Raw genomic sequence first — 128,602 nt, 5'->3', positions numbered from 1 at the left:
GCACAGCGGGATCGGGCGCGCCCTCGAGGCGGTCTAGGACCTCGACACGAAAGCGTGCCTCGTCTATGCCACGGAAGTTGTGGCGGTCGGACGGCATAGATGCACCGATGACGTCCATGTCGAAGACCACCGAGAGGTGATCGGACGACATGGCGCATCTAACGGTGGCAGATGCGAAATGCCCAACACCTTTGAGCACGGCGATGTCGACCACATCAGACTGGTCGCGATGGGGGAAGACGGTGTGATCATAAGGCCCCAGTACTATCGCGCCATGCCGTTGTGTGGCACGAAGGAGGCGGCGGCCACTGGCGTTGGTGATGCGGGAGTTCCATTGTGGGTGCTTGGCGTTCAAGTCACCCGCAATGAAGACTTTCCCGCGCAGTGCCAGCAGGGCGTCGACGTCAGCCTCCTGAAGTAGTCCCCTCGCCAGCCTGTAGGCCGCAACGAAGGTGATGACCCCCGCCGTCGTGGTGACAGCCACCCCAGTGGCCTCCATTGCAGCGAGGGGCAGAAGCTGAACTTCATGATGTTTGAGGGACGCCTTGATATAGATAGCCATCCCGCCGCCATGGGTCAACCTGTCAGTGCGGTAGCACCGATAGTTGGCCACCTTCACATGTATTCCCGGCTTCAGGAAGGTCTCGCACACGAGGCAGATGTCAATTGCCTCGTCGCGCAAGAACTCCCTGAATTCCCTTTGTTGGTGGACCAAACTGTTTACATTGAACGCGCAAACGGTGAGGCCATGGATATGGAAATTATCCATGGCATAGTGGTGTTGCAACGCCGGCCTGAAGGGCCAAAGTGACCGCGGTGACGAGCACCGGGAGCTGCTCGAGCAGCTGGCTCAACGACCGCAAGAACGATCGAAGCTCGGCTGCGTCGGTGGCCAAGGGGGCGGTGGGGGCCGCTGGGGCGGCCTCCGCCACTGGGGCGGCCGGTTGTGGCCGTTCCGTAGTAGGCGACTGCTGTGGAGCATCGGCAGCCGGTCGCGGTTGCGGCGCAGCACGAGGTGACGTCCTCTGCAGCGGCAGAGTGTCGTTGGCAGTCCGTTGTGCAGCGGCAGGGGTGGCCCGGCCCGCGCGCCCGCGACGCCTGCGCGGGGCGGCAACCCCCACGGGCGAAGCCGTGGACGGCGCGGTCGGTTGCTGCGTCTCGCCCTCCACCTGTGCCGAACTTTGGGTGGTGGAGCCTGATGGTCCTCCCTTGATGGCGGCAGCAAAGCTGGTGGACGTGTGCACCTTACAAGAAGGAGCAGTCCCTCCCCTCGGCTAATTTCAGCCCCTTTTGAAGGCCGAACACCCTCGGTAGCTGGCAACGTGTGTGCCGCCACAGTTGCAGCACGTCGGTTTGTCTTCCCTGGCAAGGCCGCAGGACTTGCTCACGTGCTGGCCCGCGCACTTGACGCAGCGGGGCAACATGGAGCAGTAGCGGGAGACGTGGTCGAGCCACTGGCAGGAAAAGCACTGGGCCCTCTTGCCTTTGGCCCGGAGAGGTTCCACTGCGACCTTGACCTGGCCGACCCGCTGCACCTGGAAAATCTTCCGATTTTCCAGTTTGTCAACGAGGACAACCTGGTACAGCGGCATGTCACGGTGCGTGCATGGAGACTTCATCAGTCCGGTGGACCGGACGCCTAAACCCATGTCCTCGAGCTCCTCTCGAAGGTAGTCCACACCAAACTTGAGGGGAAGGTGGCGGAATACCACCTTCAGAAGTTTGAGCGGCTCGGAGGGGTGCGTGTAGCACGGGAGGCCATCTTTGCAGATGGCGTCCATCACCGCGCGGTACTCCTCGTTGGACGACACTGTGACCTTGTAGAGGTCACGGCCAGTGTTCTTGATAGCGGCGGACGTGGCCACCCTGTCCAGTTTGTGCTGGAACTCTTTGTACTCGCCGGCCCATTGGATGACGATAGGCGGCGGCTTCTTTTGGGCCGGCGCCAGAGGCGCGGCGCCAGCCTCCATCGCATCGCCGCTGGCGCCCGCAAACGTGTTGGCGGTCGGCAGTGTGCCGCCGGGGTGGGGCGACAAAACCGTCCTCGTCCGGCTGCCGGGAAGCGGCAGGTGAACGAGTGGGCCCCCGTGTTGTCTTCGTCGATTTCTGCGCGGCGGTGCTCCGGGAGGAGCCCGCGATAGTCATCCCAGACTCTGTGGTGGAGGTACGGGAGGCCCTGGAGGCCTTCTTCCGCGGCCTCGCTGCTTCAGATGTCTGAGAGGGAGTTCCGGAATCGTCATGCGTCACAGCCCGGCGCTTTCTGGGCGCGCGGGCAGCGTCAAGGTCGGTGTCACGGCGCTCCGACTCGGCAATCGCCTCAGCCAGATTTGCGTCGGGCAGGTCGATGTCCTCCGTCTCGGTGGCCACAGCTAGCGTAGCCACGGGCTCTTCTCGTGTCTCTGGTATCAGGGGGGCAACCGGGGGCACATCGACCTCTTCAGTGGTCAAGGCCAGCGGCGCAACTCCCGCCGAGGCCGCCACCGCCGGGACCGCAAACTCGTGCGATGCGACCGGCGGGGCTCTCGGTGGCACACCCGAGAACTGCTGCCTCGTGTGCGGTAGAGCGGCAGCCTTCTGAATGTTACAGAAGGCGAGTATAGCCGCCTCGTCGTCCTCTCGACCAGGGTAGGGGCCCACGTGGGCGAGTTTGTTCATAAGAATGAACACTCGATCACGAGAGTGCGCATCAGAATCCGAAGAGTCAAACCTGTCAGCGTCAGTTGTCGAAAGCCGGTTCGTCATAAGTGGGGGGCGGGATGGGGCCACCACCGGGATCAACTCAGTCGCCTGAGCTGCCCCGACGGACGGCGATCCGCCACACCCTTCGCAAGTAAAGCATCCTCTCTCATCGACATCTCGAACAGCACGCGTGCGTCGTTGTGTGCCGCGTGAGTTCGTAGCGTTTGCGCGTGCCTATTTATATGGAGAGTCACGTGATACAAAGCTGCTGAGGATTGAAAGTGCATGCGTCAAAGATATCAAAGTCGCCACTACTGCGCTAGTCATAGATAAGATGTATATAGCAAAGATAAACATATAATCGCGGAGTGCAAACAAAATAGTGCTGCTGCGAATCCACCGTGCTTGTAAATAAATAATTAATCTTTAAAAGTGGTAACATCTGTCGGAAGTGAAGATGCAGAAATTCTTTCCAAACGAAGGGGTGAAATAAGCGGTTTCCAAGCATTGTCAAGATGAAATCCTTCGTCACGGTTTAGCAGGTTGTCAGCTAGTTGTATTTCTACAGCTTCCTTAACAACTGAGTCCCAGAAAGATGAAGCAGTAGTTAAAATCTTAACATCTTTATAATCCACGGCATGACCAGTAGAAATGCAATGTTCGGCAACTGCTGATTTGTTGAATTGAAGAAGACGTGTGTACCACTGGTGTTCGACGCATCGTTCCTGTACAGTGCGCGTGGTTTGCCCTATGTAACGTTTGCCACACTCACAAGGGATTTCATAAACTCCCGACTTTCGCAAGAGCAGATCATCGTTAACGGATCCCAACAAGGCTGCAGTCTTAGCTGGTGGGCGGAATATTACATCTACTTTATGTTTCTTCAAGATTCTAGCGATTTTAGAAGAAACATTACCCACGTATGGGAGAAAGGCTGTAGATTTCATTTCCCTTTCCACTTCCTCATCCTTTTCCTGTGACTTTTCTGCAGTTTTTATTTGCAGGGCTTTCTTAATCTGCTGTTGCGAATAGCCATTTCTCCTAAAAACCTTCAAGAATTATACCATATAAATTATGTTGTTTTTATTTTTAATTTATGTGTATGATATATCTTTTTCGTGGAGGATACTGCAGCCAAATATTTATCGAATGACTGCAGGCCGTTTTCTACTTCGACTGTTATTTGTTTAATCTTTCTTTCGTTGCACAACTAGTTTCAGATCATGAAGCCACTGTATAGTGACAATCTTTAATTAAGACAATCATGTAAATTGCCAGTGTCTTCACAATCTGTGCCTCCATTCCTATTGGTTTACAAAGTTTTGACATGTGGTCTGTGTTCTCACCTTATGTGCACAAAGCAAATTTCAGAACTGTTGAAACATTAAGAAAAGTTGGATTTTGTAAACCAGTAAGAATTGACAAACACATTGTGAAGATGCTGTAAGTCTAGGTATTTGGCAAATTTAAAGATTATCACTAGAGAATGGCTTCATAAGCCAAAACGGGTTGTGGACAGGAAAAAGATTAAATAAATACTAGCCTAAGCAGAAAAAATGCTGCTTTTATTTGTAACTTATGCTAGCAAATTGTAAACTGAAATTTTTGGTGTTTTAACTCACTGTCACTTCCCCAATCTCTCTGTCCTTTCCCTCCTGTCGGCCATTCCTCTCTCTCTCTCTCTCGCTCTCTCTCATACTGCATTAGACTTGTCAGACATACAGTGTTCTGTTAAAGTATGAGAGGGATCAAACTGGACCAACCAATGACAATTTTTTTGAAAACTCGACGTAATAATAGTCATCTATATCTACATCCACAAACAACCTGATGGTGTATGGTGGGGGTTACATCTGATGCCACTGAATGATGCCCTTTCTATATTCAATTCGCAATGGCGAGTGAGAAGAATGATTGTGGGTAAGCCACTGCATTAGCTCTGAATTCTCGAATTTTCTTGTTGTGGTTATTTCGCGAGACGTATTTGGCTGGAAGTAATATGGTATCCAACTCTTTCCAGAAAGTACTCTCTCGAAGTTTCAATAGTATATCTCCCTATCATGTACAACGCCTCTCTTGTAGTGTCTGCAACTGGATTTTTTTGAGCATCTCTGTAGTTCTCACGTGCCAACTAAACGATCCTATGACGAAAGGAGCTCCTCTTCGTCGGATCTGCTCCATCTCTTCTATGGGTAAGGGTCCCAGATTGATGGAGAATAGTCAAGAATCGGTCCGACAAGCCACTTCTTTAGTGGATGATTTTCGTTTTCTTAAGATTCTTTCTCTGAATCTGTACTGCTTCTGATTTTCCTACTATTTGTTTTACGTGGTCATACCACTCAAGGTCGCTCCAGATAGATACTCCTAGATATTTTACGGTCGTTACTGTTTCCAGCAATTTGTCATCAACAGTGTAGTTGTACAGCAGTGGATTCCTTTCCCTACATAGATGCAATACGTTATTTTATTTACATTGAAGTGTCTCACACTGATTCACTGGATATCTACATAAAGCTGTTATTAAAATGCTAGTGTTACCTATAAATACTTTTTTCTTTACTATGATCATTTACATTGTTACAATAATGTAGGAACAATAGAGGCCTTAGGGCAGAGCCATGTGACACACCATACTTAATCAATGATTTACTGGACAGCTGGGTTGGTCTTATAATGAAATGTTCTTTCATCTCATCGTGCCGGAATATTACATTATCCTGACTGTCTACTCAATAACATTTCTTTTGTTTTGGGATACCTCCCACATTTTTTGGGCTAGTTTTCTGACAGTGAATTCGGTTCAGTAATACACTAAACATTTTCTGGGTCACTATCAGGAAGTTACCGAGGCGTTCTTAAATAAGAGGATTGGGACTGGGGAACAACTTTAGAAGTCTTCCCTTGGTAATGCAAAAGGCGAACAAAGTAGGTCAGTATGCAATAGCTGGAATGTCAACAGGGAATAACTGCTGATGTTACATACAGTACTGTCACACTGTAAGGGCTGGGTGTCGAAAATGCCAATACAGCAGAATGACATCATAAAGAGAGGGAAATGCCATCAATGTGTCAACCACACAGGGTCAAATAACAAGGCATAAGTCAGAGGCAAGAATGATTATTTAGATCACTGATACTGCAGAATATATCCACCACTGCTTCTGAAAGGTGAAATTAAGACAGTTTTCAGCTACAGCCAAAGAGTCCACAAAGCTGACCAGTCATGAAAAGCAGACCAAGTGAAGTCATTTTTGTCTCACAATATCAACACAATTGATGCAGATCCTGTATGAGTATTACTCCTGCGCAGTGGCTTTGTCTGCTTTTGCTCAGTTCACAGCCGGCCAGCCCAGAAGGATGTGTCAATCAATCCTCAGTTCAAGTCAAGACATTCATCATCATGCCTTCTGGAGGGCTACCCAGTGCGACCAGTCAACAATTGTTAATGGGCAAGGGTATGCCATAGCCACTGCCCACCTTCTTTCCTGTAGACATACTCCGATTCTGTTGGAGGCCTTCCTCCTGTCGAATGCTGCAGTGTGACCCAGGCCAATGTCGCACACTAAGTGCAGGGCCAGTGAGTGCTTACTGGGATGCCGTCTATGATGTCAACGAGAACTCTCTCGTAACCAACTGCCACAAGGGGCTAACACCAGGTCAGCATAGGCAACATTGGCCAAGTTGAAGCCAAAGTGCCATGATGCCATAGGCCGCTGAGTACACGCGTTCACTGTTGCAGCAGCTGAGACAGTGTGGCAAATGAGGGTGTCAAAATGGCTCTAAGCACTATGGGATTTAACATCTGAGGTCATCAGTTCCTGAGGGTGTCAGTGGATGGTGATGTGGCTAGCGCCCTTCTGCCCACCACTACTGCTGGCACCTGTGAATGAAAACAACAGTTTATTTTGGAACAATAAATGTTTGTTTGTTAATTTTGTTTCATTAGCACCTTCAGGTGCTGAGTAAGCCATCTTACACTGAGTTAAGTCTCACCAATGCTCAAGTGGTGACAATCTGGACTGATTGTGATACTGAAGACTTAACACTGTCTCCTAATGTACTGCCCAGTCACCAGGCAATTACATCTGGCATCAGAAGTGTTGCTGTCTGGCACTGTTACATCTCGTATCATCAGTACTGTGAGCACTGTAGTGTGTGATGGCATCAGACAGACCAGTAAATGGAATCGAAGCAAACGTGTTACAGGAGAAGCTAATGAAATAACTGTACTAGTGGCAGTGTACCAGAACCCACAGATAAGTGCCTGGCAATTACACAGCGATTCTGGTATATCTGTAGGCAATATTGTCACAATACTGCATCGTCATAAGTATTATCCGTACCACTTGTCACTGCAACAAGAAATTCATGGCACATGGTGTTTTGTGAATGGGCATGTCAACAAATGCAAACAGCCTACATGTTCTTTGCTGAGGTACTGTTTTATAGTGAGTCTACATTCACATTAATCAGCATAAAATGCATTACTGGAGTGAAGACAATCCACACTGCTTATGGTAAGCTGACCACCAACGTCCTTGGTTGGTTAATATATAGTGTGGCATAATAGGAACAAACTCATTAGTCTGTATTTAATCGACGGCTCGTTGAATGTACGCAAATATCGAACGTTTTTGGAATAGGAACTACTGGTACTACTGCAGGACGTTGCCCAGGACGTTCGACAATGTATGTGATTTCAGCATAACGGTTTTTTTGCGCATTACACTATTCAATCACACGAGGTATTAGAATGTGTTTAGACTGGTAGATGGAACAGCAGAGGTGACCCTATTAATTGACCTCCTAGGTCGCTGGATTTAATGTAGCTGTATTTCTTTCTGTGGGGATATTTAAAAGATAACGTGTAGCAGCAAGTACCAACAGGCTCTGAAGACACAGTCGATCGCATCAAAAATGCCTGTGCTGACATTCCCAGAAATATTTGTAGGGTCCTTTGAAAACAGGATCACTAAGTGTCCTGAAGGTGATCATACTACATTTGAACACCTACTCTAATTGAAAAAATAGAGTAGAGTTCCCCTTGAGCCATGGCCACAGTAAGGCATTGAGTAGTCTCCTGTTTGATATGTCACAGGAATACAATGTTGCAAACGGGGTTCCCAATTAGAAGTTGTGAAATAATGACCTGTCCTACAGTTGCAGCATGGAGATGGGGTCCTATGTGTCATTGAGCAGCATCTCGTAAATTGCGATTGTGTGCCCATTTCTATTCCTCTGATTGCAGCACAAAATGTGGCGAAATGAAGAAAATGCTTGAGACAAAAGTATATCAATTTTGCTGTAGAATCGTAATCTGCAATAAAAAATTCCATTGAAGATTTCGAAGTTGCCCTCACCATGCACACATATGGTTGGGTAGAGGGTTTAGTGTAGTGTCATTGGATATCCCCCTCTGCGACATAAATATGGGAACTATAACATGTTTTGAGTCCATGTGTAGTTTTCTGATGAGAAATTATGGAATAAAACTCATTGAACATGGGGAATTTTGTACTTTTACTGTGACTGTTGAATTGCATGACACCTACTTCAGTCGCAACACTTTATCTAGAGTGGATTCCCTAGCTTCCGTGGAAAATTAGCCATTTCCTCCAGTGCAGTATTTTTATCACAGTAATAAAATGGATTAGGCTTGCTCAGCTTATTATACATCAAAAGAGGCATCACTAGCTTATTAAAGGAACGCCATTAATCCTACAAACGAGATTTATTGAAAAGTGTTATTTATTTACTTTCCCCTGCTGAATAATTCCTCATACTTAGGCTACATTTGTTAAGTCATTTACTACCTCTACCAAAATGAGGAAAATGAGCCATGATAGCTACAAATAAATAATTAATCTGTATCATATACGTTTCTCTCTTATTTAAAATTGGAATTTTTGGATTAGTTATTGTTCTAACTTTCAGGCTTAGTAGTTTTTGGCATCTGTTGATACCTACGAGGAAGACTGAAGCCAAATTGTGGATGTCTAGAGCTACATAAGTTTCACGGAAGTAGACAGAAGCAGTGATGTGAGGTAAAAAAAAAAATTGTGCTCTGTGTACCAGAATGTGTTCAAACTTCGAGAGTTTGAAGAGAACCCTGAAGTTAAGTAATTATTATTTTGAGAATACAGCTATTTTAAATGACATGAAATATCGTTGAGGTGATATTTGTGATGTGAATATAAAAAGACCCATTCCACTTGATTATGATTTATCATACAAATGATCCATGGGACATGAAACTAACTAACCAACCTTATTTTCTTCTTGGCATAACATTACTGCATGACCTGCATGATGACATATGCTCACTCATACGATCTCAACAGACTGATGGGTATTTTTAAGGAATTAAGAATCATGACCCTACTATTTATATTTATATGTGAAAGTATAGGCTTCCTTAAGAGCCATAGAGAGTTTTCAGAGGTGAACAGTGCGGTATTTTTAAGGAATTAGAAATCGTGACCCCTTCAGCTGTATAGCCATAGAGAATTTTCACTTTTGAACAGTGAGATCCACAGTTATCAAACAAGCAATAAGGATGAATACAGACAATCAATACATTGCGACAGTGTACTATACAAACAGAAAATCCTCTATAGTGAACTGCCAGATTACGTCAAAAAAATACCAAACATTAATATTTTTTAAAAAAGAACTAAAAAAATCTACTAAAAACACCAGCTTCTGAAACATTTATGAATATCTGGAATATTGCTCAAATTGGTAGGTACTGCCTCATAATCTCACTAAACAATTATATGTAATTGCCAAAGTATTCCTTGGTAAAACTAAACTTCTTTAATTAATGAACTCATATGTCTAATCATGTACCTACATTATGTGCCAATATTTTAATATGAAATTCTGCATGTAAAATCAACCAAGATGTTTCAGTAACTTTTCAGCAACATGTCTACTTTTGTCTATATGTATGTACAAAATTTTGTTATGCGTAATTAAACTGTTTATGTCGCTACAGTCATGAAGGTGTGTTGATAAAAAAAGGATCCAGACTTGATGAAATATTTCCAGTTATATACGACTTTATTTTGTGCATGAATGTAAACATGTAAAATTTTATACTGTTTTGTACTTTGACAAGTTCAATATCATGAATGTCATAAAATGGTGCTAAATAAATACAAAAGTTTAAAGAGGGCGTGGTTGGCGACGTATTGAAAACTGCGCCACTGAAATTTTGGTTGCAGCGTGTAGAAACCGTTGCTCATGGCGCCACCTAAACTTCTTTAATTAATGAACTCATATGTCTAATCATGTACCTACATTATGTGCCAATATTTTAATATGAAATTCTGCATGTAAAATCAACCAAGATGTTTCAGTAACTTTTCAGCAACATGTCTACTTTTGTCTATATGTATTTACAAAATTTTGTTATGCGTAATTAAACTGTATATGTCGCTACAGTCATGAAGGTGTGTTGATAAAAAAAGGATCCAGACTTGATGAAATATTTCCAGTTATATACGACTTTATTTTGTGCATGAATGTAAACATGTAAAATTTTATACTGTTTTGTACTTTGACAAGTTCAATATCATGAATGTCATAAAATGGTGCTAAATAAATACAAAAGTTTAAAGAGGGCGTGGTTGGCGACGTATTGAAAACTGCGCCACTGAAATTTTGGTTGCAGCGTGTAGAAACCGTTGCTCATGGCGCCACTGCAGATTGGCGCGTCACTAGTTGCATTTGAGAACCCACCTTTTGTCGATCTAACATCGGTGTATTTACTACCAAAGATTACCATTGCTTAATGTGACTGTGACATTTAAATAGGCGTGTCTGTTGATACCTAGTTGTGAGTAACGTGACGTTTATGAAGTGTATATATTTATGCGTATTGGTAGTTATGAAATAAATGTAGTGCGTTGTTGTAGTTGTAGTCAACGGTATTTGTGTTGGCTATGTTATATTCTTTTGCTATGTATGAATACAATATGAGCATGGCGTATTTAAGAAAAAAAATTAGTATACCGAAAGTAAATCCGTAGTAGTGTGAAACGAGCCTAATATGCTGAATGATTTATAGTCTTATGTAAATAACGCCTTTTTATCCTTTCGTCAGAGACGGGTTGCCTGTGTAGCCGGATTACTTTTCTGTGCTAATGTATTTCTGAAAGTATTCCATAAGCTGGCATACCACCAATGGAAAAGAGCACCGAAGAATCGCAGTTAGTTAAAGGGATACCCCTTAAAGTTGTTGACTTAGCTCGTGAATGTAAAAAAGGTGTCGTAGCCTCGACTCTGCAGGAATTAATAAGTCGAGGTATGTCTAATTATTTATGCATGTTAGCATGTGTGAAAAGGCGCTTATAATATGTCGTAGGTCGTAGTTATGAGAAATTATTTTGTGAACTATATTTCGTTTGTGTTGCTGTTGGTCTTCAATTCAGAATATGGTGGTGTCATTCTCTAATTGTATGTTGTTGTATGTAGCACAGATGTTAAAAATGCGCAATAGTGAAAGACGAGTAAATAGGGAAATTTCTTTTTTGAAAAAAATTGTTTGCGGTATGTCCTAGAAGTAGGTAAGAGACAAATATTTATGAATGCCAAATTTCCTCCTTTCGCTTGTGGTGTGATACAAACTTGAATTAAGAGTAATTTTGGATTTGTGTACCAATGCTGTTTTCAGATGGATTTGTCTCTGAGTAGCTTCAGGAGAGGATAATTTTTTTTCCCAGGCTTTGTAATTTATTTCTCTTAAACTATGTCCCTTTCTTTTTTTTCCCCCTACAGGAATGTTCTGCAGTTTTAGTCATTCAGTTAAGATTCTTTATTGCTGTTGACTACACACAGTAGACTTAACTTTCTAGTGATATCAAGTTAATTACAACCAAAGTATTAAAGTAATATTGATATTACATGTACAAATCAAGTAAATCATAGCCTGTATCATTATTATAATCTTAAACATTAAAATAAACATTATCCATACTCTTTTACATTGATTTTTTTTTTTTTTTTTAAAGTAAGTCCTAACTTATTTTTGAATTTTTAAGTGGTCTGAGTTCTCTGACTTGCGTGACAAAGTAATCATTCAATTCTCTTGGATCAAGGAGAATTTGACATACCTGGCTCGAAAAATTACCTTGTTACACTTATTTGGAGCACCTTCTTTTATGTGCCTTTCATAATTCCTGTCAGTTCTTTTGTATATCAGATAATTTTTTTTTTTTTTTTTTTAGGTGGAAGTCTGTACTTTTTAAAATACACTTATGGTATATAATTAGCTAAATTACACAAAATGAAGTGACTTTTTGAAAAAAACAATAAATCCAGTGGCAATGCAAGTTTCTCTGCTTAACTTACCATATATCTAACTGGTAACAATACACCTAGCATCTTTGCCACCAATATACATATTGAGGTAATATTTTTTTTAAAAGCTTAGAAACTTCTTGATTTCATCATGCCCTACTTTAATGGTGAAAAAGGAATTACACAATCACACGTGGAACTGGAAACTATATATGTTTTAGTTGGCTGCTCTCACACGTATCATAAATATGACTAATGTAAATATTGCAAAAAGAAATTAAAGCCATATTTGTTTGACAATTCCTTTGACACCGTGGAATTACTGGAACAAAAGGGGGGGGGGGTGATGCTAGGTATTACTTTAATCTTATTATACAGTATTAACCCAGAATTAAGTTTCAGATCATCTGAGATCAGTGACTATCCATGCAATCATATGAAAGGTTATCTAAAATGTTTCCAATATATTGACGTGATTCATACATTCGCACATAGGGCCTAGTGTTTAAATTCAGGTTATTACCATCCTTGTAGATCTTTATTTACAACGGTACAGGATTTGTCAGGGATGTGGAACACATCAAATTGCATGTCAGTTGGCAGAAGCAGCCAAGCTAATTCTGAATAGTATAGTGACAGTCGAATTACGACTAGTGTTAATTGCTTTACATATTAACAAACAGCAGCTACCTGGAAAAGGTCACTGCTCTTCACCATAAAATATGGGAGCTGTTTTTTTTTACCTAATATTTGCAACTTAAGTGTCTCTCTCTCTCTCTCTCTCTCTCTCTCTCTCTCTCTCTCTCTCTCGAAATGTTCAGAATAATGCCTTCCTGCTTTGACCAATGTTTTAAATAGACTGCACATGGTCTAGTTATGCATATTGCTGTGGGGATCACAATACACCAATAATTGAAAGATGTGCAATTCTATAATTTCATGGTGTTGAGTAACGTTGCCTTGTTGTCAGTATGATCCATCAAAGTCTTGGCTGGAAGTTTACAGAAAGAATGTAGATGTGAAATTTACTGTATATACAACAGAAAAATAAAACCAAAGAAACATACTTGCTAACCAAAGTCAGCTGAGACACAAATCTAGCGATAGCAAGAGTCAGCACAATCTCTCGGACATCCAACCTAGACACCTCAAACCAGGAACTCCTCTGGATGGAACACTATACTTGGTCTTGCTGACAAAAACACACATACTGGTCCCTGGTCCAAAATACAGTAACTTTGGCCAGTCTCATACCTTCTCCACAAATTTAGACATTCACACACTCTTCAGGTAACACATTGACTGCCACAAAGTGGTGGGGAGTTGCAATTACTGCACTGCTCCATAACAATGGTGGTTGATCAGCTTGCCAAGGACCATCAGTGAGACCTGCTGTTGCAAGGCACAAGTCTGCCCTTCAGCGAAGGCAAGGATGAGGCAGCAGCAGCTCTCGGCAGTAGAGTACATTAGATTTAGTTAGTGGCGGCATTGTAACTAATAGTCATCTCAGTAGACTGCCAATACAGCATTGTAGGTTAGCTGCCACACTGAGATATAATTTGAGAGCGAAGCTGTGACAGTCAGGATATATGTATTTGTCAGGCAACATCAATGATGCTACTCTTTTGTGGGTATGACTGAATGTGCCCTAGTTTTCTGAGCTCATCAACACTTTTGGTTGCTTTGGGATGTCAAAATTTTGCCTTTCAGGCACTCTTTCCTGCTATATCAGTAACTCAATAGAACTCTTGCGTTCGGTCAGGGCTTTCTTGGGACATTTCTGCAGTCACGATTATGATGATATCGATCTTATGTCATGATAACACATTGCTCACTTGAATATTTGCCATGAATATTATTCAGGGGTGCAACAATATTGTGGCAGTAAGGAAAATTTGTTGTGTTGAATTATCATAATACAATCATTGGTACAGTGCAGTTGTGGTTTTCTGTTTCTATAAAATAAGAAAAAGAATGGAAGTGCTGTAGTTACCATTACCACAAGACAAAAAATAGGTTGGATTCTGAAAATAATTATAGCATTCTTGTCTCGTGGGCTGATAAACATTTGTCTTATGCTGTAGTTGCTGTTTATAAACTATGCATACAAAATCGAAATGATGACACATGCAGCAGTATTAACAAATTTTTCTCTGCTACTGAATATGGAAAAAAAGACAACAGTGTTGGTACAACATTCTCGGATAATGGCACTGTCTGGTTCATGCAGTGGCAATCCATTGCTTTTTCAGGAGGTAACAAAATACACACGTCATGTATTAGAATGATCTGTATATTTTTGCAAGTGCCTGTGTCTCTTTTAATGCTACTTCTAAGTTTGACGACAACAACAATGGTGATTATTATAGTTAACTGGAATGTAAATTTAAAGCAGCAGCTTTTTATAAGTCTATGTTGAATTGGTGCTTTTGTAAATGCTGCTTTTGTATTATAATGTAAGAAAAATGTCAACTTTGGTGATGGAAAACCAACTTTGAAATTCAGTTACACACTGAAGCACCAAAAAAACTGGTATAGGCATGTGTATCTGATAACATTTTAATAACCAGTCTACTTTCCTTTACCTTTCATTGAAATAAAACATCGGGAGGTGTGATTAATAATAAAGTACGTATATACACTGAAGCGCCAAAGAAACTGGTATAGGGATGCATATTCAAATACAGAGATATGTAAACAGGTAGAATACGGTGCTGTGGTCAGCAACGCCTGTGTAGAACAAGTGTCTGATGCAGTTGTTAGTTCAGTTACTGCTGTTACAATGGCAGGTTATCAAGATTTAAGTGAGTTTGAATGTGGTGTTATAGTTGGCGCACAAGCAGTGGGATACAGAATCTTTGAGGCAGCAGTGAAGCAGGAATTTTCCCATACTACCATTTCACGAATGTACCGTGAATATCAGGAACCCCGTAAAACATCAAATCTCAGACATCGCTTCGGCTGGAAAAAGATCCTGCAAGAACGGGACCAACAGCGATACGATAGAAGTTCAACCGTTCTGCAAATTGCTGCAGATTTCACTGCTGGACCATCAACAAGTGTCAGTGTGCAAATCATTCAACAAAACATCATCTATAAGGCTTTTGGAGCTGAAGGCCCACTTGTATACCCTTGATGATGCATGACACAAAGCTTTATGCCTCACCATGGTCCACGAAGACCGACATTGGACTGCTGATGACTAGAAACATATTGCCTGTTCAGACGAGTCTCATTTCAAATTGTATCGAGCGGATGGACATGTATGGGTATCGAGAGAACCTCGTGAATCCATGGACCCTGCATGTCAGCGGGGGGCTGTTCATGCTGGTGGAGGCTGTGTAATGGTGTGGGGTGTGTGTAGTTGGAGTGATATGGGACCCCTGATGTGTCTAGATATGACTCTGACAGGTGACACATATGTAAGCATTCTGTCTGATCACCTGCATCCATTCATGTCCATTATGCATTCCGATGGACTTTGGCAATTCCAGCAGGACAATACGACACCCCCACATGTCCAGAATTACTCCAGGAACACACTTCTGAATTTAAACACTTCCACTGGTCACCAAAGTCATCAGACATGAACAGTATTGAGCGTATGTGTGATGATGACTCTTACTTTAGAAATAAATACAGTTTTCTGAAGGATATACGTGCAGGATTTTTGGAATCCAAAGAATAATATGAAGGAAGAAATCGGTTTTCTCTCAACTGTTGTAAAAAGAAGACAGAATAATGACTGAAACATGTTGATCTGCAAAAGGATTGTGACCACCTGTAACGTAATTGTTCAGTTCGTGTAGCTTATATTTGTATTAGCTTTGCCAGTACATTATGTCCACTTGGTACTAGTTCCAATCAATAGAATGATTTTTGTAGAGTCAGAGCTTTCATGCCAATTCAGTCAGAGCTTCAGATAGCTCCAATTTAATAATCAGTGAAAGTATTTCAAAAAGCCCTTCGTGGTCTCAGGGTTGTGTTGCTTTCTCAAATTCCACATGTGAGATGAGGCATCTGTGTTAGTTTTGACACTTTTCGATATGCTAAGAATATTGCTAATCTTCTTTTTTTTTTATTTTGACAAATAGTCTTTATGGCCTCATAAACTACCATTTGCTGTGTTACTGTAACTCTGGTAATTACCAAGATGCAGATATCAAAATTATTTTTTCGAATGAAACTATGTAGTTTTTTGGTTCTGAAATAGTATTTCTAGATCTCTACTGCTCTTCATGCATACTTCATAACACACAAATTTACTGATTGTAGAGCCGTGTCATGTAAAATATCTATCACTGGATGAATGAAGACCGTGTTTCATCTGCAGTTGCAGTGGCCTTCCTCAGTCACCAGTAGACATGCAGGTTTTATTTGTCCAATGCCCCTTTTTTAAGATGCAACTTTACACCCAAAATGTTTTATTTCAAGTGACTGGCTGTGGAAACGTATGCACTTACTTTTTCTGTAAGTTAGTGCTAACTCGACTAATCCTTCATTACAAAAAAAAAAAAAAAAAAAAAACATTGAAGGCTTCAAAACAGTTACAGATTTATACTACTTTGACACTAAATGTCATATCAGCAGCAAAAATTAAATGAAATTTGGTGCACCCTTATACACCAGACCAATGCAGACTTAGATACCATTTTACTTTATTCAAATCTTCATATGGGCAATATGCAACTTGTTTGGTCATCCTGGTGCTGGATGTCTAGTAGTTTGTTGTTTTTGAGACAGAGTAAAATAATTAGGTGCACACATAGTTTTTGATAACTTATTTTACTTAACTTGAATAGTAACAAGTCCAGAGCACAATCCAAAGCAAGTCCTTGAGATAGACGTGTTGGTATCCACAATATCAACAGAGGCTGAATGACAGTTCCTCATTTAGACAGGGAGAACTTAAAGAACAGGTAGAATGGAGGTCAGTTTAGTGTTCTGTTAAGTCGAGTCAGTGGTGGTGTTGGCCACACAAGCTGATGAACATGTCTCGGAGCCAGCCATAGAGTGGCAGTGCAGTCACATGGACTACAGCCAACTTGGAAGTGTGGACTGATGGGGCATGATATCACATTCCTCCCTTCTCCCCCAAAATTCCTTGCCATCATCATGAACTGGTACTGCCAGAAATGATTGGGGGGGGGGGGGGGAGGAGGAGGAGGTGGGCGGGCGGGTTGGTTGGTTTCAGGTGCCAGTGAGGAGGCAGAAGCCTGCAATTCAGCTGTTGACAAGTTCCTGTCTGTGTCCCACCATTCATCTCCCAAATAGCTGGAAACATCAGCTGAAAAACCAGCCATAGAGTGTGCATTCAAACCCAGGGACTGAGCATTTTCATCTATCAGCTGGGGCATGATAACAACTTGAGGGTTCACGGCGGCCCACTGGAAGGCGGCAGGGTGAAGTGGCCCCATCTCTTGTGACTGGGGCTGCAGTGACCATGCTGTGTCACCATACTTCCATGTCCAATGCAGGTGGCGTGGACCAAGGGAGCCGAAGGTGGCTGAGGCTGCAAGGTTACCAAATCTGTAAATGGAAAAACCCATGGCAGCTTCATGCAGCCCATGCAAACAAAACTGGTTTTCATAGTGCCTTCTCTACAGCTACATCTATACTCCACAAGCCACCTGGTGGTGTGTGGCAGGGGGTCCCTTGAGTACCTCTATCAGTTTTCCGTTCTATTCCAGCCTCGTATTGTTCGTGGAAAGGAAGATTGTCGGTACGCCTCTGTGTGGGCTCTAATCTCTCTGATTTTATCCTCATGGTCTCTTCACAAGATATACATAGGAGGGAGCAATATACTGCTTGATTCCTTGAAGGTATGTTCTCGAACCTTCAACAAAAGCCCGTACCGAGCTACTGAGTGTCTCTCTTGCAGAGTCTTCCACTGGAGTTGTATCTATCATCTCCGTAACACTTTCGCGATTACTAAATGATCGTGTAACTGCTTTCCGTTGGATCTTCTCTATCTCTTCTATCAACCCTATCTGGTATGGATCCCACACCGGTGAGCAGTATTCAAGCAGTGGGCGAACAAGCGTATTGTAACCTACTTCCTTTGTTTTCGGACTGCATTTCCTTAGGATTCTTCCAATGAGTCTCAGTCTGGCGTCTGCTTTACCGGTGATTATTTTTATATGTTCATTCCATTTTAGATCACTCCTAATGCCTACTCCCAGATAATTTATGGAATTAACTGTTTCCAGTTGCTGACCTGCTATTTTGTAGCTAAATGATAAAGGATATTTCTTTCTATGTATTCGCAGCACACTACACTTGTCTGCATTGAGATTCAGTCGCCGTTCCCTGCACCACGCGTCAATTCGTTGCAGATCCTCCTGCATTTCAGTACAATTTTCCATTGTTACAACCTCTCGATATACTACAGCATTATCCGCAAAAAGCCTCAGTGAACTTCTGATGTTATCCACAAGGTCATTTGTATATAATGTGAATAGCAACGGTCCTACGACACTCCCCTGTGGCACACCGAAAATCACTCTTACTTCGGAAGACTTCTCTCCATTGAGAATGACATGCTGCGTCCTGTTATCTAGGAACTCTTCAATCCAATCATACAATTGGTCTGATAGTCAATATGCTCTTACTTTGATCATTAAACGACTCTGGGGAACGGTATCGAACGCCTTGCGGAAGTCAAGAAACACGGCATCTACCTGTGCACCTGTGTCTATGGCCCTCAGAGTCTCGTGGACGAATAGCGCGAGCTGGGTTTCACACGATCATCTTTTTCGAACCCCATGCTGATTCCTGCAGAGTAGTTTTCTAGTCTCCAGAAAAGTCATTATACTCTAACATAATACGTGTTCCAAAATTCTACAACTGATCGTCGTTAGATATATAGGTCTATAGCTCTGCACATCTGTTCGATATCCCTTCTTGAAAACGGGGGTGATCTGTGCCATTTCCCAGTCTTTTGGAACGCTACGCTCTTCTAGAGACCTACAGTACACCACTGCAAGAAGGAGGGCAAGTTCCTTTGTGTACTCTGTGCCTTGCAGCCTGGTCATACCCAGTACAACATACAAAGGGCAGCCCAAGACTTAGGTGATAATACCCTACTCCCAGAGCCTGTGTCTGGCAAAAACTCTGAAAAAGACCAAATCATGCACATTACAGTTAGAACACTGTAGAGGATGAACTGACTGCTGCGGAGGGTGCAGCAGCTGAAGCAGTGTCCTATGTCAATGTCCATGCAAGAGCTGCACTGGTGATTTAACCATTGCGGGACTGGGAATTGTAGGATGAGAGGAAGAGGACTGAAGCATGCTCCTGTGTATGGGAAACACGTAACTTGTTCACCTCTTGCTTGAAAGCTCTGAGGGAGTGTCCTGCTTCATCATTGGGTTGAGAATGAAACGGTGTGGTTGTTACATACTTGATGCCGTTGACATCACAAAACTGCTGAAATTCTGACAATGTGAACTGTGGTTTGTTGTCCAAAACCAACACTTCAGGTAAACCTTTGATGCAAAAAGTTGCTGTCAGAGTCTTGCTAGTGATAGCTGTTATGGTGGATGCATGGATACTATGAATGGAAACTTGCTTGAAGGTGTCTAGCACAATTAGCCAATGTGACTTCCAACAGGGCCCTGAAAAGTCGATATACAAACGTTACCAAGGGGCGCTGGGCTTGGGACAGTTGAAAAATTTTTGTGGTGGAGCATCTTGGTGTGCCACACATTCTGGATATCCTGAAGTCAATTGTTCTGTTTGAGTGACCATGCTGACCCGTGTGCAGTGGTGTCGGGTGAGTTGCCCCAGTGGCCTTGATGGAGGAGGCAAAGAATTTCCTTCTGAAGCAAATGTTGACAACCACACAGGACTTATCGTTGTCTGCATTAAGAGGATGACACCCTGCTGGATTGATAAGCTGTGCCAAAGCGCAATATAATGGTGTTTGACCAGATCACTAATCTGTTTCATTGAATGTGGGCAAGCAGTGCAGAGGTACTGCAACAGAATCGTGAGACTGGGGTCTGCAGCTGTTGTCTGAACTATCCATATGTGGCTGATAGGAAAACAATCAAGTGTTTCCCTGTCACTGGACATCAAGAATCTTCTGAGGTGTTGAATGTGGAATCAGTGCCAACTGGTGGTTGACAAAGTGTGTCTGCATTCAAATGCTTAGCTATTGGCCTGTACACAATTTCATACGGGTAACTGGAGATGCACAGAGACCAATGCTGCAACTTTTGCACCATGAATGGGCGGACTGGCGTTGAACTGCTGAACAATGAGGTGAGAGGCTTATGATTGGTCACCAAGTAGAATTTCCTGCCGTGTAAGTATTGATGAAACTTGGTCACCTCATATACGATAGCAACAGCATCCTTTTTAATCTGTGCGTAGTTGCATTGTGCTTTGTTGAAGGGTTTTAATGTGAAAGCATTTGCCCTGTCCAGTGATTCAACTTTGTGTGAGAGAAGAGTGCCAATCCTGTAAGAGGGTGCGTCGACCGCAAGCATGACTCGATTGGCTGGATCAGAATCTACCAGAGAACACTTGCTCAATATGGCATCCTTCAGTTTCTGAAATGCGACTTGACACTCCCTATTCCACTCAAACGGAACATTCTTTCATTGAAAACAATGCAGTGGAGCTGCAATCTGTGCAGTGTTGGGAATGAACCAAATGTAATAAGTTAGCTTACTCAACACAGCTTGGAGTTCACCGATGTTCCTAGGAGCTGGGAGGTTCTGTATGGTGGTTAAGTGTGACTGCAAAAGGTGGATGCCCTGACTGCCGATCACATGACCTAAATCTTCACTCTCAGTCTGGAAGGAGTAGTATGTGGTTTTATTACACCTTAACGCAGCATCTGAGAGCAACTTCAAACAGTTTTCTGAGAATGGGAAGATATTTGTTAAGATTGTGAGCCAAATTGACTATGTCATCAAAATAGTTCAAACAAGAAGGAACTGTAGTCGTCAGCTTTGATAGGTAATGTTGGAAAAATTGCAGGTGCTGCCAAAGAGCAATCACAAAAATGTAAATAACCCCGTATGGGTGTTGATAACAAAAAAATCGTTGGGACTGTTCATCCAAGGCAAGCTGCAAGCAAGTGCTGTGAAGGTGGATTTTGGAAAAGAAATTACCTGTACCAATCTTGTCCGTAGTCTCTCAGGTGTTGGCAAAGGAAGAGAGTCAGTCACAATCTGTGGACTTACTGTTGTGCTGAAACCTGCACATAAGCACAATTTGCATGTAAGTTTCATTAGACTAGCCAAAGGGGATGCCCACTGTCTAGCTGCTACAGCGGAAATCATATTATTGGCATGCCAAGATAGAAATTCCTGTACCACTTGATCTGTGATAGTGTGAGGGATGGGTAATGTGCAGCAAAACCATTGTTATGCACTGTCTTTCGTGGTAATGTGAGCCTTGAAATTACTAGTATTGCCTAGGCCATATCAAGAAATATCACTAAATTCATCACAAAGTTCAGCTACCTTATCTGTGGCACAGAGGAGTTCACAGAGAGGACATTGCATTGAATTTTCAAACCAAACGGATCAAAAGAGTCAATGCCAAAAATATTTTTACTTTTACGTGAGCACAAAACTGTGTTAGTAATGTTACGAAATGTGGCAGATCGGCTGCAGATACATAATACAGGAATATCATGTCCCCCACAACTGGAAAGAGTTGTGTGTGCCTTATGTAGAGAGGGTTTACCTAGCAGTTTGTGTGTGCTTCCATTGAAAAGTGTCACTGACACACGCAGGCCTAATTGCATATGTATCTTGTGACCAGCAATCTGCAGAGTGATGAACAACTTACAGGCGTGACACTGAAGGGAATAAATGTGTAACTTCTTCCCTGTTGCATTTGATTGCGTTGTGTAGCCCAAAATTACTACTTGTCTTGGAAATAAATAAATAAATAAATAAAAATAAAAAATAGACTGAGGCCTAGTTGGACTTCTGTTCCTGCAGACTGACAGATTGAACACGACCGTGCTTGCCACAATAACACCGCTTCAACCTCACGATGGACAGCCTGCCGCTTGTGAGCCATGAAACACTGAGGGCAGGATTTAATCCCACTAGCATGCTGCCTAGCATACTGGGTTTGTTTACATCACTGCCCTGGCTGAGGTTTTGTGTGCTGCAGTGCGTGAACTACTGGCACAACCTGTTTGCCGTTACTCTGTACTGCACAAATAGGAGCGAAATCAAAGTCTGCTGCTGCCTTATCATAGGAGTCATGATGCTCCACAAATTCCAAACTATTGCAAGCTGAGTTTAGGATATTTAACAATCTGACCCATTTTGAGTACTGGCTTCCCTAATCATGGCATCACTATAGTAACATCCACATTCTCACTTGAATTTGCAATAGTGTGTAAGTCATTGCAGTTCTGCCACCCACTGCTTATGTGTTTGATTAGGTTGTTTACACAAGTGAAGGAATGTATAGCATGCAGCTGCCAAATTAATCTGTTCAAAATAGTACTTGCTTAGAGTAGCAATTATTTCTTCATAAGGAACACTTTCTGTGTGGGTGGTGGGAAAAAGTTCGACGGCTAACGGGTAAACAGACACTCTGACTGTTGCAAGAAAATGTGGTTGCCTGTGCCTATGTGCAGTGTGATGCACTGTGAAGTGTGAGTCAAGATGTGCGCAGTACATGAACCATTCCTCTTGTGTAGAATCAAATGCACACAATGGCAGTATGGAAACAGGTGCTGCTTGCTGTGGTGGTGGTGGTGGTGGTGGTGGTGGTGGTGGTGGTGTGTTTGCTTGTGCAATGAGCAGTCTGGTCATCATCTTCGTGAATTCCTACACTTGTAACTGAATGATCTGAGTTACTGACAATTCTTGTGGGGACTGCCCATAATGGAACACACAAAAATAACACTTGAAAAGCGAGCACAACCACTACTATGCTACAGGAAGGTACAGATTAGAATCACGTGGAATAGCAGCCTGTGAAAAGCACAGAAACACAGTTAATTACAGGGCAAGCACGGCTAAGGACAACATTTCTGCAAGAAAGACACACAATTAATATCATCACCAGTTATTGGTATGGTGAGAAGTAGAACAAAGTAGCAACCAAACCAAATTTTCCCGTGTTGTCAGATGTGTGGTTATTTTGGTGGTTAATGACAAGGAGTTTGTGGGTTGGGACAAGGAACAAAATAATGAGATGCACATGTAGTGTTTGATTACTTCTTTTACTTAACTTGAATAACAGGAAGTCCAGAGCACAGTTAAAGGCAAGTCCTTGAGATAGTCTGGTTTGATATCCATATTAATAGAGATTGAATGGCATTGCTTCGACTAGACATACAGAACTAAATGAACAGGCAGATTGGAGGTCGGGACAGTGTTTAGCTGTGCTGGCTGAAGAGAGGGTCTCTCTCAGAGCTGGCCACAGATTGGAGGTGCAGTTACATGGGTTGCTGCCAACTTCCAAGTGTGGACTGGCATGGCATTGTATTGATAGCACACGATACCACACAACTAATGGAGTATTTTCCATCTTGACAAAGTGTTTTATTGTTGAGAGAAGCATAAAATTCTTAATGATGCAGCATTCAACCAGTCACAAAACCTCAGGAAAACCTAATATTAAATACATTTTTACTGCATAAATCTCTCTCTCTCTCTCTCTCTCTCTCTCTCTCTCTCTCTCTCTCTCTCAACAAAGTTGATGCAGCTGTATTGAAAATTTTTTAATTGATTGTGGAGATTAAATGTACCCCCCAGCCCCCCCATTGTGGCATAGGATTGCACACGCAGTCTACATGTAGCTTGTTCTCACATTTTAAAAATGCTACCTCATATACTATCTCCATTTTGACCTATCTAAAAATGTGTATTTTCCAATTCCAATTTTAATAATAATTTTAGGTAAAGCACTTTTGAAAGAAGAATTTGTGGATCTGTGTAAACTTAAACAAACCTGCTTTGTCTATATGACACGAAAAATATTTTAGATGTCACAGTCACTGAGTGAATGTCCATCTCCTGCAGCATGTCAACATTACATGCTGCAGGATACTTGGTGCTACCTGCTGGAACATCACAGTTTTCTCCATTCTCAGTTGCTTAATTCATCAGCTATCTCCATGTTGTACCAAATGTATGATGGCATAGTCAACCAGTTAATAATGTAATGTCATATATGACCAAAAGAATGCAGAAAGGCATACTTATGTTTGTAAATGACATTCTGTTTAAGATACAACAAGCAGAGTTAGTGAGAATTTAAACTGAATAAAAACATTTTTGAACTCTCAAAACAACACAGTTCAACCACATTTGCACATCAAAGCATTGAAAATCTTGAGAAGACACGAATCAGTAATTTACAATATTTTGTGTATTTTTATTCAAGAATGTTGAAGCGATGTTTGTTTTTATTGTTCAGAAATGTCCTGGTAGAATAAAATTTTGTAGACATCTGTTTAAGGGGTTAGGCATTTAGACTAGTGCTTTAAAGTGTATTTATTCACTCGTGAAGTTTGTTGTAAGGAACCCTTACAATTCAAAAGGAATAATTATGTACCTAATTTTAATATGAGAAGTAAAAATGATGTTAATTATTCCACAGAAATGGGTTCATAATCCTATCACTGAAATTTTTGATAACTTAGCTAACCATACGAAATGTATGACAGACAACAAATTTAAATTTGAAAACAGACTGAAAAAATTGCTGCTTGACAACTCCTCCTCTTCCGTAGAATAATTTCTATTTCTCACTTTGACTGCCATGAGGCTATTGCCAGCCACTGCAGAACCTAACACCTGACTCCTTGTGCCTGTCGGCAGCCACAACAGGGCCTCAGACCTGATGGCCTGCTGGTGAAACAGCCATTATTACGCATGTGTCAGTCAACATGTTAAAAGGTGGTGGGTGAGAGTTACAAAGGTCAAAATGTATGTTGCATGTTGCTTTTTTGTCAATTCTGGAGAGATCAGGAAACAAAATTGGTTTTCTTCTGTCAGGCACAGTCAAAAGAAAACAATAATAAAGAAGATACACACATTTCCACATAATGAACACAAAAAGAACTTAAAAAAGCTTCCACAGCAAACAGTACAGTTTCTTCTCGCAATCGTCTTGCATAACACATTGTTTATGAATGAATTGGCCCTCCTTGTATTTGGAGATACTTTTGAATGTATTTAGGCATACACCTTACCACATTGTCCAGATAAGCTTGTGAGATATTGTCCCATTCCTCCACATTGACCTCAGCAATACTCTGTAGAGTCTTTGGTCACAGGATGATTGAAAACCACTGAGTTTAGCATGGCCCATGCCATATCTTTAGAATATGGAAGCCATTTCATCCACCTGATTCTTTGCTCCATTAGGAAGGTTTTCACAAGATTGTGATGCTGGGGGTGTGCATTGTCATCCATCAATGTGAATACCACTCCAATATGTTCAACAAATGAAGCCACAATGCGTCCAAGGGTGTCATGCTGATACTTTGCACTAGTTATCCTCCACTGGATTGGCATAAGCGGTTTCTTGCAGCCATACATTCTTCCTCCCCAAAACATGACTAAACCACCTTGATAAGTGTGTTGGTATGTGATGGATTTAGTGTGTAAATGTTCTCCTTGTTACCTCCACACGTGAATGTCAGTATTGTCAGGGTAGAGACTGATACAGGTCTCATCAGAAAAGAGTGTTGTGTCCCACTGCTGTGTACTCCATGAAGAGTGGTTTTGTGTCCATGTGACGGGCCCCTTTCCAAACCCGATTTAGAGAAGGAAACTTTAGAGCAGGAAATTTTAGAGCTCTTCTGGCACATAATCCCTGCTCGTGGGTCCTATTTCATATCATATGTGTTGACACTTGCACTCCTGTAGCCGTTTGGAACTGCTACTGATATCTACCACTTCTCAGTGTGTTCATTAGTTACAAAAATCAATTGAATAACAAAAGTATAGTACTTATATTTCATTTTCCACCAGGGCTTAAAATGACATTTAATATGTTTCAGTGTTTGCTTTTGCTTTGTAAAATAGCATTGACTTTTTTATTCAAGAAATTGTTGAGCACATAAATGAACCAAAGCTTGTAACAGGCTAAGAAAATTGCTATAAAACAGATTTTTAGAGTCATTTCACAATTTGTAGTCACTTAGTGGCAAACATTTTGTGTGTGGTACAGAATGTTAACAGTTTGGTTGAAGGCACAAGAGCTTCACACATGATATTGGATGTGGGATGGAAGTCATTTGCTTAATTATGCAACTGGTTAGTTGTTTGTGGGGAATGATGTGTGAATGTATTAGCTGCAGCTTGACAATACTTTTGTGCAACTGCACAGATAAGAGGCATTGTCTGTGACTGATAAGTCAACTGAGCCAGCACAGCTTGCCTCATCTGTTAGACAGTTGTCATTCATCTGTCTGCATCTGGACTGACAAATACCTTTTATTAATTACTTTCAGTGCTTTGATGTTTGACTAAACCTTTAAGAAAATGTGCCACAAGGGGGGAGAGAAATCTGATGGTCTCCTTGTTTATGTGCCAAAAAGGGGTGTCATAATACAGATGAGGCATCAGTGAAATTTGTCAGCTGGCTTCTGATGCTATCCTCAAGTTTTTTTCACCAATTGTTTGTAGTTTCTTTTGTGTTGGAGCTGTGACTGATTTTGATTGTTAAAATCAGCAACCCCATACCAAACATGTATAAAATTTGCAGACAACACAAACATTCTGATAAAAGGGAAGACTATAAATGAACAGGAGAATGGAATCAAAGTATGCATGTCACACATCACTTACTGGTTCTCCAGGAGCAGCCTTATCGTTAATGCAGAAAGGATACATCGTTTGAGCCATACCACAATGCTTTCTGGTAAACACTCATAAACTGTAAATGGCATTAAATTTCTTGAAATATGTAAGCTTCATCAATAAGAAATTAACAGTTTTTGTAAATCTAAAAGGTAAAAGAGTAAAGCTTTCATGAAACCAAAGATTGGTTTGAACACCACAGTGCTTTACTAGGCACAGTCCTATTAGAAGTGGTATTCCATTGCCTTCTTTTGATCTTTGAACTAACTTACCCAGCCTGTTATGAAGGGACCTACAATTTATTGCTGACTGCAAACCATGCTAAAACTCGGCATTTTTCACACGGACATAAAATTTCCAGAGGTGAAAGGAGTGGAAAGTGACAGATTAAACTCCTAGGACTGACTGGAGATTAAACCTGAGACCTGTGGATCCAGAGTCTGGCACTTTACCACCAAGCCACAATGTACCCAGAATTAATTGTGGTCCTCTGGTTTGGGAATGCATGGAGGATGTCAACCAGAGATTTTTTCTACTTTGATGGGGATAACAACTTTTCTGATATGGTAAGTCAATCTCGAGGGATGCCAGAGTGAATCACACAAGGGAAGTGGCTATTTGGTTAAATGAACACATGTGGCATGTGCCTTTTTCAAGTTGTTTGCAGTAAGAGTTCCCGGTATTGTCGTGCAGCTATATCCTTAAATTAGATAAGGAAAAAAACAGTTCTGCCTACACAGTTTGTCATACCAGAACTGTGTACTGGCGTGTTTGTCCACCCCTTTCCATTGCAAATGAGCATACACATGTTAAACAGAAAGCAGATAATGTGGCATGAAAAGTAAATAACAGGCACCAACTTCACAAAGAAATCTTTTACTAAACTTTATGTCAAGAGCTGCTGATTTTTAAGTATGTGGCAGAAAATAGGTTGAGTTGGTGGTTAATAGTGGTAAAAATACAGACTGATGTCAGAAGGTTCTTCATTCTGTAAAATGGAATAGGTGACAAGTTGTGTTGCAGTTTACTGTGGAGCACATTTTTGAAAAGAAGAGAGTTGTAGATCATACCACTTATCATATGTTGTTGCAAATAAGGCTTTGCAACAAGAGCAATGGTAAGTGCCCCACTAATGATCCACTGATGTGATTATACTTTGAGGAGCATTCACTTGGGCATTCTTGGGGCCTCAGATTTTCACAGAAGGCATTGTGAGTGCTACAGACTAGTCCGCATTGTTGCTGACCACTTACATTCATTCATTGTTGCTATTATTTCCATAGCACTGGACATTTTGCAGCAGAACAACTACATATGCCTTAAGACATTTGCAAACTGTTTGCTCAGCAAACTGAAAATATATAGCTTTGAAGAAGAAATTACAGGGCCTCATTAACTTTAAATCCATATTTGTTACTGTGCACTCAGGCTGATTATTCATCAAGTAAGATCTGGAGGAATGGTAAAAATCTGTTGAACGTTTGCAACAAATTGTTATTAACCTGCTAAGAAAGATTTGAGAGTCGGAAGTTTCCACAATTTTGAGAGAAAAATTCTATCCGTATAGCTGTCAAAGAATCCCAAGATCTTTGCTCACTCAATTAACTGATTAAAGCTGTCTACTAAGACCAAAGCTGGTCTCAAAATGCATACTAAAAATAAAGTTCAGAAATTATATTTGATGTTCAATGTTTATAGCTGCACACAGTTGCATGATGTTTTAGCAGGTCCCAGACAAGTTCAAAAGATTAATGTCATGTAATCTGTTACGGTTAAACATCTGTTGAATCTGGCTTACACAACAGTCTCACTCCTGACATCATTACATTGTCAACTGCCCCTGGGGAACAGAGTTGTTGGTAGGGCATGTGCAGTTATCCACATGGTTTTCTTGCAGCAGATTGGAATTTGGCCTCAGTGGCTGGTTCAGTTTCAGTACACAACCCAAGCATGCAGTGAAAATGTGCCCAAACTATAATAGAACCTCTTCAAGTGTTGCACAGTGGCGTGTTCATTACTGCGGTCTCACTGAGTTTTATATTTTAAACATGTGGCTTGTTATCTGGAGGAGAACTGAGGAACAAATCTCTCTGTCTTGTAGTTATTGTTATCTATACTTTGCTATTAAAAAGAAATGAAGTAGGCTTCATCTCTGGGATTGGTTTGAATAGCACAATATTTATTAGGTGTGAGGCTATTAAAAGTGGTATGCCTAAAGCTTACTCAGACTGAAAGTTGGGGTGGATGGCATGCAGTGTAACATAAAATCTAAAAATTAATGCAGTTTGTATTTTTCACTAATGAATAACAATGTCAGTGGTAAAAGTAGCAATGAAAGACAGAAGAGATACAGGCTCAACTGGGGACCAAAACTTAAAGCTTTGTATCTATAGTGAGAGCCTTACTCACTCAGCTATCAAACCACACCCTTTTAATATGAGTATTAATAACTTCATTGTTGAGTGCCCTAGTACAGAATCATGATCTTTTTCTTTGCAGTATTATCACTGATGTGCAGCATTTTGGTAATGTTGGAGAGTACGTTTACATGATACAAATAGTTATATCCCATACAGGATGCTTCATTCCAAAAATTTTAATTACTTGGATTGTGTGTCCTTGTAACAACATTCACCAACTAAGCCATGACCAACATGAAACGTAGTAGCTGAGGACTAGTCTCAAGTACGTAGAATGAAGCTTTTCAAGATGTAAGTTAAAAAAGAGAGACAAAGAAAATGAAAGTGACTGTGAAAAGGCTGTAAAAATACAAGTGTCTATTAATCTTAATCAGCTAATGTGGAAGGTTGCACTAATACTAAGAAACTGCACGTATGGACAGGTACACCAAGACTTTGAGCATCTGTGTTTATTGGCAACTTGAAATCTACTTCAGCATGACAGATTGGTTCACGTAAAGAAACAGATGGATGTGTAGGATCAAAGGGATTAGATCAGTAGATACTGTTTTTTTCTGTTACAATTTTTGAATGGTAAAATATTTTCAGTATGGCCATAAGTTCAGTGTGACAATGGGAATAATAAGTAGGAGCGTACGAGGTGCGGCTAGAAAAAAACAGGACTGATGCTGGAAAAAACATTTATTTACAATTATTTACAATTTCATGTTATCTCCTTCAATGTACTCTCCTCCTCGGTCTCTACACCGCTCCATACGAATTTTCCACTGTTCATAGCAATGCTGCAGATCATTTTCGGTAAGTCCATACATTACTTCCGTCACTTTTTCTTTTACTGCTTCAACAGTCTCAAATCTAGTTGCTTTCAAAGCTGACTTGACTTTAGGGAAAAGAAAAAAGTCACAGGGGGCCAAATCAGGTGAGTGGGGTGGATGATCTAAGATGGGAATGTTGTGTTTTGCCAAAAACGTCTTCACTGACAACGCACTGTGAGCTGGGGCATTGTCTTGGTGAAGGATCCATGACTTTTTTCTCAACAAATCGTTCCGTTTTCTCCGTACTCGCTCACGTAGGGTAGCCAGGACGCTAATGTAGTAATGCTGATTCACTGTTTGTCCCTCTGGTACCCAATCAATGTGCACAATCCCTTTGATGTAAAAAAAAAAAATCATCATTGCCTTGAATTTCGATTTTGACATTCGTGCTTTTTTTTTTTTTTTCGTGGAGAACCAGGAGTTTTCCAATGCATCGATTGGCGTTTGGTTTCGGGATCGTAAGTAAAAAACCACGATTCATCGCAAGTGATAACATTTTGTAAGAAGGTGGGATCACTTTCAATGTTTTCCAGGATGTCAGAACAAATCATTCTTCGGCGTTCCTTCTGTTCAATTGTGAGACACTTTGGAACCATTTTTGAACACACTTTGTTCGTGTTGAAACTTTCATGAAGAATCTGCCTAACATTTTCCTTGTCAACTCCTGGTAACTCAGACACTGCTCTGATTGTTAAACGGCGGTCTTGTCGAACAAGTTTACCGATTTTTTTTCAATGTTTGCATCAGTTTTTGCTGACAGTGGTCTGCCAGTGCGAGTGTCATCACTGGTGTCTTTGCAGCCATCTTTAAATCGTTTAAACCACTCAAACACTTGTGTTCGCGATAAACAATCATCGCCGTACACTTGTTGTAGCATTACAAATGTTTCACTTGCAGATTTTCCTAGTTTGAAACAAAATTTGATGTTAACACGCTGTTCTTTCTGTACATTCAACATTTTCCGACGCACAGACAAAACGTCAACTACTTAAAACAGACGCCATGGGCAGACTGAGTGCAGGAGGCAGATGAAACTCGAGCAGTAGGCGGAGCGAGAGTCACGTGACAGGCCACGCGACTTTTAGCCTTATTGCATTCGTTTTATTGTTTCACCAGTACTAGTCCGGTTTTTTTTCTAGCCACACCTCGTAATTATGTCATATTGTGAATAGTGGTTTATTCTTCTCCTGACTTAACTTTACAACCCATTTGGTTTGCGTGCAGAAGACATCAGAAATATGTGGTAGGTAAAAGTAAAATTGTGCGTTCTGGCTGTAGACGGGCCAGTTGGATCTGACTGCCCACCATGTCATCATCTAACAATGATGTTATTAGATGTGGTTTGGAGGGGCACATGATAGGCACACTGCTTGACCTTGGAACCACTACTATCAGTTGAATAGCTCCTCAGTTTGCCTCAGAAGGCTGAGTGCTCCCCATACCAGTCCTCTCCCCAAGGAAGAGTCCCTGGCAGTACCGGGACCCGAACCCGGGACCTCCACATGGCAGTCAGTTGCACTGACCACTCGGCGAGTGTGGTGGGCAGAAATATACATTACAGTTAAAATAATTTTTACAGAAATAAATAACAATATTCGACTGAAGTATTATTTCTACTTGTATTGTATTGTATGGAACTGGGGGCCTACAAACGACAGAGGCTTCGTCCCTGCCATAGCCTTCAGTGGTTCACAACTCCACAACAGGCTACAGCAGTCCACTCAACCTACTGCTGCTCCACGCCAAACCCAGGGTTATTGTGTAGTTCCGCAACCCCCCCCCCCCCCCCCCCCCCCCCAGTGACCCCCCCCCCTCCCCCCATCCCCTTCCTGGGAATGTCTCATACCAGACGAGTGTAACCCCATTGTTTGCGTGGTGGAGTAATTACAGTATATGCGTACGTGGAGAATGTGTTTGTGCAGCAATTGCCAACATAGTGCAACTGAGGCAGAATAGGGGGAACCAGCCTACATTCACTGAGGCAAATGGAAAACCGCGTTAAAAACCATCCACAGACTGGCCAGCACACCTGACCTCGACACTAATCCTCCAGGAGGATTTGTGCCAGGGATCAGCACGCCTTCCCGCGTGGAAAGCAGTGGGTTAGACCGCACAGCTAACCGGGCGGGCTGCGTTATGTCTACTTAGTGGATATGTAACAAGTTCTAGCCAACTTAAATTAGCTGTTCATGCTGCATGATTTCATCTTCTAAGTAGTAGCACTTCAGCACAAGTGTGTCATGTACTTTCCCTTTCAGAGGACCATTCATCTGCATGAACGTGTCACCTTTTAATTTGTTATAAATTTTCGTTGTCATATGTTGAGGCGTCTAGGGATACAATTTTGGGAAGCAGTTTTATTAGGTGCTTGTGTCATGTTTATGGGCAAAATGATTTTCTTAAATAATTCTTGTCTGGTATACAAAAAGATAATAATTTCATAACTATATAGGAATTGGAGAGTTAATATTTTTAGGTTTCTAAATAATCTTATTTCTGGTAGAATGTAAATACTTTGGAGTAAAGGAGACCAATCACTAAAAAGCAGAAGTCTTGAGTTGTCGACAGGCGCGTGCGCCCCCCCCCCCCCCCCCCACACACACACACACAGAGAAAACTTTTCATCTTTCCGACTAATTCTTTTTGGCACACATGTGAACCTTCCCATCTGTTGCCCCTACATGGCACTGGCCGGATGAACATTATTTTAAAAATAATGGGTGATGTGGCTCTTTCTGATGTATGGCACATGTATTCCAAATGAGTTCTCTCTGTATTTTTAGTATCCACACATTGTTAGCCAAGTTTCCCCAAAAAGCAATGCCATACCTAATAACAGGTTCAAAGTAAGTTCTGTATGCTACATTTTGTGTATTAGTCACAGCTGTTTGATTTGTTAGCTGGGTACTCAGTCTGTGTCTGCCTGCAGTGCACTAGAGTAGTATTGTTTCTGTTATGTTCATGAGTAGTGCACTGTATCATAACATTTTAGAAGCTGATCTTTATGAACAAATGTGCCACATTATTTGATGGTCCGAATAAGTATATCAGATGTAAAGATATTGTAATATTTTACAGTTTCTTATTTTACATATTTTGGCAGTAAAACATTGGGTCATTTGTTATACCTTTGAAATTCTTGCATTGTGTAAAATACTTTACTTTTTATCCATGTTCTCAGTATATTTTGGAGTAGATGGGATTGTAAATGAGAAATTTGAATATTATAAAAATATTGAGTAGTGGTTATATAACCCATTTACACAATGCTATGCTGCCTTGCAGGCACAATATATTGGCTATTGCTAGAGACAGGAAAAATAATGTTATTTGATGGCCAATTTTGGTGTTGTTATTTGTCAATTTTAGTGTTATTTTCTACCAATTTTGGATTATTATGTGTCATTTCCTGACAAGATTGGAATTGTTTTTTGTCTGGTTTTGGTTTTACTTTATAAGAGCTTATTTTGAAGTACATTATTTCCAGTGTTATGTTAAAAATGAAAATATACCAATTAGTTACATTGTATTTATTGACATTGCAAATCTCATTTGTGTACATTGTGAAAAGAAAGTATCATTTATATTAAACACCTTAAATCTAGTCAATTAAAGAACCAATTATTTCACAACCATACACTGTTAAAAGGTTTTCAAAGGAAAGCATCGTCATAATTTCAAAACTCTGAGACATTACGCTGCCAATCCATCAGCACTTCACTATAGTGTGAAAATGGCAACCTGGAGTCTAAATTTGAACAAGGAAGACAAACTGCCTTCAGATAGCACAACACTTTTGACAGTGTTCTGATGAAATGATTGTATGGCATTATTGGGCAGAAGACCCCATCTGGGGTCGTTTGGCCACCTAGTGCAAGTCTTTTTATTTGACGCCACTTCAACGACTTGCGTGTTGGTCATGATGAAAGCAACTAGTCCTCAAGTGGATAAAATCTCTGATATCCAGCTGGCAAGGAAGGTTGCTTTTCCACTAAATTATGAAGGGCTTTGTATCCCTTCAGAATATCTGACATGCTTGAGGGGTGGCATTCTAAGTACCTATAACAGGCTCTTTGCCATGTCAACAAGATAATAGTTTTATGTGGTCCCACAAAAGTATGAAAAGCAACACTTTTTGGAAGATTGACAGTGTGGTGCATCAATTAAACCACATACTACAAAAACTTGTTGTTTAATTGATGCACCAACATCAAGATCTCTCTAAAACGAGTCAATTTTTTGTTCAGTACAATTTGCAAAAGTATCAAGAAATGGTGGCTAAAACTGTTATTGGAGTAGAGATAATTGTAAATTGTGTATTTTCATTTACTGCCACATCCCGAGCAATAGTTCTTTACGTGAGAAATCAGTTCTCAACATTGAAAAGAGGTCAAAATTCTGTTTCAGTATTGAGTAAATATCAGTTATTGATAATAGTATACTACATCCCTGAGATTTATGACATTCTTACTCTAGAATGGGAAAAAATGCCAAATTTAATAAAAATCTTCAATTTAATGTTATATCACTAAAAATATCAGATATCTTGTTATGTTTCGCGTTATCATTTTCATGTAATTTTCCTGTACCTGACTGCTGCTTCTTTCAGCTACATACCCCTTGTTAATTGAAGTATAACAATACGGCCAAGTTTCTAAAATACAACCTAGCAACTGAAATGTCTCCAGTTTATAACTTAACACTATGTTTTTATTTATACCTTTTTCACTTTCTGTGTTCTGTCTTCACCAAGAGTATTGCAATTTTTGTTAGCTCGTGGAAAACTTGGTGTCCCTGACAATGTTCCAGTCAAAATTGTGTTGGAACAAGATGGAACAGAAGTTGATGACGATGAGTACTTCAGTACAGTGGAAAAGAATACTGTTGTAATGCTACTGAAGAATGATGAAAAATGGTTACCACCTGGAAAATTCCACAGGTTTGTCTTCATTTGTTTTGTTCTACCGATCTTAGCTATAAGTCTTTCAGGATGTCTTAATGTCAAATTATTACAGATTTGTTCGTGTGGACTTGAAATTAAATCTTCTTATTGAAACATATTGCAACTGAGAAATTTATTTAACAGTAATGGAAATTCCTGGTGGAGCAGCACATAAAATTAGAAAAAGGCAACCACTTACTTGTAGTAGATGGATGCACAGAGCACAGATACATGTAACAGAAAAAGAGCACTCACCATTTTTTGGAACACCGAAGATCCAAGCCTACATGTGTCTGGTTTTTACATGATTTTTCACACCCACACTCATTGAGATGTATGCTAGTTTTGTTCTTAATTCTGTTTCAGAAACAAAAAGCACAATGAGCTAAAAAGGAAAATACACTCCTGGAAACTGAAATAAGAGCACCGTGAATTCATTGTCCCAGGAAGGGGAAACTTTATTGACACATTCCTGGGGTCAGATACATCACATGATCACACTGACAGAACCACAGGCACATAGACACAGGCAACAGAGCATGCACAATGTCGGCACTAGTACAGTGTATATCCACCTTTCGCAGCAATGCAGGCTGCTATTCTCCCATGGAGACGATCGTAGAGATGCTGGATGTAGTCCTGTGGAACGGCTTGCCATGCCATTTCCACCTGGCGCCTCAGTTGGACCAGCGTTCGTGCTGGACGTGCAGACCATGTGAGACGACGCTTCATCCAGTCCCAAACATGCTCAATGGGGGACAGATCCAGAGATCTTGCTGGCCAGGGTAGTTGACTTACACCTTCTAGAGCACGTTGGGTGGCACGGGATACATGCGGACGTGCATTGTCCTGTTGGAACAGCAAGTTCCCTTGCCGGTCTAGGAATGGTAGAACGATGGGTTCGATGACGGTTTGGATGTACCGTGCACTATTCAGTGTCCCCTCGACGATCACCAGTGGTGTACGGCCAGTGTAGGAGATCGCTCCCCACACCATGATGCCGGGTGTTGGCCCTGTGTGCCTCGGTCGTATGCAGTCCTGATTGTGGCGCTCACCTGCACGGCGCCAAACACGCATACGACCATCATTGGCACTAAGGCAGAAGCGACTCTCATCGCTGAAGACGACACGTCTCCATTCGTCCCTCCATTCACGCCTGTCGCGACACCACTGGAGGCGGGCTGCACGATGTTGGGGCATGAGCGGAAGATGGCCTAACGGTGTGCGGGACCGTAGCCCAGCTTCATGGAGACGGTTGCGAATGGTCCTTGCTGATACCCCAGGAGCAACAGTGTCCCTAATTTGCTGGGAAGTGGCGGTGCGGTCCCCTACGGCACTGTGTAGGATCCTACGGTCTTGGCGTGCATCCGTGCGTCGCTGCGGTCCGGTCCCAGGTCGACGGGCACGTGCACCTTCCGCCGACCACTGGCGACAACATCGATGTACTGTGGAGACCTCACGCCCCACGTGTTGAGCAATTCGGTGATACGTACACCCGGCCTCCCGCATGCCCACTATACGCCCTCGCTCAAAGTCCGTCAACTGCACATACGGTTCACGTCCACGCTGTCGCGGCATGCTACCAGTGTTAAAGACTGCGATGGAGCTCCGTATGCCACGGCAAACTGGCTGACACTGACGGCGGCGGTGCACAAATGCTGCGCAGCTAGCGCCATTCGACGGCCAACACCGCGGTTCCTGGTGTGTCCGCTGTGCCGTGCGTGTGATCATTGCTTGTACAGCCCTCTCGCAGTGTCCGGAGCAAGAATGGTGGGTCTGACACACCGGTGTCAATGTGTTCTTTTTTCCATTTCCAGGAGTGTACATTGGACTGATTGACAAACAAGTGGCATACTCGTGATTTCCCTTTCATCTGAGGTTCACAGTCTGCTAAGCTAATGAAAGGAACCAAATTAAGACCCCACACTTGGAATGATTACTAGGTGGACCAGAAAATCAGTTGCTGCCTTTTAAAAGGAGTCATCTTTATTTGCTTGATACAATTTAGGAAAATCTCCAGTAAATTTATATCTTGATGTCTGGGCAAGATTTTGTATACTCCTCCTGCTTAATGCTACCCCAGTGTCATAACCATTGTCCCTCCCATTGAAATGGAGGCAGATGGAAAAAGAGAAAAAAATATGGACATACATTCAAAAATGGTGCGGTGTATGGGTGAAGGAAGGTATATGGAGTAACTTGTGAAGCTTAGCTGGCATGTAATGTAGACTAAATATTACAAAGTAATGAATTATAGATGAGTCAGTGTTGAACTATTATGCAGTGGAGTTCTATAGAGAAGCCCAGAAAATGGAGAGAAAATACAGAGTCTGCTTACGGACAGGATGGGATGATAGTATGTAAATAGATTTTTCAGTCTTAATTGTTATTGTTGCATTATCAAGAAACTTTTGGCTTCATAAAATTTTTCCCATTCATCTTTTATGTTTGTGGCTATAAATGTAAAAGTATTCAGTTAACAACCAGAATCGACTGGAGCAAGGTAAGAAGAAAAGTTCATATGTCTATCTGAAGGAACCTTGAGACTGTGAAACAGATTTCTGGGTTTTATCCTTGCCGTGTGTTATAATAATAAGAATTTTTAGCATTTGATACAAAACACAAATAGAAATGATCATATGTTACTGGAAGGGCTAAGTTTGTAATGCTATTTGGTATTTACCCATTATATCATATCAGTAATAAATTATGACAATGCATTGATTATTTATCTGTTTTTTCTTCCAGAGTAAGACGAATCTCAGATGAAACAGATGGACCAAGGTTTGGCCCTAAGGACAAGGAACTTAGTAGTTTGGTCGATAGACTGCAAGGAGATCTGACTCACATTTCGATGTTAGGTGGAAGAGAATTGGAGCTGTTGAGTAACATGGATCCTGAAAGTCTGATAGACATTTTTCCTGAAAGGTAACTAAAACATGCTTTCATTTCACCCTTTGGTCCATCTGATGTGTGCAAACACTCCTCTGCCCACCCCCCCCCCCCCCCCCCCCCACACACACACACAGACATACTGCTGGAAGAAGGAAAAGAAGTGGCTTGACTAAAAAAACATTTTTCAAGCCACTGTTCAAGAAAGATGCCCTAGAGGTCAGGTTCATATGTGAACAAAGGAGGTAATAATAGGCAACAGAGACTAAACAGTAACAGGCAAATTTCTCAGCCTCATTTATTGTTGACTGTGTTTGTGTACTGCACCATTCTCAGGTTAGTCTTAGATTACATAGGTTTTTGGTACTTTAATGCCACTAGGAATAAGTTGTTGATCCATAAGCCTACAAGATTCGGTTTTTGTTTTTAAATGTACATCTAAATCCTTCTATAGTCTTGACTTGAATTCTAGTGAATGCTGCAGTCTTTATCTGCCTTAAATTATGTTGCTTTTTATTTGTACAGCTAGACTGTACAGAGAATACGTACACTGAAAATATGACAGATTAATTGAATGTGGAAAAAACACCAGTAATGAAAGATTCAACTTTTTCATGTCAGGAACAGCCAACAAAAAAAATAATTCTCTCTCTAGAGACAACTGTTATATTATGAACCCAGTACATTAAAAGAAATCTTTTATTAACCTGTAATATATAAAATGATAATGTAAACAACACCATTGTTTCTAAATGAAGAAGAATCATCTTAAAAATGACCGAGAGCACAGCACTGAGCCCTAAGTGATGAGTGAGATGATGTATTGATGCTCATATATTTTGAATAGTGTTTACAGATTTACTTTTTTTCATCTGTCAGTCATGATACCACATTCCTTTTTCCTATTTGATGACAGTGTTCACTGCACTTCTGAGGAGAAGGTTGCTGGGGGGGGGGGGGGGGGGGGGGAAGAAGAAATATGATGGTTTCAAGTGTAGTGGTATATTGACATTGACACCTCAAATTTGTGGCTAGTGTTCCTCTAATTAGGTCTCTCATTCCTGATTTTCTAGTTTTAGAGGGCACTGTTTCAGACATGTCATGTGTATGTGGAAAAACTAACTTGATTGCCTTGTCTAAGTATAATGGACATGAAATAATGTACTGGACTTCACTATAGTTGTAATTTGCAGGAAGATGCACTTACATGGAAAATAGTGACTGCATCTGACCATAAGAGACTAAACATATCAATAGGCACTTACAGTGAAAGCCCTGTGTGCTGCACGAAATCCAGCTTTTCAGCTGTTAGGGGTATAATGTAGTGCTACAGACATTTGAGGTTTTTTGATCTGCAGTAGTCTTCATCCAGTTTTTGCTGTTTTGACTTTGGGAGCATTATCCTTATGGAATTGTTTTTAAAGTGGAGGACAGTGCTATCCTGCCAGCCTTTTCACTGAGTAAGTCAACATAGTGGTTAAGACAACTGACTCACATTCGAGAGGACTGTGTTTCAAACTCCCATCTGACCATTGAGATTTAGATTTTCTGTGCTTTCCCTAAAATATGTAAGACATGTGTTGCAATGGTTCCTTTCCTAAAGGCAGCATTATTTTGTCCCCAATTCTTACCCAATGTGAACTTGGTCTCTGTCTCCAAGGATCTTCTGCTTGGTAATATATGTTAAGCCCTAAACTCTCCTTTCATTTTTTAAGATGTAGTTTGGTAGCTGACAAAAGTTATCATATGCTTCAACTTGCATGTTGCTTTTGTTATGGTCTTCAGCCTCCAGCAACCCTCCATGCTATTCTGTGCTGTGTGAGGCTCATCATCTCTTTCTAACTATTGCAGCCTTACATACCCAATGTGAACTGCTTGCTACAGTCATGTTTTAGTCGTCGTCCCCCCCGCCTCCCCCCCTCCCCCCCCCCCCCCCCCCCCCCCACACACACACACATACACACATTTCTCTCCATTGCCCAATTAACTATTCCATGATGGTTCAGTATATTCCTATCAGTGAATCTCCACAAGCCACCATACAATGTGTGGTGGGGTGTACCCTGTACCACTACTAGTCATTTCCTTCCCTGTTCCAGTAGAAAAGGACCAAGGGAAAACCAACTGCCTATATGCCATACGAGCCCTAATTTATTTTACCTTGTTTTTGTGGTACTAATGCGAAATGTACATTGGTGACAATGAATCGGATTCCTTGTTTTGACTTAGGTCTTTCAGTGCTGAAACAGTGTGGCATATGTTGTACCAGCAAGAGCAGCTGAAGGCTTTGCAGAGATATCCTTTTGTTGAAATAATAAGGTCAAGAGATCGTGTTTGGCAGTCCAACAAAGCAGTTGACAGAGAGCAAATAAGACTTCTACTGTACCCCCCTGCGGGTTCGGGGGTAAGAATAGGCCCGTGGTATTCCTGCCTGTCGTAAGAGGCGACTAAAAGGAGTCTCAAACGTTTCGGCCTTCTGTGATGGTCCCCTCTTGGGTTTGACCTCCTTTTTTTTCCAAATTTCCGTTGTTAGTGCGTGCCATTTGGGGAAGGACGCCTTACGTGGTGTTTTTCTATTGGTCCATCACGCACCACCATCTTGCATGCTACCTATTGTCGTGCGGCGGGATTTACACCCAACGTCTTCTGGGTTGCCTCCTTCTCGTCTTGTGCACAATCTCCTTCTTAGCGCCCCCGACAACTGTGGACCCTTTCAACACCTAAAATCCAGCATGGTAGCCAGTCCGTTGTGGTGGGGTCGTCATCTGGGGCACGGGGACTCCAGGCAACGGGATATCGACCAGGTACCCGTTGCTTTGGCTGGGTGGCGCCCTTGGTGAGAGCCCTCATTCGGAGTAGGTGGCATCTGGGCGGATGTGGCGCAATGAAGCGCAATAAATCACACCAAGCTGGTGGTCGCACGGCCACCAGCGCCTCTAAGCGAGGCAGAGTAGACTTTGATGCTGCGCAATATGACCCTCAGTCGTTCCCCTCGTTGGCTGCACCATGGGAGGGATGTAGATCTAGTACCAAGTGGGAGCCTTAAGTACCACAATACCTTGTCTGCAGCAGGACTGATGGTGACTCCTTTCTTACGACGAAGCCTCTGTTTTTTGTGGAACACCTGGAGGATAAGTTCGGGGAAGTGGCGGGGTTGTCTAAAATGAGGAATGGGTCCATCCTCCTCAAGACATCCTCCCCAGCCCAGTCACGAGCGTTGCTCTTGTGTGATAAGCTGGGTGACGTCCCTGTTACCGTCACTCCCCACAGTAGCTTAAATATGGTCCAAGGGATTATTTACCATCGTGACCTCTTGTTACAATCCGATGACGAGCTGAGAGCCGACTTGGAACGACGTGGTGTCCATTTTGTCCGTCGTGTACATAGAGGACCCAAGACTAACAGGGTGGCCACCGGTGCCTTTATCTTGGCCTTCGAGGGTGATGTCTTGCCTGAGAAGGTCAGGGTAATGGTTTACCGTTGTGACGTCAAGCCCTACGTCCCTCCCCCGATGCGGTGCTTCCAGTGCTGGAAGTTTGGGCACATGTCCTCCCGTTGCCCATCCAGCGCTACATGTCGAGATTGCGGACGCCCCTCTCATCCCGATTCTCCATGTGCGCCTCCGCCTGTGTGTGTCAACTGTGGGGAGCAACACTCTCCATGCTGGCCGGATTGTCCCATTCTTCATAAGGAGCGGAAGATAATGGAATTTAAGACCCTGGACTGGCTTACTTATCGAGAGGCAAAAATGAAATTTGAAAGGTTGTATCCTGCTTCTCTACGAACATCTTATGCTGCAGCCACGTTATCGTCGCCCTCGCGAGCGGCGGTTGTCGCCTCCTCTGTGCCGCCTTCAGTGGGCCCTCAGGGCCGTGCATCTGTGTCTGCCCCCCTCGTGTCTGGGGGCAAGCCTTCCTCTGTTGCCCCCTTAGCAGTTGGGGGCAAACCCTCTTCTGGTCCCCCCCCTCTCCCCCCCCATGCTTACTTTGGGAATGACATCTGCTCCACAACCGGGGGGCTCGATCCCTCCCCCTCCTTCTCTCCCGGCGTTGCCTCTGCTGGTTCCTCTCTCGCGGAAGGGGTCCCTCTGGGCTCTCCCTTCCTCTGTTTCTTCTCCTACCCAGCCAGATGTCAGCCAGTGGCTGAAGGTTCCTCCACCTGCTGGTCGTCGGGCTTCTGCATCGTCATCAGCCTCAGACGCTCCTTCAGAGAAGCTCTCCCAGCCTTCTCACCCTAAGGGCAGACGCAAGAAGAAGGAACGGAACGTGTCCAAGAAGAAGGATGTTCCGGTGGTTTCAGTGCCGCCTGCTGTCCATAGTCCTGGCTCCGGGGATGAGGTGGAGATCCTCGCCTCTGCCGTGGATCTTGCCCTCACGGAACCCTCGGGGGCCTTTCCTATGGCCACAGCTGACTCTCCCTCGGTGGCGGCAGTTGGCTCTGAGGTGCCGTCTGCCTCTTAGTCGCCTTCACGCCCTCCCAGTCCCTTACTGCTTCCATTCTCCAGTGGAATTGCGGCGGTTATTTCCGCCACCTGGCTGAGCTCCGGATGCTTCTGAGTGTTTCCCCTGTTCTCTGCGTTGCTCTGCAAGAAACTTGGTTTCCAGCAATGCGGACCCCTGCCCTTCGCAGTTATCGGGGATACTATAAGAATCGTGCTGCCTGTCAACGAGCGTCCGGTGGAGTTTGCTTCTTTGTTCACCACTCTCTCTGTAGCTCGCCAGTACACCTTCTGACGCCTTTAGAGGCAGTCGCTGTCAGGGTTGAGCTCTCGCCGGCTATTACTGTTTGCTCTGTTTACATTCCTCCGGATGGGGAGCTCCCCCGACATGTCTTGGCTGCGCTGCTGGCTCAACTCCCGACACCATTGCTGCTTCTGGGCGATTTCAATGCCCACAACCCTCTGTGGGGTGGGACTGTCTCCGATGACCGCGGTCGTGCCGTGGAGCATGTGTTGGCACAGCTCGACCTTAGCCTCTTGAATACCGGTGCTCCCACGCATTTCAGTGTGGCCCATGGCTCGTTCTCGGCCATCGATCTCTCTCTTTGCAGCTCCGGACTTGTCCCATCCCTCCACTGGAGAGCGCATCCTGACCTTTGTGGTAGTGACCATTTTCCCATCTATTTGTCACTGCCCCAGTGTCATTCTTCTGGGCACCTGCCCCGCTGGGCTCTCCACAGGGCTGACTGGCCGGCTTTTACTTCCGCTGCAACCATTGCGTCTCCCCCACAGGGTGACATTGACGAGGTGGTCCGTGTCTTAACCATGTCCATCATTTCGGCGGCCGAGGCTACCATCCCCCGCTCTTCTGGACTCCCTCAGAGGAAGGCTGTACCCTGGTGGTCGCCGGAGATTGCTGAGGCTATTCGCGACCGTAGGTGGGCTCTCCAGCGGCATAGGCGGCACCCGTCTGTAGAGACCCTCATCGCCTTTAAGAGGCTCCGTGCCTTGGCCCATCATCTTATTGCACGGTGTAAGCAGGAGTGCTGGGAGAGGTATGTCTCCTCCTTGGGCTCCCGTGTCTCCCCCTCGCTCGTGTGGTCCCGGATCCGGTGGATTTATGGATACCAGACCCCTGTGGGTGTCCCTGGGATCTCCGTGGACAGCACTGTCTGCACGGATGCTGGCGCCATTGCTGAACACCTTGCTGCGCACTTTGCTAAGAGCTCTGCGACTGCAACTTATCCCCCCACCTTTCGCCCTCTAAAGGAGTGCGCCGAGCAGACGCCGTTATCATTCCACACGCGTCGTTCTGAAAAGTACAATGCTCCTTTCAGCGAGAGGGAGTTCCTCGCTGCCCTCGCCAATTGCCCTGATACAGCACCAGGACCAGACTGCATCCATGCACAGATGCTGAAGCATCTCCCCAGGGACAGCCAGAGACACATCCTCACCCTCTTTAACCGCATTTGGAGCGAGGGCGTGTTCCCATCGCAATGGCGCGAGGGTCTTATTGTCCCCATCTTGAAGCCCGGTGCGGACCCACTGGCAGTGGACAGCTATCGTCCCATTACCCTGACCAACGTTTTGTGCAAATTGCTCGAACGTATGGTGGGGCGGGGTTTGTGTAGGGTCCTTGAGTCGCGCGGTCTCCTCGCTCCATCCCAGGGTGGCTTCCATTGGGGACGGTCTGCAGCGGACAATTTGGTGCGGCTGGAATCTGCTATCCGTACGGCCTTTGCCCGACGTCAGCATCTCGTTGCTGTATTTTTTGATCTGCGGTAGGCGTATGACACCACATGGAGGCATCACATCCTTGCTACGTTGCATGAGTGGGGTCTTCGTGGTCGGCTCCCGGCTTTTCTTCAAACCTTTCTATTGCGCCGCTCTTTCCGGGTGCAAGTCGGTGCCACCTCTAGTGCCTCTTATACACAGGAAAATGGGGTCCCGCAGGGTTCGGTGTTGAGCGTCTCCTTATTTCTAGTGGCCATTAATGGTCTGGCTGCAGCCGTGGGGTCGTCGGTGTCTCCTTCTTTGTATGCCGACGACTTCTGCATCTACTTTAGCTCCACGACTACGGGAGTCGCCGAATGCAGGCTGCAAGTAGCCGTTCGCAAGGCAGCATCATGGGCTCTGACTCATGGTTTTCAGTTCTCTGCAGCCAAGACTCGAGTTATGCACTTCTGCAGGCGTCGGACGGTCCACCCTCATCCTGAACTTTACCTCGACAGCCACCTGCTTGAAGTGGTGGACACTTGCCGCTTCTTAGGACTTGTCTTTGATGCCCGGCTCACATGGGTTCCTCATATTACTCAGCTGAAGCAAAAGTGCTGGCGGCACCTCAACGCCCTCCGCTGCCTGAGCCACACATCTTGGGGTGCGGATCGCTGCACGCTGTTGCGATTATACAGGGCCCTTGTGCAGTCCCAGCTTGATTATGGGAGCCTGGCCTATGGGTCTGCATCACCCTCAGTGTTGAAGTTGTTAGACCCCATACACCACTGTGGGGTTCGGCTTGCAACTGGCGCTTTTCGTACGAGCCCCGTGGATAGTCTACTGGTGGAGGCCGGGGTTCCCCCGCTGCGGATTCGCCGCCATCGACTGCTCGCCGACTATGCTGTCCACGTACATTCCTCGCCGGGCCATCCCAATCGTCGCCTGCTTTTCCCTGCCATGGTCCTCCATCTGCCCGAACGGCGACCTAGGTCTGGGCTTTCCATAGCTGTCCGCGTCCAGTCCCTGCTGTCGGAACTGGGGTCATTCCCTCTTCTGCCTCCCTTCCGGGTCCGTGCACCTACACCTCCCTGGTGTTGGCCCCGGCCGTCCATCCGTCTGGACTTGGCACAGGGACCCAAGGACTCGGTACCGCCTGTGGCCCTTCGGCGCCGTTTTCTTGCGCTCCTCACCTCCTTTTCGGGCTGTGAGACTATCTACACTGATGGTTCCCTGGTTGATGGTTGCACTGCCTACGCTTTTGCTCATGCTGCCCATGTTGAACAGCGCTCCTTGCCAGCTGGTTGCAGTATTTTTACTGCAGAGCTGGTGGCCATATTGCGTGCTCTTGAGCATATGCGTTCCTGCTCAGGTACGTCCATCATCATCTGCAGTGACTCCCTGAGCAGCCTCCAGGCCATCGACTGCTGCTATACTTCTTCTCCTCTGGTGTCCTCTATTCAGGAGTCTGTTTTCGCCATTACCCGCTCTGGTCGTTCGGTGGTCTTTATTTGGACGCCAGGTCACGTTGGCATCCCGGGGAACGAACGTGTCGACAGGCTGGCCAAAGGGGCGATCGACGCCCCAGCTTTGGAAATCGGCCTCACGGCTCGCGATCAACAGCTGGTGTTACGCCGTAAGGTGCTTGGGATGTGGACTGCTGAGTGGCGTGGCATGACATCCCCGAATAAACTGCGGGCTGTCAAGGAGACGACCGATGTGTGGCGCTCCTCCCTGCGGGCTTCTTGCAGGGACTCTGTCATCCTGTGTCGGCTGCGCATAGGCCATACCTATGTGACGCACGGTCATCTTTTGCGTCAGGAGGGTCCCCCCCTGTGTTGGTGTGGGTTCCGACTGACGGTCGCCCACATTTTGCTGGAGTGTCCCCGACTGCGCACCCTCCGGCAGTCTTTTAATCTCCTGAGCACTTTGCCTTTGGTTTTATGTGACGATGCCTCCATGGCTGACAACGTTTTGAATTTTATCCGTGGCAGTCCTTTTTATGGTTCCATTTAAGGCGGTCCTGCACCTTTCGCTTTCTGTGTCTTTTGTCCTCACGTCTCTCAATATTTGTTGCTGTTTTGGTGTGTCGTCGGATGGTTGACTCTTTCCCTTTTTTTTGTTCTTGTGGTCAGTCAACCAGTCTCCGGCCATCTTATTTTCTTCTGTTCCTTTCTGTATGGTGTTCCTCTGTACTCTTCTTGTCTGTAGTGTTTGTTGCTGCATTTGTGTTCTTTTAGCGCCTGGGGGGCGTCTCCTCCCCCCTTTGGTTTTTACCTGCTTCGCCGATTTTCAGCTCGCCTGTTTTTGGAATGGGGGACTGATGACCTTTGCTGTTTAGTCCCCCTTAAACATCCCAACAACCACCACCACCACCACCACCACCACCACTTCTACTGTACATGTTGTGCTACAGTATGCAAATATTTTTATTATCAAGTTGGTCAGATGCCACTTAATTTCGTGTATTAGAGCCAAATAAATTTCGAACTGCCTCCCCCTGCCTCTCAACCTGTAGCATCTCATCCTGTTGAAATGAAGGTCTCTTTGGAATTAATAAGGAAAAAATCTTACATTAAAATTATTGTTAAATGAAGAAGTTACTGAATGAACTGTCATCATCACTAACATACAATGAAAGAGATTAAATATGTTATGTTAAATATGTGCAGTATATGAAAGCTTGGCGTAAAAAGGAAAAAAAAAAAACAATGCTAAATGGCATTAAAATCATTGCAGAGGAATAATTACAGTTGCAAGACACTTCATGGATTACCACATAGTGGTGAATGCATGTTAAATCCTTAAATATAATACCTTTGATCCATTCCTGAAGTTCATTTTGTGAAGCTCACCAAGAAAAACAAGATATTGCTAGCAGCTATTTTTGAGTGCAGAGTATGTATTACTAACTGCTTTTTACCTTGTTTATTTTCTTTTTGTTTTGAGGAGGAGCAGATACATAATGCATTGAATCATATGGCTAGAACTAATAATCATTATTGCCATCTGCCTTGCCTTAAGATAAAAAAGTGTTTTTTCGTAATTTTTATCTCTGTAAACTCTGTTTTCCATGAATCCATAATTGTTTTAATTGTTTGTTTAGGTATCACTTTATGTGGAATCCTTTTAAAGAACCACAAATCCACAGTGATGTATTTATTAATTCATAAATTGAGTTTTACAAAATTTCTGTAGGAAAACCTTCTTCATTCTTTTTTTTCCCGTCAAAATTGTGCTGTTTAAAAGTATTAACTTCCTTCTGTCACTTCAAATAATTAATTATACTGAAATTATAAATATAAATCTAGACACTTCAGACCTGTAAACTTAGCAATTATCTAGCTGAAAATTTTTTGTACAAAATTCATGAAACATTGACATTATTTCCACATCTTTATACTACAATAAAAAGCATTTCAAATGATAGATTTCTTCAGTTGGTACACTTTCATTGAGTGTTTTCTGATCTTTTTAAATCTCATCCTCTTTCTGTGATCTAAATTCTTGATTGCTCTCTGTGTACTTTCTGTATAATTAAAATTCATATTCATGTGAATGTTAACTTTTCTTGTAATAAAAGCATGAAATTGACTCTCTCTCTCTCTCTCTCTCTCTCTCTCTCTCTCTCACTCACTCACTCACACACACACACACACACACACACACACACACACACACACACACACACACACACACACCACAGAGGCATGAGTAGGGCAACTGGAATCTGTACACTTGAGGAACAGAACACTGAAGAAAGTTTCATATGTATGGAGGTTTGATTGCTGCTGGCTGAAAATTATTTCTTTTTTTCACATTTGCTTTTATAAACAGTGTTGCATCAATCATAATATTAAGAAATATGGCTACAGGTATTAGGTACAAAGTAACTGAGTTCCACTTTGTGCAATCCCAAAGTAAAGTTAACACGATCACAAAATTATCTAGATGTATTCATAATAAATATATATTTTCCTAGAATGCTTCATTACGCATAGCAGTAATGAGATGGAGTCTTAAAAGTGATTATAAATTTAAAACAGACATTAATGCTTCAGTACTATCACCGTTTAAAGATGCAAATTTTTTATAAAAGTATCGCTCATGAATTGGAGTTAATATTTTTCTTGAACATCATTTGGTACTTCTGTACAAAATTAGATACATAAAATATACACTTTGATATCTGTCATTGTTAAGTGGGGTCTCTCTCCACAATTCCACATTTTATTGTAAATATTCCTGACATAGAGTGTAAGCTGTATTATTTCCTTGTGTCGGGCAGTTGAACTCTGTCCATTTGTATTGGTAAATTATTTGCTGACAGTTTTCCCAAAATGCAAGTGTTGCAGAAACAGAAATAACAAGTGATACAAGTGAGGAAGAAACTAGTTTTGGTCACTTGGATCAAACACAAAAGGGAACACCTGCAATTGTTGATACAGTTGAAAGTGATAGTGAAGAAGATAGTATAGATATTAATGGCAGTAGTGGTGATTCTTCAGTAGATTACCTTGGATGGAATGAAGGTACATCAAGCCCCTTATAGGCAGAACATTTGAGGTGAGTCAGAAAATAAGTGTAGCAGATCAGGAAAGGTATTGTGCAGTATTTCTTGGAGGGTGGGAGTTTTTATTAGTTTTCATTACATTGTTTTTTGTGTTTGGCATGTGAGTTTTTTGTTTTGTGAACAGGGGTTATCACTTTTAGTTTAGATACTTGTTATGCACAGAAGTTTGACAAATAAAGTGTAGGTGTAAATAGTAGATTTTCTAACTCCTAATTGACTGCATAAAATTAGAGAACATTTAGGGGAAAGATTGTGTCTCACCTGTAATGAGTTGGTGAATCAGTATTTCTCCAAACACGGGTATCTGTATGCGGTGAGATGTTGTCCTGTGATCAACAGTCATTGGGAGTGTGGCATTTATTTCATCTCATTTTTTGAAATTTGAAAGGAATACCACTCCTCATCGTTACAGTGAAATGATAGCTAAAATTTCTCAGAATAGATGAGTAGCATAATTGGATTAATTGTCATTAGGTTTATTGAACCTATCTTTGCTTGGTAAAATATAGGAGATCGTTGCTGAGAACGCCTTGTTTACTGTTAAGCAGTGACCTGGCTGGTAGCTCTCTTTGTTGTAAACTCATATGTAGACCCAATCATAGGTAAATGTACTGTTATGTCACACCCAGAGTTACTATTGACATTGCAATACAGTCTGATGTAGTACCAAAATAAGGACTCATAAATTTCATTTATATTGGCTACCAAACTCACAGAATATAAATATGAATGTTCACATAATGTAAGCAGGCAAATTAAAAACTAAAAGTTGCATTGTAAATTATTTACGGTAAGGAACCTGTTCCTTTCAGCTGAGGAAATATGTATACAGTCAACACAAATTAAACCTTGAAACTGTAGAACTGTGGATTCCTTCATCGAAGGATGAAGAGCAAAAGTCAAGATCCAATTTTAAAATAAGGAGGAGATAATTTTAAACCAAGATTCTGGCATATTCATCACATGCTGTGATACCAAAGAGTGCAGGAAAGGAAATTGCAATGTAAGATATGTTAGTGCTGGATGAGTTGATTGTCTAATGACCTGACACTGGATGCCAGCAAATGCCAAAGTCGTTGTGGGTTGGGGTGAGATAAAAAAACTCATCAAAGATGATAAAATGTAATTCTTACATTTGTACTTGCTGTTATTCTTTTGGAGTTAAAACTCCTTATGTTCATTATAATGATGTAATTGATTGTGCAAATTGCATGTTAGGTTTAGTGTAGTGTTTGTCTTTTTACAAATTAGTCGCGGTATTTAAAATTGAGGAGATGATGACGACGACGACGACGACGACGACGACGACGATGATGATGATGATGATGATAACAATAATAATAATAATAATAATAATAATAAAGCCATAATGATGCTAATATCTCTGTAATAAATTTGAAACGGGATGGCAGAAAAGAAAAGGAGAAATTGGAAATTATACTTGAAACCAAAGCTGCATGTTTACTGTTTAATTCATATCCATCACTTTATGTTACCACTTCCCTTGTTTCCTGTCACCTCATTGCCTTGCATCGGATGAGTCTATTGATTGGGAGTTACAAATGGCTGACTGAGCAAGGTCACACAGTTGTTAACACACTGGAATCATATTTTCAGGCAACAATGTTCAAAAGTCATAATCAGCCATCCTGATTTAGGTCTTCCACAGTTGCTTTAAATCAGTTGAGGAAAATATTGAGATGGTTCCTTCTCCATTCTGAACATTTACTCTATCACTTGTGAGCTTGATAGGATATTAAAATGTTACTTATCTTTCAGAAGACCAATACCCCAACCCATGTCATTTCTCACATTCTATTCTACTCCTGCCTGTTTCTCTTGTGTGTCTGATGTCCCACAACAGTGAAGACATGTTTAAAAAAGACCACAGTTTGGTACTTATTTGTGATGTTGTGTCATGATTTTAAACCTTATCCAGTAAATTTATGTCCAAGCATATATAAATATGTTGTGGTGTCTACAGACTAAGCAGAAGGAAAACTTTCAGGAATATGGAATGTTTTGGCACGTATCAACGCTGTGTATGATGCACTGCTTAGATATCACAAGTGTTGTAGAAGCTGAAACAGTCTGTACCCAGTAAGTACTTCCACATATACATTTTAATGGGTATAAAAACATGGAGATTATTTTAAATGAGAACATTTTTGATTTGGTGGTACTGTGACTGCTAACTGGTATCAAGTGAAACAACAAGTTTAAAGTTACCAGTTACAATTCATTTATTTCCACAGTATGTTTCACAGGATTAAACATCCATCACCATGTGGATTTATTTGAATTAAAATGGCATGTATGTGTTGTGTTATGACTATGGGGTAGCCTGTTGCACTGTCTTCAGTGGTAACAGGCTTCTTTCTCTTATCATATTACATCACATACACTGCCACACTTTGTAGATACTGAGAGACCGAAGATATTCACAAAGTGTGGTGGTGCATGAGATGTACCACAACAAAGATACTAAAGACTAATTAAGATAAGTGCTGTATTAGGAATGTGGTTAGATAAAGAACTAGAAATCGTTTCAACTGGTGTAAAAATGCCCTGATTTTGTTGTATTGCATCATAATTTTCAGTCACTTAAGAATAAAATTACCACATCAGAAGTACTGCTTGAATATAATCTAAATGTAGACATAATTTTCATAACTAAACATTGACTACAAAATGACGAAGTAAAATCAACTTCAATAGCAGGATATATAAGGGGCAGTCAAATGAAAAAGAGTCAGATGGAAAAAAGTAAATAAACTGTTTATTATTTCAAAAGTAAATACATCCTCCCCATTGTGAGACAAGATGGCCAATGACATCATTGAAAAATGTTTGCAATTTCCTATGGAACCATGATTGTATCCAGGCATGCACCCCTTTGTGCAAAGCAAATCAATGGCCACGAATGTCTTTCTTCAGGGCTTCAAAAATATGGAAATCGTATGGGGAGAGATTGGAACTGTATGGAGGTTATGTAAGGGCTCCCCAGTGAAACTTTTGCAGCATAGTCAAAATAAATCTTGGCAAAATGTAGGCAGGCCGTCGATTTGTTTTGGACAAAGATGTGCCTGCCTAGGTACAATCATGCTTCCATAGGCAACCACAAATTTTTCCACGAAGGCACTGACCATTTTGTCTCACAGTGGGATAAGTGTATTAACAGTTATGGTGATTACTTTTGAAATAATAAATAGTTTACTTACTTTTTTCCCCATCTGTCTTGTTTTCATTTGACTGCCCTGTATACATTTGTGAGCCATTTTAATGGATAATTCTTCGTACGGGTGATACTGCTATCTTTGCGGAACAGAAGATAAATTTCTGTTTTGTCAACAAACACTGTATTGACGCAGTAAAAGAAAATTTAAAACTTTCAATTACTAAATTGTTAGAAATTATTTCATACGTACTAATGTATACAGAGCACCAGGTGGAAATCGGTCAGCCTTCATGCTCAAATTAGAGGTTCTACAGAACAGGATCAGTACATTAAATATGAAACTAGTGTGTTATAGTGATCACTACATTGATTTCTTAAAAGAATATATACTGACAGTTTGTGAAAAAAAACCTCATAAAACAAAGTGAGATTCATATGCAGAGTTATAAAGAAAGTAATTTGTAACTTGGTACCAGAAACGAAGAGTATATTGTTAACACTAGAGGGCTCAAAAGTCACAGGCCCAAAATCAGTAGTAAAAAGTTCAGTGAATACTTCACTTCTCTAGCTGATCTCATTCAAATAAATTGCAAAAGAGCAGTCCCATGTTTCTCAAGTCATGTGGTGTCTTGGATGCCTCCGTGTATATCTGTGAAACAAACCCTGATGAAATTATAACTAAAATTAAATCATATAGCAATAAATTGTCATGTGATCATCACGTAGCAATATCATTGGCAAATTTTCATTCTATCTGTTGATGTTCTGAAAAAAGTTTCACCACTGCCAGAAAAGGTACTTCTGATAAAATTTCAAAATGATGACCTGTATCACAGTTAAGTTGCTTTTCAGAAATTCTAGGTAAACTTTATCATAGTTTCATAAGTTTCGTGCATAAATTACCATCCAACAACATGCCTGTAGGAAGACTGAAATTACGCAAACAGCAATTTTTGAGTTCTGGGACTGTATTTTAAATGCATTTAATAAATTATCTGCAGGTATATTCCTAGGCATGTCTAAAGCCTGACATAGCTGTATTGACATCTTCAACTTTTATAGTCCTGTCTTCCTCAGTTGCGTGTAATATTAAAAACATTGCTTTAAAACAAGCGTTGAGTGCATAGTGTTGTGGAATGGGGAAAAAAACCGCAAATTGGCGTTCATAAGAAGAAGAACAACACCAAAAATGCAACAGGAGCATAATATGTAGGAAATTGTCCACGCAACCTGCCACTGATGATGCCTTGCAGAAAATAAAGGCGAAACGCGTATGGCACCAAAATTGTGTTTTATTCAGTTGCTGTCAGACGGTCCATAAGTAAAAATTATTAATATACCGTAATATGTCTAAAGCCATTTATGCCCTGGACCATATGAAGTATAAGACATGTAGCATGTTGCTGGTTGTGTTCATACCTAAAAAATCATGGGCAGAAGGTATCACTTCAGTGTGTGAATCAAACAAGAAACAACTCTTTCGTTTCCAGTGAATTATCAATAAAGTATAGTACGTCTCAGGGCCCAATACAAGGACTGCTACTCTTCTTGATTTGTGTGGACACCTTTGTGATGAGCATATGCTTTTAAAATGAAGTGAGGTACTTCACTATGATCACATGACAATTTATTGCTATACGAGTCTGCAAAAAGCTATCCTATTTGCTGATGACATCAGCATAGTTCTAAGTTTATGCAGGCAGAAACCTTGCAGTTCTGTAAAAAGGCTTTCAGGGTGTTTCACCAAAAACAAATGTATTGTAAATACTGAGAAAATTATATTTGTCAACTTTTGTTTATTTTTCACTATTTAGCCAAGTGTCTGTGCAGGCAAGTGAAAATAAATAAATAAATAAATAAATAAATAAATAAAATTAGCTTCTAGAAAATGTAAGTCTGACAAAAGTTTTGGGCCTGTGTGTTCAACAGGACTTGAAATGGGACCTGCATATAAATACTTTGTTGAAGAAACTCTCTACTGTGTGCCATGGTTTAAGGATATTAAAGTTTACAACAATCAAAACAACAGTACAGTAGGCGTACTGCATATAATTCCACTCACTGCGCAGATATGGGATCATTTTATGGGAACACCAACTCGTAGCACAGATGATTTTAGAATGCAGAGTTCTAAGAATAATTTTTGGCCTTAAAAACAGATGGAGTCCTGTAAATCTCATTTTACTGAGCTTGGTGTTCTTGATATTCTATGCTTATTCGTTTATGAAACTATCTTGTTCACTATGAACCACCTCTTGGAAACAGGCAGCTGCATAACAAGAATGTACACAACTACTGTACCAGAGGGAAATTAAATATACACCAAATATGTTCCAGACAATCATCCCATCAGAGGAGCATAATTAACATTGGTGTCATACTAAACAGTAAGATACCAGAGGAAATAAAAATTGCTTTGTATCCAATATTTAAAATGAAATGAAAAGCATTTCTAATAAAGCACTGTCTCTATTCTGCAAAACATTCTCTATTCTGCAAAACATTCTCTATTCTGCAAAACATTCTCTATTCTGCAAAACATTCTCTATTCTGCAAAACATTCTCTATTCTGCAAAACATTCTCTATTCTGCAAAACATTCTCTATTCTGCAAAACATTCTCTATTCTGCAAAACATTCTCTATTCTGCAAAACATTCTCTGAATATGTAAAACAAATGTTACTTAAAAAATTAAATTTTAGGAATAGGTACCTAATTTAAATTTGCCTATTGTTTTGGTGGTACTATATATTACTATATCTTTATTTTGACTTTTCCTTAAACACATACTGATGAATTTAGATTACAAGAATAGCTACCTGCTTACTTGGACTTCATTTTTGCTTATACCAAGTGTAACTATATCGTCATTTTGGTCTGTCCAATCTATCAGTGGTAGAAAGGTTTAAACCTCTGGAATGCATTGTGGAAATAAATCAGGTGTGACTGGTAGCAATGAACTTGTTGCTTCACTTGACTGAGATTATTTCTAATGCACTACCTTCACCACTGCCTTAACCACGATTGATTTAATGGTTTTGGCTGTCTTTGGGAAACATCTGAATTTGTACAATATATCAGCAATTGATGAGAAAGATCTTTACAAATATTACGTACACTGTTTCGCTGACCACAACTGTGCATTCAGGAGTTCTGAATTATTCATTTTTTTTCTCCTTGTTACCTTTGGTTACTTAGTACAGTATAAATACTGTAAAATAATTTGCAACATAGTTTTCTTTGGACTAAATAAAAGTGTGGTAGTGACTAATTGTTAGTAGCATGCTATAGAAACAGGCAATATGTGAATTTAATATCTGTAAAATGTCAGTTAAACATGAGAATCAGATGCAATAATCACCTTTTAACACAGGAGCAGTGAGGTAGATTTATCTTATTACTGGGGACAAAATGTTCAAGTCTGTAAGAATAAAATCGTGTTGTGCTTTGAAGTAGTGATTTGCGAAATCGAGAGTCAAGCAATGATTAAGTACTTCGAAAAGAAAGGTATGAGAGTGAAGGACATTCGTGCCGATTTCCAGAATACACTGGGGGACTCTGCTCCTTCATATTCAACTGTTGCCAAGCGGACAAATGAATTTAAATTTGGTTGGGAGAGCGTAGATGATAATCCGTGCAGTGGTCGGCCAAGATATGTCATTACTCCAGAAATCATTGGAAAAGTGCACAAAATGGTCATGGAGGATCTTTGATTGAAAGTGTGTGACATTGGACTCACCCTTGCCAGAAGTCATCTGAAAGGGTATATCATATTTTAACTGAAGAATTAGAAATGAAAAAATTATCTGCATGATGGGTGCTGCGACTCTTGAAGTGCACCTGCACACATGTTCGGTCACCATGGCAAAACTACATGAACTAAGGTATGAATTGTTGCCACATCTGATATGGCTTCATCAGACTTCCATCTCTTCCCAAAACTGAAAATTTTTCATGGTGGACGAAGAGTCCTTTGAAACAAAGGATTGATAGCCGGAGTTGACAACTATTTTGCAGGCCTGGAGGAAACTCATTTTCAAGATGGGATCAAGGCACTAGAATATTGTTGGACCAAGTGCATTAATCTACAAGGAGACTACATTGAAAATAAAAAAAGTTTCAGTGATGTAAGTACTTTTTCTCTGTTCCGAGAACTTTTCGAACCACCCTTGTACACTGTCCAGTCATGTTAATGTGATCACTTGTCAAAAACCTGAATGTGATCCCTAAGGATAGATGCATACATTTGTTGATCCATTTTGCCTTCCGTAATGACAAGATCACCCAGGGAATGCCATGACCTTATTACCCAGGTCATAATGCTCCCTCCTCCGGTCTGGACCCTTCCGGCGATTGTTGCAGGTGTTTGCTTTCAGACATTTCACCCTGTGTGCACAAATTGTCATCTGTCTGATGGAGCATAAAACGTGATTGATCTGAAAAGGCCATTTGTTGCCACACAATGAATGTCAAGTTGTGCTATTGGCATATGCACGTTCCAACCTTTATCGCTGATGAACAGCAGTCAGCCTGGGTGCATGAACCATGGATGAAGACCCATATGCAGCAAAGTTTGCTGAATGGTCATTGAGGAGATACTGTTGGCAGCCCCTCGGTTTATCTCGGATGTCAGTTGCTCAACAGTTGCACATTTATTCCCCTGTACACATCTTTGCAGCCATTGTTTATTCTTGTTATCTATGGCCCATGGTGCATCACAGTTGCCTTGACAGAGGTTTTGGATAGCACCATTTTGCCACACATGGTGTAGTTTAACCATGGCAGCATGTGAACAGTTGACAAACTTAGCCATTTCAGAAATGTCTTCACCCTTTTCCTGAAAGCCAGTGATCCTACCCTTTTGTACATCAGATAAATCGCTCCATTTCTGCATTAGAACAATGACTGCACTGTTTTCCGTGTCTCCTGGCCATGTTTTATATACCCTCCACTGCTAGTGCTGGCACCAGCTGTTTGTGAATAGTTATTGCACATTTACATCATGGTGATCACATTAATATGACTAGACTGTGTATTAGTAGAGGAACATTTACTGTCTTACTACACAGTGTAATGAAATCTGTAGTGGATTCACAAAACAGGTGCCTTAAGAGTTAAATGTGCAGTCTTGAATGACTTAATATTTTATGTTGACAAGAAAAGCCTTTCTTGTGTTTCACGATGGAAAGACTGCTACCATGTAAAATTTAGAAGTTGGAGTCTGTCCTTGTTAGCTCTGCCAAGAACCACCATTGCTACGAGTTATTTTTTTTTTTTTTAATTTCAGTAGTCATATGGAATTTATAAGGAAGAATGAGAAAATTGTTAAATGTACTTTGTTGTCCTCTCAGTGACTTGCAAGTAGTGTAGTGGATATACAACATTGGTAAAGCATTCAGCTTCACCAAACTCTGCCCAAGTTGAGGGCATTTCTACCTGGTAGCATTCACCCTGTAATCTTCTGTTGACATTTTGAAACTTTGTTTACTTGATACCAGTTTATTACCCAGCAAAGCAAACTGATGATGCAGTCGAGGTGGCAGCACCAATATGTTTACATCCGAGAAACAATATTCAAGGGTGCCAACTTATAAAAAATATTGAGGTGGGGGCCCATACTGGGGGTCTTGCTCTGGGGAATTTTCTAAATTTTAGATGAAAAATGGTGAGTTTTAAAGTTATTTTTAAGCATTTTTGAATCATATGATCAACATTAGAACCCCGAAAACTGGACTCTCAATAACTCGACACTCTGGGAAACTTGACAAGCCTGACACATTTTTTTGGCTTTGAAAAAAGAAACAATACACAAACATGCACAGTATTTTTGTAAAAAGCTAATTTAATTTACAATAATAATCGTGCTTATAAACTATAACAGAGCAGTGAATATGTAGCTCTGAAAAGACTGAAATTATATTTAAATAAATCCTAAACTATCATTAAAAGAATAAAACATAAAATATTGCTGTTGCACAGTAATAGCACTTTGATTAATAAGTGAAATAGCTAATTTAAGCTTACTTTGAATAAGGCTCAGGGTTCATTAAATAAAAACAATATCTCAAAGTTAATGCTTTTATACAGTTTATAAAGTTAATATAGTATGCCTAATACTTTGTCAAAAAGTATGTAAATAGGGGATTTTAATTGGGTCTTACACCCTAAAAATATTTAAGTATTTGAAAATAACTAATACAGTACTATAGTAATACAGTACTAAACTAGTACTAATATTTTGAAACTGAAAATTTAACATTATGTATGTATTTAATTATCTATTTTATAAAGATTTTTAGTATTGCTCTAAATGCCATTATTAGGGCTAGAGTGTCTTTAGAAAGGTGCAAATGTCGACCGTCTGAGTGGATTACGGAATATGCAGTTGTTGATGACTAGTTGTATATCTAATTCATCCGAAACATCTTGGTGGGCATGAAGAACAGCCAAGTTGTTCAATGGTTTCTGTCCCATTGTTGATCGGAGATATGACTTCAGACGTCTAAGTGCGCTAAATGACCGTTCTGCTGTTGCTGTCATGATTGGAACTACTTGGAGAAGTTTAATGTGCTCTACTACTTCACATAACATTTCGCCAACTGAAGGCTCTTGTGTAATGTACTTTCTTACATCACACATGTTTTTTAAGACCAGTTGTTTTTTACTAGCAATATCGCCTAACATATTCAAGTGTAAACACAGTCTCTCAATGTCTAGGTCATTTTTCAAAAACTCAGTTGATTTTTCCAAATTTGTTTCACCTCTGTTTACTGAAAGCAAGCACTCTTGTTCAACTGCAATGACCTGTGAGAGTCCAGTTGAAGCAAACTGCTCAGTAATGCAAGATTGCACCTTTTCACAAACTTCAATGTAAATAGCTTTGTAGTATTCCTTTGGGGTTTTAAAAGTGTGCAGTGAGCTGGCTTTTCATACTTCTTTGGTTTACTTCGATTCCGAGGAAGTGAAGAATCAACAACTTGTGAAGGTTTTTCTTTGAAGCACAATTCACAAAAGTATTCAAAACTATCATGCCTTCCATTCAATATACAAATCAAGCCCTCATATAGTTTTTCCAGCTCAGCAACACTTAGATGAGGGCATTGAATTTTTTCATTGACATCCTCTACTGGGTTCATTGCATGGCACTAAAGATGTAAAAAGAAATAAGTCTTGAATTGTATCATTGACTCAAGGTAGCCTGCACATTTGTAACCTGCCTCTGTTTTGTCCTCTGCAGAAAATGTTTCAAAAAAACTCTAGAAGTTCTTCAGAGTTTTTTCAATATGCTCAAGATACTAGAAGCTCACATAGTCCATCAAGTCAGGCAAAGGGGTCATAGACCACCTTGGTCGTAGGCACTCTCACAGCATATGCTTTTGAAAAGTTTCATCCTTTCGTTGCATTCCCTTTCGGTGTTTAAGTCCTTGGCTAAAGCCATAATATCCCTCATAGACGTAAGATGGTGGAGACTGTCTACAACTGCCAAGTCTAAACTGTGAACAGTGCAGTGCACATAACGTGCTTTTGGTTGTATATCCAAAACTAACTTTTTTAGTCCTTTGAACTTACCTCTCATATTCAAGGCACCATCGTAGCACTGTCCTCTTTAAGTTATCCATTGACAAATCAAGATGAGCAAAAAGTCTTTTAAAATACTAAACAGAGTTTGTGATTCAGTGTTGGGGGTCTCGTATAAGCCAATAAAGTCTTCGCTGATGATTAAGGAATCATCGACAGTATGAATACAAAATGACACTTATTCGTGAATCGAAGAATCACTTGTTTCGTCAACCATAATAGAAAAATGTTCAGTCTTCTTGATTGAAGCTCATACCTTTCTCAACACAGACTTTCCTAGTACATCAGTGATCTCATTTTGAATGTTGTGGGCCATCCACTTATACCCCGAACGCCCTAACCAATCTTTAAACTCATGTATGTCATTCTTTTGGAGTTCCAACAATTGGAAAAAAAAAATTGAGTTTACATCTTCATGCCCTCTAATTGCTAGTCCTTGTCGACATAGAAATTGCATGGTAGTAAAAATTGTCTCAAGAGGTAAACGGCCTTTCTTCATATCACTATCTAACTGTTCATTCAATTGGGAGGCCACACTTCGGTTAGTGATAGAATTTAGTTTCAGAACGCCTTCTTTATGTGTAAATGTACTTTCATGAAGACGGAATTTTTCCAAAGCCTTTTTCCAGTTAGAAAACCCTACGGAAGTAAATGCATCTTCTTTTTTGAAGAAAATTGTAATAGTTTTTTAGCATCTGCCTCTTTGCAGGTTTTGCAAAAAACTTTTTTCAGTAGATGCTTCATATTCTAGCCATGTATATTCGATCAACCAAGACTTCTGAAATGATCTTCCCTTTCCGGATTGTCCAGGTTTTGGCTGTGAACGGTACTCGCCTGAAGACGCCGAAGCAATTGATGACACAATAATTGTTGGAGGTTGACTTGCAGTATCATCAACTTCCAAGCATGCCTTTTTGGTAACAAATTTGTTATTGTTGTTGTGGTCTTCAGTCCAGAGACTGGTTTGATGCAGCTCTCCATGCTACTCTATCCTGTGCAAGCTTCTTCATCTCCCAGTACCTACTGCAACCCACATCCTTCTGAATCTGTTTAGTGTATTCATCTCTTGGTCTCCCTCTTTCGATTTTTACCCTCCACCCTGCCCTCCGATACTACATTGGTGATCCCTTGATGCCTCAGAATATGTCCTACCAACCGATCCCTTCTTCTAGTCAAGTTGTGCCACAAATTTCTCTTCTCCCCAATTCTATTCAGTACCTCCTCATTAGTTATGTGATCTACCCATCTAATCTTCATTGCAAACTTAATTCACAATACACTAAGAGACTAAAGTAAACGAATAAGATATAGTCATATAAAAGAGTCTACTAGACACTAATGTTGGAACACTAAACACATCTGCAGCGTGCACTGAACGAAACTATCTACACTGAATGACTGCGACAGCAGGGTGGGCTTTATATAGCTGCAATGTCGTAATGTATCGAAGCGTCAAGGTGACAGGAGGCAGAGGGTTCCACGCGCTTCTGCTCCAGTCCTTTTGATGCTGCCGTGGCCGCAGCACTGGCCAGCTGGTGCCAGACTTTACCCGAAGGTTCGCGCGCCAGAACAAATTCTAAGTGTGCCTGCAGCACCATAATACTGTCATGATTCACACCACTCGTTTTCAGTTAATAATAATTATTTTTTTTTAACTCATTACTGAATGTATTTTAAAAGGTAACTATTGTCAAACAAGGAAGATAAATATTTCCACCATAATTTTCTGAGTTTACAAAGCATAATATAACTAATGACGAATTTTTGAGGGGGCTCGGGCCTCCTCAGGCCCCATGGAGTCAGCGCCCGTGCAAATATTATAGGCAGAATAATTTTTAGAAATATTTTATGGGTGTTGTGACTCTTTAATGAATGTTACGAAATGCATTATAGAATACACAACAGTACCAGTGTATTTTATTAGGGAAGATTGATTTCGATCTAGGATCAGACAACCATTGGGTCCAAAAACCATTTCAGCTATTCATTTGCATAATTGCGCAATAACAGTTATCAGATGTACATTGTTCCATCACTGTATATATGTAACATTATGTCAATTTAACCTCATACTTGTGGCAAACATAGTTGTATGAAATTGACATAATGCTACGTATATACAGCTACTATCAGTGATGGAATAATATATATCTAATAACTGTTATTGCAATTATGCAAATGTATACATGAGATGGTTTTTGGGACCAATGGTGGTCTGATCCTAGACTGAAATTGATTATCTAAACTAAAATATACTGCTACATCTGTGTATTGGATAATGCAGTTCTTAACATAGAAAACTTTTCTCAGAGTTTGCCTGCTAGCCTTGAAATTCAGTGCTGTTCAAGAAAAGCTGTGAATTTTCACAAAGTTGGTGAAATTTCTGTCTGATAACACATTTATCCCTATTGTCAATGGGATATTTATTGTGTGCTCTTTGCTTTTAGATACTGCAATTACACTCTACTCAGCAGTGTGTCCCTCCTGCCATAATATCTTCACTATCAATCAACCCAACTTCCAAATTTTGCTTGCACACTCTATGAACTTGTCTCATCATTGTCATTATTTGTCCTTCTCATTGTCAGTAAATTCAGTAATGTTAACTGCAAGTCATTACAGCTACCCATAAAGACATTTTCATGAGCACTTTCTGTGCTCATACTGTGTGGTAATGGCGTGCACTACTTTCAACTTTAGTGTGGCTGTACCTACAATGTGACCAAGTTACTTCCCACTATGGCTGGGTCTGCAGTTCGCTTTGTCAGGCAATAAGTTTGCAGTTGTAGGAAAATAATGTGGTGTGAATGTTTTGCTATTTAAATAAATACTCAACTAAAAATTGCGGTACTACATGGAAGTGTCCATTTCTGTAAAAATCTCATAAAGCAGTCCAGACAACTAAAATGTATTCACAGATCAGATATAATACATTTAAGAATTAATATGCACTGCTCATATGATATGAATATAAGATATTGGTGTTACATATCAAAGAGTTCCGCAGTCACTGGAGCCTTCCTTATATTTGTAGTTTAACTGGTACTTTATTTTGTGGACCAGGCTTCATCATTTGACATATCGTCTACTACGAGCACATAAATGAAATGAAAGAACTTTGTGCTGCTTAAGACTTATTTGTTGAGCAGTTCCTGGCGTGAACTTGACAAAAAGGCAACAGTGGTGGAGCTTCTGAGAAGCTTCGCTGGAAATGACATGTAGAAATGTTTTTGAGTTGTGGAAAGAATGAATACAGATGTGTGTGAATTCAAATTGGTCCTACTTGAAAGGGGATCCACACTATTTGATGTACCTGCTAATTACATAAATTTGCACCATAATTCTTCCGTCTTCTGTAAACTGAATTCTGCAACCTGCTTTACTCAGGACATCCTATGTGATCATCCCATTTCATATCCCAACAAATTGTTACACCTAGGTATTTGTATGAGTTGATTTTTTCCAACTGTGATTCATTGATATAGTCATAGGATATTACATTTTTTTTCATTTTGTGAAGTGCACAATTTTATTTTTTTGGATATTTAAAGCAATATAATATTTTCCACCACTTTGGGATGATACGAAGATCTAACTGAATACTTACACAACTTCTTTCAGACAGTACTTATTTCTAGATAACTGCATCATTTTCAAGAGGTCTGAGGTTACTATTAACATTGTCTGCAAGGTCATTAACATACAACATGAACAGCAAGGGTACCAACACATTTCTCTGGTGCACATCCGAAGTTACTTCTACTTCTGACGATGACTCTCCTTCCAAGATAACATGTGACATCCTCCCTACCAAAAAATCCTCAGTCCAGTCAAAAATTTCACTTGATACTCTCTATGATTGTATTTTTGACAATAAGTGTAGATGTAGCACTTAGTCAAATGCTTTTTGGAAACCAAGAAATACTACTTCTACCTGACTGCTTTGATCCAAAGCTTTCAATATGACCTGTGTGAAAAGTGTGAGTTGGGTTTCACTTGATTGATGTTTTCATAATCTATGCTTTTTGGCATGGGTATGTGATTGTCAGCCCAATGTGATTCCTCTTCAGACAACTTGATGAGAATGCTTGAAACTGAAAGTACTTACACACTGTGCATCGGTTTGTGTTCAGTAGTGTATGATTAGTACATTATTCTAGTCGCAATCATTTGAAATAATCTTCACAACATGCAGCTACAGTGTCCCAAAGGTCTGTTAGAGAACAGTTGATGGAAGACTCTAATGCATTATAATAGAGCTTTTCTTCCTTTGTTCTTTTACATTTGACTCTACTACAAAAGATATCCAGTAAGTAACCTACTAGCCAGTGAAAGTGTCTACAAAACAATAGAGATATGAGTGAGGGTTTGCAAAATTTGTTATTGCTTAAACAATAATACTCAGATTATCATAATTAGTATGTGGCCATACATTAAATGCCAAGAAATTGTTGCTACTGCTGCTGCTGCTGTTGTGGTGGTGGTGGTCTTCAATTTGAAGACTGGTTTAATTGCTTGTTAACTGTTTTAAATCTAAATCAAATCATTTGAAGGGATATAGGTACTTATTCCCAAAGAGTAGGCAGAAACAGTACCTCCTGGTAGTGTACACCTCATGCATATAGACAAGACAGTGGTGACTACTGCTAAGAAAATAATTTTTTTTCCTTCTGTATTGATTGTTGAGATGATAAAAAATGTGCGCTGTGCAATTGCATGTAGCTCTATTGCTTTTTCAGCTTCCATGTGTTGTACCAATGTGTCTGCTGCTATAATCTTCTCCCATCACTCAGCGATATTCAGCATAACAAGAAACTTATATGGCTCTCCACATTGCTATTATATGTTCAAAATGGAGCTTTTTGTAACTTTAAAAATGTACCTGCAATTAATTGTACTGATAAAAATGCATTGTTGTAATTCTGATCAGAACTGATAAGACATCCTACAGTCGCCTCTTCAAAAAAATTTCGTTTTTTTTGTGTTCACTTTCCATTATTAGTAGTATTTGACATCATGGGAGAAAATAGTACTTGGTCTTGAGGAAAATGTTTGAGACTCTAATACCAATGCCTTGAAATCTTAAAACCTGAAAAAGTGCATGAAAGTGCAGAAATTTATGGTATTCATGATAAAGGTGTAATTTAATGACTTTTTTACATTTTCATCCTATATCCCTGAAGGTTGTGTCACAGTCTGACATATTTTTAATATGTTGAATTCATTGATAGGTGGCAGCATATATCCATTTATGCATGTATGTAGAAATATTTTATGACTGTGAGACCTACAAAGTATCAAAATAAAAATTTTGATTTTAGTTTTAAAGTTCAGTAGCAAAGTAACGGGCAGTGCATGGTTGGCAGTTGGTTGAAAGTTATCATCTCACTTTAAGCCGTATGGACACTTGAGTAAGAAAAGGGACAATGTTCATATTGTGACTTGATAAGATCACACTATTCACTTTTCTGTGTATTTATTACAAATAACACAGATGAAAAACTTGTTTTTTTTTTTGTATTTGTTTAGACTATTGTTAAAAATAGAATATATAGTTACAATGAAGTTTGCCTGCCAGTGCTTGCATTTGCTAAAAAAAGTTCAATTCTTATTGCAGAGCAGCTATGATTTTGAGGGATACTGGTGCATCACCAAGGTATACATTTCCATTTAAGTTTACAAGCAGATACCTTAAATTTACAGCATATTCAAATGTTCAAGAAACCAAAGCATTTCCTTTGTTACAAGCACTGGAGCTGTTGGTATAGTCATCTTCATCTTCAGTGATTTATTTCTCATATTCTTCTTTAACTCCATCCTGTGGTGTTACATTAAGATAAAAGGCATTGTAGATGGGGGGGGCAGGGGGGGGGGGGTTGTAAGGAAAAAGTTTGTCGAGGCCCTTTAGCTTTGTCTCAGAGATTATTTCCTCTTCTGGGTGCACCACATGAGTTGAGGAAGACCCACCTTGTGTCTAGCAAAGTCAACACTTGATTAATCTTCAATATCACCCATGGAGTAATGGAATTTTATTGCCATTTGGTGGGTTTGTTCTATTCAAAGCCTCTGAGTTTACAGCTATTGCACTTGCTGCTTTCTATTGGTGCCTCCTTTCTGTAAATAACAAGCTCTCTAATTCACTCAACAAGTGACAGTCATTATCTGCTGTCTCACCACCTCAGATTATACTTTTTGGATTTTGATGCTAGTTTTATCCTTTGTACAGGCATGTAAATACAGTTGAACCTGATTTATATGTGTGTCAAAGAGAAGAGAAAATATTACTTGTAAGTCTGAATTACTTAGTAGTCGGATGTAGAGACATTAATAATATCATATTTTTCACTAAATATAATAAATAAAATATAAAAACATACAATGGGCCTTCATGTGTAAAGTTTACAAATGAATAAGATAGAGTACAGTATTAAAAGAAAAATATTATTTGGCCCTGCTTTAGAGAAATTAGATACTGTATTCTAATTAGTCACTTTGCATTGTACAAACAACAAAGATACAGTATTGAAGAGAGAATACATTATTTTGAACTTGATCCTGCTTTAAAGAAGTCGGACAATTTGGGTTGTTTCACTTCTCATGCATTGAGTTAATAAACCACATTTTGCAACATTAATAACGAATTCAGAGCTTTTTCACCACAACTTTTTGCTCTGATGTAGCACCTGCACACATGAATTGCACTTAACACTTCACGCAGTTTAGGTGTTTCAAGTTTCAAGTTGTCATCTCCATCACTGTCACTTGAAGCTGGTACACCTTCTTGATCATCATCACATTGCTGGCACACCTTCTTGATCATCATCACATTGCTGGCACAAATTAGCAATAATCTCGTCATTTTGTAGTTCTGCACACATGTTGAGATATCACCAGAATGTACAAAACTGTTTAAATCTGTAGCCTACAGCAGAGCTAGCTCATTACCAGACGTGACTTCACCATCATCATCAGCGGCAGCCTCTCCTAGCCAGGCACCAGCTATAGGGAAACAACTGTTGTGGCTCTTGTGGAGGATGACACCAGCCACCAGGCAGTCAAAATAAATTCCATAGCATGTAGTAAGTTTATGGAGAGATTTCCATTTCCTGCATCAGTCAATGCTATCAAATGTTGAACAGTCAGTCCTATCAAATGTTGAACCAGTTTTTTCTGTAATGCAATATGAGATTTGCAATAATGCCCAAATCAAGTGGCTGTAGAACACTGGTACAGATTGGAGGGAAAAATTGCACTTGAACATTTTCCAAAATTACTTGGAGTGTTTGTGCTGCACATCGATCCATAAGAAGAAGTATATTCTTTCTTTTTTTTCTTTTCCTTTTTCACTCTAATTCCAGTTTTTTTAAACCATTGTTCCATTATAACGATAGTCATCGAAGAATTTTTGTTGTATTCTTCCATAGGTTTCGTCTTTACACCTTTGAAACACCTCGGATTCTTAGAGTTTACTATCACAAGTGGGCAAACTTTGTCAGATTCATCGGCATTTGTGGTGAGAGGGACTGTCGCACAAATTTTACTTTTCTTCCCTCTGTGGCATGAGTCACCATTTTCAGCTAATGTTTTACTAGGAACCAGACTTAAGAATAGACCTGTTTCATCACATTTGTTGAAGTTTTGAGATTGAGAAACCCTTAAGATACCTGACAGAACCTTATCAATCCAGTGTTGCACCATGATGTCATCCACAGCTTTTCATTTGCCAGAAATTGTTCTCCCTACGATTCCACGACAATCTTTAAATCCTTGTAACTATCCTGATGAAGCCGTGAAATCAGCAGTGAAGTTCATACTTCTAGTTACATTTATGGTGTTTGCTTTTGCTGGAACTATGTAAAAAGTGCCTTGTCCATATCTGCATGTCTCGCTTTGTGCTGACAGCTGCATTTGGTTGATTTTGCACCCAATTTTTAAAACTCATTCAAAATACTTTTTCTTTTGCTGATGAACATACATAGTGTGGCATAGGCAATTTCTAAGTTGGAAGAAATTTCAGATTTTATTTTGTGTGGGTTAGCATCCACCTCTGATATGAATTTTACTTTCTGATCTAGTGTGTAACTTTTCCTTTTTCTGTACTCCATGGGTGATCAAAAGTGACTGAAAGATAGAGCTACTGTTCAACAATAAGTGTCAGCTGGCAACTTTTAATTTCTCGGTTGATACCATGAAATAAATTCTCATGTTGAAAACAACACTGTCAGGAGTGTATCTTTTTTTTTCCATGCTGCCAGCTCTGGTTAACCATGTCTTTGTCCCTTGTGTCCTCAGCGCTACCCGTTTGCTGTACTTGCACATGTCAACAAACTTAAGGAAAATATCACGGGGCTTCTATTCAAACAACAATGCTCATTACATGTACACAGAACTCAATTTATTTCATTGGAATTTGTCACATATAACAGTGAATTACATAAAAATGTATTACATATATGTGAGGCTCGATTAACACTTTTTTCATAATATTTTGCTGTGACCAACAAAACTTTATGTATAAATAAGAATTATGCAGAACAGAGTTCCGTATAAATCAGTTTCAACTGTCTCACAATTGTTGTGCATTTTCTCAATGACAGCAAAGTCCACTTCATTTGATTGAAAACTATGACATGTTCTCATACAGCGTTGCCAGAAACTACGTACCCTTTTGTTAACAAGATAGCCTTGGACAGTAGCAACTGTCAAAGACTTGTTTTGTACACCACAACTGTTGGAATGTGTTACAATATACTTCATGGGATCATTCAGTGTCTCACTACAGTATTGAATTATACATGATCTAATTTCATCTGGTCCTCTTTAGAGGCAAGCCCTTTGTGCCAAATAACATTCCATAATGGGTTGCAACCCTCTTTTCTTGCAAAATGCAAAATTCATGTCATTTATATTTTTTATGTTTAATTTGGAAGTAATATATTTTGTTTAGTTTTCAACCATGTGCTGTCTTCTAAAGTAATGACTCAACTATGTGAGAAACAAAACTATACATCCTTTAGTAGTTTATCTATCAGTGTTCTTATAAAAGTTGTGTTTGCCAATCCCATTTAATTTTGCTATTCCATCAACCGAAGTTTTGAGAAGACCGTCTAGCTGACAGCTATTGATTTGTAACACTTGCATGAAGACTGACTTGCATGCCACATCATCACCTTCTTTTGAATGCATTGTGAGGATATATGTATGATTTGTTCACTCTAAGAAGAGTTCCTGTGTGGTGGCTGATTGGAATAGCTCCATTGAATTGTCTTGGTCATGCTGACACATTTTTCAGTGGACCCAACTCATACTCGGAATAAAATTACTTTTGTGTTTGACAAATAACTGGTCAGGAGTGAAGTTGCTGGCTCATAAACAACATGCCATGTGCTCATGTGACTGATGGTTGCACATGCACAAAAAAAAAAAAAAAAAAAAAAAAGTAGTCCACTTATTGAGGTGGCCACAGCTGCTGTAGATATGGTGATGCGTAAGATACCGTAATTACATTTTATAGACGAATAACAGTAATAACATGAGCCATTATTTTTTTAATTTCGGAACATTGTAATAACTACAACCACTAAAGGCAAGCTATGATATGAGACTGTAAGATGCAAAAGAATTGAAGTTTTTAACCAAGTAGTTAATTTATGGTCACTTGCTAAAAACTGTAAATCTGACATTATTCTTTTCATTTTTTTTAGTGCAGAGACTAAAGTGTTTACAAAGTGCTATCTTCAGCTGTAGATATAGTTTTGTCTTATTTGCACAAAAGTATTTTGAAAGTGGCTCAACCGAACATGCAAAAATCACTGCATATTTGGTGCTCCATCCCCTCCGTTCCTGCCTTGTGACCTGCGCTGCCTGGCTGCGTCACCTGACAGGTTCTCCACAGAACAGGCATCAGGGCAAGCATGGGGAGCCCAAGAAACAACTGTGATTGGCTGACACCCAGCCCGTACTACTTGACTCATTGAAACATCAGTCACAAAGTAATTTTAATCAAAGTATGTCAATGGCAGTTATAGTGGAGCACACATGAGACAGTGCCAGCCCAGAGAGTTCTGTGCAGAGAGAGACAGATAATACTTTGCGGTATTGCCAGTGTCCTCTCTGTCTCTATCCCACACCTAACATTCCAGCCATTGCCTACCATGGTAACTGGCAACATAGCTGCACACAGCCACTATTTTTTCTTCTGACTGTGCCTAGCGGAATTTGTGTGCTAGGAAAACTATCACTGTCACTTCTTAACGTAATCCATGTTGTGTCTGCTTTATATTGCCCATAATGAATGCTCACTGTAGCTAAACCAACATGAAAATTGATGCTGAATATTCTACACACACCATGATGCACGTGCTGCAGGCACAAGGGAATGATGCTACGGCTGGAGCATAATGTGTTGCAGTGCTCCTTGCCCCTGCTCATTGTCCCAACACCCGCATTCTTGTGTGCGCACAGTTATAGTAGATGACAATGTGTTCGACTTGTCTACATATTTGTAAACAAAAGTGGACATAACACATTGAGCTAGAAATCAGAGAAATGTTATATGTAAGTGAATGTGAAATGCTTTAAATTTGTTAATACCTTCAGTGAAGACCTCACACACATTATTGACAGCAAAGATTGGTAGTGACTAGAAACAAATGAATATTGGTCTGAAGTTGTACACTTTTCATTGAAACAGCGGCTCAAGTCAGCTATAAATCTTGTAAGAGTGAGTTAGTAATAGTAGATTTTCCCTTTTTAAATTTTTATTTAGTCTCTCATATGAGCTCTTATGGCATGCCACTTCCCTTCTCTGAACAGAACAAAATTGTTCTGTGTATTCACATTTCCCAAAGCTTAAAATCACCTGTGAGCTATATTTATGTCTTGAGCATCCACATTAATAGTACGGTCATTCCTGTATTTATGACTGGACAAGTTTGGATTTGAAACAGAAATAGCAAAATTATTCATGAAAGCATCAATTTCTCTACACTTCTAAAAACTGCATGATCCAGTAACATTTTATGTGACTACCACATATGTTCAACATCAACATGCAGTAACCACTCACAGACAGCAGATGGCAGCACTAGCAGTGGAGGGTGTATGAAGCGTGTCTGGGGAATGTGAAAAACAGTGCAGCCATTGTCATAATACAGAAACAGTGTGATTTATCTGACATTCAAAAGAGAATGATCATTGGCTTTCAGCCAAGGGTGAAAACTGTTTGGGTGTCACCATGCTTAAAGTGTTCCATGCACGGCAAATGGCGCTATCCAAAACTGGCACCAATGCAGCTGTGATGCACCACGGGCCATAAATGACAGGTGTGAATGATGGCTGTGGAAATGTGTGTGGGCAAATAGGCATGCAACTGTTGAGCAACTGACTGCCCAGATGAATGAACCAAGGGCCTACCAACATTGTCTCCTCAATGACTTTCAGTGAATGTTGTTGCATATGGGCCTACACAGCAGGTGCGTGGTTCATGCAACTGTGCTGACAACTGTTCATCACTGACAAAGGCTTTAATTTGCATGCATATACCACATGTGGACGTCCACTGAATGGTGACAGGTGGCATTTTTAAGATGACAGATTGCCGTTAGTGTGTACGGCGTGAAATGTCTGAAAGCAAACACTCTGTAACAATCGTCAGAAGGGTCCAAGCTGGAGGACGGAGAGTTACAGTCAGCCAAATGTTTCTGTGGCATTAGCTGGATGATCTTGTCATTCTGGAAGGCACAGTGGATTAACACTAATATGCATCTATCCTCGGAGACCATGTCCACCCTTACATGCAGTATGTTTTTCCTCGGCACAATGGTATATACCAGCAGGACAGTGCAACATGTCACACAGCTCACAGTGTTCGTGCATGGTTCAAACAACACCTGGATGAGTTTACTGCCATCAATCTCCCTGGATTTAAACTCAATCAAAAACCTGTGGGACCACCCCGATCACGCTGTTCATGCCACGGATCCTCAACTGAGAATCCTAGTGTAGTTGGCCATGGCACTAGAGCTGGCATGGCTCCACGTCCCTGTCAGTACCTTCCAGAACCTCATTGACTCTCTTCCTGCACATTTTGCAGTGACCCATGCTGCAAAAGGTGGATATTCAGACTTTTGACAGGTGGTCACATCAATGTGACTGCACAGTGTAGATGAGAATTATTCGTTGCTGCCCCTTGTCATTAACATAGTTTCAGATATCTTAGTATCACTGTGGCTTTTTGCTGGGCTGTACACAATTACCCCCATATAGCAGTACACATTAATTTTATGTTAAAACTCACAAATCTGTAACCACTGTTGTATTTTTTGATTTACTTTTATAGTCTCCAGAATCAATAGGTATGAAACTCCAAAATTACAGTCCAAAATGTGCAACATTCAATGGTCATGGCCCATTACGTAACTGAACAAAGAAATCTCACTTCTTAGACGTACCAGATAAGTCCAAAAGGAGGCAGAGAAAGAGGCACCCCAGGAGACAGCTCGTTTCCTATGATATATCTTTATGTTGGCTACAAGAAGCAATGCAGAACTCAACAATGGAAAAGAAATTGCATAGTCCATCTTTTACTCAAGTGCCTATATAAATTACTAAAATTATCCGAAGTTCACAAGGTTCCAAAGTTTCTTATCAGTACTCTCTAAAAGAAATTTTGTTGTGACATTGCATGCTTACAATTCATAATTATGATTTGTAATGGAAACACATCTTTAATGAGTATTTGAGGACAGATAGCTATTCACCAAACAGAAGAGATGCTAATCAGCACACAGCCACATTTAAAGGACTATAATTCAAGGTCTGAAAACTAATCAGTTCATCAATCTTTCTCTGTGCTTGTCCACTGATCAGTAGCTCTTCCGTTTAGTTAGCAGTGATCTGTCCTCATATGTGTATTATATTCCATTCTGGAGTTCCCATTGGTACAGTGAAAGAAATAAGCTAACCAGTGCATTTTGCTACTAGTTTGGAACTCCTCTTAAATGGTCACCTGGTTCCAGTTTCAGGTTGCCCATGTAACAACTTCCATGGGGTAAGAATAATTTTATTTTCAGTATTTTATGTAAGTATTGACCAAGTTTAAAAATGTAAAATGCTGTCACAACTTCACATTAAGAGGTACAATCATGGCAGGGGTAGAGAACCACAAATCCATCGCATTCTACTATTCCATCTTAACATATCAAAGTGCACTACTTCTTATAAAAATAAAATAATTGCTACATTTTTAATTTTTGGATATTATAAAACAACTATTTAACAATAAAAGTTTTACATTTTCACTACTTGTTCAAAGTGTAAGAATTTTATTTCATTATACTTTTCAACTATATTCTTAACAGAAGAATTATCTTACATTTAATGTGAAACTTGAGATAACAATGTCCTTACTATTTTGTGTATAACATTTTACACTTATTTGAATACAGTAGTTCAGGTGTTCATCAGCCAGCCATGTTTTGTGCTTATTTTTAATAAAATTCATATTTGGAAATAATGATACACAAAGGTAAGCAGAAGCAAATAAGGCATTTGTCATACATGCAGCATTAATTGATATAGAGTACTTATGAGGAAATAGGCCAACAGTTTTTGTGTTCTGCAACACTTTCAAGATAAAAGTCATTTTTTAAAGGTATTATTTCAAGTTCACCAGCTAACCTATCTACATCAAAAACATTTTCAATGGAAGAAGATTATCCAGAAGTTCAAGGCTAGCCCAAGGGAAAGATAGAAATTGGGTTATCACTGATATCTTTCTGAAATCTGAAAACCAGCCATTGAAATCGTCCCTAAATTGGATGTCATTGGTACATGACATTGACTATCATTAAGTATCTTATTCTCTTCTGTTTGCTTCTTCAGAGTTGGAAAGTGTGTTAATTAACCTCACTTGAGGCAGCACTCCCATAAACTCAATTTATCTGTAAAAGAAGTTACTTCAGATATCATATCAGCAATATGTTTGTCATTACCGTGAAATTTCAAGTTTAGTCCATTAAGTGTTCCTTTTAGGTCAGTTAAGAAAGCAGAGAGGATTATCAATATAAGCAAACAAAATATTATCTTTAAACAATGGAAAATCCTGGGGGGAGCAGCAATCTTTGTGATACTGAAACAATTATCATCTAGTTTTTGAAAAACAATGTGATAGCTGGCAAAAGACAATGAGACGTAATTTTGTTGACCATATTCACGACAGTTTTCATAGTTTCATTCAAATTTAAAAACTTTCCACACAGAGACTGATGGTGTGATATACAGTGATATAAAAAAAACTTTTTTTTAGAAACTCTTATGACTAGAGCTCCATCTTTGGTGCTCTTACAAGTTAGTTGATAGATGTTTTGTCAGCTAGGATGAAATACTTAGAAAAACTGATAACTGAGCTGTGCATGTTGCATCATTGGGCTCGTATTATTGCATTGAAAAGTAGCAACACTCATCCAAATCTGTTTTCAGTTGTTTCGGCTTCTCTTGTGGCTGTTCTTGATTAAAGTTGGAGGGATTCAATAGCAGCCACTATTTCAGACTTGTTTTTGAAATTCTGAAACAATGCATCAGCTACTTCTCAAATTGCATCTTTTACGAATTCCCCTTCAGAGTGTTTCCTCCTCCTCTCCAATACATTTGAAACACAATAAGAAACAAGAGTGGCAGCAACACTTTTGTCTACTGATTTTGTGAACAGATTTTGCTTGATTTTTTTTTCCTCAGTTTACAGTATAAAAGACACTCAACCTTCTCACTTAGGTGTACAGTTTTGAAATGTCTCTCAGTGTTTGTATTTTTCAGGAAAGCAATAGTAATTTGATACATAAAACAAATACATGTGCCATTTCTCTCTGTTACAAAAAATACATGTTCCTGTTCCCAATGAAAATGACATACTTCACATTTTTTTTTATACGCAACTCATTATGTGTAAAGTCATTGTACCATGTATTATTTTCTTGATACAAGATCACACTGAAAGATCTTTGTCACAAAATTAGCCTTATGACCAAACGTAATCTTTGAGATAACATTCACTTTGTTGTTGCAAATTGCGACAATGCTTTTGCAAAGTGTGTAAGCATTTATGTGTGCTCAGTCCTGACAGAACACACAAAGTATTAGCAGCCTTCTGTCTGTGTCCACTTAAAGATGAAACACAATAAGTCAAGTATTAAAGTTATAAACTGTACCTATGTCTCAATGCATATAATTCACAGCACTCAGACATTTGAAGCTGGTTTATACATGGGAGTTCGATTCTTTAAAGAATTGTGGATGTGGTCCTACTATTTCATTAAAAATCTCATTTTTCTTTTTTACTTTGGTAGTGCATATATGTTCTTTCTGTTCTCTTTTTTTATTTTGATATGTCATATTAGGGTCATTGGCAGTACTTACATAGAATTTTACAGTGTGATTTTGCAATAGTAAGAAATACCATGTAACGTTATGTTATGTTACTGTAACCTTTACAACAAATGTTTTAAAAATATGTTCTCATTACTGCTAAACACCCCTCTGCTTTTTGTACAGCACCAGCAGAGTAAAGCATTGTAACAACCCTTACCTGACAAATCTGTCGATAAACATTTATAGCTTCATCACATGTAGCAATAATCAGCTAATAAAAGATAGAAAAATCATGTTCAAGTTAAGAACATTTTGAGTGATCTTCAGAATTTTTGTTTCTCATGCCCATCCAGACAAACTGCAAACTCTGATCCAATGTTTGGCTTATCTACACGACTTGAAAACTGCTAAACAATTGATTCACATATGATTGCTAAGTTACGTTGATTCCAGTAAGGCCGTCTGTTCTTCCTCTATTGAAACTGTTAATCAATTATGAGTCATGCTTTTTGTGTCAATAGAACCCTATAAGTTACACACACCTCTTGGATGTTGTCAGATGGTTAACATGTCCAGAAGATCAGCCAACCCTCACTAGAGTCAGGCTTTATGGACAGAAATTTGTCCAGGCGGGAGCAAGCATCCAGAATTTCGATTTTTTATGTTAGTCATTCAGAGAGTTTGATAATGTATTGTGCCCCAAGAACCAAATGTGACAAAGCACACAAAACTTATTGTATCACAATAATTGATAGGTATCCGCTCAGTGTTTCAAAGTATATTACTTAGTACATATACATCCACATACACTGCCTGACAGAAGCAGCACCCAGAAGGGGAGGAGAAAACAAAATGAAACTTCAAGTGTTGAGAGCATGTGTGATGTTATTTCAGTAATTACAAATTAAGTCAAAGTTACAAAGAATATAGCAGTATGAGCCCATTTATCAGTATGGAGTTGCACCCCCTCTGGCCTGAATGCATGCACCGATTTTATCCTCTTCTGAAGCGTAAGTGTTGTAACTGTTCCTTGATATTCTGGATACTGGTGCTGGGACAGAGCTGATGCCTGAGCTGGTCCCACACACGTTCTGTCAGGAACACATCTGGGGATCTAATACTGTCACATGAGACTTAGCTCACGAGGATGTGGGATGTCCGTGACACATTGTTGTGCCCTCAGAGTTCCCTCAATCACTACCAGCCATGACCAGAAGTCATACCTGATGCTCCCCCATACCATGACACCAGGAGTAATATCACTGTGCCTCTCCATAACATTGGAAGAACGGGACCTCTCCACAGGTCTCCATCATATTTTCAAAACCGCGATTCATCGCCGAACATAATGTGATGCCATTCATCAGCAGTCCGTGCCTCCTGGTCACAGCATTACCCCAAATGCAGGTGTTTCTGTTGTGGTGTTATGGCAGCCTACACATAGGGCAGTAATTCCATAGTCCAGCTGCTGCTAGTCTCAAATCAGTGGTGCAGGCTGACACAGAATGTTGCAGGTATTCCCGTATTTGTTCCTGGATGGCAGGTGCTGACGTGAAGCAGCTTGGTGCACAATATGGCACCACTTACTTGCCTTCCTTTTTGTTCTGTATATGTTGTGAAAGTAACTCTGTCCTGATATGTTGTAACAACGAAAATGTGCCCCACCACATGTAATTGTGAAGCTCTGAGAATTTGCACAACCTGCTGTGCTGTACAGACCCTTATGGGCTTTTAAATATTTTAGTGTGTTATGTGAAGTTGCATTCTGGTTTATACTGACTCATACAACGTCTTAATGTTGATCTGTTTTTTTGTTAAGTATAAATGTTACCTGCTTGCTGAAACTATATAGCTATATTTATAATGAAATATTGACTTTTCTAGTGAAATATTTTTGGTGCAACTGAAGGAAGCAAGTGGAAGATTCTTATCAGAGAAACGGCAGGCTCAAGAGGCCCTAGAATTGCTCAAATTGTATCGTGGAGGGCAGCAGGAGGAAGTGGTACAAGTCAAGAAAGAAAAAGTGTAAGGTAACTATCAACGATATTTTGGTTGTCATATTATTATATATATATATATATATATATATATATATATATATATATATATATATATATATATATAATAAATTATAACTGTGTGTAATTGTTTGTTAATGCTATCATATATTTTGACCATGATAAGTAGTTTTTATCTAAGACAGAGATACCAATTATTGCCGTGTAGTTAATATTTTATGATGATGACAATAATTTACTTGATTCTTGACTACTTTGAAAATTCGTTCTTACTGTAAACATGTTCAACAGAAGTTGCGAAAATTTACACTATTTACAATGTGGATGGTTTGTGTTGTATGAGTTAGTGGCAGTATTGTTTCACTCTTAAGAGTGTAATACACTCCTGGAAATTGAAATAAGAACACCGTGAATTCATTGTCCCAGGAAGGGGAAACTTTATTGACACTTTCCTGGGGTCAGATACATCACATGATCACACTGACAGAACCACAGGCACATAGACACAGGCAACAGAGCATGCACAATGTCGGCACTAGTACAGTGTATATCCACCTTTCGCAGCAATGCAGGCTGCTATTCTCCCATGGAGACGATCGTAGAGATGCTGGATGTAGTCCTGTGGAACGGCTTGCCATGCCATTTCCACCTGGCGCCTCAGTTGGACCAGTGTTCGTGCTGGACGTGCAGACCGCGTGAGACGACGCTTCATCCAGTCCCAAACATGCTCAATGGGGGACAGATCCGGAGATCTTGCTGGCCAGGGTAGTTGACTTACACCTTCTAGAGCACGTTGGGTGGCACGGGATACATGCGGACGTGCATTGTCCTGTTGGAACAGCAAGTTCCCTTGCCGGTCTAGGAATGGTAGAACGATGGGTTCGATGACGGTTTGGATGTACCGTGCACTATTCAGTGTCCCCTCGACGATCACCAGTGGTGTACGGCCAGTGTAGGAGATCGCTCCCCACACCATGATGCTGGGTGTTGGCCCTGTGTGCCTCGGTCGTATGCAGTCCTGATTGTGGCGCTCACCTGCACGGCGCCAAACACGCATACGACCATCATTGGCACCAAGGCAGAAGCGACTCTCATCGCTGAAGACGACACGTCTCCATTCGTCCCTCCATTCACGCCTGTCGCGACACCACTGGAGGCGGGCTGCACGATGTTGGGGCGTGAGCGGAAGACGGCCTAACGGTGTGTGGGACCGTAGCCCAGCTTCATGGAGACGGTTGCGAATGGTCCTCGCCGATACCCCAGGAGCAACAGTGTCCCTAATTTGCTGGGAAGTGGCGGAGCGGTCCCCTACGGCACTGTGTAGGATCCTACGGTCTTGGCGTGCATCCGTGCATCGCTGCGGTCCGGTCCCAGGTCGACGGGCACGTGCACCTTCCGCCAACCACTGGCGACAACATCGATGTACTGTGGAGACCTCACGCCCCACGTGTTGAGCAATTCGGCGGTGCGTCCACCCGGCCTCCCGCATGCCCACTATACGCCCTCGCTCAAAGTCCGTCAACTGCACATACGGTTCACGTCCACGCTGTCGCGGCATGCTACCAGTGTTAAAGACTGCGATGGAGCTCCGTATGCCACGGCAAACTGGCTGACACTGACGGCGGCGGTGCACAAATGCTGCGCAGCTAGCGCCATTCGACGGCCAACACCGCGGTTCCTGGTGTGTCCGCTGTGCCGTGCGTGTGATCATTGCTTGTACAGCCCTCTCGCAGTGTCCAGAGCAAGTATGGTGGGTCTGACACACCGGTGTCAATGTGTTCTTTTTTCCATTTCCAGGAGTGTAGATGAAGCTGTTCTGGTCCTCTGGAACACAAGTACTTCTATAAATAAACAAAATTCACATGTTATTTCAGAATATTTTTCTCTTCACTCATTGTTTCTCGTCATCTATACCACAAGGGTGGTTTGAAAAGTTCTCAGAATCACCTCGAGAGATCAGCGCTAGCGCAATGAGTTGTTCACATGATAGTCATTGGACTGTTGCCTGTAAATATGTGCCATGTCAGTGCTCTTGGAAGAGAGTTGTGGTGGTGACGTGGCTCTATTGTTGTACACATATAGTGATTTGTGAAAATGGAAAAAATCGAGATTCGAGCTGTGATTAAGTACTTTGTAAAGAAAGGTATTAAAGCGAAGGACATTCGTGCCGATTTCCAGAATATTCTGGGGGACTCTGCTCCTTCATATTCAACTGTTGCCATGCGGACAAATGAATTTAAATTTGGTCGGGAGAGCTTAGATGATGATACACGTAGTGGTCAGCCAAGATGTGTCACTACTCCAGAAACCATTTCAAAAGTGCACAAAATGGTTGCGGGGGATTGCCGATTGAAAGAGCATGAAATTGCTCACACTTTCCAGATGTCATCTGAAGGGATATATCACATTTTAACAGCATAATTAAAAATGAAAAAATTATCTGGAAGATGGGTGCTGTGCCTCTTGACGCGCGCCTGCACGTGTGTGTCGTCGCCGTGGCAAAATTACACAAACTAAGGAATGAATTGTTGCAACACCTGCCTTATTCACCTGATATGGCTCTCTCAGGCTTCCATCTCTTCCCAAAACTGAAAATTTTTCTTGGTGGACAAAGATTCCTTTCAAACGAAGGATTGATAGCCGGAGTTGACAACTATTTTGCAGGCCTGGAGGAAACTCATTTTCAAGATGGGATCAAGGCACTGGAATATCGTTGGACCAAGTGCATTTATCAGCAAGGAGACTACATTGAAAAATAAAAAAGTTTCAGTGATGTAAGTACTTTTTTTCTATTCTGATCCGAGAACTTTTCAAACTATCTTCGTACCATATAAAAACAAGTCGTCATTTAATGTTGTTACCAATAATCTCGAAAAGTACTTGACTGATTTACTTCAGATTTTTACATGATGCTCTAATAAACGTTCAAATGGACATGGGCTATATGTATTTTAATATGTGCAATATATAAAAGGGAAGTGTTGTTAGTGAAAATTTCAAAAGTTCTTTGCTGATTTGCTTCAGAATTTTCCACAGTACACTAATAAATATTCAGACGGACATTGGAAATATATTTATTTATTTTTAATGACAATGTACAGGTTTGCTATTAAAACTTACTGGTAGAAAGAAAATGCTATGCTGTGAAAATGTGCGATTTTGTTTTCTTTCTCGTAGTTAGTTTTAACTGCAGTAGCAGGGCATGGAAAACCATTAGAAAAATTATTTCTCCCATATATATTCTTTCCCCTTGTACAATTCTATATAAAACTTGCACACACAACAATGAGATTTTTTTTGTTCCCTTGTTTGACATTAATTTTGCAGAAAAAAAGGATAGTTATATTTATGGTTTATCAGTTTATGATTAGAGTACTACTAGGGAATCTGAATCGCCCGTAACTATAAATGATCCTAACTGATTTGCGTACTTATTTTAAGTGAATTCAGTTCCCATCACAATTTCGCAGTCTTGTTTACAATAACAGAAAACGTAGCTCGAGGTCAGACAGATGAGAGAAGAGAAGATGGATGGGGGGAGGGGGGGGGGGGGGGGGAGAGGAGGAGAAAGTAGAAGGAGTTTAGTACATATATCCAATTGCCTACATATTTAGCAATTGTGAAACATTGCCTGGTTTGCTAGTCCTTTATAATTACTTGAGCAAAATAATTTTTCCCAAATGTCTTCTGTCAACAAGGCACATTAGTCACTCCACACTTCAGCTCTTCATCTGGGTAAAATTGTTGTTCTTCCATTTGAGTCTGAAAATGTGAAAGCAAACACAGTTACAAAGGATTGGAATTTGGGATTAAGGCTTAGTGGACAATAATTTTGGAACTTACCAGTAGCTAAATTGTTAGTGCAGACTTAACGACAAGTATGCTGGAATATTATTGTAATGGAAGAATTTACTGTCAGATCTCAGTTTTGATTAGTGGTTCCTAGTGACTTGGAATGAAAACTGGTCATAAAGGCCTATGAAATTTGTGAATGACTTTTCCTCTTTATAACTTTACAAATGTTATTTAGTTAGTATCTGCTCTAGTTCAGTGGCTCAATTGAGTATACTTCTTTACACAAATTTCTCACAGTGTTGTAGGACAGTGATAAGTATTAGATTTTATTAATGAAGGGCGGTGATATCTCAGAATCTTTTCAGTTCATGAATATAACTTCCAGGACAGACATGACCAGTCTGTTGAGTTTCATTTCTGAAACCCTCACTCGCATTCAGATGGTTTATTGTAGAAGATAATGAGAGAATCAAATAGGATTGTCAGTTTAACATATTGTTTTAACCAAGTTTTTCCCTCAGAAATTTTAATACGAAATTGTACATCATTCTGCAAAGAGAGATTCAAATGGGAGAAAATTGACAATTATTTTTCTTGCTGTCTATGTGAGGATAAAGTAATAGGATGAAAATGGATGGCATTACTTTCTAGTTATTCCTGCTCCAAATAGTACTACAATAATTTTCTCCATAATTGTGTTCACAGCCATCAAATAGTGGTCAAATGAAGGTGTTTCTTCTGGGGCTGTAACATAAAGCAATAACCTCAGCCGAACCATGTCTTCATTTAATAGTACAATACGAGGGCTATCCACAAAGTACATTACGTTTTGGAATTAAAAATAAATAAAGTATTGGAAATTTGTTTTATTATATATAGATGAAAGCCACACTTCAATACTACTTTTCTACATAGTTGCCATTTAAATTAAGGCACTTATTGTAGCGATGGACGAGCTTGGAAATTTCTTTGTCGTAAAATTCGGCCGCCTGCACCTTCAACCACGTAGTTACCTCTTCTTGAAGCTGTGTGTTGTCATCAAAACGCTGCATAGCCAACCACTTCTTCATTGCTGGGAATAAGTGGAAGTCGCTCGGTGCCAGGTCGGGACTGTACGGCGGATGAGGAAACAACTCCCACTTAAAAGATTACAGAACTTCGCGAGTGGCATTTGCCGTGTGGGCCCGGGCGTTGTCGTGAATCAGCAAGAACTTTGAGCCCAACTTTCCCCTGCGCTTGTTTTGTATTGCTCTTCTGAGGTTGTGCAGAGTTTGGCAATGCCTTTGAGAGTTTATTGTAGTGCCTCTTTCCAGGAAATCCACAAAAATCGTATTTCTACCGGGTTACTGATTAACCACTTGGTTGAAGGCGCAGGCGGCCGAATTTTACGATGAAGGAATTTCCAAGCTCGTCCATCACTACGATAAGTGCCTTAATTTAAATGGCAACTATGTAGAAAAGTAGTATTTAAGTGTGGCTTTCATCTGCATATAAAAAAAAGATTTTCCAATACTTTATTTATTTTTAATTCCAAAACGTAATGTACTTTGTGGATAGCCCTTGTATATTGGAGTCTATGTGTATTACAAAACAGATGCATCATATGTTTGGAGCCAGAATGGCCAGACAGTGCTTACTTTTAGGAGATAAAATTCCAGTACTGTTAACAGACACATTTAAAACTAATCCTATTATTCAGATCTATCAGGTCCTTCCTCAGTTCTCAACTATTATTTTTGGAAGCAAGGAATAGTGTTTTCTTACTTGAACTTACTTTTTTGACTATAGTACTGGAATTCTGCCTCCTGAAGGTAAGTCCTAGAGATCAGAAATGGAGCGAGTACGAGTCTAATGTTGAGGGTTGCATACAGAGATCAAGATGCCGTTGTTCTGTCAGTGCTATAAAAGCTTCCTTCCTGCTGTAGTTCTGCAAATATGATGAGTGTGAGAGCAGTGTGCTGCAGTCACTCCCTACTCGTCAACTCTTCTCTCTCACTGAAGCGTGCCGGAGTGAGGTTAGTAATGACTGCTTACAGAGGTTGAGTGCACAATCATGCTGTGCACTGACTAGGTGAAAGGACCAATTGTCAGGATCAGATGGCCTTTAACAAAGCTGCATTTCGTGAGTCTGTGGAGGTTGTAAGATGAATATTAAGTGATGAAATTGTAAATGTCCTCCATTAGAGGAAGAGTGATATCTGGAAGAATGTCAATGCTGTAGTCCACACTTCCGATGGAAAGTATACAAAGAATGTCCAGTTCAAACAAAATGGTTATATTCTTGTTCATTCCATCTTCAACATGAGAAAACTTATGTGCTCCGTCAACCAAAAACTGAGCACAAAGCAACATCAGTATTATGTTCTTGCGAACGAAAAGTGCTTTGTTTGTGTATCCTTTTGGTCATGGCAGCCAGTGTTTAGTAGCTAATAGCAAGTTGTGTAGCTTATCATTCATTTCTATAATTAATTCAAAGGCTATTGTAAATTTATTTTAATAATTAATCACCATTTAGAGCAGTGATCATTAAACTTTTTTGCTCAAGAGCCAATACTGACACTGCAGGATGGAACCTCATACCACATATGTGCCATCCTTGTTATTAATTGGTAATCTACATAAATTAGTGTCTTCATGAGCCCCCATAGACTTGCTGTAATACTGGTGCGAGAAGTACACTGCCGGGCAAGTACCAATAGTTAAAAGTAGTCACCACTCGGAAACTTTGTGTTGATTGTTCTCTATTTCATATTGCTACCACCCTCAGTGATCTTACAGCTGTGTTGTCAAGTGTTGTTGGTTTTACTGTGGGTGCAAATGACATTTAATGTCAGTTTTCTCCTACACACTACATTGTATTAGAACAGCCGTAATTAATTTAATGTTCCTTGCTACAAATAAGACTGCATTTGAAGATGACCATCTCTCTAACGCGCATACATAAGTATGTAACATCTGTGTCAAAATTTATATCACAGCAGTTGATCAGTGTATGTCGTGCATGCCCGTGGGTAGTTGTAACTTGAAGACAAACAGTAAAACATTCGACCACTCACATCCTCTAACACTGCAGTGGGCACACTACTTATGCCTCTGCCTCAGAGGTAAACAGCTAACTTACTTAGCTCATGGCCATATTAACCAACCAACCAAACATTTTAAAATATTACTGCAGCTGTGAATATTTTTGTCAGTGAGAAGGAAAGCTACATGATCTTAATACTAGTTGCTAGATAAAATAATGCCATCTAACAGTACAGCCACCGGAACTCCAGACAGCAGCAAAGCTTAAGCAGAATCTGAGTTAGGCCTGGTGGTCTAGCGCATGTCTGAAAACTAAAAGGTCATGGAATTAAATTGCCAGAAGAAAAATTGTGGGTCACCTTTTCCAGGTTAGATAACTGGTAAGGGAGACATAAGAAGTCGCCATAGTGTAGTTTAGTTGAAAGACTTGCACCAGAACATAGGGCCACATAAAATTATTATTATTATAACAAGAACTCACTCTCTCTCTCTCTCTCTCTCTCTCTCTCTCTCTCTCTCTCTCTCTCACACACACACACACACACACACACACACACACACACACACACACACACACACACACACACACACAGAGAGAGAGAGAGAGAGAGAGAGAGAGAGAGAGAGCAGACTGGTGCGACTGCCCTGCTCATTTTTAGTGGATTGCAGTCTGACAGTCCTCTGACTCCTTCAGCAGCTGCCTTATACTGGCAAATGGCATGAGCTGCTTCAATCATTTAATTTATATGAAATGTTGATGTTTAGTTACCTTATATTGTTCTCTGAATTTTAATCATAACTCTACACGACGCCCCGTAAACAAAATTACTGCTTTGTCAGACAAGTTGCCTGGCCACACTTACTTCATGCTACCCATGCAGAGTTAGGGTGGGTCACTAGTATTATAATAAAATATGGATGAGAACTGTGGGCCACATGAGTACTTGATTTGGGCCACATGCGGCTTGTGGGCTGCAGTTTGATGACTGCTGATTTACAGAATACATTTCATCCTCATGTCCTGTTTTCTTGTACGGTTGTTACAAACTGGGTAACATGTAGAAAGTGTGTGTGTGTTAACATAATTGTTAATCATTCTCTAAGTAGAGATTAAATATTAAAATAAATTTACAGCAGTCATCAAAAAGTTCTGTATGTCTACAGATGTAGAAAAATTCAGACATTCATCCACATATACATATACCTTGGTACATGTGTACACTCTTAAGATAAAAAAAGGACGCACCGCGTAGGAATTATCCAAATGGGATGGAAATCAGTAGATGCGATGTACATGTACAGACAAATAAATGATTACAATTCCAGAAAAATTGTATGATTTATTCAAGAGAAAGAGCTTCACAAATTGAACAAGTCAGTAATGCAATTCTGTCCAATTGTCATGTTAGATTGTCAAAATCCCGAGCTGGTTGGAGGGTCTTGTCCATAATGCTCTGAATGTTTTCAATTGGGAAGGGACCCAGTGACCACATTGGCCTTCAATCATGATGAAAAATGTTCCGTTGATTACAAAATACCACCAGTAACTAAACAGATTATTTTGTGTTCGTGTATGTAAACTGTATTTATGTCAAAAGTAATTGTTTTGGCTACATAAGAGTGCAGCAGTTACGTGAGCTTCTAATTTTTTTTACTTATGAAATGCAATTTATATTTGGTAAGGATATAAAACATGCAATGAAGTAACACTGAACGATGTGTGGTTCTAATTATGTGCAAAACAGAGAAACAAACAAAAAAGACAAAGAGAAGTCATTGGCTCCCAGTTCCTCTATGCCATGTTTATTTGTGTTTCTTTCCCTATCAGTGCTTCCAATACCACCTGTAATCCTACCTTTTACCAGCCTCCCCCACCCTGTGCCCTTCCTCCCCCACTACCAAACCTTGGTTTTGTTAGAGTGCAATTCAGCCCTTAACTGTTTAAGGTACTCTACAGGAAATGTGTACATCTACAGGCACAGATGCTGTCCTGTTCTTTGTTAGTGACAGCCATTATAAACTTTGGCAGCCTACTCACTTCTCATATAATTAATTTGCAGTTGCCCTCTGGAAGAGAAAAGGAATTCCTTCTAACACTCAGTAAGTGGTGCTCAACAAGTAGGTCGCTTGGTTAACAGTTAGACCACCACCCTGACTGCATTAGAGAATTAGAATTTATTTGTGTATCACTCCAGTTTTCTCAGTATCTTATATTTACTTTTGTCGTCAAGACTTTTGTTAACATTTACTGGTGTGTCAAAGGAAAGAAAATGATCGTCATTGATGTAAAAAGTACTTTTGGAAAAAAACATTTAATTTACTTGCATATCCAGCCGCAATCCCCGAACCGAGATCCTTTTTGAGGTGGGATGGCTTGGGTGCCTCAATGATACAAATAGCTGTACTGTAGGTGCAACCACAACCGAGAGATATCTGTGGAAAGGCCAAATTGAACTGTGGTTTCTGAAGAATGGCAACAACTTTTTCAGTAGGAGCAGGAGCAACAGTCTGAATGATTGACTGGTGGTGTCTTATAACATTTGTCAACAGGACCTTGTCATATTTGTGCTGCGAATGGCTGAAAGCAAGGGGGAACTACAGACATTATTTTTCACAAGCACATGCAGCCCTGAATCTTTTGGTTATTATACGCCGAATGTAAAATAGTAACAAAATTAAGAAAAAGGTAGTTATTACTCACCATATAACAGGGTCGCAGATAGGCACAGCAAAAAGACTGTCAGAAAGTAAGCTTTTGGCCAACAAGGCCTTTGTCGAAAACACTCACACACACACACACACACACACACACACACACACCTCTTACACACCTAACCACAGTCTCTGACAGCTGGAGCCAACATTCCAGCAAGGATTTTCCATTGTTTGAATGTAAAATAGTCTCCCATTTGTATCTCTGGATGGAGACTACTTGAGGATGTTGCCATCAGGAAGAACGAAATTGGTGTTCTACATGTCAGAGCATGGAACATTAGATCCCTTATTCATATAGGTACCGGGTGATAAGTCAGTATAAATTTGAAAACTGAATAAATCACGGAATAATGTAGATAGAGAGGTGCAAATTGACCCACATGCTTTGAATGACATGGGGTTTTATTAGAATAAAAAAAAAATACAAACATCCAAAAAATGTCCGACAGATGGTGCTCCATCTGATCAGAATAGCAATAATTAGCATAACAAAGTAAGACAAAGCAATGATGATGTTCTTTACAGGAAATGCTCAATATGTCCACCATTATTCCTCAACAATAGCTGTAGTCGAGGAATAATGTTGTGAACAGCACTGTAAAGCATGTCCAGAGTTATGGTGAGGCATTGGTGTCGGATGTTGTCTTTCAGCCTCCCTAGTGATGTCGGTCGATCACGATACACTTGCAACTTCAGGTAACCCAAAAGCCAATAATCGCACGGACTGAGGTCTGGGGACCTGGGAGGCCAAGCATGACGAAAGTGGCGGCTGAGCACACGATCATCACCAAATGAGAGCGCGCAAGAGATCTTTCACGCGTCTAGCCATATAGTGTGGGTTTTTTTTCCTAATAAAACACCATGTCATTCCAAGCATGTGTGTCAATTTTTACCTCTCTATCTACATTATTCTGTGGTTTATTAAGTTTTCAAATTTATACTGACTTTTTGATCACCCAGTAGATTAGAAATTTTAAAACGGGAGCTGGATTGCTGATGTTAAATATAGTGGGATTTAGTAAAATGCAGTAGCCAGTAGAAAATAACTTCTAGTCAGCTGAGTACATGGTTCTAAATACAAGATCAAATAGGAATAGTTCAGGAGTAGATCTAATAACAATCAGACCCACCATAGTAGTGCAAGTTTATAAGGGGCAGTCACATAAAAATGAGACAGATGGAAGAAAAGTAAGTAAACTGCGTATTGTTTCAAAAGTAATCATCATAACTGTCAATACATTTATTCCACTGTGAGACAAGATGGTCAATGCCTTCATGAAAAATGTTTGTGGTTGTCTGCAGAACCACGATTGTACCCAGGTGTGCACTCTGCATATGAAGCAAACTGATGGCCACAAATTCCATTCTTCAGCACACCAAAAAATGTGGAAATCATGTAGGGAGAGGTCAGGATTGTATGGAGGACATGTAAAGATTTCACAGTGAAACATCTATAGCAATATTTGGGCAGGCATTATCCTGCAACACAATGATGATGGTGTTCATCAACTTTCCTGGGTGTTTGGACATGATGGCGTACTTCAATTTTTGTGAAGTATCCTATGCATTAATTGTGGTGCCATGTTCTGGAAAGTCAATGTACTCTGTCCGTTGCAGTCAAAGAGAAAGCTCATCATGACTTCCTTGGAATTGGTGTGTACTGTTTTGGATTTTTTCAGTGGGGTGAATCCATGTGCTTCCATTGTTGCTCTCAGCCTCAAAATGATGACACTGTGTTTCATCTCCTGCAACATTAGAGGATAGGAAACAGTATTTTTCACAGTGATACTATTCCTGGTGGCATAGTGATGTAGACATTCTGTTCAAATTCAGTTGCTCTGTCATGATGGCGTGTGCTCTGCCATGATGGCATGAGCGGTATCATGACTGATGCCCAACATGAGCTGAATATCTTCCACCTTCCACCATTGGTCATTTCTGATGGCAGCAACCACTGCAGAAATGACAAGGAGTATGGACACAATGAACCTTTCCTGGCTCACTGTTGTCTTTAGATGACTCTTGACCTCCTTGAAATTGTTTATTCCACATTTGCATGTGGCATACTGTGTTCACCATACACTGCAGAAATTTGGGTGTGATTTTCACTTCCTGAAACTACTTCTACAGTCAAAAACTGCACTACACCTTGCTGTTCCTCTTTCCTGGCCTCCATAGTGAAGTCGGATGCACATACGACTTGATGACCTCACATCAGGCACGTTTAACAGAGAAATGATACGTGGTGAATATGTGCACTGTACCTTTCAGATTCCCTATAGAGGGCACTTCCATTGACACACACCTAATTTCGTTACCAACATCCACACCATGCTCGTTATAAAGTCTGTCTCATTTTCATTTGTCTACCCCATATATATGCCAACTAACTCTGCAGATGACAGAGAGATTGAAACAGTCTACTGTGAAATAAAAGAAATTATTGAGATAGTTAAAGGAGATGAAATGGGAGACTGGAATTCATTAGTAGGAAAAGAAAGAGAAACAAAAATAGCAGGAGAATGTGGACTAAGGGAAAGAAATGAAAGAATTAGCTGAATGGTAAAATTGTCCACATTGAGTACTGTAATCATCACTAACACATTCAGACAAGGAAAGAATTGAAGCATTTGAAATATATTGCTAGAGAAATGTGCTGAAGACTAGGTGGGTAGATCGAATAACAAATGCGGAGGTACTGATTCAAATTGGGTAAACAACAAACTGACAGGAATCGGGTGATAGGACACATCCTGAGCTAACTTATCAATACGATATGGAAGCAATTGCAGAAGGCTAAAAACTGCAAAGGCAGACCTGAGCTCAAATATAGCAAGGAGGTTCAAATGGATGTAAATTGCAGTGGTGATGCTGATATGATGACTTGGACAGGATAGACTATAATGGAAAGCTGCATCAGACCAATCTTCTGCCTGAAGACGACAACTACTAGTCGTTGGCCTGAAGATGATGATGACCATTGCTCTGCTTGTAGATGGTGATGACCGCTGTTCATCCTGAAGACAGTGACGACCACTGTTCAGCCTGAAGACAATGATGACCAGTCTTCAACCTGAAGACAATGATGATGACAACCATGACCAGTCTTCAGCCTGAAGATGACACTTGTAATGGTGACAACCATTCTTCAGCCTGAAGACAATGATGATGAGACATCCTGTTTTTTACCTGAAGTTGATGATGACAGTTCATCTTCAAACTGAAAAAGACAATGATGATGATGATGATGATGATGATGATGATGATGATGATGATGACAATGACAATGACCAGTATTCTGCCCGCAGATGACAATGGTTTCCAGTTTTCATCCTGAAGATTACAACAATGATCAGTCTTCAGCTGGAAGATCATGGTCAGTCTTCAGCCTGAAGGTGGTGATGATGAGGATGACCAATCTTCAGCCTCAAGACAGAGCTGATGTGTCTTCAGTGCCCCCAGGGGGTCAGCATTCATTTGCTGGACTTGGGCTTGGTGCTCCCCAGGGTTCTTCAGCTGGGGACTAGTAAGTGCCACCAGTCCTCTGCCACCATAAATTCTGGGCATGCTTCAACAAACACTGTAGTGCAGCAGTGGAACTTCATGTGTCACAGGGTGTGGGGATATTGGCTTCAGGATGGTAAAAATCAATATCTAAAGAGTCTCAAGGTGTGCTGTGCTCCGATGAGTTGCATGGCTATTGAGGTAGAACAGTAGTTAGCAGGCAAGCTCTTGGGAAACCATTGCCCCTCAGTTGTATAAGGCTTAATGTGGAAAGTGGAGCTCTGTGTGAGTGGACTCTTAGTTCTCTAGCTGCTCATGGGACTGGGACGGAACCCTTGAACTCAAATTTATGAACCCCCAGAGTGACGGATGTACCATCTGAGAATACTTGCACCCACTCATCCAAATGAAGGAGGATGGCTAATCTTCCTGATAATCAACTTGTATTTAGTAACAGGGCTGAAGGAGTAGGCAGCCAAAATGTATTTGTAGTGATCGAGAAGGAGGAGGGGACGTTTGAAAAAGTGACCCCTTCTATATCCATAAAGGCTTAAAAGGGCTTACTGGTACCTTAAAGTCTGTTAAGCAGTTACAAAATGGTTCCTTGTCAGTTGAGTCTAACAGGGCACAGTAGGGGGAACTTCTTAGGAAGTCACAAAAATTGGGTGACTGTGATGTAATTGTTGATTAGCACAACTCCCTTAATTTTAGCAAGGGGATAGTCACATATATGGACATTGACATCACAGAACTTAAACAAGAATGGACATCACAGGAATGTGGAGCAAAGGATGTGAAGGAATGATGGAGAAATTGTGACCTTCAATTCTACAATGTTGCTTGAACATATTATGGCAAGGTTCCTTCATCTTAGGGTTCGACCTTGTATACCTAACCCTACACTGTCCTACAGATGCCAGAGATTTGGCCAAACATGACAGGTGTATGTGTACAGCAGTCTGCATCAACTGCTCTGGGAGCCACCCAGTCTGGAGCCGAGATTGTCCTGTTTCCGCTAAGGGACACAAAATTAAGGAAATAAAAGTGACCAAGCGGATACTATAGCAGAAGCCAAAAAAAGAATATAATGCGACAAAGCCCTCTGTATTTGCCACTTCATATGCTTCCATGGTGCAGAAACCTGTTCCCAAGGTCGACACTTCCACACAGACGGTGTCCAGCGCACCGTAATCCACCACCAGCACCTATACTTTCACCTGTATGTGACAAAGGAAAGTAAGCAAAGACGTAGCGTTTCAGGCAGCTATGTCAAAAAGTACCAGCAACATTTTCACAGTGAGCATTGACAAGGCACTCCAAAAGCAGAGTGCCTCTCAGTGCCCTCTTCCCCCATCATCATCGAAGCATCACGACATTCGGATCAAAAGCTGTGCTGGGGCACATCAGATGTCTTTGTGCCATGTCTCACTGATGAGGACATCATGAGTTTAGGTGCCTCCTCACAATACCCAGGCAGCCCCTGCACTACCCCTCACTCAACAACTACTTTGCCAACCTGGGTGAAGGATAGTGATAAGTCAAAAACACACTGCTGAAATGGCTCCCATACTCCAGTGGAATATGAATGGATACAGTACCCATCTGGAGGAATTGAGACTCATCATACAGGATGGATCTTTCTGCCTCTGTCTTCAAAAGACTCTTTTTAAACTGACTGATGCACCTGTACTTGGGGGCTATCACGTCTACAGAAAAGACAATGATACTTGTGACAAGGCAAAAGGTGGGGTAGCAGTGTTCGTCATGGACATTTTGCACTCTTCACATGTGCCTTTAACCACAATGCTACAAGCGGTCGCTGTTTGGATTTTGGTCCATGTTGCTGTCATGGTGTGCTCGGTGTACCTACTTCGCCATGAGTCCATTGACAGTGAGAACCTCACTTTTCCCCTGGGGTCAGATACTTGAGGATCTGACACAAATTACAGATATCTGTTGATGAACAAGGGTCAGGCTACACATTTTAGCAGCACTACGGGATCATCCACAGCTATAGACCTCTTCTCCCATTCACGTGCTCTTGCAGACACTGCTCAGTTGGGAGTGGACATTGACCTTTATTGTTGCGAACACTACCCTGTCAAGATAACTCTGACGGATGTAGCAGATACTGAAAGGGTGTCACCGAGACAGCTCTTCAGAAAGGCTGACTGGTAACAGGCAGTTTGCTGTTTTTGAGCAGTGTGAAGATGTCCAGGACTGGGCGGATCACATTACAGGCGTGATCCATGGTGCCACTGATGCAGCTATCCTGAAATTCAGGGGAACACCTAAGAGGCAGCCTGTCTCTTGGTGGAATGATGAGTGTTGTTCTGCAATCAGGGACAGGAGGGCGGCTATGCAAAGATTCAATTGGTGCCCTACAGATGCGAATCTTGCAACCTTTCGAATGCCAAAGGCAAAGGTGAGGAGGATAATTTGAGGGAGTAAGCAGAAGACTTGGCAAGAGTTCCTGAACTCCATCAGTAGGTTCACATTTGCAAGTAAGGTATGGGGAGCCATCAAGATGATCTCAAGGCAGAACTAATGACAGCCAATAGCAACTGTATGAGAGCAGGGGTGTCTCCTAACATCACCAAAAGGCATTGCTCCAATAATGGCTCAGATTTATGAGAGCATTACAATCAATTTTAGCAATGATCCAGCATTCTGTCATTATCAGGAGACACAGTAGAGGTTTGGTTTTGTTTTCCATTCCACCAACATTGAGGAATACAACCACCCTTTCTCTCTGTGGAAGTTGGATTCCACGTCAGTAGCTCATGATACTCTGCCCAGACATGATAATGTACAGCATTTTGGAACTGTTGGACATGGGTCAAAGGAGCTTCTCCATCCTCTGTTTAATGAAATTTGAATGACTGGAGACTTTCCTAGCTTGTGGAAAGAATCTATTTTAATCCCGATTTTAAATCCAGGGAAGGATCAGACTAAACCCCTGTAGTTATCATAATGTTAGTGTCATAAGATGCATAGGAAAGCGATTGGAGTGTATGGTCAACCAGTGCCTAGTATTGGTTCTCGAAACCAGGACGCTATGAAGGAGGTAGCACACCACAGTCAATAACCTGAACCTGCTGGAAGCAGCAATTCAACAAGCTTTCCTCTGTAAGCAACACTTTATTGGTGTCTTCTTTGATTTGGAAAAGGCCTGTAATAGTAAACGGAGGCACAGTATTTTGTTGTGGCCCTTTCAGTGGGGTTCATACAATCCTCCCTTTCTGGCAGGTATATGAGATATGAGGTTGGGCGTCACCTGTCTGATGATTTTAAGCAGGAGAGTGGTGTCCTTCAAGGGAGTTTATTTAAGTGTTGCAGCATTCACCATTGCAATAAACTATATTAAGTTTGCAGTATAATGTTTTTTGTATGTGGATGACTTCTTCTTCTTTTGTGCCGCCTCCAGTCTTGCAACAGCAACTTGGCAATTGAATTTGACGATCAGGCAGCTGGAGGAATGGTCAAACAGCACAGGTTTTAAATTCTCATTGTAGAAAACTGTTTGTGTAGCTTTTAATCACAGCCACACTCTTTTTAATTCACCTTTTTTTTTCAATCTGAAGGATACTGTTTGCACCTTTAAGGAAACAGTGAAATATTGTGGCCTCACTTTTGATGAGAGTCTAATGTGGCTGCCACACTTTAAAAAACTCAAGATAAGATGCCTCAAGGCTTTAAACATCCATAAGGTGTATTTACACCTGTGCGTCTTGCGGCTTGTCACCAAGCGTCTGTAGCTTGTCCCACACAGAAGTAGAATCACGCGTGCAGGTGCATGCATCTTCCTCAACATGTGCATGTGAACAATTCCATTCACACCTGTGTTCACACTGGTCGCATCTTTTTCCACGTGTGATAAGTTACAGCTGCATGGCAATGAGCTGCAAGGTGCACAGGTGTAAACACACCTTTAAAAGCATTAGTCACAGGTTTTTTGGGAGCCGATAGGGCACATCTGCTCCAACTCTTTAAAGTACTCTTGTGGCCCTGACTTGAATATGAATGCCAGATTTATGGATCTGCAAGACGTTTGTACCTCAGAATGGTGGACGCTGTTCACTACAAGGGTGTTAGGCTGTCAACAGGAGCTTATCGCACAAGATCAGTTGCTAGCCTATGTGCTGTGGCTGGTGATCCTTTAATGTCTACTTGCCGTCTCCTCTTCGCGGTACACCAAGCATATGGGACTCTGTTCCAAAATCACCAGCATTCATCTCTGTTGCCCAACTGCCACTGGAACATTTGTTTCATAACTGTCTGGGGCCAACATGGCCATTTGGGATTAGTGCAGGGAGAGCCTTGAGTTCCTGCAGGTGGAGGGTATTGAGGTCCAAAGGCAGAGGTGGAGTAAGGAGTCCCCCTGGATACTAGAGAGGCTCAAGTTTCTTCTCGAATTGACTGCATGCTTGGAGGGTTGTACTCCAGATTATATTTTTAAACTTACATGTAATGAGATTTCAAATCACCATTTGGGTTTTGCTACACAGGTGGGATCCAACCAAGGGGATTTTATTGGCTGTTTCATTGCTTTCCTTGACATTGTCCTCAGGATAGGACTCCCAGAGCAGTTTTAAGTTTATTATGTGGAATTGTTTGGTATCCTGAGGGCTCTGGAGCAGATGAGATATCTACATGGCAAGAAAGTCCTCACCTGCTCAGATTCCCAAAGTGCCTTTTGTGCCATTGATCAGATGTACCCCACAGATCAGATGGTGCAAGAAGTGCAGGATGTTCTTCATCTCTTGTAAAGGCAGGTCAAGGAAATACATTTCAGCTGGGTTCCAAGGCACGTAGGGGTCTGGGGAAATGAACTCGCTAATCCAGCTGCCAAAGAGATCTGCTCTCTTTCTGCCTCCCGCTTGGTGTTCAGTCGCCCTGCTGGCTGTTACCTTATTTGTGGCAAAGAAGATCAGATGTTGATGGGAGGCTCAGTGGCTGAAAGTGAGGAATAATGAGCTGCATTTGGTGGAACCTTCAGTGTGACCATGACTTATCTTCTTCTGACCACAACAAACTCAAGAAGTAGCCCTTACAAATCATAAAGTGGGATATTGCCTAGTGTTGTGAAGGGCCACCAGTTTTTCACAGATGTGAAATATAGCTGTCGATATGACATATTCGTATTGTGTGTGTGTTCTATTACAATCTGAGGGCAGATCTGGGTCTCCCACAGGACTTGCTCTCTATTTTTAATGGATAATGAGGTAAGTTGTAGTTTGTGTTTTAAATTTGTGTATGATGTGTGGACTTCATCCCAAAATATTAGGTGTGGGATTTCGATGTGTCACAGAATAGCTCGGACACCCATTATTTCTAAGTAGTCCCCTAGCCACAGTCACCTGCACCCTTTTAATTGTGCCTGTTCTGGTATCTTATCCTTGATTTTTTTTACTAACCCCCCCCCCCCCCCCCCCCCCTAGTTTGTGCCCCATCTATAATGACCTCATTGTCAGTGAGATTCTGGACACTAATTTATCTTCTCATTGGCTCTGTGGAATAGTTTTGTTTATGTTACTTTTTAAATTAGTTTTGAGAGATTTATTGAAATGGATATCTGAAATATACTATACCATCACTAAATCATTCATTGGTAATACACATTACAGTCATGGTGTCCTTTAATGCATATGAGAAACTTGTTCAATTCTTTGTTTCTCACAGTTGATTGCTAACATAAATTCATGGAAAGTCAATAAAAGTGTGCAAGAAGACTATTTCTTTGTTTTCAGCAGTTGAGAAAATGATGATGAAGGAAATCAAATGCATTCCAACAGAATGGGAGATATCTATAACATCCCACAGAATGGGAAATATTTCAAACACCTAAGTAGACAGGCTGGACCACCACTCATACAACTCTTCCCAACTTTGATCATACCGAATCACCAACTGAAGACTGACTGACTGCTGACAAAAGACCCTGAGGAGCTCTGATGCTGACCTCAGTCACCCCCTCCAGAAAACTGTAACGCTTCTCCATCTCTTGGCACCCCCACCCACAAAAAGCACACCAATTGATGTTACATAAGGACTCATGTGATCACCAGTCCTCTTATACAACTTTTTATATACAAGTGTGATCAATATTGCGCCATTATCTGCACGCTAAAATTTCACAATGTAAACATAATTAATAATAATTTTTAGGCACTGTAGTTTGCCCTCAAAATTCAAATATTTACAATTTCTGCTTGCAGTGGTGAGAATTGTTCATTCTCATAGTACCTTTACTATTTATTGTACAAATATGAGTGGTACATCAGTTTTATAGTATTTTTTCTCCTCTTTCCGTTGCTGTTGTTAGAATTCATATATCTTTAATCAAAGTTAAATTTTGGGGAAAACTATGAAAATTTAGCATAAAACAATAAAAATGGATAATAAAATAATAGATCTTAACATCTACATGGTGTTTGTGGTGAATAGCTCTTGATGCCAAAATATACTGCCATGCTATCAATATCTCTGTTTTCATTCAAAAGATATGCTGATTTCAAATAATTTTCCAATTAAAATGTCTCTCACAGCTTAATTATTAAAGTTAATGATCATGTAAGTAGTTCTGTTGACGTGTCTTACTGAGACCTACAAATTGAATGAACATTTTAAAAGTTATGAATTATTTAGTGCACTAGTTGTATTCAAATCTATTTGTGTCTGTATCACCACATATGTCATTTCCAGATCATATCCTTATATCATTGCATTTGTAATCAAAGTCTCTTTCATTTGACACCTTGTGCTTCCCTGTGCTCAGCAATATTTGTGTTGCACGTGAGCAAATAAGTACAATTCAACTTGAAAGTTTTGTTGTCACGACCAGCCCGCGAAAAACCTACGTAGAGCCATGCTGCCTCAGCTGCTGGCCAATGTCACCAGACCACTCACCAACTGCCAGCCAGCTAGTGGCACGAACTCTGCCCGCACTCACTGCACACACACGTCTTAAATGGCACACAACTAAACAGAAACCCAATGCACAGGTATAACTCGGCATATTATAACCACCCTGGGGGTAGGCAGATGTGCAGCTAAATTGCCAGATATTGTGGGATCTGTATGTCAAATGATGATGCGGTTCAACCGCAGGGATAGACCGCATTGCCAAACTGCCCACTCCAGAATGTGAACTTTGCCTGTGTGTGAAGAATAATAGTAGAGCCTCACACAACAGTCTTCATTCAAGACACCCCATTTCAAATTACTTGTATTCCTCTCTCTCCTTCCCCGATCTGTCTCTTCCTCCTTTTGTACCTCCCCATTTCTCCCTCCCTCCTTCCCTCTGTACCCTCCCTCTCCTCCCTGCCGCCATACTTCCCCCATTCCTCCCTGCCTTCATCCGTGTGTGTGTGTGTGTGTGTGTGTGTGTGTGTGTGTGTGTGTGGGGGGGGGGGGGTGAGGGTGAGGGTGAGGGTGAGGGTGAGGATGTTGACAGATTATTATTTATCTAATGTATTCAATAATTTTAACTTTTTATTTTTATGTATTAACAAAACCAAAAATTATCCGTGTGTTGTGTGAATCTTTTAATTGACTTAAAGCTCCCGCAAGTGACTTGTGTCAGCTAATGTGAAATTTGTCTCTTCTTTCAGATTGTTCTATCCTGCATGGAATATTTATCAGCCACTCCCACAGCAGTAGCTATAAAGTTATTGTCTGCTTTATTGTTCTCTAACATATCAGTGTCTTGAATTAAAATTAAGATATTTCTTGTTTTCCAAATTAAGTTATAGATGTAATGGTATGTGCATGTCTAACATAAGACTATTAGTTTAAATTAATAATTGTAATTTATCTGCAAATTTAGGATTGCTGTGCAGTATGTCCAGAGTAGTATTGAGATTTGTTGTATAACTGTGCAACAATAGGAAAAAAAATTAAAACACAACCTGACCGCACACTGCCAGAAACCTGTAACAGATACAAAGTTCATGGATTTGCACAATATTTGATATTGACAGGATTTCCCCACTAGCTGGATAGGCTCTGTGTCTTTGTTCATTGTTAATATCATCAGTAGTAGTGAATGCTCAGGTAAAATGCATTGTATGCAATTATATTGTTAGGATTTTACAATCTGAATCTGAATTTTTAATCTTTAATACAAGCATTAAGGAAAGTTCTTTGATGGTTGGGAGTTTTAATATGGTCAGATAACTGCAGAATGAAAATTAGCATAAAATTTGTGACATGATATTGCTCTGGTGGAAAGTATTTTTATTGGTAAGGAGTTGCTGTTAATGATTTTTTGAGTAGGCAACAGATAATGATGATATGTATATCTTTGGGTCTGTATTTGATGTAATAAAATAGCGAAAAGAAAGAAAACCAAAAGATTGCCAAAGTCTGCAATATTAATTTCTGTTGACAGCATAGAAAATTTTCCTGAATGGCCAGGTGTTATATGTGCTGTGACAGATATTGTACAGATCATTCAGTAAATGACTAGAGATTTTTATCACAAACATTTATTATGTGGATACAAAAGGCTTATGGTAACAAATTTACAATCATAGTTTTAACTGAAATGAAGAAAGACTGAAAAAGGCTCATTTTTAAAAGTAATTCGTTCATAACTAAGGCAACTAGTGAAAATACATTGACTTTAAAAGCTGTGAACTGAACTATTAGCTTCTACCTATTCAGACAGCTCAATTAAATTTAAACTTAACACATGATCTATAAAGTAATTCAGGTTTCTATTTTACTTTAATCACTCATTGTATAAAATTATTAACTAATTGAAGCTCATTTCTCATATACCACTGTGTATAAAATACTATTGTTGATTTGAACACTTACGCTCACAAAACTGGAGTTATAAACAAATTCAAATACTGCAAGACTGACTGACATTGAGGATAGTAAACAGTTCATTGCTCAAATCTCAATAAACTTACGGATCTACTTTTATACAAATGTGAACGTAATTTTGGCCTTTGAAAAGTATTTCATAACATCATTGTTCATAAGACCTGTAGTAGTTGCATCACTATGAATGAATGGAGTGATATGCAGTTTTATGATAAGGATAGTTACAGGAATTGTAGTTATGGAGAAAATGACGTAGAGATGTATATTTTAGAATACTGTTAAGCACAATGTTGTGAAATGATTCATCTTGGCTGGATCCAATTTACTTGTTCTGATTGAATCATTGAAACAGTAGTTAGAAGGGGACAATACATTTGAAAATACTTCATGGTGCCTGGAGTAGGGAAAAGAAATTATGAATGGTTTGGAAGAGTAGCTATTTTGTGAGATCCATACCTTTTTCTGCATTTAATGGAATGTGTGTACTAAAGCTGCTAGGATAAGAGGTAGCTTTCTCCTTCTCCATGGCTCCTTTGTGCAATTTATTAATTGTGCATCTTTTTGAAAATGAAATATGCCGTGCATAATAAGTAAGGCATATATAAGTTACATCTCATTACCACTGCCAAACTTAAATTCACTTTTCAACTTCAGATTATTTATTTTGTAAACTTAAATGCACTTTATAAGATGGGGTAACATTGCTCTTAACTGGATGCCTCTTTGTGTGAAAGTACTAAAAGTGGCATTCAAAAATAGTATCTAAACTTATTTTCCTTTATCCTTGGAATATTTAGTTTTCTGGCCAAAAGCATAAAGTATATAATTCCAGGGGTGACAGCAATTTTTCTTTTTTCCAAAAACATTGATGGTTTTTTGTGGAAGTACTGTGAATTCCTCTAAATGCCTTCTAAAACAGTGATACAAATAGTATATTACATGTTAAACCATAAGCAGAAAACTAGATTAGAAATAATATAAAAGATATATGAAAATTGGTTTATACTGGAACATATAGATATGTATACACATTTAGCTTCATGCTAACAATTATGGAAATAGCTTGAAGAATATGGAGCTATGTATAATGACTGCACTGCTATTTGGCAAAATGAAGTGGAAAAATAGTTGCTCAGAGAACTGAAAGGAAATGGATAATCGGTAGATTAAATATTTCTGTTACTGCCTGCCCTGAAGTTAATATTGATAAAAATGCTGTTGATGTGATGTGTCTAACATAGTTACAGATGCACATTAGAAATATGTAGTTAGGTGCTGTAATAAAGGGTACCTCTATACCTGTTCTGTAAGTGGTAATAATTTGGTTTGTACTATTTTTCATCAAGACTTAGTTATTTATACTTTATCGTAGCAGCATTCTAAAAGTGACTGAGCTATAACATGGAAGAATGCATATGGTTGCATCCACAGTTTGTCTAATGGTTCTCCATTAATTTAAATCACAACCCCGGAGTAACTTGCCTGTGGTTTATGCAAAATTTAAAACACTTGTAGTTTCATAAATCTCACCCCCTCCTTTCCCCTCTTTGCCACCCCCACCACCACCACCACCACCACCACCACCACCACCCACATTAATATACACCTTCTATTTTATTATTTGTTGTGTATGTCCTCCTCCTCCAACTCTTCCTCTTTCCCATCGTTGTTGTATCTCCTGCAATGAAATTTGTGACAGCATATTTTTTGTAATTGCAGAAGGTCCGTGAGTGTTGGTGAAATATATTTTCTGAGAAGATACATGGCCAAATAAAATTTTAATGATAAATTAGCTGCATTTATACCACATTGCCAGAAACTTCACTGAAAACAGGTTATTTAAGTTTTACTTTTCTTGTAAGAAATATGCATGGTGAATTTCCTGATGAAATTGAACAATTTTGAATAGTAATTGGGTACCAGATCATTCACTATCAATATGAAGTATTGAGTGGTTGATGGTCATCTGAAAGGGTCATGAAACAGTATTCAAGTAGAAGAGAAAGTGTCATAAAAAAGACAAGATAAATAAAAATATTGGTGAAAGGCAAAAATAACAGTAACAAGGAAACATCAGAAAAGTTTGGAGGCAAAAGAGTGTACAGTATGACAGGAAAGTTACCTATCCTCCAAGCACTTTTCTTGTCACCTAGCTTGCAATTCTGCCCCTTTTTTTCTTAGGGCGTTTCCTGCACAGCAATTGAAATTTCTCTGTTCCCTTCCCTCTCCTCACCCTATGCACTTGTGAATGTGTACAGGCATCCTTACCAATCCTAAAAAGAAGTTTGGAAGCATTACTGATCATTCCTCCTCCTCCTCCTCCTCCTCCTCCTCTTTCTCCTCTTGGCATGCCTGTCTGCCACTCAGCACTTTGTCCCAAAGACCACTAGTGGACTGTCCTCTCATTCACTGTTTTAATCATAAAAAAAGCTTTAAAAATGACTGAAATGGTAGAAATAGAAAATATGTGGGCAAGTCATCCAGAAGTCATACTATTTAATTGTTTCATTACAATGAGGAATATCATGAGAAGATGCATTCTTTAACAATGATTGACCATGGGGGACTGTGCAAGTATGTGGGAAAACAGTTCTAAAAGTTGTGAACTCTACTATGTTCTGTATGCCGCCTGCTCTTGTCAAGTAATTGTGCTTGAAATATAAACAAATTTTTTAAACATCCAAATATTATTTGGCTCAAAGAAGGTGGCCTATCCAAAGGAAAGGTACACTTTCATGTGCAGTAATTGATCATGGGATCATATGGGTCTGTATTTGATGTAATAAAATAGTGAAAAGGAAGAAAACCAAAAGATTGCCAAAGTCTGCAATGTAAGTGAAGTACCGTCATTACCTCTTGGCTGTTATCAGATAATTTCAATCGTTTGTAGTTAGATTCTAAACTGTGAACAATTCTGAAAGAAAGTAAGATCTTTAGGGCAACACCTTAAGAATTTACACAGGATATTCATAGCATTTTATGGATAGAAATAAACAAAAGAATTTTTTGGCACTTCAGTTCACTTTGTGTATATTTTACTTCCCATAAAAGGTTAGTTAATAAGTATTCTTAGCTCAGTGACATGGAACATTGTCATCTAGAAACTTGCTATCAGTGGTAGGACATACAAATCACCAAAAAGTTGAATGTAAAGACTTCAGTATTGATTCAGTTTCACCAGCAGTCTTTAACCATAAGTGGAATCCATCCTGTACGACTTTGGAGAATCAGTATATTGCAAGGTGCAGTGGAGACAATTTGGGAGTGCACCATGTATATTGCTCATTGGTGAATATACTTGAGTTTATGAAGAGGTGCATGAGGTGATATAGAAGTTTGTAATCAAACTCTGATAAGTGTCATTGTGTAGACATAATCTTATTAGGAGGCATTTCAGAAAATATGCAAAGATCATGTGAAATAACTGTTATGCTCTGTTTATGTATACAGCTTTCATGTTATTCCAGTGGCTCTTGACTATTATAGTTGACTATTATTTCTGACTCATGATTTTATACATTTGGCTCTGTAAAGAAACTGAAGTCCAAGGCAAAAAGGTAAATGTGTTAGACTTTTTTGTTGAAACTAAAAGAAAACCTCACTATAAGAAATTTTTTTCCGTGTCTTGTTTTGAAAGATATTAGCTGTCTGAAATGAGACAGTTTCTTTGTTTCTTACATCAAGTCACTACTCCCTCACCTTTTTCAAACTTGATATGTTCTCAGTGTTACATTTTATTCATCTTTCTTACATTTATGCATTTTGCCTGGTTCTAAGTGAAACTTACTAAATGATTAACAGTACTAATTTTAAATACTGTTGAGCAATTAGTGTAAATATGTAAAGAGTTAAATACAATACCTATTGCTTGGGTGTTATATGAAAAGTAATGCTGTCATGTAACATTTTACTGTATGCTACTTCTCATTGGAATTGTAGTGTGTGAAAGATGGCTTTCTTAAAAATATTTTGTGTCCATATCTAAAATTCCTTCAAGTATTGTATACCAAAACACACAGAAAATGTATTTGTTCAACATAAGAAACAATTATTTCCGAGCAGGTATGAATATAGAAATTAAAAGTGTGGTGGGAGCTTGGGTGCAGAGAGAGTCTCAGAGGAAAACTAATTGGGAGTTATTTGAAAATCAATAATATTTTTTGCAACACGGACAAACTATTGTTGTTCACATAGGAAAATGGATCAGCTTTCTGTTTGCATTTTCATCTTGTAAAGGCAGTATACTTAAAACATTGCAAAATCATAACAATTAAACTTTTATAGTACAATGTTATGACGGCAGAAGATAAACAGCAGTTTGGAAGAATATTTGCTGAGTATAACTGGAGCAAACAATGATTAATAATTGTATTCTGTGACAAAAGTTTGATACGAGCAGTGAAATTGTGTTTCTTGGTTTGTCATAAGTATTGCCATAGAATACACTGGAGAGCTTGTTATGCAGGTTAAACTTAAAGCTACAGTGGCACTATGTCAGTTTTATGTGGGAAGAACAATTTTCAAGGTTTCAGTGTATGACTTTATTTTTGAAAGAAAACGTACCTGTTCAGCGGGATATCATTGCATTATGATGTCAATATCAAAGTAATGTCTGACATGTTTCTTGAATTCAGAACAACAACATACTCCATAATCTGGCAAAAACCATCATAGCAGTTTATCAAAACCTCCGCCTCTCAAGGAGAACCATAAGTTTGTATGTATGTATGTATTTATTTATTCACACACAAAAAATTTCAATTTTGGGTCACTCCTATAAACACACATTTTGTGATTGTTTATTTGGAATCTATTTCATACATAATTGTTGTAAGCTACATTATCTCTAAAACATATTTGAAATATACTCTTTGTTGTGCATGCAGCATGTCATAAGTTGCAATTTTAAAAACTGATTGTATTAATATATGTACAGTGAAAAACATGTAATATTTGTATCACCTTCATTATTGGAAAGAACATTGTAATGTTCTAATATTGAGTGCATTAGAAACATTCTTTCAGAGTGTATCATGTTACTGTAACCTCTAAATTGTAAGAGTGGCTAATGTCAGGAGCACCTATACTAGAGCTATTGGATGTAAACTTTATAATACCTCTGATTAAATACTGTTTGTTTTGTACATTAAAATGTTGTCACTGATTAATGTATTTGTTTCCTTCCTGATAGTTCCATGAGAGGTGAACATATATTTCAAAATTGCAAGTGTGCACATATAATCACAGAGATGAATTTATTGTTTACTGCCATGGATTTGCCTACATACATTTTGTAGGAAACCAATTGTTTTCATCACCTACAGTTTTCAACATACATTAATTTCATGTTAGACGAAAAACATCTATTATTTACTTTGTTTACTTCATGTTTAAATTGTGAAAAGAAAAGAAAATTTGGGAAAGTGTCACTATTTTACATTCTAACGGCATTTCATGTTATAGCAGGAATTCTGAACGTACTGTAAAACTGGGTAGAGGTATAACTTTGTGATAAAAAGTGTGCTCTAGCATGTTATTCGTACATACTGTAACTCGCACCAACATCCAACATAAAGCTCTTCTGCGGTATGTTGTTGCATAGTGCTGCCACTCCAGTATGCTTCTTGATAGTGTTGCCATTAGTGATGGAAGCTACAACTGGGTGCATTCACTTCAGCTGGTCGCAAAGACATTTTGTTTGCAGGTGGAAAAACGTGTTTATAGATGTCTTGGAAACTGCTACTGCTGACAGCTTTGAATAGCTGACTAACTGTAGGTAAGTTGAAATAAATAAGTTACATGTGTTGACCATTTTGTATAAGAATTAAATTTTAAAACAGATTTTATTTGGCCGCTGGAAACCAAAAAAAGTTATTTCTGTAGTTTATGGGGGTAACACTATGACACAACATATACCCGCAGAAACAAGTGTGACAGTTGAAATTGTATGAAGCAAGTCTCATTAATGGAATTAGGGATGATTTAGTAAAAAAGACACTTTACTTTCACATTATAACTTTGTTTGCAAATATGGTTTACAGTTGCTTAAAACATTATATTAAATGTGTCATGACTTTGTTCTTCTGATACCACTGAACTTGTGAGCAAGTGTCAATCAGTTTGAACTAAATACCTTACCTAGAGGGCAGTTTGTTAAATGTAAGTGTAGCAACCTTTTTTGTCCTCATACATTTACACCCCAACATTTGCATAAATGAGTGTATAAGTTTTGTTTAATTACGTTGCATACTGCAGTTTAGTTTTTTAAATTCTCATTTTGTTTCACTTAGAATAGGTCTATAATTTGGATTTTAACAAAATTAGAAAAATAAATCTCTCAAAATTGGCAAACTTTATGACATGTTTTATGGTGTATGGACAAAATAAAATTCATACAGCTGGGCAAATTTATAAAAAAGTTATATAACTGCGTGTCATAAAGAAACACCAAATCATGTGACATATGAATTTTAGTCTACCTTTGCTGTCTAAGGCTTCATGTCACAACGTTGTCCACACCTTGGAGGGTTGAGGTGGGGGGGGGGGGGGACTTTGTGTCAATTAATATTCTGTGTTTTGAATATCTCATTGCACATAGCAACTTTATTGCTCTCAAAATTAAAGGACAAAGGTTATACAGTTCCATATATATGTAAATTAAATGTAATGGTAATATATGTATGAGATTATGGTACAAAAAGTGCTAACTGTAACTAAGTTGCTCAGTTTTACAGTTGTAAAATTATTTAGAAATATGACTCTTCTGCTAAACTGGTTACCATCTGTCAGATTAAATGTAACATTAATACTGATATTCCACATTCCGATACCTTCAGAATATGTAAAAGCAGATGTTATGCATCCTAAACTAAACTCCTTAAAAAAAAATCTCATTGTTGTTTCAGATGGTATGTTTTGTTCAAATGACATATTTTGGGCCAAACATGTGAGCATGTAAAGGTCAGCCTATGTATGGCAATAATACCAAAGCATCACATGAACCAGAAACAGTGTGTTTAACTCAACAGTGCTGAATAACAATAACACCACTCAACATTTGTATCAACAATGCTGCCTCAATTATTTTGACAGTTGTGTCATTTTGAGCCAGGATGAAAGGTGCATAATGAGCAGGCCTCAAATTTTTGGATGCTAAAATACAGGAAATTTTCTATCTTTTAAAAATTCTTGAAATATGTGACAAAAAAGTAAAAGTATTTAATTATAATTCAGTTTATTTATGTGAATATGAACAATGTGCAGCACTCATGAATGCACTTTATGCTATGCCTCACAAACTGATGATGATTTACTATGCACAAAGAGATTAAACCTCAAGTAGTCCATCACAAATGACACAATTATCGTGAAGCACTGCCTTATACTGGCAAAATGAGCACTCCATGCCACTGAGTGTCAGTCTGGGAAATTTATGGCAGGGCACATTGGTATCCTCTTCTTGATGGTGATGTAACACGTTTTAAATTTTGCACATAGTTTGAAACTCACGTTTGTTATCAAACACGTGTCTGAATTTATTTTGTAGCATTTGTGCTGCAGATCCACTAAGACTGTTAAGTTTTCTTTTGATGTCATGAATATGCTCAACTGTTTCTGAAAGGAGGACGCACCTCATTTCAGGTTTGTCAATTGTGCTGCTAAGGAAACAAATATTAGCAGATATATATGGCAAGTCATTTTTTAACACTGTGTCACTTAACATTTTGTGAAGGATTCCAACTGTAGTTGCATCATCTTTGTCCAGTACAGTAATCACTAAGGCAAAACCCTCAAAGCAATCTGGACTGGACAGCAGCAAGCCAAGTTCCACCACTGTATTGTTGCTGGGGTGGATGGCAGTGGTACAGTGTGATTTTTAACCTTGAATACGTGAATTATTCTCGGCAAATTAATGAACATTCTTTTCCTATTAGAAATGAATTTATTCACATTAGGATATACTGCTCTATTTTCTTCACATACTCTGTGTAAACCATCTGCAGTGCATGTAACAAAGATCATTTTAGGATAACTAACAACAAGATCTGCTGCCTTCTTGATATATGCTGCAGCATCTACGGGATGACCAGCAAAGGAGTCCCTGATTTCAAAATTAAATATCTCAAAAACTAAGAATGATAGATGAGTGCAACAAAAGGTGTGTTTACTGTCTAAGCTGTAAGTATTTTATACAGAAGTTTTGAAATAGTTCAAAAAGCCAACAGATGGCGCTGTACACTGTGTAGCTCATACAGTATCAGTGTGCATAAGTAAATTCGTCCTCTGCAAACAATCTTTGCAATCACATTCACAATCTTTTCAAAATGTCCATCACTTGCAGTACAGAGGTGGCGCAAATGAACAATGTAATTTTCCATCACATCCTGTGGTGTCTCAATGGAAGTGAATTCAGATGCCACACAGATTGCAAATGCAAGCTCATCCAGCATGGTGTGGTGGTTCTGGTAGACATTGTATTTCAATGTGCCCCATAAAAAGAATTCACATGGAATTAGACTGGGTAAATATGGAGGCCAGTCCATCCCTGTGCCAGTAAAAGTGCAACAATCCAGCACAATGACTCTGTTCCCAAATTATTCACCAAGAAAGCAAAACCTCTGTTTGGTGTGATGTGGCTCAAACATTAACTTTTGCGGAATACAGTGGTGTCACTTCACACAAATCGGAGTTTTTGGAATCCCAAAATCACCAGTTTTGTTTATTCATGACTACATTGAGTTGGAAATGTGTTTCATATTTGAACCAGATGCAGCCAACACCAAATCCTTCATTATCAATCATTGTGAGAATGTGGCTCCCACAGGTGGCTTTGGATATGGAACAGAAATGTGTAGGGTCTGTCTCAGTATTTTCTGCATACTGGAACAGTTTCATCTAGTCTCTGGTGCAGTTCTTGGGAAGGATTTCTGTGGATCTTGCTAGATAATTCTGGAAACTGTGACAACATTTTGAGGAGTAACTGCAGTGAGCTTAGGGCCAACATTCCCTGTTAGATCATCATCCACACTTCCTGTCCATTGGAACTTGGCAAAGAGCTTGCAAATGGTTTTCACATTGTGTCCTTTTGGAACATTAAATCATCACCACAGGGCTGTGTTCTAACCTGTGGTATTCCAGTATCAGAAAAACATCTTCAATGGAATACATGATGTCAACCTATTCCTTGGGTACTCCAACCTTCTTTCACGTCCCAGCTGTGGAACTGATTGCTCTGAGCAGTGGCGCACTATTTATAACAAACAATATTGAGATTACAGTGCCACATGTTAATAGGTTTTTGAAGTATTTCAAAACTTCAGTATAAAATTCTTGCAGCTTTCACAATAGACATAGCATTTGTCACACTCCTCTGTTGATCTTAGTTATCAAGATATTTAATTTTGAAATCAAGTGCTCATTTGTCAGACACCTTGTATGATTAACAGCAAAACACTCCACACCACCAGGACACAATGTTTGCATTGCTTCATGAAATAATCTTGTAACTGTCATTTGGTTCACAGTAGTAATTTTGTGGCTTGCTAGCACAAAAGATTTCTTCAGAATCACATCGTCGTTTTTTAAAACCATAAGAATGACATTTCGTACTTTCCTGCCAGAAGAGTCTGAAGTTTCATCTAATATAACCCAGATTTTCTCATTTTCACACATGCACCAAATTTATTGTACCCTTTTTTGGTAACTTTTTTCTCAACATTGACTCTTCAGGAGTATCAAGATTTGAATATTTGGAGAGAAACTTCATTAACACTGGATTATTTATCATAGAAAGTGGTATGTTAACTGATACAAACGTCCTATATAAATCTTCATAATAAAGTGAAAATGTATGAAGGCCTGTAGAAGAACCTGGAAATGCATCACTAATTAGAGGTTGTTCTAACATCAGCGATAAAGCTGCAGCAATATTTTTCTTCCACTTCAAGTGTTGTGTAACTTGAGATTGCTGTTCAACCTTTATTGCTTTCCCACTTGGTTGGTAGAAGAGGACACATCCATCTGAACTAAAAATACCCCTCAGTTCCAAACATACTGCTGCAGACAATAATTTTTTGTTGCTTGTACTTTAGGCACTGTATTATTTTCTTGCATTCTGCAGCAACAGGAATGAACTACATGTGAATGAGTTGGGAGGATGGTGAGACACGTGGTGCAGCATGGCTATGGACAAGCAAATCCGTAGCTTCTATGGAAAGTGCAACTGATAAGATGCTAAGAACACAGTTGCAAGCTGACGTGCAGAAATAGAATGATGTACACTCTGCATTTACTGCAGTGGATGTTTATATTAAGATTAAATAGCTCACTGGTTCTTCTTTGCCTAAGTAACACAAACAAAAATGAAATAAACTGGAGGATTTCGTGAATTCACAGTAGCTACATTAATTGACATATTGTCACAAAGCTCAACACTCCTATAGAAAAACTCAAAAAGTTTTTTATTGTTGCAGCCGCACTTCAGGTTTCTGTCACAAGAGTACGGCAGTGAGCTGTTAGGCAAGATGATATCAGGTGCTGGGAAAGCATATGTTGTGCTTGAAATGCATTCACATCAGTCTACCATAACGGTGCAATGACACTTCAGAACAAAGTTCAACAAGAATCCATCAACTGCCAACTCCATCAGGGATGGTGTGCGCAGTTTAATGCTTCAGGATGCCCTCTGCAAGAGGAATTCTGGGTGGGCCTGCAGTGTGTGAAGGAATGCTTGACAGTATTTGAGTGAGTTTCACACGTATCCCACAGGTGTTGACTAACAGAACAAACAGAGAGCTGAACATACCACAACCAACTGTTTGGAAGATCTTCAGAAAATGCCTGAAGCTGAAGCCTTACTGCTTACAATTGCTTCAAGTCCTGACTCCCAATAGCAAAGTCATACACTTTGAATTTTTGACACAGTTGCAACATCTTATGGAAGAAGATGGTTTTTGCAAGAAACTCGTCTTCACTGATGACACATCATTTTTTGTGAATGACACAGTGAACAGGCACCATGTGCAAATCAGGGGAACAGAGAATCCCCATGCTATCATGCAGCACACTTAGGGTTCACCAAAAATTAATGTGTTCTGTGGAGTCTCATGGTTTAAAGTTTACTGCCCCCCCCCCCCCCCCCCCCCCCACACACACACACTTTTTTTTTTTTTTTTGGGAAAAGACAGGACATGTATATCTGGACATCCTGGAAAACTGGCTAGTGCCACAGCTGGAGACTGACAGTGTGGACTCCATCTACTGACAGGATGGTGCTCCACTCCACTTCTGTCATGAAGTTTGTGAATTCCTAAACAGAAAATTGAGAAACTGCTGGATCGGTCATAGTGGGGTTGATTATTAGCAGATCATGTCATGACCACCACACTCTACTGACCTAGCCCCATGCAGTTTTTTGTGTGGGTGTTATGTGAAGGATCGAGTGTTTATGCCTCTGCTACTGACAAACCTACAAGAACTAAAAGCTCACAGCAACAGTGGTTTTGAATAGACTGACGTGGCACACCAAATGTGGGCATAACGTGATTATTGACTTGCTATCTGCAGAATCAGTAGGGGGACACGTATGGAGCACTTAAAAAATAAAATTAAAAAAAAACTTTTTGAGGTTTTCTATGTGTGTGCAAAGCCCAGTGACAATAGGTCAAATAATATAGCTACAGCAAATCTGTCAAATCACTTCAATCATTTATAATAATCTTGTATTACATGCTAATAACTGAAAAATAGGAATTTATGTAATTGTAGAAAAATCGTTAAAATGTCCTGTAAGGCACAACACTACATTTCCACCCTATTCAGAGTAGTTATGTAGAAACTTAAGGTAGTCTTCTTACACAGACATGCAGTGTCAGTTACAAAGAAAGTCACCTCCTCCAGCAATCAGTAAAATGCAGATACCACTATCAATGTGCAGCTCACTTTCTCCTCCCAGCAGACTCACACAAATAAAATTACTACTAAAGAAAAAATGTGTGGAATTAAAAACAAAAAATGTATTAAAATGGGTTCCACATCACCATGTTGTGCAAGGACAGTTTTGTATTATAAATCTTATCTTCTACAATGAAAATATTTATTTGGGAGTCAGTTTGAGGAGCCATGCAGTCCTTTATCCATCAAAGATTCCTAACTTTAGTGAAAAGTTGCATTCAAAGGGGCCGCTATCTGGGCAAAATGTGGAATATAATTTCGAAGAACATTTATCGTACCCATGAACTTTGGTATCCCTTTCTTGGTGTTTGGAGATTGGAACCTATCTAGTGGCTGAGTTTGTGAGTGGTCCACATGGATGTCACCAGCAGAAACCAGGTGCCCCAAAAAAGAAATTTCAGGGCCTACGTGGTAGACCTTTGAGACCTTTGATGGCTTCACCATTAAGACCTGCCTTTCCCAGCCTACCCAGTACCTGATGGAGCTGTTCCAAATGCTCAGAAAATGTTTTACTATATACCACAACATCATCCAAATAATTATAAATGAACTGGAACTTTAGGTCACCCACACCAGAATCCAGCTACCTAAACAGCATGGCTTAGAGAGATGAAAGGGTACCCTGTTAAATTCATAAAAGTTCCAGTCTATGACGAATGCTGTGGCAACCTTGGATTCCTCCACCAGTGGTATCCAGTAATACACTTGATTTAGATCAACTACCATAAAGTACTACCAGTGGACCAGGTGAAGCAATGGTGAAGGTCAGGAAGAGGGACAGATTCGAAAACTACCTTTCGATTCAAGGCGCAATAATAAAGCACAGGATGAAAACCACCCCATTTGCCTTTCTGACCAAAAATATGGACGACGCATAAGGGAAGGTCGAAGGGCAAATCACTCTATCTGACAACATTTTATCAACTTCCTGTCTTAACACTCTCATCTTAGGTGGTGAAAGTCTGTAGAGACTGCATAACAGGCTCTCGATCTGATAACTGAATTCAGTACTCTATTTTATTAGTCATACCTAACCTGTCAGTTAACACATGAGGGAAATCATGAAGTAGTTGCAACATCTGTTGTTCCTCTTTATTAGATAAATGACTCAACTCAGACTCACTAGATTCACAAACTATAGAACAAACACCTAGATGATGAGTATGCTTACAGGACAAAATCTTTAAAGATGTGTGAAATCTGAAATAAAAGACACCCCGAGCGTATTCCAACACTAACCCAGTTTTTCCTATAAAATCACACCCTAACAGGGTACACAACCACTTAACCACAGTGACCTGAACAGGCCAGGAAAATTCGCCAATTCCACAACACACGCTCAGTGTGCCTACCGAATTCAGTTGTTGCCTGTTAACTGTCCTACAGCTTCCTGTGGTGGGTTGTACCTTGGGTAGTCTACAAATATGCTGATATCTGGAATACCACCGGTAGCTCAACAAGAACATAGTACTACTGGAGTCGAGCAAGGCACACTCTAGCTCATCATTGAGGTAGGCACAAGCAAAGGCAAAGAAGAACCTTTAACACCCACCACCATGTTACAAGCTCATGAAAGGTGTGTGAAGCTGAGTGCCTACCTTTAACCTGGCATTAGCCATTTGAAGGCTTCCCTTGGGGGACACAATAATGAGCAAAATGCCCAGGTTCACTGCAACGATAGCAAAGCCCAAGCATTCTCTTACCCTTGCCCGAGACGTTACGTTTAGCATGAACTATACGTAGTACCTGCTCATCAGAACTGTGCCTTGCATCCACTTGAGAAACCGCAATGATATTAGTAATCAAAAGATCTAGATCTTAGTAGGTGGCTGGTTCTTTTGAAAACAAAATGTGGGAACAATCCTCAGGATTAACTCCCTGTTCAATAATACTGACAACTTGTGACTCTGATAAATTCACATCAAAAGTGACCCTGGCAGGGTGTATTTCACTTATATACATAGCCAGTAATTCCCCAGCGCTCTGAACACAAAAAATATGCTGATTAATTAAATCACTCCGAACTCTTTCAGAGAGCTATTCTCTTAAAATGTGGGCCTGCAACTCTTGTATACTGCCACGAACAGCTAAAAGAGCACTAATCAAGTCAGCTAATGAACCTTTACACAAAGGAGATATCATCTGAAAAGCTACCGCCCAAAGAATATTAAAAACACTGATTTGCCTTTCCAGGTAGACCAAAAACAACAAAAACTTTACTAAACAACAAACAGCATCAATTGATAAATAATCTATTCCCTGTATCACATTGCAGACAGAGTTCAGAAACTTGGCAAAATGCCCAGAAGCGCAATCCTTCTGGGCGCCTGACAGACGTAGGTCCTAAATGGAGTTTTCCATTGACAAACTGTCCTTGATGGTTCCATGTAACATCTTTTGCCACTCTAAAGCACTTAACTTTCTGTGCAAGACCATTATCCCAATGAGTAACTTGCTAACCCCACCTTTTAAAGACATGTCAGTTGTTACAAAACTTAAATCCTCGGTACGATTACTTAAGTGAAAAATCTGCTTCTGAAGCCTATAGATTTGGGACTGAGAAGGGGACTGCCCTCTAGGAAGTCAATATTCTTACCCAAATCACTGGGAGAGGCTGAACAGTATTCCAGCACAGCACTTACCTACCCAGTACGCTCTGGCGTAATTTGCACTGGGAGCACGAGTACGTCATAAACGCAAATCCAATATGTCACCCTCTTTGGATTGGTCATGACTCTTGCACTTGTACCTGAGCTGCTCCTTCACAATACATCCAGCCCAATCACCTGGTATTTCAGAGAAAACCTGCATCCTTCAACAACTGATAGTCTCTGAACCAAGAACAGAATTAACCAAAACCTAAAAATAACAAATATAGAAATGAACAATGCTCAATTGACCAAAAATCCCAGAAAGTAAACAACAAAACCACGCTCTTGCTACCAGAATGTGGCATGGCACTATGATACCTCTGTGTGTGCTCAGATTAACACATTAGGAATATTACAAATGTGAATTGAGCTTCAGACAATTATTGTGAATTAAAGTTACTTTAACAAGGGAATCACTATTTCATTAGAAAGAACATAAAACAGAACCCCATTAAAACTTACAAGATAGATAACAGAATGTGAGTGCTGTTTCAAGAGACATTTAAGTTTTATTCAAATGTCCTCATAAACAGAAAAAAAACCACATGCACACAATAGTAAATTTTACAAACACTAAAAGACAAAAATACCAAACATAATGGGCAGAATACAGACAGAAGTGGTGCCTGTTAGGTGTGATTGCCAACAGCATGTCCTGAAACTAGCCAAGGCCCCAGCCAACACGTCAGCCAAAACAGGCATGCACAAGGTCTGGCTAGGCTGCACAGGCACATGCCAAGACTGATAAATGATTTCTATAATACACCAAAATTCTTTAATGTAATTAAAAAAAAGAGGGGGCCACAAGAGAGGTTGCAACTTTTAACAGATTCAAACACGAAATAGCAAAAATGGCTCAAATACCCAGACATGCTTCAAAAAAATTTGTACCAGGTACACCAGTCTGAAAATGATAACCTATAGATCCCAATCAACAGGTGATTGCAATACAACACAAACGGTTGACAATAGAAGCCAAAGGTGAAAACAAATTACATCCAAGAGGGAGTCCGAGCATTGCATTGCTAGATCAGCATGAACATGCCAAAAGCATACTAAATAAGCAATATGGGCAGGTGTCGAAATAAAGAAGAAAGTGATGCACCACAACAGAGCAAATGGGCAAGCTGTCAAATAATATTCCAAGAACTGTGCTAAACACTCCACTGCCTGGATCTGAGGAAAACCACCAATGTATGAGGATAATTATGATGTTCACCCAGTCTTAATAAGGTCAGGAGCATCAAGCCTTCATCCTCTGGACAAATCACCAACAACAGGAAGATCTGGAAAAAGACGTCGCCACAGGCTGCAAGTTTTCTGGTCGTGGTGCATCCTCAGTGCAGGAATGTCCTCCTTGGTGTGTTTATGATGTTTCTGCTTACTCGCCCAGCAATCTCCAAAACAAGTTCATCCATACTGAGCACCTCATAGCCAAAATAGACTGCCAGTGACCTCTTTCAATGGAAACCACTAGAAATTGCTCCCTGCATGCTGCCTCAGCCTACTCTGTCCAAGCAAACCAAAGAGAGCCTCACATCACAGCACCACAGACATACTCACGAGCTTGGTGCAAGCTACATCCATGCAGCATGGCTCAAACACATATGAAATTCGCCCATACAGTCACTGACTTTGCATATTTTTCTAATGCAGCACTGAAATTCTGATATCGTGGTCTGACAATTTTGACAGCCAGAAGGCTTGGATGTAGACGATAGCCACCAGGCAGTGCTCTATAATTTGCAAGTGCTACTGTCATGCCACAGCACTATGCATGGGCCACGCCCTCCATGCCAGCCTATCGCCACTCACAGTAGTCGTATAAAGCTGGCAGTGCAGGGGCTCAGTCTGCAGTCTTGTTCTGACAGTGCTCATGATCATTTTTCTGTTCATTCTTGCCCTGGTCGCTGATAGTTGCTACATCTTGGTATTCAATTTGGTTTTGCTCTCTGGTCGTGGTATTTTGCTGAGTTGTCTGCCTCATCAGTCACCCTGTTATGTGTGTGCATTGTACCAGTGATTCCCTGTTGATACCATTTGGCCCATCGCAAGAGCAACAGCTGCTGCTGCAGCAGCAGTTCCAACAGCAGTTCCAGCAGCAAACAGACCATTTGCATCAGGAAATTCAGCTTGTGACAGAATGATTATGGGTACCAGGCTCACAACATGTCCAGACTGTGGTCATCTTCCAGCTGTAGTCTTGCCCACCCGAAATTCTGCATTTAACGATACCTAGGAGGATTGGGGCATGTATTTGCAGTGCCTGAAACAGTACCTCACCACTTTTCTGGCTTCTGATGACGCTCTCCATTGGTCACTCATCCTTTCCTGGGCTACTCTGGAGACATTTTTCTTACTAAGAAGTTTGCTCCCTTCTCAAACCCAGTTGCACTCACTTTCAAGGTAATGTATTTGTTGCTGTCAAACTATTATTCACAGCAGTTCCACCTGTTCACATCCTGCATGAGCTCCATCAGTACCACAAGCAATCTGGCCAGTCTTATCGCTCATGGGTGACAGGTTTGCAAGGTCTGAGTCATTGTTGTGATTTCACCTGTGCCAACCCACCTGGTAAAACCTCATATGCTGATTTCCTGATTCGTGACGTAGTCGTCCAGTTGGCTCCCAATCCCGAAGTTCGCATTGTGGCCCTCAAGCTAGGCAATCCTTCTTTAGATGACGTACTGAAAATAGCACACTCTTTTAAGATCGCGCAGGCAGTAAATGAACATCTTATGGCCCACTCCCAAGTTGTTTATTGATCTCATGATTGTTCATCAGGACATTCATTTTCAAGGCAACACTGGACTGATGATGTCGCTGGTCAGTCTCCCGACATACGTTCATCTGGGTTACTGGGCACTGGCCCCACCCTCTCGCGAACTGGTTGCATATGGTGACAGCTCTATTCCCCTCAGAGGTCAATTCACCACTATGGCAACATACAAGATGGTTACATGGCCACTAATGCTGTATGTTGTCAGCAGCCATTCAACTGGCAAAATTTTTGACCTGGATGCTTGCTCACTGTTTGGATTCTCCATCATGGACAAAGTTCAGACCATTTCCAACACAGTCCTCTTCCAGGAACTTGATGACCTTTGTGCCTCTTTTGCGCCTCTGATTGTGCCTGGTCTGGGGTGCATCACCAATTTTGAGGTGCATATTTCTTTACGTCCAGATGCAGTGCCCCATTTCTGTTGAGCATTTCCTCTTCCATTCTCCTTACAGACGGCCGTTAAGCTCAAACTCAATCACCTTCATGACGCTGGGGTCATATAACTGGTCAAAACTAATGCTTGGACCACACCCCTGGTTGTCGTCCAGAAGCCACATGGCTCCCTCCGGCTTTGTGAAGATTTTAAGTCAACGATGAGTGCCCAAGATCTGGTGGAAACCTACCCCATACTACATGAAGAGGATCTCCTCTTAAAGCCTGTTGGAAGTGAATGTTTTTTTTTTTTTTTTTAATAGATCTTGCTGATAATTATTTAAAAATTCCATTAGATATGGAACTGCAATACATTTTTTTCATCAATACACCTTTTGGCTTATACAAATACAAGTGCTTGTCTTTTGGAATATCTTCTGCTCCAGCAATCTTCCAGATAGACATGGAACAGTTAATCATGTCCAACCCAGCTTGTACCAGTTCCCTTCATGACTTAACGGTTATGGGTACTACGCACCAAGACCACCTGCATAACCCATGTACTCTCTTTACTGCATTTCGTGATGCAGGGCTCAAGTACCATCTGCACAAATGCCAGTTTTTTCAGGAACAAGTGTTCCACCTTGGTCACTTCCTCACCAAAGACAGGATTCAGCCCACTGACCATAATGTTTGTGCTATTGACTCTCACCCATGTCCCCAAAACCTCCAGGAGTTGCAGGCTTTTTTGGGAAAGTGAATTATTATTCCTACCACAGGCAACACACATTATGCATCCCCTCAACCTATTGTGGAAGAAATGTGTTCCGTTTCAGGGGTCAGCAGCCTGTGACCAGGCCTTCACACAGCTGGAGCGCATGTTATGTTCTGCAACCTGCTTTACCTCCTTTTCCCTGTCACATCTCGTTGTTTTGGTTGCCAAAGCTTCTCCCTGCAGCATTTGTACAGTGCAGGCACACCGTAATTATGATGGTACAGAGCATCCAATCACCTATGCATCCAGAACACTGACGCCTGCCTGACCTAATTACTCCCAGGTCGAGAAAGAAGCATTGGTGATCGTCTTTGCCATGAGGAAATTCCATGTGTACCTATTTGGGATGTGGTTTACCCTCATTACAGACCATAAACTGTTAGTAGCACTCTTTGGGCCACATTCTCAGCTTCCAGGGTAGACGGCTCAAAGGCCCCAGCATTGGGCTTTTTTCCTTAGCTCCTACAATTAGACCGTCAACTACAAGCCTACTGTACAACACGCAAACACCAATGCATTTGACCAACTGGAGAGCTCCTATTTTTACATTGACATGGAATTACAACACAGGTTTCCCATTACGACTACTCACGTTGTTGCAGACATGCGCCACAACATTATCTCGAGGCGTGTCATACACTATGTACTCCATGGGTGGCCCTTTAAGTTTCAAATTCAGCTGATTCTGAGCTCCAGGCCTGGGCTCGCCTCTCCAATCATTGGTCCGTCATCTCCAATGTGCTCCTGTTAGAGGCGGAGGTGGGTACCCACCTTGTTGTCATCCTAACTACCTTATGCACTCACACCTTGGAATATCTCCATCGTGGCATTGGGGTATATCATGGATGAAAGCCATTGCCAGGTGACTTGTCTATTGGCCACGACTGAACAAGGATGTGGAGGCTATGGTGTGCCACTGTTCTTCATGTGCTCACCATCAGGCTGCTCTACCTGTCTTTCGACCCTTGGTCTACCCCTCATTGTCCTTGAGATCACGTTCACCTTGGCTTTGCTGGCCTCTTCCTTGTCTCTATGTGGCTCATTGCCATGGATACTTATTCAGACTACTCCTATGTGACCAGCATGGTGTCCACCACCGCAGCTGCCACACTCAATGCCCTGCTGCAGATTCTCATCACTGTAGGGCTTCCTCGCACCATCGTAACTGGCAGTTGGCCCAAATTCGCAGCTATGGCTTTTGAATAATTTTGCACCACCATTGACATCAAACATTTGTGTAGCCCTCCATTTCACCCCTGCTCCAACGGCAAAGCAGAGCAGATTGTGCCCACATTTAGGAAACAAACGTTGAAGACTGCGGATGCATCTACCATGACAGCAGCACTCACAATGTTCCTGAGCTCCCACAATTCCACCCCTGTCCATGACCACAGCCCAGCAGAACTCCTCCATGGTCGACTGCCTTGAACCCTCTTCCATCTTCTGGCATCCCAACCCAAGGTACACCAGACCTGACATGCTGGACGATACTTTCCATGTTTGGCCATTTCTGCACATTCCTATGGGACAAAACCCTCATGGATGCCAGCTACAGTAGTGGCCACTCATGGGTGGTGCCTTACAACAGTTGATACCCCAAGAGGTCTGGAGAATTGGCACAAGAACCAACCCCATCCCCGTGTACAGCCTACACCTCCAGTGGTGGATCGCTGTAAGTTGGTGTCCCCACCCTCACTCATCCCTCCATGACTAGCATTTGTGCTCCAGGGCTCTGTTGGTACCTCCCGTGAGCACGGGTGTGAAGATTGAGACATCATCACAGCCTCCATCTGCTCCGAAGTCATCCCCCACACTGCAGCTACCCAGCGCAGTGCCCAAAGTCCCACATTCCTTCTACTAGCTGGCAGCGTCCACTGATGGGACACCACCTGTTCACCTCCCAAAACAATGTCCAGGGCCCTATGCAACCATTTCAGGGGAGGGGGGGGGGGGGGAGGGGGGGGGGATCTGGTATCTCAGTCTGACAATTTCGACAGCTTGCCAGAAGACATGGACATAGATGACAGCCTCTAGGCAGTGCCCCTAGAATCTGTTAGTGCTGCTGTCACTGCCACAGTGTTATGTATGGGCCACACCTGCTGCACCAACCTATTGGCACTCACAGTGGTCCTATAAAGCTGGCAGCACAGGGGCTCAGCCTCAGACCGCAGTTGTGTTCTGACAGTGCTCATAATCATTTATCTATTCATCATTGTTCTGCCCACTGATAGTTGCTATGTATTGGTATCTGATTTGGTTTTACTCTCTGGTCTTGGTATTTTGCCAAGTTGTCTGTGTTGTCAGACATCCCTGCTGTATGTGTCTGCATTGTACTGGTAATTACCCAATGACGCCATTGGTCCATCGGCTGGTGCGCTCTGGTCTCGCTCAATTCTAGTTACTAGACGAACATTTCATGACCAGACAAATTGCATTGTTTAATTCGTAAATTTCTAGCGTATTACAGTATTTGAGAGTTGTAGCATCGCATTTTAGTCCCTGAATAGTGTAAAATCGCGTAGCCTCCTTCTGCCGCCGAGCAGTGTGTCAGCAGTGCACAAGTAGCAGCATTACTGCATTTACTAGGCAATCTTGTATTCTAATAACCGTTTAAATTTTGTGTCGATTTGTTTGTGCTCTCTGTAGATTAGTTCAGACGTTCTTTGCACAACAGTTTTTAGCATGGATAGGGACTGCAACTGCTGTGTTCGGATGCAGGCTGAGTTGGCATCCCTTCGCTCCCAGCTTCAGGCAGTGTTTGTTGGCTTCGGTCACACAGCTTGAGGCTGTTGCCAATGGGCATCACTGTGGTGGTCTGGATGGGGGTTTGTTGGGGACAGCCAACTCGTCCCACGCATCCCCCGATCGGACTACGACTGTGGTTGCCCGGGATACTGCCCGCATTGAGGCTGATCCCTCACCTGTGGTAGAGTGGGAGGTCGTCTCAATGTGTGGCAGGGGGCGAAAGACATTCCGGAGGGCTGAATGGAAGGCCGCTCCAGTTTGTCTGACGAATCGGTTTCAGGCTCTGTCTCAGGCTGATACTGATCTTCGGCCTGACATGGCTGCTTGTCCTGTTCCAGAGGTTGCCCCTCAGTCTGCAAGATCCGGGCGGTCGCAGAGGGTGGGCTTACTGGTAGTTGGGAGCTCCAACGTCAGGTGCGTAATGGGGCCCCTTAGGGATATGGCAGTAAGAGAGGGGAAGAAAACTAATGTGCACTCCGTGTGCATACCGGGGGGAGTCATTCCAGAAATGGAAAGGGTCCTTCCGGATGCCATGAAGGGTACAGGGTGCACCCATCTGCAGGTGGTCGCTCATGTCGGCACCAATGATGTGTGTTGCTATGGATCGGAGGAAATCCTCTCTGGCTTCCGGCGGATATCTGATTTGGTGAAGACTGCCAGTCTCGCTAGCGGGATAAAAGCAGAGCTCACCATCTGCAGCATCGTCGACAGGACTGACTGCAGACCTTTGGTACAGAGCCGAGTGGAGGGTCTCAATCAGAGGCTGAGACGGTTCTGCGACCGTGTGGGCTGCAGATTCCTCGAATTGCGCCATAGTGTGGTGGGGTTTCAGGTTCCGCTGGATATGTCAGGAGTCCACTACACGCAACAAGCGGCTACACGGGTAGCAGGGGTTGTGTGGCGTGGGCTGGGCGGTTTTTTAGGTTAGATGGCCTTGGACAAGTACAGAAAGGGCAACAGCCTCAACGGGTGTGGGGCAAAGTCAGGACATGCGGGGACCAAGCAGCAATCAGTATTGTAATTGTAAACTGTCGAAGCTGCGTTGGTAAAGCACCGGAACTTCAAGTGCTGATAGAAAGCACCGAAGCTGAAATCGTTATAGGTACAGAAAGGTACAAAAGGTTCAAGAGGTACAAAAAGATAAATTCTGCCGAAATTTTTACAAAGGTACCGACGGTGTTTAGAAAGGATAGATTGCATGCAACCGGTGGTGGAGTGTTTGTCGCTGTTAGTAGTAGTTTATCCTGTAGTGAAGTAGAAGTGGATAGTTCCTGTGAATTATTATGGGTGGAGGTTACACTCAACAACCGAGCTAGGTTAATAATTGGCTCCTTTTACTGACCTCCCGACTCAGCAGCATTAGTGGCAGAACAACTGAGAGAAAATTTGGAATACATTTCACATAAATTTTCTCAGCATGTTATAGTCTTAGGTGGAGATTTCAATTTACCACATATAGACTGGGACACTCGGATGTTTAGGACGGGTGGTAGGGACAGAGCATCGAGTGACATTATACTGAGTGCACTATCCGAAAATTAACTCGAGCAATTAAACAGAGAACCGACTCATGGAGATAACATCTTGGACCTACTGATAACAAACAGACCCGAACTTTTCGACTCTGTATGTGCAAAACAGTGATCATAAGGCCATTGCAGCATCCATGAATATGAAAGTTAATAGGAATATAAAAAAAGGGAGGAAGGTTTATCTGTTTAGCAAGAGTAATAGAAGATAGATTTCAGACTACCTAACAGATCAAAATGAAAATTTCTGTTCCGACACTGACAATGTTGAGTGTTTATGGAAAAAAATCAAGGCAATCGTAAAATGTGTTTTAGACAGGTACGTGCCGAGTAAAACTGTGAGGGATGGGAAAAACCCACTGTGGTACAACAACAAAGTTAGGAAACTACTGCAAAAGCAAAGAGAGCTTCACTCCAAGTTTAAATGCAGCCAAAACCTCTCAGACAAACAGAAGCTAAACGATGTCAAAGTTAGCGTGAGGAGGGCTATGCGTGAAGTGTTCAGTGAATTCGAAAGTAAAATTCTATGTACCGACTTGACAGAAAATCCTAGGAAGTTCTGGTCTTACGTTAAATCAGTAAGTGGCTCGAAACAGCATATCCAGACACTCCGGGATGATGATGGCATTGAAACAGAGGATGACACGCGTAAAGCTGAAATACTAAACACCTTTTTCCAAAGCTGTTTCACAGAGGAAGACTGCACTGCAGTTCCTTATCTAAATCCTCGCACAAACGAAAAAATGGCTGACATTGAAATAAGTGTCCAAGGAATAGAAAAGCAACTGGAATCACTCAACAGAGGAAAGTCCACTGGACCTGACGGGATACCAATTCGATTCTACACAGAGTACGCGAAAGAACTTGCCCCCCTTCTAACAGCCGTGTACCGCAAGTCTCTAGAGGAACTGAAGGTTCCAAATGATTGGAAAAGAGCACAGGTAGTCCCAGTCTTCAAGAAGGGTCGTCGAGCAGATGCGCAAAACTATAGACCTATATCTCTGACGTCGGTCTGTTGTAGAATTTTAGAACATGTTTTTTGCTCGAGTATCATGTCGTTTTTGGAAACCCAGAATCTACTATGTAGGAATCAACGTGGATTCCAGAAACAGCGATTGTGTGAGACCCAACTCGCTTTATTTGTTCATGAGACGAAGAAAATATTAGATACAGGCTCCCAGGTAGATGCTATTTTTCTTGACTTCCGGAAGGCGTTGGATACAGTTCCGCACTGTCGCCTGATAGACAAAGTAAGAGCCTACGGAATATCAGACCAGCTGTGTGGCTGGATTGAAGAGTTTTTAGCAAACAGAACACAGCATGTTGTTCTCAATGGAGAGACGTCTACAGACGTTAAAGTAACCTCTGGCATGCCACAGGGGGGTGTTATGGGACCATTGCTTTTCACAATATATATAAATGACCTAGTAGATAGTGTCGGAAGTTCCATGCAGCTTTTTGCGGATGATGCTGTAGTATACAGAGAAGTTGCAGCATTAGAAAATTGTAGCGAAATGCAGGAAGATCTGCAATGGATAGGCACTTGGTGCAGGGAGTGGCAACTGACCCTTAACATAAACAAATGTAATGTATTGCGAATACATAGAAAGAAGGATCCTTTACTGTATGATTATATGCTAGCGGAACAAACACTGGTAGCGGTTACTTCTGTAAAATATCTGGGAGTATGCGTGCGGAACGATTTGAAGTGGAATGATCATATAAAATTAATTGTTGGTAAGGCGGTTACCAGGTTGAGATTCATTGGGAGAGTCCTTAGAAAATGTAGTCCATCAACAAAGGAGGTGACTTACAAAACACTCGTTCAACCTATACTTGAGTATTGCTCATCAGTGTGGCATCTGTACCAGATCGGGTTGACGGAGGAGATAGAGAAGATCCAAAGAAGAGCGGCGCGTTTCATCACAGGGTTATTTGGTAACCGTGATAGCGTTACAGAGATGTTTAACAAACTCAAGTGGCAGACCCTGCAAGAGAGGCACTCTGCATCGCGGTGTAGCTTGCTCGCCAGGTTTCGAGAGGGTGCGTTTCTGGATGAGGTATCCAATATATTGCTTCCCCCTACTTATACCTCCTGAGGAGATCACGAATGTAAAATTAGAGAGATTAGAGCACGCACGGAGGCTTTCAGACAGTCGTTCTTCCCGCGAACCATACGCGACTGGGACAGGAAAGGGACGTAATGACAGTGGCACGTAAAGTGCCCTCCGCCACACACTGTTGGGTGGCTTGCGGAGTATAAATGTGGATGTAGATGTAGATCTCCAAAACAATCTAGAAGTTACACACATTTCACAATAGCAAAATTGGATAATGTAGTGTTGGCAGAAGAGCCAACACCGTGTTGCTAGAGGAGGCCGAAATGCACGCATTTAATTACACGCAGATTGGCGTGAGGTCTGGAACAAGGTAAAGTAATTATCCTATAAAGAAAAGAACGTAGTTCTTGGAATACTTAACTTTAATCCATAATTGGAGAACATCGCTCCTGTTAGTACATGCTTCACACAATAAATATCAAATGCTATGGCGCCTTGCTAGGTCGTAGCAAATGACGTAGCTGAAGGCTATTCTAACTATCGTCTCGGCAAATGAGAGCGTATTTGTCAGTGTAGCATCGCTAGCAAAGTCGACTGTACAACTTGGGCGAGTGCCAGGATGTCTCTCTAGACCTGCCGTGTGTGGCGCTCGGTCTCTGCTATCACTGACAGTGGCGACACGCGGGTCCGACGTATACTAATGGACCGTGGCCGATTTAAAGGCTACCACATAGCAAGTGTGGTGTCTGGCGGTGACACCACAGATAACCTCAAACTCTCCATCTGTCTTTTGAGGTTTAACTCTCAAAGTCTTTTTCATTATATCTGCTCTGTGTGTCGAATCTCCACATTACTTCTATTCATAACCATCTCAATCACTGCTAGACATTGGATGAAGATTTTTTTCACAGAAAAATTTTTGAATGATCTGCTTACTAGCTCAGAGACAAAAATGTTAACAGCATTTTTACATTTAATTCTGTTTCAGTTTTAATCAAAGGAAAAGTACGACAATGTCTTCCAACTCAGCAGGAGCTTGCTGCCTGCCAGTTGGACTTCAATAGTGCCCAGCTACATCTGATGCAGCAATGCCCATAGCCAGCTAGAACACTTTGTTGTATCTCTTGACAGATATGAAACAAATAAAGCGCATACACAAAATCAATTCAACAACTGCGTTAACACTGATAATGCAATTACACAAAAATATGTCAATGCATAGCTGGTGTCGCTCGGTGGAAATTTTATAGTTTATGTCCTGTGGATGGTTCATTTGTAAACATTACTTATTGGGTGGTCAAGTTTGTTCTTGGCCACAAACTGGTGGTGGCCATTCTTTCTGGTGGACAGCTGGTTGATTGTCATACTGACACAAAAATCGTGCAGTGAATGCAGCAGAGTTGATATATGACATGGTTGCTTTCGTGGGATAAAATTGGAGTAGGAACTGCTGGCTGGATGCATTGGGCAGGTCCTGTATCTGAGTCTTCAACAGAAATAAGACACTTGTGGCAAGAGGTTGACCACCATGTTGTGCATGTTGTATAGGTGACAGAAAATCACATTAGGAGGGGCAGGAAGGCTCTTGAGTAGGATGTCCTTCATTTCTGAGCATGATTGTAGGTAATCAAAACCCTGGTAAAAGATATGGTTGAGTTGTTCCACTCCAGGATTATATTGTGTGACAAGGGGGATGGGGGTAGCTGATTATTAGGGGTTGTGGGAGGATTAGTGATATATGACAATATGTCATGGGAAATCTGTTTGTGGATTAGCTTCAGGGGGTAATGCCTGTCTGTGAAGGCCCTCATGAGACCTTTAGAGTACTGGGCAAGGGAATTCTCATCACAGCAGATACACTGTCCATGGGTGGCCAGGCTGTATGGGAACAATTTTTTGGTGTGGAAGGGATGAGAGCTGTCAAAATGCAGGTACTGTTGGTGTTTAGGGAATTTAGTATGCACAGAGACATAGATGGAGCCATCAGAGGGATGGAAGTCAATGTTCTGAAAGGTGGCACATTGAGCTGTGGAGGACCAGGTGAAGTGGATGGGAAATAAGTGTTAAGGTTGTGGAGGAATAGTGACTGGGTGTCTTGGCTCTGAGTCCAGATGATGAAGATATCATCAATCAACCTGAAGCAGTAAGGGATTTGGAGGCTAGGAAGCTTTCCTCTAGATGGCCCATAAAAAGTTGGCACAGGAGAATGCCATGTGTATACCAATGTCTGTGCCATGGATTTGTTTATAGACCTTCTCCTCACTGGAGAAGCAGCTGTGTGTGGTGATAGAGTTGGTAAGATATGTAAGGAGTGAGGTAATGCGTCTGGAATCTGAAGGATGTTGGAAGTGGTAGTGTTCGATAGTGGCAGGCCCATGGACATTAGGGATGTTCGTGTATAGGGAGTTGGCACCAACAATGATGATCAGGGATCCAGGCAGTAGAGGGATTGGGATGGTAGAGAGTCAGTGAAGGAAGGAGTTAGTATTCTTTATGTGAAAAGGGTTAGTATTTTTTATGTGAGTTGGTTCGAGGTGTTGGTCAACAAGAGCAGAAATGCTTTCGGTGGAAGCACAATAACCAGCTATAATGGGACATCCAGGATTGTTTGGTTTGTGGATTTTGGAGAGCATGTAGAAGGTGGTTGTGTGGGGTGCCATTGGAATGACAAGGGAAATGTACTTGGGAAAAGCTCTAGGATGGTACTAAGAATTTCAATGGAGATTAGAGGTAGTGTTGGACTTCTCTGATCACTATGGCAGATCTTGTAGGTGGAGGAGCCAGACAGTTGGTAGAAGCCTTCTGTCAGATAGTCCTGTGATTCATCATGACAGTGGTGGAGCCTTTGTCTACAGGGAGTATGATTACATTAGGATGTTTTAAGGTTGTGGATGGCTGCCCTTTCTTCTGTTGAAAGGTTAGTGTCCTCAGAAAGGGAGGTGGGGAAAGATGGTGAGGCCAAGTTGGAGGTAAGGAATTCCTGGAAGGTGACCAGTGGATGGTTAGATGGAATGGAGCTAGGTTCACTGTTGGAAGGTGGTATGAACTGGGAGAGGCGTGGTTCAGTGTTGGAATTAGGTTGGCTTTGGTTGGAAGGATTGGTACCAAAGTGTTGCCAATCTAGAAATTGGGAGGGTTCAGTGTTGGAATTAGGTTGGCTTTGGTTGGAAGGATTGGTAGAAATGTGTTTCCACTCTAGAGAATGGTAGGATGTGGTCTTTGACACATCCAACTTGTAAATACTTGGGTGTGGGGCTCAGGGGGTAAGGATAAAAACAATATTTTGGGTTGGTTTGGTTTCTGGATTTTGTGGAGTGTTGGGAGGTAGTTTCGGAGGATGTGGCAAATTGGAAAGGTCAGCTATGCAGGGTTTACGTGTTATGAGGGGCTGACAAGAGGGTTCATCATTGGTAGGATAAATACTGATGGGTAGTTGTGCTCTAAGGTGGGAGTAGGGTGTCGGCAGGTAGGAAAATTTATGGAGATGGTGTTGAATGCTCTTCCAGATGATGGAGGGCAAGGGTTTCAATTTTAGAGATGGCAGTGTACATAGTTAGATTTGTGATCATTACACAATTGATACCACACCAGGCCGTCATTGTTGAAGACTCCAAAGTTAGCAGCACAAGTCCAGCAGCTGTCCACCAGCAGTCACTACAGCAACAGGCACCGTCCAACCCTGAGCGGTGCCAGGCCCATGCCCCCTAGGCTGCAGCACCACCAGGGCATGAGACCCAACTGCATATAGAGGTGCCATCAGCAGTGGCAGTTCCACTTACTCAACAGTTACTTCCCAGTTGCTCTTTGGGTCCCAGCCAGTCTAGTCTATGATGACACCAGCGGAGCCACTTAGCAGTACAAAGATGTACATTGCTATTCAGTGTTTATGTTGCCTCAGAGATGTCAGCTCACAGCTAGGATAGTTGGCTTTGTGGAACTTTGTCTTCAGTCAGCCACAACAGAACTATGATACAGAGACTTACAATTGTGCAAATCAATGCCACCAGTAGGCAAAGGATTTTATGCTGCATCACATGCAGATCTTCAGCATACAAGTTGAGTATTCTCAACATAACTATTATACAGTGATGTTTGTTTATTCATTCCATGTTTTACTTATGCTTCAGTTCCCATGCACCTTCCTGCACAGAACAGTATTTTTTATGAATGTCTACCACTCAGACACATGTCGTTTGGTGCTGATGCTAAGCTCCATAACACATTTTAATGTAATTTCGACAGGTGCTGCAAATGTAATATACTATGTGTGATCAAGGGAACGGTGTTACTTGTTCTAATTGTCTTCCAAAGAATGCAATAAATGCACTCAGGTACAGAAAAAATCAAACAGAACTATGATATTAAAGACTTCAGCTCCAATTGCTTTAAAAAATTTATTATTTGTCATTCACTGCAGATTTTGATTACCAAAGTGGTCAACATCAGATGTTATGACAGCCACCTGATCATTACATAAAAATTTGAAGGCCAATAAATCATTCTGAAAGCAACTGAAGTTGCATTCTTTAATATTTTGTAATTGCAGAGCTGCTGTGTGTCACTGATGGAGAAATGATCAAATATTATACAAAACTTCCAGGACAGACTGCATCCCAAGAAGCTTGTCAGGCATGAGTTGCTTTAAAATGTGCCTTTATCCCCCTGCTGCCAAAGGCCTGGCTGCAGTGGTAACACTGGTTACTGTCAGATCACTGAAGTTAAGTGCTGTTGAGCTGGGCTGGATGGGTGACCATCCAATCTGGCGAGCACAGTTGGCAAGCTGGGTGCACTCAGCCCTTGCTCTGGTCTTGTAAATTGACATATGGCTGGGAGAGTGGTGTGCTGACCACGTGCCCCTCCATACCCACATCCAGTGACACCTATGGGCTCAACTTGGTGGCCACTCAGTACCATTGGACCTTCATGGCCTGTACGGGCAGAGTTTTTTTGGTTTTACCCCCTGCTATTCATCATCTACTTACTGAGTGAGAGAGTCATGTCAGTGGGAGCAAGATTGGCTATGAGTATGTGACAACAAGCTGTAAGCAATGACGAGTGTAACTTTTTTGTAGTGCACCATCATCCAACCACTCTGATGTAATACCATATGAAGGGGGCTGCGCTCTGAGTTACAGCTTTTTACCCTAGTG

The 128,602-nt window shown here is 40.8% G+C and overlaps 1 protein-coding gene across 3 annotated transcripts; it reads left to right on the top strand.

Annotated features, from left to right (window-relative positions):
- The first annotated feature begins 10,465 nt into the window (after window positions 1-10,465).
- LOC124721342 (DNA fragmentation factor subunit alpha-like) lies at window positions 10,466-103,730 on the top strand. Of its 3 annotated transcripts, none has more exons than XM_047246264.1 (6): window positions 10,466-10,519; window positions 10,787-10,987; window positions 34,789-34,954; window positions 37,706-37,885; window positions 76,580-76,725; window positions 100,306-103,730. In XM_047246264.1, exons 2-5 carry the CDS (start codon window positions 10,867-10,869, stop codon window positions 76,722-76,724), a joined length of 612 nt encoding a protein of 203 aa, XP_047102220.1. In that variant the 5' UTR covers window positions 10,466-10,519; window positions 10,787-10,866; the 3' UTR covers window position 76,725; window positions 100,306-103,730. The 3 variants fall into 3 exon arrangements, with proteins under 3 accessions (XP_047102220.1, XP_047102218.1, XP_047102219.1); XM_047246262.1 differs by having other exon boundaries at window positions 97,365-103,730; XM_047246263.1 differs by lacking the exon at window positions 10,466-10,519 and adding an exon at window positions 10,593-10,610 and having other exon boundaries at window positions 97,365-103,730.
- The last annotated feature ends 24,872 nt before the right edge of the window (window positions 103,731-128,602 follow it).

The sequence above is a fragment of the Schistocerca piceifrons genome, chromosome X (assembly GCF_021461385.2).
Source record: "Schistocerca piceifrons isolate TAMUIC-IGC-003096 chromosome X, iqSchPice1.1, whole genome shotgun sequence".
NCBI lineage: Eukaryota > Metazoa > Arthropoda > Insecta > Orthoptera > Acrididae > Schistocerca > Schistocerca piceifrons.
This window is presented reverse-complemented; position numbering and strand designations above follow the sequence as displayed.

Coding starts and splice junctions, on each gene's coding strand:
- LOC124721342 (XM_047246264.1), top strand. CDS start 10,867: ATGGAAAAGAGCACCGAAGAATCGCAGTTAGTTAAAGGGATACCCCTT. Junction 10,988..34,788: donor GCAGGAATTAATAAGTCGAG/GTATGTCTAATT, acceptor AATTTTTGTTAG/CTCGTGGAAAACTTGGTGTC. Junction 34,955..37,705: donor CCACCTGGAAAATTCCACAG/GTTTGTCTTCAT, acceptor TTTTTCTTCCAG/AGTAAGACGAATCTCAGATG.